Source organism: Anastrepha obliqua, chromosome 4 (genome assembly GCF_027943255.1).
Source record: "Anastrepha obliqua isolate idAnaObli1 chromosome 4, idAnaObli1_1.0, whole genome shotgun sequence".
Taxonomy (NCBI): domain Eukaryota; kingdom Metazoa; phylum Arthropoda; class Insecta; order Diptera; family Tephritidae; genus Anastrepha; species Anastrepha obliqua.
In genome coordinates, this window is record NC_072895.1 from 87,717,381 (window position 1) to 87,861,559 (window position 144,179).

Below are 144,179 nucleotides of genomic sequence, written 5' to 3' on the forward strand. Positions count from 1 at the left end.
AGCGCAGCAACGCGGACTTTGCTTAACAACGTTTTGCTTTTTTGCTGCTGCTACAGGCATTTGGGGTTGGTTTTTTAACTATGTTGTCTATCCTTTACAACCAAGCAAAAAAAGCTGACTTACATACATACGTACATACATATGAATAGGTAGAGTGTGTGCTTATAAATATATGGATATTTGTATTTTTCCAGCAATTTTTGTTGTTACTCAGTCGCATATATTCGCATTGACTGTTCGTCTGTTTGCTGGAATATTTTCCATATACGAGTATACATATTAACATATGTATGTACATATGATTGTGTTTGATCAAATTTTTCTCGTTCTTCCTTTTTGTTGTTGTTTGCTAACAGAGAATCGCATATGGCATTTTTAAGTTCTTCCTACAACTTTTAGACAGAAAATGTTGTTATTATTGCTGCTGCGCTTTTCGTCCATCCTTTCCTCGGCATGCACACGTCGTATACGTATTCTGTATGTCTGATGGCGCTTGATTAAATTGATGCTTGTGTGTGTGTATGTACGTTATCATGCGAGCGCATTTGTACTCGTCTCGCGCTCGCTTGCTCACTCACAGGACATATGTATGCATATATGTACATATGTACGAGTAAACATCACGGGGAGCGCGCACATGAAGCCGACGTCAACGTCATCGGCGTCAGCACGGCAGCGCTGCCAACGCTATTGGAATACTCTGCATTCGATAGGTGAGCGCTGTTTTTGTTTTTTGTTATTGTTATCAGCCATTTGTATATCGTATGGTCGTATGTTCTCATTAGACATGCGAGGGCACTCGCATGCGAATAGCGTACTCGCGCATACATACCTACACATACATATGCTGTAAGTGTGCTCGCTCTAGCCAAGTTAGCCAGTAAAGCAGTGAGTTCGGCAGTTAGCGCCTACCTTCGGCGTACGCTGCTGCCATGTTGTTGTCTTCGTTGACATATTCGTCGTATCGGGTTGTGTTATCATACGTGTCGCTCTGTGTGGTGTGTTAGCGGCGTTGTGGTGTGTTTTTTATTTAAGCTTTATTCTTATTATTGTGAATATCCTTTCTTACAAATGTCTCTCAACTTCTTTGTTTATGGGTTGAGCAGATAACAAAAAAAAACAAAAAAACGAAAACAAAAAATAATAATCGCGTGCAGCAACATATGCGCTGTGTGTGTATGTATGTAAACAACACATGCGCGTTCGTTCGCTCATATCCGTACAACAACACATGCTATCACACATGCACAGCAACAAAGCCAAAGCATTGAAGGAGTAACTGCGAACTCGTATGTTATGCTCGTTGTGCCTGCAGCCACCCCCTTCATGGTAGATATGTATGATATGTATGTACGCACGTGTGCTTGCGCCTGTCCCGCGCATATGAGAACGTGTGTCATGTGTGTTGTCGCAGCCGCTGCCGTTAGCTTGGGCGTTAGCGTTGGTGTTGCTTTCGCTCTGCCTGGAGTTATCCTGTGACGCTGCTAACTCCCTCACCGCCTCTTTTGCTGGCACTTCTGTTATTGCTACTGTTGGCGACGTCAGCGCTGCTGCGGGTCGTGCTGCTGGTGCTTTGCTGTTGTCGTGTGTAACATTTGTGCATATTTTTTGGTAAATCACTCGAATTAGTCGTTTCGAAACAGTTGAACGGTTAAACACACGTCCACGCAAATAACTCTTTCACTTTGCTACATTTCGCCTTTAGCAAATGCTGTACGTCGTTATATGGTAGCATCCACATACATATGTATGTATGTATGTATGCGTATTGCTACTGGACACCCACACATATACGCACGCACGCATACACCCACTCACACTCGCTTAAAAAAAGCATTCGCATATTGGGCGGCTGGGCTACGACGCGGCATTTGCCACATTCGCTTTTTGGCATTCTGTTAGTTTGGCAGTTTTTCCGACCATCAGGAAGACAACAATTGTCAGTTGACAGTTGACAATTCGAGTCCAATTTGAAGTGCGAAACATTTATTGCGGGCGGTGCAAATCGGCGCGGACAAAAGCAGAAAAATATTTTCAAACGCGGAAAATACCAGTGTAAAAAAATATTGGTTTTTAAACAACCAAAAAAAATCGGAAAACCTAAATAAGTGAAAAACAGCAATTTAAAAAATATGTGTAAGCCAATAAATTATGTTGAAAGTATTATCTGAAATAAGATGAGTTCATAAAATGTATCAAAGTGACTTAAAATCAAAATCGTAAATAAACAAATATTTTCTTAGATCTGCTGAAGAGAAAAAACTAAAACTGACGTGTTTGAGATTGTCACTCTTATACCGAAAATGCGAGTAAAAGCGTTAAAGGATATGCCGATATTAAAATTTCGTAGTGAGAATAAGAAGAGAACTCAAACATTTGAATAGTTTATTAACCGAGTTTTTGAGCAAAAAATGTTTTTAGTAAATGATGCATAAAGTTACGTGTTTTAAATATTTTTATGGGCAAAAAATAAAATTTATTGGCAAAAGAAGTGAATGCGGGGAAAAATAGTATGAAATAGCAAACTGTGCCCAAATGTAGAAAGAAATGGAAAACGTTTTGAATAAACCTACTAATAAAAAAACAAAAATTTTATTGACTCACAACAGCAAACATTTCCTTCAAATTGATAAATGCTGCTGTTGAATGAAAGCTTAACAGTTGTCAATAATAAAAAAGTAATTTGCAAGAAACAGTAGACATTAAAATATCTATGGTAAATATGGAGGGAAAATAGGCAGGAATCGATTAAAGGTAAATAAATAATCAGCAAAAATATATTAAAGTCTATAAAAGCTAAATAATCAATCAGTAAAATACAAAAAATCGATAAAAGGTTAACACTCAAAAAATCATCAAAATCGAACACTATAAAATAAATAATTTGAAAAAGTTATTGAAAATCGATTGTAGAAAAAAGCATGAGTAGCCAAAAAAGAAATAAAAATCGGTGAAAAAATAAGAAGTAGACGTAAAGAAGTAAATTCGGTAAACAAAATAACTAATCATCAAAAAATGTTTAAAATCGATTAAAAATAAAATAAATTCTCAATAAATATAAGCAAAAATGTATAAACGTAAAAAAACCAAAAATAATTGCTAAAAATCGTTTAAAGATAAATAAGTATCTAGTAAATATAAATTTTAACGTAATAAATCTTGAAAATAAAAAATTAAAAATCGATAAAAAATAAAAAATAATAATAATAAGAAAAAACAAGAAAAGAAACTAAAATAAAATATAGGAAAAATTTTAAACGAAAATAAATAACCAGAAATAATTAGTAAAATTTTTTAATTTTATTAATAATTAGTTAGTATGTATAAGACAATAAATCCGAAGTAAAGTAAAAAATAAAAAATTACAAAACGATTAAAAAAAATAAGTAAATAGCTAAAAAGTTAACACTCATATCATAATCATCCAAAACGATTACTTTGAAAAATGTATTAAAAGTCGATTGTATAAAAAAGCATAAGCAGCAAACAGATCTGCGGAAATCTGTGTGTAAAATTCTAAAAAAATCCTTAAAATAAAAAATTAGAGATCGATTAAAAATAAATAGTAAGTAAATACAAATTAAAATCGATAAAAAATAATAAAATAATAATAATAAAATAAATAAAGTAAAACAATAAATCTTAAAAATTAATCAATAATCGATCAAATTGATTAAAAATTAAATCATTAAAAATAAATAAAAAAATGTAAACGAAAATAAATAACCAGAAATCGTGGAGAGAAGTCGGTTGAAGATAAATAATAAAATAGTATAAAATAGTAAAAAGGCAAAAGAGCAAAACTATTAGGCAATAAATCCTTAAAATAAAAAAATATAAGTCGATTAAAAATAAATAATCAGCAAAGATAAATAAAAATCGATATAAAAAATAAAAATCGAAATGGAAAACAAAAAATTTTAAATAAATAAAATCAAATAGAATAAATAAATAAAATAAAGTAAAATAAAATAAAATAGAAAAAATCACTAAAAATAAGCAAAAATGTGTAAATTAAAATAAATCTCAAAAAATTGTTGTTGAAAATCGATTAAAAATGAATACGAAATAAAAATAAAAATGGATAAAACAATAAACAAAATTAAAAACAAAAAAATTAAAAAATATAAGTCGCTTAAAAATAAATAATCAGTAAAAATAAATAAAAATCGGTATAAAAAATAAAAATCGAAATAAAGATAAAAATAAAATAATATAAAAAAATAAAATAAAATAACACTAAAATAAATAACATTAACAAATAACTCATTAACAAATTTGAGGCTCGACTGTATTAAAAACTAGTCTGAACAGTGAAAATAAATGCAAAATAATTAGTACCTGGGCCATACCTCTTTTGACTTACTCGTTTGGAGTAATAAAATGGTCTCAGACAGATATCCTTCGGATTGAAACGCGGATACGCACCACTTTTAGTTCCAAAAGTTCCAAAGCCATTGCCTCAAAGCGCTGTGGAAAGAATATCGCTTCCTCGAAACGTAGGTGGGAGAGGAATCATTAATATAGCGCGTCTACACTTTTCGCAAACTTTGAAGCCCATCTATTTAAAGTTATCGCTTTGGCAGATAATTGCTTTACCCCGTTCAGTTTGATGGAGCAGGACTTCCCAGTACCTGAGGGGGTGAAATCCCCAGCAGAAATGGTCGCAGCATGGAAGGCAAAAACAATACACGGTGCCCATCCCCATGATTTCGAAATGGAATGGATAGACGCACAATCATTCAATTTATGGTTGAAAAGAGGAAAACTATTTTCTGAAACAGAAGGTTTCGCAACTGTACTGGGACAGATTTATTGCCACAGATCAAACCGCAGCTCCCAACAAGCCTGACATCATCTTGTTTGACAAGCAAATAAAATAATCGAAGTAATTTATATAGCGGTGCCCCGTAATCGCAACATCCACCAAAATATCGAAGTATGCAGCTTTGGCCATAGAACTGAAACGGATGTACAAAGCGAGGGAAGTGAATGTAATACCAATAATTATATCTTCCACTGAATTAGCGAAAAATAAAATAAAATAAAATAGAATAAAAAATTTATCTGAAAATATAATAAGAAGTCAGCTCTTCTTCTTCTTAATTGGCGCTATAGCCGCTTACCTGATTTAGGCCGGGTTTTAACCGGCGCCAGTTGGGCACACTAAGTGAAGCCAAATCCTTCTCCACTTGATCTTTCCAACGCATAGGAGGCCTTCCTCTTCCTCTGCTACCACCAGCTGGTACCGCCTCGAATACTTTCAGAGCTGGAGCGTTTGTATCCATTCGGACGACATCACCCAGCCAGCGTAGCCGCTGCATCTTTATTCGCTGTGCTATGTCTATGTCGCCGTAAAGCTCACACTTAAGAAGTCAGTTAAATCACTAAAAATAAGGAACAACTTATAAAAGAAAATACATAACCAAAAATTGTTGTTGAAAGTCGATTAAAAATGAATAAGAGTAAAAAGTAAATATTGATAAAACAATACATCCTAAATAAAATTAAAAAATAAAAGTCGATTAAAAATAAAGAAATAAATATAAATAGTAATCGATCAAAAATTAAACAAAATAAAATAAAAAATAATAATAAAAAAAGAATGAAGAATGAAATAGAATAAAATAAGCAACCTGAACATTTTTTTTTAAATCATTTAAATAGCAAATAATAATCATTGAAAATAAAGAAAAAAATTTAAACGAAAATAAATAACCAGAAATTGTTTCTAAAATGCGATTAAAGATAAATAGTAAATACACATAAGTAAAAACAAAACTTGTTTTTTTTTTCCTTGTTCACTCCTCTCGGAAGCATAGGACCTCGACAAGACTCTTCCATCGTACACGGCTCTGTTCTGTTGTTTTTGCACCGTCCCATGAGATGTCACCATCTGCTATTTCGGCCAACATCGACCTCCTACAAGTATTTTTTGGTCGACCGCGACCTCTGCTCGCTTGCGGGTTCCAATCAAGTGCCATCCTCGTGATGCTATCTGGTGGCTTTCTCAGTGTATGACCTATCCATCGCCAGTTTCTGCGCTTGATTTGCCTAAGAATGAGTTCCTCTTTGTTAATCTCCACAGCGCGTCGTTACTGATGGTGTTTGGCCAGAATATTCTGCAGATGATGCGGAGACATTTGTTGATGAAGGATTGTAGCCTCTGTGTGATGGTGTACAACAATACTGCCTTTATACATGAGCCGAATATTCGGAGTTTAGTGCGCCTGGAGATGTGGGAACTCCCCCATATCGTATGCATTCGCCCGAACGCCGCCCTTGCTTTATTTAGGCTGCAGCCTACATCTTCACCTGCTCCATCATCTGCCGTGATGATGCAGCCGAGGAAGCAGAAGCTTTCAACGAAGGAAAAAAACACTATTATTCGATTAAAAATAAATACTTAGCTCAGTTTTGTTTATTTTGGACTTCACCTTGTAATTAGCAAGAATAGGTAAAAAGCAATAACAAATAAAACAAATAAACAAAAATTATAAACATCTAATTATAATAAATATATGAATGTATAATCTGTTAAAAATAAATAAAATAAAAAATTCGTAAAAATTTATAAAAATAAATAAAAAAATTATAAAAGTAAATAAAAAAAATTATAAAAATAAATAAAATAAAAAATTCTTAAAAATTAATAAAAACAAATAAAAAAAATGTATGATAATAAAATTAATAAAAAACTAGTAAAAATAAATAAATAAAGAAATTCATTAAAATTTATAAAAATAAATAAAAACATTTTTAAAAATAAATTTAATAAAAAATTCGTCAAAATTTATAAAAATAAATAAAATTAAATAAAACATGATTAAATAGCCTATCAAAATAAACAGAAAATTTGAAAAATAAGAAAAAAACAGCAAGAAAAATAAGTAAAAATCTATTAAGTATTTATACATCATAATCGGTTCCTGTTTCTCCCACTAGAGCATACGGCCTCGGTTTCAGATGGATATGTTTCCATCTGGTGCTGTTTTGCTGTTTTTTGCAAGAAGCTTGAATTCGCTCCTTGTTTTTCCTGATGTTTCAACTTCCTTCTGCATGGTTCAGCTCTCCTCCAAGATATTTTTGAATGGCCAACCTTGCGAATACCTTATAGATTCCCATGCTGTGCTTGACGACAGATTTTATGTGCGTACCCTCCGTTTCGGCGAATATCGACCTGTTGGTAAGCCATAAGTGCGACAATTTTTGGCCGACATGTGGGCTCAGCAAGTATTTCCGATACACGCTATGAGCAGCCATTTCAGACCATCTTTGAATCTTTTCATCTGTTGAGGTTGCGTTCCTGATTTCGTAGGATTTCTTCATCCGCACCGGGGTGTAATTATCATCCGCAGGAATTGCAGCCTTGTGCATATCGAATTCGAAGCACTCATGTTGAAAGTATGCTCTCATTTTTAAGATAAGTTTGTCATGCATTGCTCCAACATCAATCTGCTCCCTGCCGCCCGTTTTTCTAGTAGTCAATTCCGAAGCTATACGATACAAACGGGACGACAAATGAATTAATAGCGTGGATTTGGTTTTTGCCATTAAGTTGGGTTTTACAGACAGCGTGAAGGCGCCTTTCAAATTCTGCTATCAGATTTTTCCTCATTTGCTGCTGCTTTGCATAACTCCAAAGTACTTGTATACCTCTCCCGGTTCCATTTCTGTTGTGTTGAGTCCGCTACTTCCCTTTAACTATTGTGATATTTCGGCATTTATCAAGTCCAATGGGCATTTTAATGTCATTGGAGAAGGTTTTGACAGTTTTCAAAATCTTATCTAGATATTTGGAATTGCTGACGTAGGGTTTCAATTCATCTACGTAAAAAAGGTGGCTCAGTCGGAATCTTCCAGAGTGTCCGTGCTCTAATACAAACCCATGTCCCGTCTCATTCAGGATATGACTTAAGGAGTTCATGCTAAGTACATACAAACCAGAGTGGACTCAACGAGTCACCTTGAAATGCTACTGTGGGGAAAAAGTAAGGGGAATTTGGTTGTAAAATGAAAAATCTTTATTTATTCTTGTAAATCAATTTCATCCCCTTCAAAACAATCCCCTCTCGATGAAATACACTTATGCCAACGATTTTTCCAATCCCCGAAACATGCCAAATAGTCCATTTCCGGTATAGCCATCAGCACCTTCTTCGATTCAGCTTTTATCTCCTCAATCGACTCGAAACGCGTTCCCCGGAGTGGTCTCTTGAGTTTTGGGAATAGCCAGAAGTCACACGGAGCCAAATCAGGTGAATACGGTGGTTGCGGAACGATATGCGTGGAATTTTTGGCGAAATGGTCACGAAAAACGAGTGCAGTGTGAGACGGTGCATTATCGTGATGCAAAAACCAAGAGTTGTTGGCCGATAATTCTGGTCTTGTTAGACGAATTGCTTCACGTAAACGACGCATAACGCTCAAATAATATTCCTTATTACGAGTAACAGTTTGGCCAGGTGGAAGGAATTCATAGTGCACCACACGACGAAAATCGAAAAAAACTGTCATGATGACCTTTATTTTTGAACGACTTTGAAGTGCTCTTTTCAGTCTGGCCTCGCCTTTCGCACGATATTCGCTTGATTGGTCGGTTGTCTCAGGGTCGTAAGCATAAATCCAAGTCTCATCTCCCGTAATGATGCATTTGAGCTTGTCCTGATAGTCTGAAAGCATTGTTTCACACACATCAATGCGACGACTTTTTTCCAAGAAATTGAGAGTTTTCGGTACCAAACGAGATTTGACTTTTCGTAGGCCCAAATGGTCTTTCAAAATGGTATTCACAGATTCCTCTGATATTCCGATCATATCAGTAAGGTCTTTAACAGTCAACCGACGATTTTTGACCACTAACTCCTTCACTTTATTGACGTGTTGGTCATCTGTTGACGTCGATGGTCGTCCGGAGCGCTCCAAGTCATCAACACGTTCTCGACTCTCGTTGAAGTCGTTGTACCACTTATAAACATTTTTCTGCATGCTAAACGTTTCCGCAGCCGAAATTTCATTCCGCAAACAAAATTTGATGGCACTTCTCTGCTCAATCAAATCAGACATTGTAAAAATCGAAAAATGCACTCTTGGTCGTTTGGTAAACACAAGCGTAAATATATTATGAATATATGACATTCACATGAAAGTTGGCCCAAATGTTATTAACAGTGCTGCCAACTCATGAAAAATATAACTAGAGCAAAATTTTAATCCCGCGAAGTTTGACAAATAAATTCACCTTACTTTTTGCCCACATCAGTATGTCATTTCGAATGTTTATTTCGGTTGTGCATTGAGAGTTTTCAGCTTTAATTCAGATCATTAAAAAATCATAAAAATAATTAAAACTCTATTAAAAAAAAATAGATAATCAACAAAAATAGGTAAACATCGATAAGAGATAAAATGAAAAACGAAAAATAAGTACCTAGAAAAAATTAGCAAAATTTAATACAAATTAATAAGTAAACAGTAAGAATAAATACATATCGAATAACTATAAATATATCAGGTGTTCTTTTAAGAGCTTGGGAGCTTAGAATGATAATATAAAGCAGAAATATTCATGAATTTTTTTTTTCTTTTTCCATTATACTTGGGCAGGTAATTTAGTGGCATTAACTTTTTGAAAATGATATCCGGCATATGTCCGCCTCAGCTACGAGTTGTATGCTCCATTCGATTAGTCCAACTTTTGACTACTTTTTCCAATAAATCTGCCCGTATGGCGTCAGTGGGGGCTCGAATATGGCAATAAATCGATTGCTAAGCGTGCTATGTGGCAACTGGCGCTGTCCTCTTGGAACCAAATGTCGTCGATGTGTTGCTATTTAATTTTTGGAAACAAAAAATTCAGTCTGCATGGCTCAATAGCGCTCACCATTCAACGTAACGGTAGCCGGAAGGATGAGGAGGGTCATGCTAAAAGAAATAACGACTAGCGTCATCAGTGAATATGGACTCCGCAAACAGTTTACTTTTTTTTCAAAGTAAATTTCCACAATTTGGAAGTGTTGTTCTGGCATTAAGTGTTGCATGATGGCTCGTCAAACCTTACAGTACAGAAATGTCAACACAGTTTGCCATTCTCAGCTGTCAAACAATAGTTAACGATACTCATAGTTCTCATACAGCTAAAAAAAAAACACCCGATATATAGATATGCAATTTCTAGCCGCCAAACAATCAAAAATTCTTCACTTATAATTTTATGCTTCCACAAAGAAATGTGGGTCCTAAAGGGTCTACAGGGTACGGCACTCGAAGTAGAACCAATTAAAAAGAAATAAGGTAAATTTAGTTTGGAAAATTACTTTTATTCGATTAAAAGTAAAAAATGTGTGAAAATAATACAAAATTAAGAATTAATTTACTTTTGTTCGATATGACTAGCTTTTGGCCTGGCTATGGCCTTGAGACGATCCAGAAACGAATCGCAAGCTGCCCGAATGTGATTTGCAGGTATTGTGGCCCACTCGCGGACAGTTACTTTCTTTTAGTTCGGACATCGCTCTCCAAAATGGCTCGAAGAGAGTAATCCATCGGATTCGCGTCTGAATTGGTGAATTTGAGAACCATTGTGTGGACTTTATGAAGTTCGGAGCGTTATTTTTTAGCCATTCTTGATTCACTCGAGCTTTGTGAGACGGTGCCTAGTCCTGTTGAAACGTCCATGGACTGCCAATGAAGTGTTGGTCTGCCCACGGCTTCAAAGCAACCTCCAGAATACTTTCCCGATGATATTTCGCATTAACTTGACACCAGACTCAATGAAAATGATTGGAGAGCGTCCATCTGCGACTACAGGGGCCCAAACCATTACCTATGGCGGGTGCTGCCTCCTGGTGGCCAATCGATGACTCAAATTCTCGTATGAACAGAAAACTCAATGTTCGGAAATTAACCGCTTTAGGCCAAGCGAAGTCTGATTTAATGCTGCTTTGGTGTGAGTTTATGCGCCTTTTGGATCTTGTAAGGCTTCACTTTGAGATTATTTTTCAGTATGCTGCGGATGCTACAGTCAGATATTTTCGGTTCTTTCGCAATTTGATTTCGCCTTACTTACTTTAAGGTGCTCGAGATTACGAATAACCGCTCGTTGTGATTTTCCAGCCAAATATGATGCAATCACACTATTACGTTTGAAATCCATTACCGAGCTTCTTTTTTTGGGTTCACTCTTGGCGAAATGCTTTCGCGTGCTTGTAAACAATATTCTGGACTATGATTTAGCCAACTAACAGACAGCTGATGCCCGTGTATCATTCTATTTATTTTGTAATATTTATAATACAGTGAAAAATAAAAGCAATTATGGTAATACTTTAGTAGATTGTGAGACATACAAATAACAAAAATGTCGTAGCCAATTTATAGGAAAGTTTTGCAAAAAAACACACGTAAAATTCAGAAACATGGATGAAATTTTTATTTAAATCGATAGAACAGTCCATATAATTTAATGTTTGAATATTATTTGATGCAAATGTTGACCGCGACTGCGCTTCAAATGGTCCATCCGCTTAGTCCAAGTTTGGCATACTCTTTCCAATGTTTCGGCCGGTATCTCACATATAAATGCTTTAATGTTGTCTTCCAATGCGTTAATTGAAGCAGGCTTGTCTGAATAGACACGATCTTGGTGGCCGATAGACAGGTCCCGAACGTGAAATAAAATGATCACCGAACTCACCTCTCAACAAGTCCATTGTTACGCGTGCTGTGTGGCATGTGGCACCGTCTGGCTGTAACCACATGTCATGCAAGTCAAGTTCTTGCATTTTGAGCAAAAAAAGTTGGATATCATTTACGGCGCTCACCATTCACAGTTACGTTACGATTCGCAACATCTTTGAAGAAGTACGGTCCAATGATACCTTCAGCCCATAAACCGCACCAAATTGTGACCTTTTCTGGATACATTGGTAGCTCTTGCAATTCTTCCGGCTGATGTTTACTCCAAAATCGACAATTCTGCTTATTTATTGAATGAATGAATGCTTATTTATACATTGATCCAAAAATGAGCTTCGTCGCTGAACACAATTTTTCGATAAAAAGTGGATCTTCGGCCAACTTTCCATGAGCCCATTCACCAAAAATTCTGCGTTGCGGTAGGTCGTTCGGCTTCAATTCTTGCACCAGCTGTATTTTGAAAGCCTTCATCTTAATCCTTTCGCAAAATTATCCACGTTGTTGAGTAACAGAGGCCCAATTGCTGCGAACGGCGGCGAATCGATAATTGATGGTCATCATTAACACTGGCCGATACAGCTACGATATTTTCTTCAGTTCGCACTCTACGTAAGCGTGTTCGTGGTTTGATGTCCAATAATGTAAATTTGGTTCTAAATTTAGTCACAATAGCTCGAAGCCGCTTCAGTAGGTCGATTAAACTGACCATAAAATGGAAGAAACGCGCGATAAACTTTCTTAACAGGACACGCATTTTTATAATAAAATTCAATGATTTGCAAGCGTTGTTCGTTTGTAGGACGATTTATGGTTAAGTTATAGACCAAACTGAAGATGTTTGACAGTGAAACAAAACATGAAACGTGCGTCAGCTGTTTAAACCAACTGTTTAAAAAGATAATACCTAAAAAATCAGCCGTTAGTTGCGTCCCCCTAAGAGGATGATCAGTTTCACTAAATCTAAAACTTTTTCACCAAAATGAAGCACACGCCAAGATTGCGTTGGTTCACAGATTTTCAGTTTCGTTGAGGTATTTATCCTTGGATTATTATTATATTTTAACCATGTAGCGTTTATGGCATGTGGCATCTGTTAGCTTCTTATGTAGATGTTTAGAAAACGTGAGGTTTTAGTTAGTGCAATTCCTAAGTACAGGGTTGCCCATATTCGACGGACCCATGTTTTTTTTTATCAAAGAAAAACACAATTTTTTTATATTTTGACGATAATAATCATATTACTTGGTTCAAGTAGATTTGTTGACATGACTTTTTGAATATGATATCTCTCAAATGGCCGCCTTGAGTCTGTACGGCGTATTGTGCCCGTTTTACAGCATTTTCCATAGTTTTAGCTAACACTTCGGCTGGAATAGCGGCTATTTCCTCACGGATGTTGTTCTTGAGCTCTTCTATGGATTTTGGCTTATTAATATAAACCTTTAATTTTAAATATCCCCGGAAGAAGAAGTCAGGTTAAATCGGACGAACGCGGTGGCCAGTCAAAATCGCCATTTTTCGACATCAAACGACGAGGAAACAATTTCTTCAAAAAATCTATTGTGGTGCGAGCTGTGTGTGGTGGAGCGCCGTCTTGTTGAAACCAGAACTGCCTTATATGCTTTCGACGAATAATTGGCATCACAATTTTCTTCTTTTCTTCTTCTTCTTCTTCTTCTTTTCACAAACGACTTCTTTTGTTGAATGTAAATTTCAACAATTTGGGAGCACTCGCGTGGCGTGTACTGTTCCATGGTAAAAATCTGCTTGGACTGACGCTTCCAACGCGGTATGTCATTAAGCGATCTGACGTCTCTACAGGGTTACCAGATGGGTCCGTCGAATATGGGCAACCCTGTATTTGTATTCATTAACTATTTCTATTGGGACATTCACATATTTCCATTCCGGTAGAAATATTGATTGACAAAATAGTATCCGTACTAATCACATTAAGCTTTGGGTTATAACAAGGTTTTAAACATTTTTATATAAACAAAAAGGCCCGAACAGCTTTTTTCCTTTTAGAAGCACCAATCTAGTGCAGTTGAAATGATAAGGTGGAATAATGTTTGCCAGTCTTCAGCGATGATATGAGTCTCAAAGGGAAAAAAACAAATCAGAAGACTTAACACAGTTAAAAAATTCATTGAACTTAAGTTTAGTACTTGGATTTGCAACATTGTATGAAAGAACATTTAAGGGGTAAGGCGTAGTCAAAGGCCGGAAAAAATATGATTTTCAATAATTTTTTTTTTTTTTGCTAGTAAATTTTTACAATTTTACAAAAATAAAAATTTAGCAATAATACATCGTATTTCGGCTTGACTTTAGCAAAATTTCACAAACAAAAATTAATAATTTTAAAAGTTATCGCTATTTGTGTGGAGCCCGTTTCTCCAGAAGTCCCTTCCGGTGATCACCACAAGTCCTTGGAGACTCATTTCAAATAAATCGGACAAGAAAAATTAGTTTTATTAATAGATAATCTTGTGCCTGATCGCTTTTTTTTTTAATTAACAATATGGCGGCCTCAGGAAATATTTTTCAGATTTTCAAGAAAAAACCGACAATTAAAAAAAAATTAAAATTAATTGAAATTAAAAAACAATCCTTCGATCAGGCACGAGTTCCTTATGTTTTAAAAGGAGTATACATTTTATTGAAATCTACCAAGTGATTTTTAAGTTACAGTGATCACCAGTTTAAAAAACATAGTTTTGAGAAAAAAATTAAAAATTTTGCTATCGAGAAGTCGTTTGATTGCAGCTGCTGCTACCTACATGGTTTCGAACGCTCCGGAGCGCCCGAGCACCTTTCTTAATTGTTGAAGAACTCGAAAAGTATTTTTCGAATTCAAAATATCAAAATTTCACACAATATTTTTAAGATACTATATTATACTTTAAGAAAATGCAAAAAAAAATCAATTTTTTTAAAATTCTAACTACCCCTAATCACTTAAAAAAGTATTACTACTACTTGATTTTGTGCGTTTTCCTTTAACACTTGACTTGACTAAAAGCTTTGCAAATTCTACTTTCCCCATTTCAAGAGAATCACCATACCATTCCATAAGCATTTTGTCAGCAGGCTCGTCTCCTCAGATTACATAGTATTTATACAATATATTATGGTTATCGAACCGCATCGACTTTCCATTTATGTTCGCCACGTCGTTATGAATGATTGCCTTTATGCTGTTGTCCAAAACCAGCAGTTCCTTTTTCAGTTGCAGGAGCACTCTTTTATGTATTCTTCCGTTACCACATTTTTCAATAAAATAAATGAATAGCCCTGCAAAAAGTTAAGATTTTTGCAACAAAAGTCATGATTTACTGAATCAAATGCCTTAGAGAAATGCAGAAATCAAGGAAGAGAAAAATCACCGTTGTCAAACTGTGTTCTTTTCAAGTACTTTTAACAAAGCCGTAGAACAGTTATCACAGGAGCTAAGCTTAGTTCAAAACCCTGACGCCAATGGGAACAATAAATTATTTTCAAATTACTTTGAAAAAGCTGGAAAAATATTTATAGGTGGATAGCAGCATTGCTCTTCTTGGCTACAGTTATAATGATTGCCTTTTTCCACTCCATTGGAAAACATAAATTCGCGAAGCAGTGATCAATAATTTTACGAAGTTTATTCACGGCAATGGTCGTTATGCTCAAGTATCGTCACGGAAAGATAAAATTCTTGGCGGCAGTGTTTTGCATTTTATGGCCAATAATCCGCAAGTATGTTGTTATGTTCACATATCAATTGCTAAAGTGGAAGGGTTGAAAATATTTATATTACAAAACCTCAACGAACTAAATCGCCAAGGTATAGCAGTCTGGTTGCTCCTAAATAAAGGGTGATCAATTTAGAGGTAACGGAATTAAACTTACAAAAAAACAACGAAAATTCAAATTGATTGGACAATCCGGACAATTTTTGTATAAAACCATTCATGGCATTTGTTTTTTAAAGATAATCCATTTCAAATATTGGCCGCAACTGCGCCGTAATTCGGCCATCCATAAGCACCAATTTCACAATTTTAAAAACTCGCTGGAGGACTTCGGTAGGTATCTCGCGAATAACTGTAGTAATGTTGGCTTCCAATGCCTCAATTGAAGCTGGTTAATCCGCAGAGCATTAAGACTTTACATACCCCCACAAATAAAAGTCTAAAAGTGTGATATCACACGATCTTGGTGGCCAATCTACTGGTCCGAGACAGGAGATGAAGTAAATCTGTTGTGTCAGAGGCTGTATGGCGAGTAGCGCAGTCTTGTTGGAATTAAATGTTGTGGAGATCACGGGCTTCAATTTCCAGCATTCATTACATTGACGCCAGCCTCGTCTTTTAAGAAATATGGACTGATGGACCTTAGACCGCATTGTTTTCCATGGATGTAATTGCTGTTCTTGAATGGCTTAGATTTGACCTTCAGCCCAAATATGGCAATTTTGCTTATTGACGTAGCCATTAAGCCAAACATGGGCCTCATCTGTAGGACGTTTATGTACATAAAAAGTTGACCTGAGGCTCACAACAACCCATTCAGCTATGGCGTTTGCTACTACAATAATGTATTTGATAAAATTAAAAGACAAAATACTTAAGTCATTACTTCATCTTCAGCCATTTTGTGAGTCTTCAATCACCTCTTAGTCATTCCAAGTAAAACTGCTTTAAAATCATTGGAAAATTTTGTTTTCGTATTCACTTTATGCTTTACGAAATCATCTTAAGTTGTCCGATAAAAAAATCAGTGGTTAAGGTCAAAGAAGAATATTTCTAACAACAAAGTATTAAAACTTCGAATGTCTCTTCTGCCTAAATTGGATAATTAAATTTTTGAAGACAGTTTCCACTGTACTATATTTGCAAGCATGAAAAATATTTAAATTTGTTTCCAAAGAGTTCAAGGTATCTTACTTCGAGCTATCAATGCACCGGGCGGCCTATTGATGCCCATACGCAAGTAAATAAATATGCATACACGCATGCACTTGTACTAATAGACATACATATACTTGTACTTGTACTTGTACTTATATGTATGTATGGGTATGTGACACGTATGTGCATGTCAAGGACTGGTGTCACACAAAATCACCTGAAAACAAGGAAAGGCCTTAAAATTGCTTTAAAATATGGCACCACAATTCTGCGAAAGATATGTTCATATGCATGTATGTATGTATGGATGTATGTGTGTTGTGAGTGCATTATCCTCGGTATGGTTAATTTAAAATATTATAAGCAGACTTCCGCGAAGCATAAACACACAACGCATACCTTAGGCATAACAATTTTTACGAGGCCGGTTTTTTCGGGATCATTTTTCTTGACACTGACATTTCGGGACTAGTCATTGGTTTTAGATATTCATTATTTTGCAACAACTTAATTCGAAAAAGTGCAGAAATACTGCTTGAGCAGCCTTCTACCGAAAAATAAATGGGTTTTAAATTTGATTTTTTTATTCCATTGGCAACAAAAAAAAACTATACTTAAATGGTTAAATACGCATTTAATAAGACCCGATAAAGTCGAAAAAAAGATCACTCAAAAGGTACTGACAGTGTAAACAAACTCTTGCACATTCTGTCACAAAAGTACCGGGAATTGTTCAATAAAACGTAAAATAATTGTTTACCCATCAAAATTTGTTTTGTCGCCTTCAAAATAGGCTTCATTCGAAGCAACAGCCAACGATTAGTCCAGTCATCAAACCACATTTTAAACGAAGAGAAGAAGAGATCTCCTTCAGCTGCTTGTATGTCTGTACCAGCCATAAAAAACAAATTCAAACATCGCCATATTTGCTGAAAAGTTGAAGTTAATGCATCTTTTGCATATGGTGAAAAGTGCGTAAGAAATTAGAAATCCCGACAATCCCGAAATTTCGGTACTTAAAAATATCGAACTCCCGACGTCACGGCTTCCCGCTATTGTTATCCCTAATATGCGTATAAGTGCATGCGTGAAGGACAGCGCTTAATTACTTTTCTACCTACAATTAAAATAGGACTAGCATTTACCGCTTCGACTTAAAGTTGGTTAGCAGCGCAAACACAAAGCCACACATGGTCATCGGTCGCAAAGATGCACTTAAAAATGTTCGAGCTATTGAAAAGAGACGTTCACATGACCTGTCACACGCTATGTGTGCATATCGACTACTGCTGCGAGAGCTAAAATTACTAGTGCCTTTTTGTACCTACAACGGAGCGACAGCGAGACAAGGAAAAAATAACAAAACCAAATGCATGAAATATTCAAACAATATAAATACTCAAAATATATGCATAGCACCGCCTACAATGCACTTGCGAACTCACATGCATACTCACGCACGCACACATTGATTATTTGACCTGTGTAATCAATGACAGGCAGGTAGCCGAAATTCCCCACTTCTGACTCATTTCCCCTTCGCACTCGCATTTTTTCCGCTCTTTGCTGCTCCTTCGGTATATCCGATCGCTCGTGTGCATCATATGTGTTTATATGTAGACACATACACATGTGATTGTTGCCATTCATCATATTTATTATGACTGCCCAAGCCTTAAGGATGCTACATGCGCTGTTCCATTGAAATAATTGTTTGTGTTTGTTTGCGGCCACCACTTGTCATAATTAGTCAGTCGCCAGTGCTACCGAGACCGCAGTACGCTTTACGATATGTTCGCTTAGTGCCAAACTAACTTCGAGTGTGTACATACACATGTGCCCCATGTGTGAAAATATTTCCGTGGATGCTTATTTATAAATATATGAGTAGATGATTTGTTTATTTCTCAGTGCCAAATGAATTGAAAGGATGTAATGGAATTTGTTTAAGAACAAACAATAAAAAATAGTAAAAAAAATGTGATATCGAAGGAATACATTTACAATAAATGGTGCAATAAAAATATTAAAATATAAATATAAAGTTTGTGAAGTGCGAATGGATTTGATGTGAACAATGAAGAAGTGCTATTAAGAGGACATCCATACTACGCAGCACAACATTTTTTGAAATCAACAGGAATTGTAACAGTGAAACTGCATTTTGGAAAATTAAATTGATTGGATGTCGAAAAGTGTGAGTGTTGTTGATAAAAATTTAAGTCGCATGTTTTATTATTAAAAAATTTATTGCAATAATTTCTACCTTGACAAATTACAATGCACCTGTTTTTAAAATATTAACAGGAGCGCGATTAATAATAAATAATAAGAAAGTATTAACTATTTTTGGCTATAATTTTTTTTTTTTTTCTACCGCAAAACCTATATAACTCAAGGCTTCACACTTTGTGCAAAATTCACAAAAATTTAACAAATAAAAACAAAAACCAATTTTAAAAATATAAATAAAATACTTTTCAATTCGGAGTATGCGATTTCATAGCCCATTCAATATTAAAATAATAAAAGCCTAAAAACTTTCGTTGATTTTGCCATCTTTTTTTTCGCTGAGGTGTTGAGCATTTCATTCTATGTAAAAGACTGCCAAGCATGCGCTTTATATTGAAGAAAAATCGAAATTCTGTTTATCGAGAGAGTTTGCACTCAAGTATTATACCGTTACTTTGAAAAATACTTGGCCATTTCATAGGCACGCATGCCAAAGTTTTCTCTTCTGCTTTCGCACGTAAGAACAAAAAGTGCGCTGCTGTATTAAACGGTTAGTTTTGCAATATAACCTCTGAAACGTATATTGAAATATGGAAAGTCGAGCCAAGAAGCACCGAGAAATACGGTAGCTCCTTAAAACTTAAAAAAAACTATTGTATTTAAAGCTCTGGAAAGTGAAAGGGTGGATAGTCAAGGAGGAAAGGAGAGAAGTAACAGAAGGAAAAATATAGGATAGAATAGAGAATATAACCTCTACCTTTGCAATTATTTACATATTTATTTTTTATTATGATTATATATTTTTTTATTATTTATATTTGTATAATCTATTTATTTTCATTTATTATTATTATATTTTATTTATTATTATTTTCTTTTATTTATTATTATTTTATTTCATTTATCATTATTTTATTTTATTTATTATTATTTTCTTTTATTTATTATTATTTTCTTTTAATTATTATTATTTTATTTTATTTTATTTATTATTATTTTATTTGATTTACTACTATTTTATTTTATTTATTATTTATTATATATATGTAATTAGTGCTTACACCCTGTGCTTGGTGTTTGCCGCGCTCCTTCTCATTTTTGTGGTGTTCGCCTTGATGTTTGCTCTTGATCGTACTCACGCACCAACCCATTCGGCTACAGCATCTGCTGTTCCTTGACAATGTGGAGGCTTAAAATAACACGCAAGTTTAGTTCCCTTTTTATTTTTATTGTTTTAAATCGCGCAGCACATAATTTAAAATGGAAATGAAAAAATTTAAACTTACGATTTATAAAGGCTTAAAAATCTACATTTCAGTCACAGTTCAAAAAAGAGAATCGCCGAAATCCGTTCTCATTGATTTGCAGACATTTTTTATAAAGAAAACATGGAATCAGTTGCAATGATTACACATAATAATTCAGAAAAATTCGTTTCCTCACTATAAAGAGGAGATAAAAAATTAAAAAAAAAACTGTATTTTCAAAAATAAATTTAAAAAATTACAGTAATTATTGGATATATGGGCTTCTACAGAATATTTTTTTTATTTTCCCCTATAAAGAGGATATAGAAAATTAAAAAAAAAAACGATATTTTCAGTAAATACCCAATCATTGTATCGCATAGTATTTATATGTTTAAATAATGTAATATAAAAATAATACAATATAAAAGTCAGTCATCACGAAACACTCGAAAAGCACCTCGATGGTACAGCCGGGCAACGCATAGATTACTCACTTGAATGCACTTTTGCAACGGTGGCGATTCTTTCAATTGTTAACTGTCACAAAATCTCTACTGTGACAAAACCTCTACTGTCACAATGTCTCAACAAAACAGACTTCGTATACTGCGGTTCGCGGGAAGGACCAAGGACAGTCTGTACAGGTGGTGGCTCTAAAGCAACAACAACAACATTTACATGTATTATGTTTTTGCACATGTCAGCACTTATTTTCAAATTTACACAAACAAAGCAACAATAAACAAGCAGGTCACTTTGACAATCAAGACACAAAATCGCAAAATCAGCTGCTCTGGTGTCATCACCTTAAATGAGTTGGCCTTGGGAGGCAAGAGACAGTAAACTCTGCTATAAGAAGAATGCATTGGTGCACGTACGACACTTAAGCCCAAAATACAACAATGCAGCGGCAAAGGCAGTGCCGGTTTTTGAAATCAGCTGTTATGCCCATTTCGGCGCTAACCGAAGCAGCGCCACCAGTTGTCAGCTGCCACTGTTGTATTGTGGGAACAACAGCTGACTTCGAAAAACTGCTACCGCCGCTGCGTTATTCTATTTTGGGTTTTATAATATCCTTTTAGTGAAAAACCAAACTACCCAGTAAACTTTCGAGTTTCTGAACTAATAACCGGTGGCAGAATTTATACCAGCACGAGATTGACCAGAATTGGGGACGTAAAACAAATATTCTTCTGTTACTATAAATAAGGGCGCTCCAAACGTTGAGGATGCTCAAAATGGGGAGTAGATGAATACAAATATTGCGAATTAAATGTTTTTATCTGTCCATTGTGAGGTAGTTTGTCAACGGGTACAACGCCGATGCAGGTGCATCAGTGGGTTAACTGGGTTATCTGTTATTATGCTGCATCAGCCTCTATAGTAATTCCTTGAATGGTATAATGCTGCTGTAGATTATGGCAATTGACATTCCTTAGGGCACCGTCTCGTTAAAAATACCAGTTGCTAGCATTGTAAAGTATGAAAGGCAAACTACTTGAGCTGCAAAATCAGACATGAGGCAGTTCATAACCAATGCATTTGACAGTGGTGACGCTACAACAAAAACAACCGTGGTAATGGTATTTGACACATTATTGTAAAAAAGCAGACACGTGGGATCGAAGTCCATGCCCTCTCTGTTTTCCAAAGACCCCTTTGCACGCACTGCCAGAAAGTTGTCAGTGCTTTGGATGTACATATTTGTTTCAACGTGTGATTTCTAGAGGAGCTTTTTATCGAGGATTACTCCAAGATTGTGACTTCTTTTAGCTTAATACATGTATATAAAAACTGCAATGTGGTGCAAAATCAATCATCCAATTTTTTTTTAATAATTTTTTATTAATAAAAAAATTATTTTAAATAATGGACAACTGTATTTTGACCTTTACGGGCTCCTTTTGTATACTGCAGATGTCTAGTTCACAAGTGTCAAATATGATTGACGTACGACGGTTAATTAATTTTGCGCCACCTTGTACATATATCAAATACGTATGTATATGCAGATAGAGCAGAAAAGCGAAATAAGCCAGTAATAGCAGAAGGAAGAAATACTACCATATTTGCATCCATTTAACTTAAAGCGCTCCCTAATTACACATTGTTGCAGCCAAGCGTAAGGATGTGGTAGAACTACTTCAATGCGGTTTTCCAAAAAAAAAAACTGAAAAAAAAAATTAAATAAAAATAATGATTGCAAAATAAATGACTGCACACACATGCAACCTCACATGCGTGTCGCGCAAGGACTCCAAAGGTGCAGAATCTGCACTACTTAAAACGCATTCTTTCTCTTAGCAGCGTTTTTTTTTTGTGTTTTTTTGAAAAGTTCCTCCTACATACCTATTAACTTGCATTTCCTTGTTTGTTTTGACTACCAATTTACCTCTTTTAACTACTTTTTTACACTTTCCTCATTTCACTGGCTTTGCGGCTGGGTCACAGCTGACTTATACGCGACTCTCGCACTGCACCGACGCCAGCAAGGAAGAATTTTGCACGTAGTTTATTTTTTAGTTTCTTTCCCACTGCCGCTTTTTCAAGTGGGCAAATAAAAATGTTTACCGCGACTTGGCAAAAACATTACTTTGTACCAAGCAAACCACTTTTTACATTTTATTTTACATTTTCTTAAACTTTTTTTCTTATTTCTTCACCATTTTTTGCCACCATATTTTCCCACCCATTCTTCGACTGCGTAAGAAGATGTGAGTAAATGAGAATTTGAATTTAAAGCAACATTCAGTTTGCTCATCAACTGTATGAAACTTTTTTAATTTCAATCATATCCCTGCATATCCTGCTGCTCGACGGTGAACGCACCGAAGGTAGCGACGCGCAACAACAACAACAACGCGTACAGGGATCCATATCACGACGGTGACGTAGCACGCAGCTACGTACTGTCTTCTTTGCTAATGGGGGAGTGTGGAGACAGACGCAACATTGGCTTGAAATAAGTCATACACGCATGCATAGACACGTTGATTCTAATTAATTCATACATACGTAATAGTTACATAAAACAAGAAGGAGAAGAGGCAAAACAAAAAAATACTCTCAGCTATGCATACAAGTAGCAGCAAATGTATTTTTTAACAGAGTAAAATCTCAAACCTAAAACTTAAGAAAAACTCCGCATCAGTCGTGTCGTGTATGGAGAAAAAAGTCAAGAAAGCCAAATAAAGCGCATACATCAGCTATTATCACACATTAAATGTGTGTACATGTGTTCACTACTACATATATGTATATGTGTGCGTGTGTGTGTTTTTTCCTACATACTTACATCCCCACTCATTTAAAAATGCGGCAAACGAAAAAACTGCGCAACTCGATGAGACACAGTGTGCTTAGCCAAATATCCTGAAGGATATGCACAGCGGCACGTAGCTGAGATTGCAACTTTTGTATACTCGTACTCGCATGATGTTATTCTTATTTTTCATTGAGCGCTACAATGGAAACAGCCGCTTATTATATTATATTAAAAATAATTTCAAAAATGCTACTCCAGTAAGAAAGAACCTGTAAATCTAAGCTGAACTATGTCGGTAGAGATAATAGCCTGATGCTAACATGGGTCCCAGGACACGTGGGTATCGCGGGTAACAAGACCTCTGACTCTTTTTAGTTAGCGTTGGCTCTGAGACCAATTTCTTTAGGCGGGAACTCGATCTTCCACTCCCTTTTGCAGCCATCAAAGCACGGGTAGCAACCGGAATACTTCAACCCACAACCGAGCTAGGCAGGCTGAGAGAGACTGCAGATGGACAAAACTGATGTTATCTGTCATGTCCGACCGACTGTCGCAGATTTTTCTATCACTAAGCAGAAGGGACTATTGTCGGCAATTGGTTGGACTGATGCCGGGCTACTTTTTATGAGCGAAGGATTTGGAAAAGGTAGGCATCTCAGACAGTGCACTCTGCCCAGCATGTGGAGAGGAGGATGAGACGGCGGACCACTTTCTGTGCGTCTGCTCGGCCTTCGCTCGAATGAGGCTTGAGGTCTTTGGCACTGATGTATTAGGTAGCGACCACTTTAGCTTCTTGGCTAGGTTTACTTAGATTTCTTCGGAGATTGGGTAGAAACTTAAAAAAGGAACCCGAGTGCAGTACAATGGACTTAATGTTGTCTAGGTGCTGTACTTGCTAGTTACCCCGACAAAAAATAAAAATAAAAATATATTCAATAAGTGAAACTTAACAAATTAGAAGTGTACTTTAACTTGCTCTTCGGGCAGGGGAATAAAAGTGAACTGTATAAGTAGATAAGTATGAATATTTTTTTATTGTTTATAGATTTTTCACTACTTACACAGACGCTTAGATGTCTCATGTTTGCTATAGCGATGATCTAGTTCATCACTCAAGTATCTGCGCAGTAGAGGTAGACGTTTAACGGTTGTTGATCTTGTCGTAGCTGTTCGCTTGACCCTGCAGTGCGGTGTAATCACCTATCGCCATCTTAACTCATCTAACTGTAGGCCCGGGAAGCATGCTGTTTCGAAAGGTTGGGTCCAGATAGAGATGCGTGTGAATGGGGTTAAGAAGGCATCAAAATGCCTTCGCCCTTACACCGTCCGTCGTATGGTGGGGCCACCAAAACAATCCCTCCTCTTCTTCTGGGAAGACACCCCTCCCGGGACTACTTTCTGCATTACTTCGGAAGGGCGCAAAACGGTATACATAAAGAACCAATTCTATTCACCCACGTCTGGGTCGACCATATTTGTAGCCAGCTTTCATGACAAGCCAAAGTCTTCTTGTGTCTCTATCTGTGCGACTTCCCTTTGTTGCACTGTGTCGAAGTCTGTCTTTTTTTACTGTAGTACGTTCTCGATGATATCTGTTTACAGCCTTCCAGCTTTCTTCGCGTTCGCGTATTTCGCTGATTAATATTGCTCGACGCGATGTCGCTAATCTGCTTTTTCACAGCATATCTTTCCGCGAACTAAAAAACGTGTGCTCAGCGTCATCACTCGGCGCTTCGCAGTATATGCACTTGGGACTGCTTACTTTGCTCATGCGGTATACGTATCTCTGGAAGTATCCCCGAAGTTCCTTTGGACCCATTTGCCTTTTGATGGAATAAGTTCCGCCGTCCATCTGCCACTCGCTTCAGTATTCCATCGGCTTTGCCACCGCAGTATGGTTTCGCATCTCCGTTCTGAGGCGCTAGTGATGACGTGTTTCTTCTTGGAGTCCCACGCATCCATTCGTTCCTTGCCCATGAGGTCGACGGGTATCTCCCCGCTGCTCGCAAAGATTGCAGCGCCAGAGGCAGTGCGATAGGCTGAGCCAAATCTGAGTGCCGCTGTTCGTTGCACAGCCTTCAGTACAGGTGGTTAGTGTCGTGCGGTGTGCCTTCACATGCCGGATATATATTGAATATGTCGGAGTCGATTCTGAATAGATATGAGTTTATCCTACTACAATATCCAGACCGTAATTGAGCCAAAGTTATGCGGGCCACACGAGACAACTGAAGCTCTTCGCCTGCAACGGGTAGTGGATGTACTACAGTAACGGCATTCGGGGGTCGAGAGTTTAACAAGATGGAGAGAGTGTCCTTCTACAAACTGTCCGTCCAGTAGTTGCATTGTGTTTGGTTCTAAATCTCGTGAGTGTAGTCGAAAAGAGACTCCCGACTCGTCTGGGAAGTGACTCAGACTCTAGGAAATGTCTGCAGCGGTGATTCCTACGGTAGCACTCAAGCAAAAATTGCTTGGTTAGGGCTAGTGTCACTTGAACCAGTGTCTGAAAAACTTCAAAAACAACTGGAAAGACTGATGGAGGTATGATAAGGTGCTCTTTATTGGGTGCAACGCCGGGCTCCTCCTCCAACTTATGTTGTGTCTTTTGATATGTTGATGGTTTTCCACAAATGTAAGGACCTACAGTTCAGTTTTAAGCGGACTCCGAACGGCAGATAGTTTTTTATATATAATAAAATACCCTTGAAAATTTGCCATTGTCTGTCGAGGAGTGTCCGCTATTAGAAACAACTTCTTCTATCATTTGATGTTTCTTGTCTAATGCATCGAATCCTGGCACTGCCGAATAATACTCACGCACCAGCCCATTCGACTACGGCGGCCCTATAATTCCTCGGATACAAAGCTGGAAATCTCCATGCATGAAACACCAAAATGATAGAAAATAGTTTTCTAATGCCAGTCGCCCCTCGGCGTCCATGGCAAACTTACGACTGAATTCCTGCCATCAAAGATGCACCTCATAAAAAACACTTGCCATTCGCAGTCTTTTTAAAACATCAAGACGCCCACCGCAAATAGGAGGAGAAGCTCGGCCAAACACCCAACGAAAGGGTTTATAAATCGCCTACCTTCAACTTGAGCAGAAATCGTACAGAATTGACAGTCGTGACCTATAGGAAAACTCTATGGCTGCTGTAAATCTTCTGGTGGCCAGTCTATCACTGGTCCATTTACATCAACTGTGGACTCTGTTCTGCAGTAGTTAGGCCAAGAAGTCGTAGGATTTTTCAAAGGGAATTTTCATAAGAGTGTTTGCCAGCAACGTAGGTGAATTTCACAGTCGATAATGCCGTACAAAATTTGCTCACCTGCCGGTTTTGGTGGTATTTTTAAAGGAAGAATGCTGCGAATTTTCGGCAGTGACAGCAAAACGAAGACATTAAAATGATATATGCTGAAACTCATTAACATATTATCACACATAGCATATGTCATGAATACTTTAAGACGTGTAGAAGGCGCTCACGCATACACACACATACTAATACGTACATATGTGTTTTTCACGCCGCGTATCCTTAGGCATTTGCCGCATTGTATTGTGGATTGTTGTGTGGAGCATGGGAAGGTGTACCCAAAAAATTCTTAAATAAAAAACAAACATACTTGCACGCTACATTTCGCGTGCTTTATTAAAAAAAAAGAAAAAAAATCCAGCTCATGTTTATCTTTTGTCTTTATCTCATTGCAGACACAGCGACTGATTCAAATTCAAATTTAGTCGACGCGGTGCTTAGTAGACAAGACAGCAGAAATAGCAATAGAAAGTCAGCTACAGAGTAAACAGAGACAGCGCAAATAAAACACAAACAACAACATCCACACCAGTACCAGTACTGGCAATCACAGCTAAGAGGCTCATTAGATTTTGTTCGAGTTGTGTGGCAGTTACGTGTGGGTGTGCCACGTGACATACCCATAACCACTACTTCGCCCCATTCACCAGTCGTCAACGTTAGCGAATTTCACGTGTCAAAAAGCATTGATTTTCTACCTGAATGCTAATGGAACCGGTGCACGTTGTTAAGAGACGCAAACTGTCGTTGTCACAGTCGCATAGCACAGCGTCGATCACAACGACAACTTCTATGGACAGCGTCACAGTTGCCACTACAACACCGCCGAATACACCGCCCACACCACCACTCAATATGATGATGACCACCGCGCGCAGTCACCATAATAACACAAGCAGCAACAGCAGTAGCATCAATGGACGTACTATGGAAAACACGACTTGTACGCTGATTGCCGCCAGCTCAGCGCCCACGCTCACGACTACCACAATGGCCAGCTCATTGTTGAGTACCGCTCAGCACACACCTTCATCGAGTAGCGCTACAACAGCAGCAGCAGCTGTTGCTGCCGCGGCCGCCGCTGCAGTGGCTGCTGTGGCAGCTGCAGGCGCCAATTCCGCAACGCCCGCCATCGCCGTCACCAATAACGTCGTACCAGATCACTATAGCCTTCGTTGGAATAATCATCAGAATCATATATTGCGCGCCTTTGACGCACTGCTACAGACCAAAACATTGGTGGACGTGACGCTGGTGTGCGCCGAAACTAGTTTACATGCACACAAAATGGTGCTATCTGCGTGTTCACCGTTCTTTCAGCGCGTGTTTGCGGAGACGCCGTGCAAGCATCCCGTTATCGTGTTGAAGGACTTTCAGGGCTGGGTGGTGCAGGCGATCGTAGATTTTATGTATCGTGGTGAGATCAGCGTGCCACAAGAACGGCTGCAGACGCTCATACAGGCGGGAGAGTCATTGCAGGTGCGCGGTTTGGTTGAGAGCTCGGTGCCAGAGCATACACCGACGCCAGCCGCATCACCTGATGACTTTGGCATGATCGATACGTCGCTAATGTCACCTGAGCTGGGGCGTTGTTCAAGTTTCGATGAGGAAACTCCATCAATGGTCACCGCTGGCTCTAAGGTGATACTGCCATCGAGGCTCTTTGGCTCGTCAGCGCGCCGCGAACGTGAACGCAAACGTAAGCGCGAGCGTACATTCGAGCATGACTTCGAACGGGAAATAGAAAGCGATCAAGATTTGCCGCTTGATACGACCTTCAATTCAGATATCTGTACTTCACCTATGCCCAGACGTAAGCAAGCGCGCCCTAGACGTCGCTCGGGCGATCTACCACTCGATATGGCGAGCAAACCAGCCACGCCTGCGCCTATAGAAGAGCCATCACAAACACAACCCCTGCCTTTGACGCTAGATGAGCAATTAGAGAAAACGCATGCGGAGCGCTTAGAAGCTTTGAAGACTGTGATCAAAAGTGAGATAGCCGAGTCGATGGACGAGGATGAGGGTACTCGTCGCGACGATAGCGGCAACGGTAATGACAACCACGATAACAATGAATCACATGAAAAAAATGGAAATGCATACCAATCGAGTGAAGAACAGCACAACAGTTCACGCTTGGATGGAACACTTTCACCAGAAGCACTCAATGCGCAACACTCAATGGACATAGAAGATGAGGAGCCAGAAGACGATATTGAAAACGAAAATGAACACGAAGATGAGAATGAGAATGAACCAATACCCGAAGCCGAAGATATTGAAGAGCTTATTAACGCCACCAATGAGTTACGTCGCAAATCGATGTCCAACCTTTCGGAGGGACCGGAGGATCTCTGCACAACGAAAAAAGATCAAAATTCTATGAGTGGCAGCCACTCGAATAACGACACTGATGGTAATTCTGCGAATAATAACAATAACAGCAACAAAGTCAATAATAACAATCGCATTGTATTATCGCTGAAAGACATACGACAACTGAATAAGCCATCCTCTTCATCCACACCCAACTCATCGAATAACATGCACCCTTTTGCGACGGCCAGCCTGCGCGATCTACGGATCGATCGTGCCGTAAGCGCAGCAGCAGAGAATCAGTGCAAAATGGATGCACTAGAGGCGCAAATGCATGCAGCCGCGGCAGCCGCAGCGGCAGCTGCAGCAAATGGCGAAAATCCGTTTCAACACATGGAACATCAGATGGATCTATCAATAGCGGCCGCCGCAGCAGCCGCCGCTGTCTCACATCAACAGTCACGCGAACGTGATCAGGCAATGCAACGAGAACAACGAGAATTTCAAGAGCAACATAACGCCTATGCGAATAGTATACTTGGGCAAATGGGTATGCCGGGTATGCCGCCCTTCGGACCGCCAGGTGGGCCCATACCGCACGAACGTCTAGAAGAAAGTATGAATCGATTGAGTAAAGAGTTTACGCCGACCTCACCGATGAGTCTACCCACCCATTTCAATCCACCTGATGGACAACCGCATCCACGATCACCGCTACCATTTCCGGGTATGTCCTCAGCACTGGCGCTCACGCCACCACACAGTGAGTGCTTACATGTAGTTTTAGAAAAATAGTATGAAATATCAAATGAGTTACATATATAAGTGCGTACATATGAAATTGAAGTCGAAGTCAAGTTCATCTTTATCTATCATAAACTTCCATGTCGCAGACCATTTTGAGCGAGCTCACTTTCAGCTTCATTTGTTTGAGGAAAACTGTGGAATGACAGTCCTTGGCTGGATACAAATTCGGATCGTACCGACTGTTGTGATAGCTCGTAAAGTTTCTTACCACATACCAAATCCCATCGCTATACGTATTTGAAAAAATTATTTAGTATTAGGAAAGTCAACAAAAAGATAATTTCGATGTTCAGAATATAAATAACAACAACAAATAACACATCCTTACCAGGAAATATTTTTTCATCGATCCTACTGTAAGCTGATAAATATTCATCTAGATCAGATCCATCAGATCAAAGCGTCCATTCATTCCCTCAGAACCCGTGAAGGTCAAACTAATCATAGAATTGACGTTCGGATTGAGGTCTTGGCGAACTAAATTAACAATATTTTGGCTAATGATTAAGTCCACCAGGTTTTACCAGGTCATAACTCACTTTTAGCGAATATCCGCAGGAATTTCAATCGCAGCAAATCATTTTGATTATCTTTATATTACTTTTTTAATAAATGAAGAAATATTAACCAAAATTTCATTATTGATGAAGAAATTCCTGTTGGTTTCTGGTCATAAGACCCTCGGTATATATAGACCAATAAGATTTTTTCGAACCTCCTCCAAATCGGATCTTCAATGATGCCAATGGTGGTCATATGTAGACCTCATGGATTGTCGACCATCAACCGAACGTCTTTGCTTCCAAGTTTTAGAAGAAAGTTCGACAGTTTTCTGTTCGGGCTTGTCACAAAACACTTTGCAGTTCTGCAACGTTCCAGAGCGGACCATCGCACTTTATGTAAATTCCATGCATAATCGCTGATCTACTTTATGATTCTTGCAGAACTGATTCCGTTTATGGGCTCTGGTCCCTGTGGAGTAACCGCTGATCCGCAGTTGGCCAATTCATTGGCAGTTTCATTGCCTTGAACATCACAATGTCCTGGGGCCCATATAAGTACAAGGTTGTTCTGTCTTGGAACGGAACTAAGCTTATTCTTACATTCTTGAACAGTCGTTGAGGTTTGCTTTGCGTTCACCAGAGAAGGCTAGTCCTTCTCCATTTGAGCTTTCCAACGCTCTTTGCGTCTTCCTCTTTCTCTGCTACCATCAGCTGATACCGCATCGAATATTTTCAGAACTGGAGCGTATGTATACCTTTGGATGGCATGACCTTACTAGCGGAGCCGCTGAATTTTTATTCGCTGTACTATGTATATGCCGTCGTAAAGCTCATACAGCTCATTGTTCCATAGTCTGCGATACTCATCGTTGCCAACGTGCAAAAGTCCAAAAATCTGGCGCAGAATCTTTCTCTGAAACACTCCAAGCGTCGCTTCATTGGATGTTGCCATCGTCCACGCTTCTGCGCCATACGTTACAATGGGCATGATGAGAGTCTTGTAGAGTGTTAGTTTTGTTCGTGGAGAGAGAACTTTACTACTCAATTGCCTTCTTAGTTCAAAGCCTGACTGTTACTATAGGCTATATCACATCTATATTTTCCATTCTGCTACACTCAGAACGGCAAAAATTTCCGTTAGGAAAATAGTTGCCATTCCTCTCATAGCATAATGATATTTATTACTATCGTTTAAGTTCCATCCGGCTTCAGAACCTATTTCATTCGGTAAGAAAATATCCGTCAAACCTCTTTAAATGCGCTCTGGATTACTCCATTTCTCACGCTATGAAAATTTGACATAAAATTTCCTTCGAAATGAAACTATGGGTCTAAGGTCGTCTTTAGGTGCCAAAAATAGTGGGTACAGGTTTCTCTGTATCCCGAAGTTCCATCTTCCTACCAGAAACCATATTTATGGAGTCTACGCATTTCTTCTATTGTTTTTTGTAGTATCCAAGGCAAGCACATCAAGCAAAGCATTTAGGGCACCACCGGAGGTTGTACTCATGTCAACCGTAATGCATAAACATAGACTTCTTTGCAGCCTGTATAGTTCCCGAAGTGTGAACTTAACCATAGTCCGTCGCCACACCACAGAGGCATAAGTGATGATTGATCTGATAAGTGCTGTGTATATCCACCAGACCACAGTTGGTTTAAGGCCCCAAGTTTTGCTAAAGGCTCGCGATTCACTTTCAGCGAAACACGTGTCTCCCAACTCAGTTTCTTATCCAAGTCTCGGAGATACTGAGTGCCACACCTTCGAGTATTGGAAGGCTATGTCCATCCAATTTCCGTTTTCTCTTCAACAAGTCTAAGATAGTTTTGTGCGCATTGGACGAAAAGGCCTTATCTCGTGCACCAGTCGTCGATTTTATCCAGAATTCTCTGCACTTTCATGCAAAGCCTTCTTAGGGATTTATCCGATGTTAGCGCATAGACATGTCACACGCCACATATGCTTGAACATGGAATCTGAATTTCTGCATCTCCATTCGTAGAGAGTCTACGACGATGCACCACAACAGCGAAGAAAAGACTCTACCTTGGGAACATCCTTGCTTGGCCCTACCGGTAATTAGTTCTACTCTCACCACAGGCTAGCAGCCTCTCATAGAGCAAGGAATGTATCCACTTTTCAATGATTTAATTAATTCCGTGTCGCTTGGCAGAAGAACAAATTGAATCCAAAGTTGCATTATCAAAAAGCCCCTCAATGTCCACGAATACGCCCACTGTGTACTCGTCAGCTTCCAGCCTGGCTTCAATCTTGCTAACACTGTACTGTATACCGCAGCTGTCTAGTCCACAAGTGTCCAGTATGATTGACATACGACGCCATTTCCAAAAACTACAAATATTCCGATAGATTGATTAATTTTGCGCCACCTTATGCAAATCTTATAAAGAAACTTTTTCTTTCTGTTTGATTAAATTATAATTTCTCCTACATTTCCAACACTTTGTGAACATTGAAGTGTTCATAATTGCCAATAATTCGATTTGAGCTCTTTCATTTTCCACACGCACACACACAAATACACGCACATGAATGCACGCCGCAAAGCTCATTATAAATATTGCACTTTCATAAACTTATTGCCACAATAGAAGGAGCTAAAAAGAAAATAAAATTAATGTCCTTTTATGCCCTAAGGCGCTATGGCAATATAATGCATGCAACATGTGGCAATCATCAAAGAAAATTATGTCAAAGAGCAAAAACATAAAACCCGCTTCAGCTGGAAAGCAGCTATTAAAAGTCACTTCAGTGTTACGACTCCAGCGACCACTCACACCCCTACATATCGTCCTGTCTTCCTGTATGCATGCATGCATTCACATCACCGCACACAGGACACATACATACATACACACATACATACATGCAACCTTACATAGCGCCAAAGTTGACAGAAAGTGTGTTAAGCACTCAAATGCAAACGTAAATGTCAAATGTACCGTCAAAGCAAATATGTTGCAGCAACCGCCTTAAACAAAAACAAAAAAACAAACAACAACGCAGTTGAAGAAGATTTGCTACAGTGCCTATTTGCGCTGTGATTGACTCCTAGCGCGAGGGGAGTAGTTAGCATGGAAGTACCGTAGGTGGCAGTCACAGAGGGTGCCGTGTTGTCCATGCAACAGGATGATGGAAATTTTTTCTTGCTCAAATGTTCGGTGCAGTAGCACAGCGAGTGGCTAAAGAAGAGGATAAGTGAGTGTTTCAATGCAGGTTATGCATAAGTTATGTATTGGAGGAGAAAATGTGGCAGGCACCGCAACCAGTTGGAATGCGCTCAACCGAAAGGAAGCAGGATGTCAACGCCAGTGGTGTGTGGATGCATCGAGCGCACATCGGCGAATTTGATTATTAAGGATTTCCGCTTGTTTTCACACAGTTGATGTGTATTTTTTTAAAACTTTTCCTTCTTATTGCACTTCTTCAAGGATCAACATTTATATGACTTGTTGCATATGAAGTTCTTTGTTTATGTCAATCGACTTTAGAGACTCTTTTTCTCACGAATGAAGTGAAGTACGAGTAGGCACTGCAGCAAAGCCTTTTTTAAAGGGTGAAAGATGCCTCACTGCTATGGATTTTTTCTCAAAAGTGATGCTAATTTTTAATGCTATTTTATAACGGATTCGTGTACAATAATTGCACTTGGTTGTTGTTTTATAGCAGAAGGGTTTTCCCTGCGAAGGGAAGTCGTAGTATATCTCTCCTCATCTATTTCATCTTAGTAGCCCCAGTATGCAGCCCGTTTCGCCCCAAGGTGGTACTGGAGGGAAAGGAGCGCTAGATGAGTGGATTTAGGTGGGCATGTTAAGATGTGGTTAGTGTCATAGTAGTATACCCTGCTATAATTTCCAGCTCATAATTGTGCCAGAATAACGTGAGCCCCCCAAGGCGGCTAAAAAAGATGGCTCCTGATTGGACTCCAAACCATGCGTAACACTGTTTGTTTACCAGGCTCGAGAAATCCAGCTGGTTCGTCGGGATCGTACCAGGGGCATGAATTAGTGTGAGGAGGCAAATGAAGAAATGCTTAGTGCCATGGGAGGTTCCTTCAATATACTTATATATTGAGTATGGCCGCGTCAATTCCGTACAGGTAGAAATTAGCCATAATTTTGTGTAATTTTGCTAACGTAACGTAGAGCATCCGATGAGGCGTCCCTTGGAGTGTTTGAGAGAAATATTCTACGGCAGATTTTTGGGCCTTTGCATGTTTGTAACGGCGAATATAGCAGGCTATGGAACGAAGAGCTGTATGAGCTTTACGACGGTATGGACATAGCGCAGCGAATAATTTACAGCGACTGCCAAGTAGCTACGTTGGCTAGGTCATGTCGTCTGAATGGATACAAAAGCTCCGGCTCTGAAAGTATTCGATGCGGTACCAGCTGGTGGTAGTAGAGGAAGAGTAAGGCCTCCTCAGCGTTGGAAAGATTAGGTGGAGAAGGATTTGAATTCACTTTGTGTTTCCAATTGGCGCCGATTAGTACGAGAAAGAAACGGCTGGCACGCTTTGCTAAACTCGGCCATAGTCGCTTAAGCGATTATTGCGCCAATCAAGAAAAAGAAGAAGAACATACTGCACACGAGGTACCTGAGGTTATTTGGCTGCGAGAGATGATAATTTCTCTTCGAATACGTCACTTAGGCCAGTATGGCCTTGTACGCCTGTAAATCTATGTTCGGCAAAAAATGGAGTCTCAAGTCACGTGTCGTACCTTGGATGTGCAACTTAGTGATTCTACCCATTTTTACATATGGTTGCCTAGTTTGGTGGGCAGCTCTTCCGAACTAGAGAGAGTGCAGGGAACTGCATGTATGGGCATCACTGGTGCTTGTAGAACATCTCCCACTGCTGCCTTCAACGACATTCTGCACTTACTTCCTGTGGATCTGCAAGTTAAATCCATTGCTACTCAGAGCGCTGTTAGGTTGACGAAGATTGGCCTCTGGACGCAACTTCCTGTAGGACATAGTAGCATCTTGAAGAATATCTCCCCTTCCTTTTCTGTACTTCGCACTGATCTTTCCATCCGCAAACTGGGTTTTGAGGGTTGTGCTAGGGCTGAAACGTCTCGAACATGCAGGACACATTTCCCTTATCTGGGTTCCTGGGCACAGGAATATAGAGAGAAATGAAATTGCCGACGAGCTTGTCAAGGAGGAGTCGACAGAACCGGTTTCAGTTGCCCCCTTCTCAGACATTGGCGTCCCCTTGAGCGTTGTTAAAGTGAAACTACACAATTTCTTTCTAAAAAACTCGCAAGACACATGGAGGTCTGTGTCATCGTGTGCTATTTCGAAAACACTATGGCCTGAATACAATATAAACAGAACTCTTTAGGTGATGGGAATCAACCGGCACTCAATTCCCAAACTCAATACGGTGTTCACTGGTCATAGGGTGATCGGTACCCATGCGGAGAAGCTGTGGGGATCCTGCAGAGAAAGAGACTGCAAATGCACTTTCTCTAAAAATGTCCGGATCTGGCGGGTAGGCGCTTGGGATTCCTTTGCGTGCCCTTTGGGGATGGCTTCTCTACTCCACTACATCAACAGCACAGGAAGGCTGTAGACGGTTTTCTCTTCCCTAAATTTTTTTTCGCAGGTAGTGGTCCACATTATGGTATCAGAACGGCACGTAAGTAAGAAAGGCTTCTGATATATCTGGAATGCGAATTGGCTTTTGGCAAGTATCTGTCTAGTGTAGTCCCTACGGTAGTCTCTCAGCAGGGCATTCACTTTCATTATCTGGTTGTTCGTGTCACTGCTTAAATTATATACTGGGGATATCAGAAGATATGCAGTTGCCGTTCGTAGTGCTGTGATCTGCCAAGTATTCAGCTTCATCAACTGCCTCTACAACAGCTCTCGATAAACAAACGGGTCCATTCCCATAGCAGCCAGTCCTAAGTATCGGATTGGCTCAGTTTTTCCCTAACGGGTTGAATCTAACCACGCAGGTACCGCATGTGTAGATGCGGACGGCGGATAACCTTGTATTTACCTCCCCAGCAATGCTTGGTTTGAAAAACCTTTTCGCAGTTCTTTAATCTTGTGCCTCATCGACCGTGGATTTAGTAGGGAAAGCGTAAAACTTCTGGCAATGAAGCAGCGAAAACGATCTGAAACAGTTACAAGAGCTACGCTTATAAGGTTTATAATGTTACAATAACAACAACAACATCGGAGAATTAATAAGTTGCTTTTCAGCTCAAGTCTTCAATGATTTTTCTGTACGCTAATATTGAACAATCGTCAGCGTATGAGACCAATGAAACTCTTGCTGAGCTGGGCTAGCTTCGAGATTGAGTAGTATAAAAATTGTGAGCAAAGTACCCCACCCTGTGTGATACCCTTTGGTCTTTTCTGTATGGCCGTATAGCTTTGAAAAACTACCAATACTGGGGGACCGCATAGATAAATAGATAATTCACAGTTCACAAAGAGTTCTCTCGGCATCTGTTATTAGCTTACTAAAGTTTCATATTTGCTATTGCACCTTAGCGGATTGAGTTTGCGCATGGTTCCGAAGCTCGCTCTGAGGATGAATTATGAAAGGGTTTTTTTCTAATAGCGGCTGGCCTTCATCAGGCAAAGGCAAACCCTTGAGTGTATTTCTGGCACGAAAAAGCTGCTCATAAAAACCATCTGACGTTCAGAGGTGGCATTAAGCTGAAGGTGCTTCCATTCGTGGAAAAACATCAAGATAAGCACCGCGAATCGGAGGAGACCCGCGGCCAAACACCCAACGAAAGGGTGTAAGCGCCAATTTTTGAACGGATACATTCAGGCCAGAAAATAAAAGAGAGTTTTTTCTAAAGAACTAGTATTGGAATTAGCGTCTATTGTAGCTTCTACTAGGCCCAAGCCTTAGCCAAAAAGGAGGTAGCTGTGTACCTTAACAAAAACTACGATGAATATCTTCTCGAATAGCCAGTCATCAAATCAATGGATTAAGTAATACTAAGATCAATGGTTACTTAGGAATGCGTGGTAGCTCTAAATGATACTAGAATCGTCTTCAAGGTATATCTTATATGGGCTCTGAGGCATTGAGATATTGAAGGAAATTGCAAGGCCGATGAGCTACCAGAAAGGGTACTAATCGTCCACTGCTTAAAAATAGAGGCCGTATTGGGACTCCTATGGCAATTTGCAAATTAAAGATAAAACAAAAATATTCTCCAGGAGGCCAATAGGGCATGCAGAGAATAAAATATGTGATTTACAACCAGGCTATCAATTGACCGCAAATAGGTAAAAAAAGGTCAGGAGAAATGCACAAACTCTGAAGAGAGAACATCTCCAGGGTCGTGGCTTGTGTCCCCGGTCATTAGCTGTTAGGTATGCACTCTTCTAGGCTAGGAGTATTTTTTCATGAACACTCCAGAAGTTGTAGAGGAGAGGAAGAACAGTAGAAAACTTCTTCTGTAATTGTCCTGCCTTAACTAGGAGTAGAGCCAGGGTGTTAGGGAATTTTCTTTTGCTGGCTCTCTTACGGAACTAACCGGTGTTGGGTTAAAACCCATCCTTCTCTTCAGAAGAGCGTCTAAATGGTTCCTTAATGAATAAACACTGAGGTTCTCGTGTCACACAGCGTACCTACATCGTCTAAGTGAATTGGCTGCTCTAAGCCTAGTGCCACAAAAATCTAACCTTAGTGCCCATTTTATGTACATTTATATATATTTCCTGTGGTGGAAACAAACTGGACCTTGAGTTTTTTACCACTTGTAGAGTTTCCTTGCTAATCTAGGTTCTACTGTAATAATCAACTCTTCTGTTCCTTGACCTACACAACGTCCTTGGCATTACGCTTATCACCACAAATAATCGAATACAGATAAAATTAATTTATTATTATAACTTCAAATAAAAATTGTTTGCAACACCTGCCACACGCACACATGCTCCGCAAAACAAAGACTGGATACCCCATTGAATATACGAGTATGAACTAGTACGTAAGCCTTCCAAGAACAAAGCTTTGGCAAACAATAAACACATCCGTAGGCAGCGCAACTACCTGTGAGCTAAGCTTTTGCCGTCACAGCACAACCAGAAAACGTTTCCTTAACCATCCGTAGCCGGAGACGACTTGTAAACAATGGAAATTATAATTCTATTAAGATTTTACGCTTGAAGTATCCTTCTACACATGCTCCAGAAACAAGTAAAGCACTGATGATGACGGAACTGAAAACGAAAAAAAAAGATGAAAATGAAGAGAAAAAGAAGAAAAAACGCCATTGAGTGTTTGGCGCAGGATGCACTGCTGAATCAATCTGTGCAACATTGTTGGCAATCGTCGCGAACTAGTGGAATCCGCGTCCGCGGCAAAGCAAGCGAATGGCAACGCGTAATATTGACATTCCAGTGAATGATTTCATAAGACTGACTTGTACAAATACACCCACATATGTAAGGTGTGTAAGTATGTGTGTGTATGTGAGAAGAAACACTTCTTCAAACCCTACGCAAGCGAGGGGTTGGGGTTGTCAAAGACTAAGTTGAAGACACGGCTACTATTCAAATGCAAAACAAAAGCTTATGAAAGTGGCGTACAAATAGGCGTGACAGTGGCGACGGAGGTGAGGTACAAAGCATTTCAGACGCTTTCAGCTGGAGTGGTGCATTGAAGCTGAAGCATATGAATAAATGTATGCGTTTGCAGATGTGTATATGCATGTATGTGTTTAAGCGTGTATGCGTTTCAAGAGATATGTAAGGATATATGAAATAATGAGAATCATTCATAAGCCAACGAATCGACGCATTGGCGCTGCTCGAAGGCAGCTGAATGGCAGCTGGAGAATGGGTACAATGTAGCAAGCGGGGCAGGGTGGATTAAAAACTGAAGACTTTTGTTACAACAATGCAAGAATTTCATAGAAAATCGCGTGATGAGCGCTTATGCGACAGGGATAAGCTCATGCAATAAAGGCAATAATTTTTTAAGGATTTTTAAGTAGACTTCTAGCAGCCGCGATAAAATGTAGTTAAAGGTAGAGGAAGTGGTAGCGGAAGCAAAGAGATGCAAAATACGTGTCATAAAGGCGAGCATATACTTTATACAGGGTGTCCTGTGTATCCACTATATTTGGCTCATGAGAGCTATGAATCATCTTCATCGTCGGTTCCTGTTTCTCCCACTGGAGCATAGAGCCTCAATAGGGCCTATGAATAACTGAGCGAAAATGCGTCAATTTCGCTTTCCTCCGACCAAAATTTTGTTTGAATCAATGCAATTTATGGGGACAATGAGAGTAAAGAAGATCGAGAGGATGGTGAGCATTTATTTATTTATGTATTTATTTGTTTATTTTTCTCTTTCTTCAGAAAATATGAGAGCATTTATGTGATTTCTTGGCCGCCGTAGCCGAGGGAGTTCGTATATGGCTACCATTGGGCTGCTTCGGATTCGAAACCCAGAGTAGACTTGAAGTAGTAAAAGTGCTAGAAAAGGTATTTTCTATACGAAGGCAATCATCCATGGTGGATGGAGTGGCAACCCTCAATAGGCAAAGGAAATGTCAGAGTGTATTCATGGCATGAAAAGACTTCTCATAGAAATAATCTGCCATTCGGAGACGGCATAAAACTGTGAGTTCCTGCATTTATTAATATCACAACGCACATCAAAAACTGGAGACGAAGCTCCACCAAAAATCTTAAGAAAGATGGACGCGCTGCTTGTACAAGGTGGCGCAAAATTAATCATCCATTTAGTTTTTGAACAGTTTTTTTCACTTGATAAAAATCAAATGACTTTTTCTTTTGATCTCTAAGCGCTCCATAGCTTGTCTGTTTGTATTCGATTTAGATTTATATCTATTAGAGGTTTGCACTTTAACTTCATGGTCTTTTGCGTCCTTTATTAATCACAGTACCTCATTACGACCCAGCTCCCTTATTAAACTAAAGATGGAGGTAGGTTGGACTGAGCGTTTGTCTTTGTTCTGGCTGCAAATGGCCGAGATGTCCAGCCTGCTCGGCGCTATAGCGCTGCCTTTAAGGAGAAAGTGCATTGTAGTCTGCTGGGATGGATCGCAGAAATGATAAGAGTCAGTTAGAATGCTCGTAAAGTATTCTTAGTTTATCATTTAGAAGAGTTATGAGTTTCTCAACCTTTTTTTTTGTACCCCCCAGTAAGGTTTTCGCCTGGTGCAGCTCGATAGTTTGGTGCTAACTAACTTCCCATAGTCTTAGCTCTTCACTTCTAAACTTTTCTTTGATGGCGTGTTGTCCCATGGCAAGAAAAAGCTCTATTAATGAAGAGGTCGCATCCTCTCTTGTTAATGCGTTCGCTACTTCGTTCCCAGTTATCGTACTGGAACCCAAAGTAGCCGAATACGATTGTGCGTTCCTAACAGATTCAGTTTCTCTATACACTCAAGAACCAGAATCGCCTGATTGTCGCTCAGAATGACAAAATTATTCGTCTATTGCGCTTTTCTGCTCCAGCCGATAATCCTTCTACTGATTTCCTCAATAAATGGTCGTAAAAATTTGGTGATCATGGATCAATGTCAGACAATATTGATGGTTGCAGCACTGCTTTCGATATCCTCGAAAAAGAATAGTCCTATGGTGTACATGGCGTGCCGAACTTACCAAACAATAACTTAAGTGGTGTCCTGCAAAAGTACTCCATGCACGATGTGTGGACATTCACAGCCCCAAAACCGACATAAAATTTCTTATTTAACGCAGCGGTCACTAAAGTGTACCCTGTTGAACGTGGCTAGGAAAAATTTTGGCAAAGGAAATGTGATATCATCTAAGAATATGGCCGACTCGCCAAAAGTGATAATACCATAATTCAGGATTGAACAGAAGAAGACAGGAATGCACCTTCTTCTGAAAAAACACTTCATGAGTGTACAAAACACTTACGAGGAAACATAAATCACTCGAAAGAAGATTGCTGGAATATTTAGTCTCAAAACAAAACTTTTGTTGTTGTGGTTTTTGTAGCAGTTTACACTTTCATCAATCGTCGTCGTGTAACAGCTAACGGTAGACCCAGGAAACGTGCTGTTCCGACGGCTTGGGTCCAGAGGGAGAAGGATATAAGGTGAGTGGGCTTGAGAGGGTATGTGAATAGGTGAACTAACCACCATCGGCTGTTGTGCCTTCACATGCCGGACATATATTGAGTATTTCTGGGTCTATTCTGGATAGGTAGGAGTAATTCGGACAAAGGTACGCTGATCTCACGAGGCAGCTGAAGCTCTTCGTCTGCCACGGGTGGTGGTTGGACTCCGATTACGGCATTCGGGGGTCGGGAGTTTAAGAAGGAAGTAAGAGTGTATCGATGACTGTCGGTGTCCATGGGTGGTTTTCCAAATACGGGCATTTCACTAGTCATTGCAGACTGTGCAGCCATCAGCGCAGGCTCGAGATAAGGTCCGATGATTTCTGCCGATAATGCGACCTCCAGAAGCACAACTACACTTACTTTTCGCATTCGATGCCAGAGCGGGAAGCAGAAGTAAGCATTTCGACCTGGCACGCCCAGAAGAAAGGCACCTACAATTAGTCAAACCCAAGGGTAGTAGACTACCGGTTTGGCTAATCTGCTTTGGTGAGAAAGAAAATCTTGAGAACAACTTCGCATACCACGTCACCGAGTACTTGGCAGCAGAATTCTCACTCACAATTGTCCAATTAGTCGTTGTTTAGATGGCAACAAAGTAATATGAGCCGAGGCTACGTAGATTTTTTCCATATAACACCAACACAATCTTAGGTTATTCTTAAATAAACCGCTATTATGACCCTGATGAAGTCAGCCAATCAGCTGATTCTTTCAAATTTGCAGAAAGCCTGTTAATGGTCTGATCTTGACCACAGCTACTGAGTTATTTTCACCATGAGTCCAGCCCGACTGCGTTCCAGGTATATTGACGGAATCGGGTCTGGTTGAGGTATTGAGAAGAGTAGAGGACGCAAAAGAGTTTAGGGTTAAAGTGCAAACCTCAATTTTGTTCATTTTTTTTTTCTAAAATTTATTGCGTCAGGGCAAGGTAGGTACTTGAACTAATTTTAAAAATAAAACTTAATTAAAATTGTGCTGAATATAAGTTCCTACAAGGCCATAGAAGAAGCAAATCGGGCAACAACTATCTACCATTCTTATAAATGGCACACCCTGTGATACACTCAAATATTTTAACGCATATTTATTTTTGCGCAGGCAAAGCGATTTGATTTTCCTATAAAGCCCTTAATGCGTCACAAACGCAATCAGCCAGGCAGAAGGATATGTGTGTGATTATGCTGAGGGTTTGCGAATATGTAGAACGGAAAAAGTGTACTGGCAAAAATATTAGTAGATCAACTGGTATAGGGAAGCTAAATTTTCTTATTTTCCTTCTGCTGCCACAGTAAACGCTTAGCGTACATCCAAAGTCCTTATCCCTTCAATTCGTATTAGTTCAATGATTTTTCAGTGCAGGATGTCTGTGAAAAAGCGAATGTATTTGTATTAACAGGCAGTAAAAAGTAGGCGCTTTACTTCCCTTAATTCCTACCGAACATACAAAAAACAAAAAAACATATAAACGCATGCAAGCAAATTTGGTTACGGTCGTGTGTTTGTGTGCTTGTCTATTTATTTCCTTGCCGCCGCACTTGAAGTCGCATCCTTCTCACCTGGTGCTGGCGCTTCACGCTTCCACATGCCTTGAGTTGTTTATGCGGTAGTTAGTGATTTTTCATACATCATAACGTATACGCTAAGACATCCTTGCACGCCTGTCCCGTCGCCACCCCCCCTCATGCTCCTCCAGCAGTTGTGCTTCCTTAAAAATCCCAAGTTTTTCATATTTCAGCGCTTATTTTCCCACATTTGCCGCTATTTATTTTGCTGTACTTACATCCTTCTGCGACGACTTGCTGCTATACGAGTGCGAAACACTTGCACACATACACATACACTCACACTATCAATCGCATGCATACCATGCATGTCAAATTGCATTGCCACATACTTATTTTTTAAGCTCCCCAAACGGATATTATTAATATGAATCGCGCAGTCGAGAACAACAAAACCAACAAATATAAATGTTTGCGAAAAGTGAGGACAATTTATAAGACCTCAAAAGTTTATTGGGGCGTATATTACATACAAAGTGCATATTTACTATTGTTGTTTTTGTTGTTGATTTCAAAATTATTTGTTTTTATTGCACTTACGCGATTTTTGTGATTATTTGTGTTTGTTTCTTTTTACCAAAAAAATGTCTATTTTGCCATCCGTTGCGAAAGTGCAATATTTGTGGAAGTCTGTGGAATTATATATACCTGCACACATCCACACATACATATATACATATATGTAGTTGTATATTCATATTTATAGGTGTGCGTATATCCATACAGGCCGCTTGTTCGCGTTTTCTGCCACTCATATGCTGTGTCACACGAGGAAAGTTTTGCGGAAGTTTTAAAAAATGCTGCCTAGTTGCGAATAACAAATTTCCTTTAAAATACAGTGAGCGCAAATAAAATGTGCACAACTATTAATGTCAATTTTTCAAAAGAGCGGTCGCTCTTCGGCAGGCAATGGCAAACCTCCGAGTGTATTTCTGCCATGGAAAAGCTCCACATAAAAAATCATTTGCCGTTCGGAGCCGGCTTAAAACTGTAAGACTCTCCATTTGTGGAACAACACCAAGACGCGCACCACAAATACGAGAAGGAGCTCGACCAAACAACTAACAGAAGTGTAGGCACCAATTATTTTATTTTTTTATTTGTACCTACTCTGGCATGAAATCTGCTTTAAACGTTTGTGGATGCTTAGACACAAAGATACAGATTGTGCCGATTCATTCAATTATTTTTAGTGATTTTTAGTTTATTAGTGATTATTAGTTTATTCAAATAATTGTGCGTTATAACTTCATTGCAAAAACTACATGACCAGTTCTAAACTGAAGTGCCTGGGACCTTGCTGCATAGTCGACGTGGCATCGATCTCCAACGGGAATGCACAAAAAAGTTTAAATCACAGCTACATCTTAGGTTAGGTTAGGGTAAATAGCTGCCCACGCCAGGGGCCCACTTGGAGAAAAAATTAAAATTCGTCCATTGTAATGTTATAAAACCCCGCTGGCTCTGAGTGACACTTCTTCAATTTATATTCCCTCGAGGGAGGAGCGGAGGGTGCAACATTTGGAGACAGAGGTAGGGCCAACATGTTTATGGATGGCCGAAGCTGGTGGTGGGGGTTGGTGCGGCATATTCTGCAATATTTAATCAAATCCATATACCTGCCAAGACCATACTACGTAAGACGCCCTTGTTCAGAGATCTAAATTTTTACCTTTAGATCAAAGCGTTATGGTCTTGAATAATGGTGTAAGGGATATGTTGTTGTTCTTGTTTTTGTTGCCCTCGTTGTTGCTAATCTTATTCTTTTTGTTGTTGTTGCTCTTGTTGTTGGTGTTAGTGTTAGTGTTATAGCAGTACATTAGGCCCTGCTAGTGCGATGTGGTCACAGTCTAATTCATCTAACGGTAAGCCCGAGAAACGTGCTGTTTCCATGGTTGGATTAAGAGGGAGTGTGAGTGGATTTGAGAGGGCATGTGAATAGGTGCTTACCAGCGTGTGGTGCGCTTTCGCATGTCGGACGTATACTTAGTATGTCGGTGTCGTATCTAGGTAAATAGGAGTTTAACCAACTACAAAATCTATATAGTAAATGGGCCAAAGATAGGCGGGTCTCACGAGTCAGCTGAAGCTCTTCGTCTGCAATGGATAGTGTTTGGACTCCGATAACGGCATTCGGGGGTCGGAGACTTGGGAAGGTGGTGAAAATCTCCCGATGATTGTAGTTTAGCATCTGTCTATTTACTGCCCGGTCCAGTAGTTACAGTTACGTACGTCCTGGATTTCGTCGCTGTAGTTCTAGATTAGTTCTAGTCTCCTGACTCGCCTGGGAGCTGGCTCTGCTTCCAGCAAATGTCTGCGAATGGTGATTCTTACGGTAGCACACATTCACACAACCGAAATTACATGCGGAGCATTATGCTGTGCTCCTTCATTGAAGCCTTGTTGTGAAATTATTACAAGGGGGACATCAGCAGGCATCCCGTGTCTGTCCTGAAAGCAGTATTTTGACAGGTCTGGAGCTTTGTCCACTGCGAATCACTAGCGCCAGACGGCCAAGTGGGCGCATAACCCAGAACGCGACGGACAATTGCTTTTTCTTTCGAAGATCTTCTTCGATATGTATAATACCACAAGTACCAGATACTTCTACGTCTCTCGTTGCCAGACAAAAAGTCGATATCGGCGCTGATGCCGTACTAATGGGACAAAAGTTTGTCAGATGGTAGAGCTTCAAAACACGCCCCCTTTTTTTTGAAGGTTTCCTCATTTTAAAAAGTAGGGTTAATCTTTAACTGATCTGAGAAATACATACATACATATATACAAGATGGCGCAAAAGTAATCATCCGATCTTATTTTTTAACAATTTTTTTTAGTAAATAAGAAAAAAATGATTGTTTGAGATGAAAATCTTTAGTTTTCCCTCTTTATGTTCCACCTACAAAATAACCACGACTTGCTTTGGCTATTATTTATTATTTCTAAAACATTTTAGAAATAATTGTAAACATGAAATATTTGGAATTTTTTTACCAGTTTCAAGGAAAAATAGAGAATGATTCGCATTTTAGATGCAGCATTTTAAGTCCCTTATGTGGCTTCAAATTCGTTGAAACTGACCCCGACGCCATCTCTGTAAGAAATTCGAAGCAAGTGCGATTACTTTTGAAATAAATAAATTTCCCGCCAGTTGGGGTTTTTTAAATCTGAATTATATGTACATTCGTAATAAGCAGCTTCGAAATCCCTAAGTTGTGAATTTTTGGGAAGTAAAGAATTTTTAAAAAATTATCGGCCCAATGAAAACGCCATTTAAAATTTATCAGCTATATCGGCAGATTTGAATTCAGCATACAAGCCTTAACATATATTATACTATATATATTTGGTTTCAGCCTTTCTAGGATTTTCGGAGTCGTTAAACGGTTAAGTCACACACTTAAGATTTCCATTGATACTTGACGTCATTGATAGATTTAAAGAGTCAAGCACATCATCCCATTCATCAGCGCTTATATTTGTCAACAGATGATAACACCGATGAACTAAAAAAATTATGTTTACTTCAAAACGCATCTTATATTACAAATTTTTTTGCATACCGTAATTATTTGACTCCGTTTCAGGACTAAAGATTTTCCAGGTTCGGACGGCAGAAAAAAATGTGTCTTTATCTCCGATTAAACCGCTTTTGCTCCTACTGTATTTACCATGCACAAACATGCATATGTATGTGTGCATACTCGTATATGCAAATTTCTACATGCACCCGTATAAAGGTCGTCTTCAATCACACACAAATCACATTACCATTTTATTCGCAGCACCACTTGTGAACTTCTTCGATTTATGCCACTCTTTAGCATACGAATGGTATGCGAGTATGTGTGTATGTGTGTGTATAAAGTTAAATTTTACCACAATTCATATTTTTCAACACTTTCCCGCTCTCTTTCCTCCAATCCATCATCAGCCTCATGCGCTGGCAAAGCACACATGCAAATTTGCCTTTTCCGCCGTAACGACTTCCAACTTCAACTCTGACTTTCCCAAACGCCACAGCAAAGACATCATAAATTGTGTTGCTGCAGACAAAACTATTCCACCTTCGCGAATTGCTAGAAAGCTGTCGTACAAACACACTCATATTCACAAGCACACGAATGTATGAAAGCCAAAAGCGGCTCACATGAAAGTTGAATGCCAAAACAGTGAATTTTTGTTGTATTTGTTTGGTGCTGTTGATGGCTCGGGTGCGGTATCGATATGTACAACATTGTTTGGCTGTGTAGCCCATAATCAGCACCCGAGGCTGACGGCCTGCATTGGAGCGCCAGCAGAGCTGTTTGCACCTTCGCCAACGCGCATATAAATAAATAAATAAATAAATGAAACCACAATTGAATTTATTTTTCCGACTATGAGTTTTTAAAAACTTAATTCAAATGCAGTATGTGGATTGAGCCCGAAAGCATGCAATGAGAATGGCTAGAATGGCTGGTGAGAGAAACAGATAGGGGCGGGAAGTGCAAGTCAGTGGTTGTGCTAAAGTAGTGCTATGAAAAACAGTTAGTTTGTCAAATTACCTGCAAATGTGCTGTCAACTGTCGTTAGTGAATGTATGACAGTCTGTCGGTAAAAACTTTTAGCCTAATGACTCTTTTTCGCAAAGCAGACGATTTGAACAGGAAACGGGAGCATAGTTAAAGGGATTCGAAAAACAAAAAAACAAAAAAAATATATGAAAACAGGTATGTTAAATGGTCTAGGTGGAGAAACGAACTGAAGGAGGAATTGTTTAAAGGAAAAAGGGACTTAAAACGCCTCAATAAGTGTATATATTTGATGATAAAAAAGCTCAAAATGAATAAGTGCCTATGCGTATTAAGTGAATGATAACAAATTGGGTCATTAAAGAATGGCATTGCTTTAGCAAAAAATAAATGTATTCTTTCCTTTAAACTTTCCAAATTTATCCTGCAATACTTAATATTGTACGTAAAGGATTTTTCAATAGATACGCTCGAAATTTGAAAGTTTTAACGGGCGAAGTTAAAAAAACAGCTTCAGAATTAACCACTGAATTAACCACAGTGCGTTGAAATTGTTGAAACTTTTTAACAAAAGCACTACTACGTTCGCCAAGCGTTCGGGGCGCTGACTTATTAAAGAGAATCATCTCACTTCTGGTTAAGTGACTTTACAGGCAAGCAAAATAACCGGATTTGGAGTCACGAAACCCCAGGATCTATTCATCAGACGCCTCTACGCTCCAAAAAAAAAAAAACAAATAGCAGGTCGATTTCGGTCCGCCAGTATATGGGCTCTAATTATTTTCGAAGGTGCGCATGTAACTGCGAACACTAAGCGAAATAGCCATATGGCACAAACCAGCTTCATAATTTTTCTCCTAAAATAGCTGGATAATATTTTCTTGAGTTACCTCTCAATGCATTTAAATGCGTGCACGAACAAGCGATTATCTTAAATTATTTTGTCAAATTAATAAATTATTTTTGCTGCAAGTTTCGTTACGTTCGTGCGTTGCTTGAAATTTGCGTTTCTTGAAGGATATAAAGTAGTGAGAAGGGACAATTGCTTTCGTTAAGATCTCATTTCTGGTTGTGGCAATTTCGTAACATTTTCATACACAGTTCACAATTCAAAAGATTCTTTGAGGCAAGTAGCGTAGTTTTCATCAGTGTTGTTAACTAATTTTTTGAGAAATTCCTACAGTGCCCACAAAAAAAATCGTATTTTTAAATTTTTCCCCCTACGCCCAGAAAAAGGTTCCCTATAACAATCCCTATACTTGCTTTTCTCACAATTCCAGTATTATGAGGTACTAACAATACTAAATTTACTAAATTGTTTTTCTCGACTTTGGCCAATATATTTTTTATTATTCTGATACATTTTTGTCTGCGGAGCTCACACTTCTGTAATAATTTAGAATCGGACGCAATTTCTTTTAAAAGTGGTATTAGAAGTGGACCATCTTCATGTAACGCCACATTGTGTTCCGCAAAAAACATACTGAGTCTTATTTTAAAATTTTTTTGAACTGTCGGTCTGATACTTCTTAAAAAAATTCTTTATCTTCGGCGTTGTTTTTACAATCTTTTTTTTTGTTTTGTCTGCTTTTGGCTCCGATTTTATGAGATCGGATTTGACGCATACTAAAATTTTATGGCAACCAGCGTATTTACATGTATATGGATCTTCTGCTACAGCCTCAAGCCAGCCCTTAAAGTGATCGTTGAACTTCCGCTTTCCGATTTTAATCGCTTGCTCTTGCTTTCCTCGGGGTAGTCAGATGGTAAACTCATTTCTGTAATATATAAAAAAAGTTAAAACAAAAGCTAAAAGCAAAATCGTTTAAAACTTACTCAAAAATTTCTGCAAGCAAAAAGAAAAAAGCGCGCACAACTTGAGAGCAAGCGAATTCTCACCACCTCGGCAATATTACCAATCCAATACAATGTATTTAAAAAGAACGCTGCCATAACAATGAAAGAAGTTTGGAACCAGATTTTTATTTTCAGGAAATTTTTCAATGTCTTTTTGTATCTCTTAAAAATTTTCTATATTTAGTAAATTAAAAAAAAAATCTGTCCTTTTTCCCCTATAAACATTTTTTAGACAAAACCCCATGCATGTACTAGGATATTCTCCCTACAGTTAGCAACAGTGGTTCCCATCAGTAAATAAATGATTTTCGTACGGGGAAAATAACTTTCTAGGGCACTATGCCAAAAGGAACGCAGCTGTCTCCCGAGGAGCGCGCAAGTATTCTAATTCATAGTGAATCGGGCGTCTCGGTTCGCAAAATATAGCTAAAAGTTAATTGAAATAAAAATAACACCCACAACTGTTAAAAAAATCCTGATGGATATGGAAAAATTAACAGGACTAGTCCAAAGCCTAAGATTGACGGCAAGTTTAAGAGAGAGGTAAGACGGTTGACTGTCATTAAAACATTAGCCCCAACTAAATTATATGAAGGTTTCGAATTTAAAATAACAAAGTAGACTAGCAAAACCGAAGCTTACACGACGCCACAAAACTGCTAAACTCGCATTCGCCAATAATAAGAAGTGCTAGAATGATTAATGGCAGTCCATCGTTTTTTGCGATGTGACACAATTTCATCTTGATCGACCTGATGGTCTTCAAAAGTATTGCAGAGGCATCCAAGATTCATGACAAATGCGCCACTCCCGAAACTTCCACCGTTGCTCTGGCTACTTTAGAAATTTTCGACTTTTTGCATAGATTTTCGTGGAATTTTTTGTCTGCTCGCTATCATTAAGGCACTTGGGAATTTTTATAATACTTATCAAAAGGAGGTGTCGCCGAATATGACTGGTCTCACGTTCTAAAATTGCGAGCTACATGGAGCTATAGCGTAGGTATTTAAGCAGCAGAAGTTCATCGTGCATTTTTTTTTTGTCAAATTCCCATTATCAATTTTCAAGAATACTACCCCACGGAGGTACTACCGAATATGACTGGTCTCATATCCTGATGTTGTGAATTACGTTCATATGTATAGGGTGGACCATGTAAAATTTGCTTTTTGAATCGGCTATAAAAAAACTAATCAATATTTTTTCAAACTTTTTTTTTATTTTGAAGATTGAACTTATGAATGAAAAATAATATCGTTCAAATGGCTGCCACGACTGGCTTTACAGTAGGCCATTCGATCAACCCAATTTTTAAGCACATTTTCGATTGTTTGGGCTCCAATTTCATGAATGGCAACTTCGATTACGTGTTTTAAAGCATCAATCGTCTCTGGATGATTCGAATAGCATTTGTCCTTAACGGCTCTCCACAAAAAGTAGTCCAACGGGCTTAAATCACAGCTCCGAGGCGGCCAATTGATATCGGAATTTCGGCTGATTATTCGGTTTTCAAAAACGGTAGCCAAAAGTTTGAGTGTAACTTTGGCAGTGTGAGAAGTTGCACCGTCCTGTTGAAATCAAATGTCGTCCATGTCATCCTCTTCAATTTTTGGAAACAACTCGTTGCGCATGTCACGGTAACGCTTGGCATTTATTGTAACCGCGGCTCCTCGCTAATTTTCGAAAAAAATGGCCCGATGATGCCGCCAGACCAAAAACCGCACCAAACAGTGACTCGTTGTGGATGCCTTTGCTTCTCTACAGCAACGTGTGGATTTTCTGATCCCCAAATCCGACAATTTTGCTTATTGACGTAGCCACCGATGTGAAAATCAGAAAAGAAGAAGAAGACTCACCACTTTGGAAATAGGTTTTCAATATTTCCCAATTTTGTTCAAGCGTATAGCACCCCATTTCGTAAATATCAAACTTTTAAGTAAATTATAAACACATTTGACATGTCACTTGTGTTACCATTCTCAAAAAAATAGGTGGTTCAAAAAGCAAACGCTATATGGCCCACCCTGTATTTAGGTCTACAGCATATTTAGCCTGCAGAAGTTCATCATCATACGTGACCTTTAACGCTGGCTGCCTTGGCTTGACTTCGCTTGGCTTCGTTGGAAAAGTCAATTTTATTCATAGATATTATTTTAGTTAAAATTAAAACCCATTTCTATTCACTCTATTCAATTAAAAAATAATTCCTTTTCATATCTTTTTGCTCTTTACAGTGTTTAGCTTGGATTCACCGCTCGGTCTCTTTCCGCCCGGCATTGACCCTGGCAAACTCTACAATCCGCTAATGGAAATGTCCGATCCGCGTGTCATGCCTGGCGACCATCCACCGCCCTTTCTGAAAGGCAAAAAAAGTAAGTGAATTTCTTTAACAACGACAACTAACAGTACCGTGCAATTTAAATTAAAACAGTCTCCAAGTAAAAGCAACTAATTAACCTCGCAATTGAACCTGAAACTCAACGCACAACACGCTTCAAGTATTTTTCAAAATCAAAAAAAGAAAAACAAAACAGTTCACTTGAACGTAAAAGAGAAGATTTTGCAAAAAAAACCCCGAAATGAGAAATCAATAAAATTGAAAAGGCAAAAAATAAAATATTTATCCACAAAAGACGTGTGGGTCAATGCGCCAACACTCGTCAACGGCACAGGGCAAAAAAAAATTCAGTAAAAAACAAATTTTCACACCTGAGTAGCGCCTACTATTGTGCACAGTTGTTGTTACAATGTAACTGTCCTCTTGCCACTGCATGTTTACACACTTTGCGCATGCGCACCCACTTGACTGCACTCGTCTGGTACTTTTGCTCACGTACGCGCTCGTTGAGCTACCGGCGATTAGTGAACGCCGGCGTAGGGACAGGCGCATTGCCATTCTCTCTTCAAGTGTTTCCACTTTAATGATTTCAATTGCTTTACTGCTGAGGTCTCTTTGGATTGCCCTGCTTTTCGCAATGCTATCTGCGATCGATTGCACTCGCTATTTGATGATCGATTTAAAAGTAGTTAGAGTAGTATTTGCGCTGTTGACTGCACTTAAATAGAGCCAGAGTAAATTAATTTTCACCGATTAAAAAAGCATTAGGGGCAATACTCGTATAAGTGAAAGCTTTTTGATAAGTAAGGCCAAGGAGGAGCTTTCACTAATCATGAAACTGAGTACAAGGTTTTCAATTTTTAATGAGTTTGGTTTAAACGATTTTTATTAAATTTTAAATCAAATCAATTACAGTTTTTCATAGTGCAAACACAAAATTATTAGACAAACTTTAAGATAAATTATTTTATTTTAAGTCGAAGTCCGCTTTTGCATTTAAAAAATTTTTTTGAACTAATTATCCAAAACGCTAAATTAATCATCCAATTTTATATTTGAATAATTTTTTTACAAGTAAAGAAAACGTGATTTTGACCGATGGAAATCTGTCTTTTGTCCTTTACACGCTTCCGCTTCGTGTCTGCTTGTATACTGCAGTTGCCTAGTCCGCAAGTGTCAAATATGATTGGCGTACGATGCCATTTGCAAAAATTATAAATATTCCGATAGGGTGATTAATTTTGGGCCACTTTGTATGTTAGTGCTAAAATCGAACTCTTCCCCCAAATGGAATGGAAAGCCTAACAATTTAATGGCGTCTTTGGCAGACTCATGGCAGGTGAATTTTATGCGAGACCTTTTCCTCCTAGAAACCTCCTTATATTTACATTACTGAAACCCTGCCTAATAAAAGCTTCCACTACGACCACACTTTATTTGAGCTTTCACTTTAACTTTTTTCAAATTTGTTGACAATGAATTTACAAATCTGTTAAAAAAGAAAAAATAGATAGTTGCTCGACTTAATAAACCAGAAAATAATGACTCAGCTGAGCATGCCCTTTCAAGCTTTCACTTCAAACAGAATTTATAATTTTAATGAAAAAAAGTGACTAACAAATATCTCTTAACATAATGACAGTCAAACAAAGAGAAGCTTTTACTCAGACTACATTTTATTGGAGCTTTCACTTCAATGTTTTCCGAACTCCTTCTAAGGCAATTCAAAAATTCTTTTCAAAAAATGAAAAGTAGTTATTTACCTTAAGAAAACGGAAAATAAGGACAACTTTGACTCAGCTTAGCATGCAATTTAAAGGTTTCTTAATCTCCTTGATAGGCGCCATAACCACTTACGCGATTTTGGCCTTTGGAGTTTAATGCAAAAAGGAACCAAAATTGAAATTAAATAAAAAAAAAATTGATAAAAAAAATTAACAAAAAAATTTTTTTTAATATATATATAAAACACCCAAACCAAGAAAAGCTTCCACGCCGACTTTATTTGAGCTTTCACTTCAATATTTTTCGAATCAGTTCAAAGCTTTCAGCTTTTCCCGTTCCTATTCCTTCCCGTCTTGCCAAGTTCTAACAAATTCATTGGCAACAACAAAATATGTACTGACACTTTTATCGGCTACCTAGGCATGATTTTGAATGCATGTCATGCACTCAATCGTTCAATGGACTTGCCATTATTAGCGTCATTGTCGTTGACGCAGTTCGATATCACATGAGGCGGTAAATTCAATTTTGTGGTTTTCCTGCATCGCTCAGCTGAGTGCGCATGTGCGCCTAGGCATGTCAGATGGTGCAGTAAAAAAGTGTGAAGCATATGCACTTGCAATTCTCGTATTCATGTATGTATGTATGTATGTGTGTGTGTATTGATTGTTTGCAGTCAAGTGAACGCATCATTTGCCATAAAAAGTGTGCAATTTTTCAATTATTGAGATTGACGTTTTGCATTCATTGCACAATCAATCACCGCATGTGCGAGTGAGATGGCAATATATCATATTGTGGGCTATGATGAGAAATACGTCTATGGGCAGCAAACGAAAAAACCTCAAATAGTTAATGAGTTTTTTCTGCATATCAACCGCATTACAATTCAATTTTTTATTGTGCTTTTTTTGTTGTTTTTGTTTCTTATTTCAGATAATATTTATATGTAAGTCTCATTGTTTGGTTATGCATCTTTAACATTTATCCATAAACAAGATCAATAACAACAAGCAGCAAAACAAAAAACAAAAACAATAAAAGACAGTACAACTAGCCGCATGAACAATAGAAAAATGGAAATTGTAGCACAATCAGGCTTACATTGCTTTACAAATGTGTGTATGTATGTATGTGTGTGTATGTATGTATATATGTGCAATACTATAAGCGTTTGCACTAGGCATGAAAACCAATTACAACAATTGATACACACAAAACGTATCAGCCAACAACAAGCGGGTAGATAAAAACAAACAATAAACAGCAACAAATATTCATTAAAATTTGAGAAAAAATTGCTTAGTCATATGATTGACAGCATTGAAATAGCCGTGAAAAACATCGCATCGTTTCTTTTTTTATGAATTAGACACTTACACGCTTCACAAGCAATTACGCTTTTTACACGGCGCTTTGCATTACTTTTTCTCATTTACATACAGACACTGTGTCTATAATAAATGCGTGGCAAACTTGTTAGGATTAGTGATGCAAATGGACCCGATGTTGATAAGTCAAATCAGCGATTTTTGACAAGCTCATTCTAGTATTGACAAATCAGCTTCACACTTAGCGGCGATAATATGACAACTGACATGACAATCACACAGGCGAGTAGCAGGATGAGCAGGCAATGAGTTTAGTAAAAATACGTCCCTATTTGGCCAAAAGATGTTTAATGCTAGTTGATCTATTTTCGGTATAGCCATCAGAGCTCTCTTCAATTTGTTTGACTACTTTGATTATAGTCCAAGACGAAGCTATTAAAGGTGATGGTGGATGTGGTGGTCGAGAAGTTTTGTTTTAGTAGTACCATCTTGATTTGACTAAGAATCTGCCTATGCCGTCAGCAATTTCTTTCAAGTTGACCATCGAGAATTCCCAGACTTGGGCACTAACACAGATAGTGGAAGGCTGTTTCCCTAGAATACTCTTTATTGCAGCTTCTACGTCTATTATCGTACGGCCGCCCCATCTTCCTAGATGAGTGCGATGTCCCGCTTGACTATCTGCAAAACTGCAGACTTCCGATAGTTGTTACGGATGGTTTTTAATTATACTGTAAGCTTTTCTTATCCCGAGAACTTCTGATTGAAAAATACTATTCCAATTCTCCAGGACTTGGAAGTTTCGAGATCTTTCGAATATACACCAGTGTCGACACCGCAATCCATCTTGGATGCAATAGTGTAAAGTGCACTTGTAATCTCTTTGACTACTGAATTCAAATCCCATTCCTTTCGCGTGGGGAACTTTACCTTAAACTCTATTCTGAAGTCTAGAGTAGTGGAATTAAAATATGAATGGGTTGCTAGTAAATCTTTGGCTGTTTAAGATAACACTATGACCAAAAACTAGCTTCTTATATTAAAGGTAATATCAGTGGAGCAGCTAATTTTTTTCCTTCGCCGTGTATATTCGGATGCCAGTATAAAATTAAATGACGAAGCGCCGTTCCGTTCGCACCATCGTCGGATGCTTCGAGCTTCAAATGCATGTCGCCTGTTCAAAGCTGTTCGTACTTTTCTATTTCTTTTCACTCTTCTTCTTCTGTCGGGATATTCTAATGTACAAAGCGTTGTTGCTGGACTAGTGCCACCACCGCCTTTAATGAAGGCGCCTTCTTATAGTCCTCCATCTGCTAAGTGTCATCTCGCCCGTGTTTTGGTTGCGTAAATATCCCACTTATGTGAAATTAGTCTATTATAGTTATGCACTCGCAAATATTGACTTGTCTTAGACAATTGAAGCAACATTTTTGTATTAAGGTCAACGCCGTTGGGGACCGATAAAACTGGCCAAAATAGAAAAACAAAATAGAAACTCAACACATTGACTATATTGAGCTCAATAAAAGAAGATAGCATTCAACAGGAATAGGCCACTGATGGCAGATAGCAAGTAAAAGCAACAACAAAAGCAAAAAAGCATAGCTGAACTAGAAATAACAACAATAAAGAGAAAAAACCATATATTCGTACTCTTACGCCAACTTTGCTAACTGCATAGCTGGTAGACTTGTAGACGTCGTGTTTTGCCAAATATGTAGGGGTATAAGTAAATTATTAAAAATATTTTTATTTTTTTTTTATTTTATGACATAAACAAAGGGCAATAAAGCAATATACTCATAGTATTGTAGTAGTAAAATGCATGGCTACATATTGTTGCCATTATTTGCAAGCCTTATTGCTCTTTTGCTTTTTGCTGGTCACTCGACCACAACGAATTGCATTTGCCCGAAATCGATTGCAGGATTTTTCTGATTTCAAAAGACAAAAAAAAAACACTGTTTACTGTGACTACATTGTAAATCGCAAATCACGTTTAAAATGTGAACAAATCAGTTAATCGCACTGGCGCACAATAATACGCATACATACACACATACATACATGCATACATGCATATGTACCCTACATAAATTCATATGCGCATTTAGAGAAATCAATTTAGGGCAAACTACTTAGTATTGAACTACAGCAAACTACCTAAATTTTGCTACTTTCTTGTTCTCCTAGGAACAACTCCTATGAGTAACTACTTCTTCCAGCATTTGCCAGTTAGTACTTGTATCATACTTGTGCATACATCATGAGCCAAATGTTGCTGATAATGACGATGACGATAGCGATGATGGTAGCGATGGCATTGGCGGCGGTTACTCGACTCGTCGAAATCGTCAGAGATTCTTATCATTTTGCAAATATCGTGGCCATATGGCGGCGCAGTGCCTTTGGCTTTACTCTTGCGAATTGTTTACTTTTATTTATTTATTTTCAGTTTTTTCGTACATTTCAATACTAATATATATTTTCTTATTTGGAGATCTTGCGCCGTGTATGTATGTATGTATTGTTGTAATACCGCCGGCATGCTTACGAAAATGAAACCATAGATCTTGCATATCCGATAAGCTTCAAAGCAATTGTTGCAAATGTGCAAAAAATAGGCAAAAAAATAGGCAAAAAAACGATTTTTTTTTAGAAAAATAAACTTGATGATCGCTTTTGTTTTGAATTCTGAGGATACTCAATTTTTACAAGCCATATTTTTTTTGCAAAAAAAAAACCAAAATCGCAACAAAAACCTCAACAATCGTTGAGTTCGGATCACGATTTTTCTTCAACAGTTATTTATTTGTGTTTCTATAAGTTATTATTGTTGCTATAGTTGTTGTAGGCGAACGAAAATGAAGAAATTAAATGTGACGCGATGACATGCGCATTTGCAAAGTCAACGAATCTCAAACTCAATGTTGGCCAGGTGGGTGGGGAGGTGTGAAATGTGCTGGAGATATTGAACAAGTGCAGAAGCGAAGAATGTAGACAAATGTTTTTTAACCACGCAGTATTTAGTCTCAGCGATCTTACGGCATTCCTTAACCCTTTCACACCCTCAACAAAAATTTAAAAAAATCTAATAATCTTTAAAACGAAATATCTCGAAAATTGTAAAATTTTGGACATCATGTGACATAACCAAATTAAACAGAAATTACCTGAAGTATCTACGACGACTTTCTCGGTAGACTCGTTAATAAAAACGTCGGCAGTTCTTCTCAAAAGCGCCGCTCAAAAACTACTGCCCCGATTTCAACATTTTTTTAGATGTGTACGAGTATAACACCCATTTTAGTTAAGTGTTGCCACCTTTTTGTATTTAAATTAAAATAAATTATTAAAAAATACATAAGTATTATAGCACCGACATCAAAGCAAATATTTTTAAGCAAAATATGTTCAATTTTTTTTGTTTACGTTGCCACTTGTTTTGCATAAATAGCATTTGCATCACACATTTTATTATTATATATTTAGATAAAGTTATTAATGAATATTTGTAAATCATGCATTAATAAAAAATATCTTTACCCGGTGTTGCCACCTAGTTGGAAATTAAGAAACGAATTACAAAATAATATTAATTGCAAAAAGTTATAAACTTATTCACATATAACAATGCAGTGTAATATTTTTAATATTATAATATTTTTAAAAGGGTTGCCATCTTATTTAAAAAAAGATAAATAACAACATTTAATTTGAGATTTCGGCATTGCTATAAAACAGAATACGTTGAAAAGAATGCAAACATTTTTAATTAAAACACTATTTGTTTTTAGCGTTGCCACTTAACTCTTAAGGCACAAATAATAAATATTAATACAAATGAAGTGATAGCACATAAATTATGATTGGAAGCATTTTTTTTTTTTGAATACTTTTTTTAGTAATTAAAAAATTGATTTTGAGTGTTGGAAGCACGCACTCCATTGTATACTGCAGTTGCCTAGTCCACAAGTTGCCTACGATCCCATTTGCAAAAATTAGAAATCTTCTGATAGGGTGATTAATTTTGCGCCACCTTGAATCAATTAAAAATATTTCGGGAATAGCGTTGTCACTTATATTTTATTTCTAAAACCTTTGAAATTGCTTTATAATCTGAAGTAATATATGTACAGGCATGAAAACAATTAAACTCTGTATAAATTGACTTCAAACATAATTCCTGTCTTTAGAAACATAAAAAAACAGTATTAAAAAAATTAAATGAGGCATTTTCTGGTGGAAAATGTTTTAGCCCCTCAACTCTCATCTGATTGAGTCTTGTCGACCCTCTTAAAAAAAGTGTCTCAAAAGGTTATTAAAAAGGCAGTTAGAGGCTTAAAATGTTATGCAAAAATTTTAAGCAGGAAATTTGGCCGGTGATAACCAAAGGTAAAAGGTTTCATTAGGAGTTTTATAGGTATACAAGTTGGAATGGCACCATTGTGTAATGAAAGTAGCAGACGATTTCTCTGACTTGAACTTGCTTAAATCAAATCCTAACGAAATTTCTGTCTTTAGAGATATAATATAACATACACAAAAAGTTAATGAAGATTTTTTTCTTAAACATGGTAACCAATTAATTCTCATCTGATTGCGTTTTTTTAAGGCTTTTACCTTTAAACACTCTTTTTTTTGTTCGAAATTGGCTCTATTCATCAACGTAATTTCCATCAAGAACAACACGCAATCATTCCTGCGCCGCTCTAACATTTCAATACCACTTTTGTAGAACGATTTATTTTTTGCCTCAAAATAAGCCTCCGTTTCATTCGGACGAAATTTCTTACCGGCGAGCTTTTTTTAAGGTCTGCGAACAGGCAGTGTTTGCTGGCAGCCATTTCTGGCGAATGGCGCAGGATGTAGGAGCAATTCGAGGTTCAATTCATGCCTTTGGGGTTCTTTGCCTTTGTTTTGATTGATTTGAAACACGGTGCGGTGTCTTGATGGAAGTGAAGGTGAAGTGAAGATGAAGTGAGGAAACGCGGCACCCAGTTTGAACAGAGCTTTCTCATAGTCAAATGCTGATGCAATATAAAGCCAACTCATTCTTTTGATATCTTTATGATGTCAGCGAACTCACGCAACTTCACTTTTCGATCATTCGAAACAATTTTGTGGATTTTTTTGATGTTTTCTGGTCTTATCGCCTCATTGGGACGTCCACTGCATTGTGCATCATCGGTGTCTCTACGACCACTTTTGAACCCAGAAAACCATCGTTTTATTGTTGTTTCTGATGGAGTGGAGTCCCCATAACACTTTTCAAGTCACCCTCGGCAGTCAATGGCAAACCTTCGAGTGTATTTCTGCCATGAAAAAGATCCTCATAAAAAATATCTGCCGTTTGGAGTCGGCTTGAAACTGTAGGTCCCTCCATTTGTGGAACAACATCAAGGCGCACACCACAAATACGAGGAGGAGCTCGGCCAAACACCCAAAAATGCTGTACGCGCCAATTATATATATATATGTACTAACTGAAAAATAGGTGAATGCAATAAAACTAGTGCCATCTATGTTTTAGGCACGACACTTTTCAACTCATATGTTACAAAGTTGTATTGATCAAAGTATTACAGGATTTTTCCGATTTTAGCTTGCGTTAATTTCAAAAAATTTATTGGTAGAAACTAGCCACAGCCTTCAATTTGTCTCATCATTTTCTGGCTTTTTTTTTTTTGACAAAATGTATAAGGTACTTTTCTTTCCAATCACATATTTATGTTCATAATGGCTCTTTATTAGGAAAAAGTGCATCTTTTTTCTACCCACTTCCCAATTTTACTAATCAGTCCAGTCTTTCCGTCAACAAAAAACTTTTCCATTATCACTAGCGCCTGATCTTCTCGCTGATGGCTGAGTGTAAGTACAAATTAGATTGGCGCCACAGCGCATTTTTCTTCAGCTTAGTATCATATTTCCATGTAATCCCTGTTTGTAGCTGTCAAGCTTTCTCCTTCAATGCCTTTAAGTGCTTATACGGGTACACCTATGCTCGTGCCCTGATGGCTTTTAACACTAATTGATATGTTCAGCTTAAAAGGTACGAAAATCTACTTACACGTGCGTGATACACTTCTCTATTGAATATACAAACGAGTGTATATATGTATGTTAATACATATAAATACTTGAGTAAATGTGTATATATGTGATAGCTGTACTTTTTTTATTTATGTATATGGTGGTAGAATCCATTCAACAACTTAGGCCAAAATCTAGATATTGCTGTGACTAAGGCGAAGAGAGTCAAATGGATCAGAAGGCATCGCGTAGCTATCTGGACTCTTTTCTCTGAACTCTTTCCAATCGGTTTATGCCGATCGATAGGGAATGAATTTCCAGAATTTCCAGAACTGTCATTTTGCACTTGCACTTCAGCCGCAGACCTTTGAAGTTTGGTGCTGTCTATGGAGACCTATTACTGCTGAGCTATAATTTTGTTTTGATATATATATTTTTTTTAACTAATTTTATATCCGTCTTGTCTACGGCGAACTGAGCGGCCGCTTGTGGTTCATCGTTTTCCTGAAAAACTCACGAGGTCTTCCGCTAGTCTTCGTCTGTTGGCTGACGAAATCTGTTTCACAGTCTTCCTTTAAAGCTTCCTTCTTCCCAACATTAAGTGCGACATTCCTTGTTTATTGTGACAGCTGACATATGTATGTGACAGGTGGCCGCTATAAGCAAGTCGATTGGTGCTTGACTATAATTCGGTGGTCCCGAATTCTATGCCCGCTGTGTACATTAAAGATCAAATGATAAAAATAAGTGTTTTCTAAGACCGGTCGCACCTTGACTTGGCTTATTGTTAAGTAAACACTATTTATATGTACTTATTCAGACATATCCATATAATCATATTACATACATACCTACACACAGACACACAGACACGTTGTGCTTATATCTTTAAACCTACAAGAGGTGCTTAAAATCAATCTGAATTTTTTCTCTCTACAAATTTTCGCCAGATCACAATGGCTCACATCTCGAAATCTCCTTTCATCCACACATACACACATACATACATGTGTAAGTGCATACCTGTGCCAGAGATTGTTGCAACTGATACGCAGGAGCCTTTGAGGCGCATGTGGCGCGCGCATAGTACATTTTACGAAAATATACTCGATGCAAATGTTGTAATTTGCATATGCAGGAAGCAAAGCTGCGCCACAGAGGAGCAGAAACAATGCGCACACCTCACAATAAGCGCAGCAGGGTGTGGATGAGTGTTGGGGATATGTGAAAGGCAATGACAATACAATGCCATTGGCGCTTGGAGTGACACACATCAACACATACACACATAAATTATTGCGCCAAGATTAAGTGCTTGTGAAAATGTGTGTATGTATGTAGGAGAGGACAAAATTAAAACATTATCAGATCGTTGGCAGGTGATAACCTCTTTGTGCGCGGCACACTGGGAGGCAGGTGGAGCTGGATGTCAGTGTTGCAAGCCTTTGAAGTATTCATAAAGAATTTTTGTATTTTGGTTTTTGTTTTTGGCAGTCAGCAATTTAGAAATATCACCATTTCACATTTCTTTAATATTCATTCATTAAAACTAATTTGTCTCTTTCTCTCTCTCTCTCTCTCTCTCTCTCTCTGTCATTCCATTTGTAGTACCACGTCCAAAGGGCCAACACTCGGCGCCACGTGGCGGTCCACCACGCTCTTGGACCAACAATGAGCTCACCGATGCACTGCAGCATGTATGGAACAAGAAGATGACCACCTCGCAGGCATCACGCGTCTTCGGCATTCCCTACAACTCATTGCTGATGTATGTGCGTGGTAAGTATGGCAAAAGCCTGAAGCTGGAACAACTACGCAAAGACTGCATCAGCGGGCCACCAGTTGAAATGCTACAAATCGGTCTCGGCGGTGGCAAAAACAAGGATGAATCTCGTAAAGACAAAGCAGCTAACAGAAATGCAGAGAACGCTGCTAAAAATAATGCCGAATTAGACTTGGGCATACCACTGCCCGGCATGGTGGCCGGCAGCAACGGGCCAAGTGGTCTACGTAGCGCCAGCTCAGAACCGGACTTAATTGGCTGTCCCAACTCGCTGTTCGGTCCCTTCTCCGGCTCTTTCTATCCCGACTTCCCAGGCGGTTTCGCCGGTCTGCCACTGAGCATGCTCAATCTGCTACCACCAACGGATCGACACCAACCGCCCGGCGCCGGTCTTACACCTTTGCACCATCTAGGCATGGATGAGGATTGCAAATCGGATCGTTCGAAACAATCGTCTTCGCTAGGAGATGACGATTTCGCAGCCGGTGCCGCTTTAGCTGCTGGCGTACAACCGCTCGCGCTCAACCGCAACGATAACGAACGCCGCTCTGTTGGTGGTGGTGGTGGTGAAATGCTAGCGAGTGCAGGTTCGATAGGTGCGCCGCCACCGCCACCACCTCCAATGAGCGCTGCCGTCGGTGGCGGTGCGCAGCCGAATGGCGGTATGCAAGATTGAAATTTCTGGCGGGATTGGGCCGCCAACCCCATGTTTTTCCCGCCAAATGACACATACGATGTGGAAGAGGCTATGAATGGCGGCATTGGTTTCGGTGGCCATCACCAGCACCAGCAGCAACACAACGATGTGACGTCTACAGAGCGCAACGCCAACTGTGGCAGTAGTGGTGGTGGTGGCGCCATGGCTAATGTCGCACGTGCGGCACATCAATTTCGTGAATTCAATCAAAATCTTTACATGACCAGACGTAAACTGAAACGGCTGCGCCAGCGACGTTTCACGTTGAATAGCCGTGCAGCGGAGAACGGCAATGGTGCGACGAGCGGTACCGGTGGCGGTGGTAGTGGCTTTATGGCGCTGCAAATGGGACCGCCGCCGTCGGCGTTGACGTTGCCCTTGCCGCCAGCGGTTATACGCACTTAGTTTAATTTTATTGTAATGTTGTAATCTAAATTATGTTCAATTACTGTAAAGTATAAGTGAAGAGATGAAGAGGCGCAAAGAGCGCAGGCGATCTAGAAAATAAATTATACATAAATTAACTAAAATAATTAGTGAAAATTTGGGGGAGGAAGTTGAGTTGAGAAATGTTGCATAATTAAATTATTACTTGTATAACTGTGAATCGATGTGAATATGTAATGAGTATGCAATATTTTGTTTTGGTTTTATTTACATATATTTCAAAAATACAGACTTTGTATGGAAATTAAGAAAATTCAATTTTTTTGTTTTTGGTTCAAGGTATAGTATTTTTGCTTTACACACCAACAAAACGAAAACAACGATATTTTCTCTATTTTGTATTTATTAATTATGTACAAAAGATGTATTCTTCCATTTTACTTAAAATTTGTTTAGCTGATTTTTATACAAAATAAAAGTGAATGTATATATTTGTACAGTGATTGCAAATAGTGCACATCTGAAGCATTATGTTTCCAAAAAAATTAACAAAAGTGTTCTAATGGCAATTCACCATTAAGCGCGAGTAATTTGGCGGCGCAGCATTGGCAAGTAACCACAGCAAGACAACAGCAAAGTGTCTAGATCGCACGAAAAAACGATAGCACCTCAATATTTGGACCTGTTTTAACTATTTTGCTTTTTTTAATTTTCATAATTTTTGTTTTATAAAAATATAGCGCATTGGCATACAAAAACAACATAAATCTATAGTATAAATAAAGGTCTATGCTAATATACATATGAAACTATATAAAACCTTATAAATTTCCAATTTTATACAAAAATTATAAAAATACACGAATTCAAGCTTTTTATTCAGCACTTCGCCAGTAGTACCGTCTCTCTGACTTTACATGGACTTTTCAAACGACCCTCGTACAGATAGTTAAGTAATGAAACGCGTAAAGGCCAAAATAAAGATTTTCAGCTTTCAAAATCATTTTTTAATATGTCATAAAAAAAGTTACTTAAAAAAAATTCAAGTAAACAATTTTATAGCCCATTAAACTTTTATTGAAGTCGCTCAAAATTTTAGCTGATTTTTGATAATTTTTTCTCCCCACAAAATGTCGTGCATTTGTTATATGGAGAAAATGCGCAACACCGTCATAGAAGAAAGTTATAAAAAAACGATGGGATTTTTAGCAACTTCAAACTTGCACTTTATCAGCCTAGTATTTAAATTTAGCTATAAAACTGCATGGCCAACTTTTTTTTTTAATTCTGAATAAAAAGCTTAAAACTAAATTTTTCAATTTCTTAAACTTTTTTTTTTGTTTTTGCGTTAAGTTTGAAATTTGGGTTTATGTGGTATTTGTTAGGCAATGAGCCATATTTTTATAAAAAAAATTAAATTATAAAGTTTTTTATTGTAAATTTTTATAATTTTTGCATAAAGTTTGCAATTTGGGTTTGTGTGGGTTTTGTTAGATAATAGGCTATAACTTGTACTTGTATGGCGCTTACACCCTTTTTGGGCGTTTGGCCGAGCTCCTCCTCCTATTTGTCGCGTGCGTCTTGATGTCGTTCCACTTATGCAGGTACCTACAGTTTCAAGCCGACTCCGAACGGCAGATATTTTTTATGAGGAGCTTTTTCATGACAGAAATACACTCGGAGGTTTGCCATTGCCTGCTGAGGGGCGACCGCTATTAGAGAAAACTTTCTTCAATTTGGTCTTTCACCGAGATTCGAACCTACGTTCTCTCTCCGAATTCCGAATGGTAGTCAACCCATAGCCAACCCATTCGGTTACGGCGCACAGCAATTATATACTTATACTTCTATTAATAAATAAGAAGCTCTCAAAAAATAAAATAAAAACAGTCAAATCTGCTCAAAATGTTGAGGGTCCACCGTTTTTCGCATACCCTAGGCATTTTGTTGCTGCGCTGCCATGGTAATTTGGCAATGCTATGTTGCCAAATTGCTTGTGCGTAATTTTCAACAGCTCGGCACGTAAAAAAAAATCAAAGACTCACATTTCATTAAAAAAAATATTTAGTACAGTTATCGCTATATAACTGGAATTTTGAAATTTAATTTTATTTGCTAAATTGTGAATGGAAATAAAATTTTATTTCCAAAAAACTCTCCAAACATTTGCCTAAATCCAAATTTACTACCAGGAAGTGCACACTTTTATTTCAACCCAATATTGATAAGTATTTCTTAACCTACTCATTTGTGTGAAGCCCACTAATTAATTGTACTGTAAACCACTTTCACTTTGTGCGCTATTTCGCTCCACTGTAACCTTATAAGTATGAACAATTTTAGTTTTTGGTGCTTTTAGTTCCTATTTTTTGTTGAGGCGATGTAAAAACATTCCCAAAAATTTGCGTATGCTAGTATTTAGTATGTTTTTATGTTTTATACACTGTAAACTATTAAATAAATTTAAACAATCAAATTTTGAAAAGCTTCTAAAGCAAAAATTCTATGTTACACAATTTTTTACAAAAAGAAGTTTTCGTTCTTTGTGAGTTATAAATATTCCTAATAAGTTAATTTTTCATTAAATCTAATAATTAGTTATTAATTATAAACTTACAATTCATTGTTTTCAATCACTTCATCACAAATAATCAAAATAATTTAATAATTTTGTATGGCAATATTTGTAAATACTAAGTAATATTTATATACCAACATTAGTATTAACACAAAAATAAATGGAAACATAATATTTAAAATTCAAACAATAAACAAAAAATGTAAAAGAATGTATAAAAAATTGCATTTGACAGTTGATTGTCAGCAAAAGTTATAAAAAATTTTGTGTAAGTGGCCGATGGAGATTATTGTAAAAGCTATAGTATTATGATTGTACCAAAATTTTTAAACAAAAACAAAAACTAAAATATATTATTGAGTAAGCTAATGAATCATTATCATAATTTGAGTAAATAAACTCTAATAAAAATTAAAAACGCACACAATTTCTTATAAGTTTTTTGTAAAGACAAAAGCAGTGGATAAAGGACTACTGAAGTTATACCAGCAAAATAGGCAAAGAGCAGGGGTGTGTTCGAGCCATGAAAATAATTACAATCTCATTTCTTACTCTAATCTGCTGCAATAATGCAGAAGTTGTTTTTAACGGATTATGCAATTTGAAATAGCCCCAAAAATGCATGGAAATTATGAACTACTTAATGACTGAATGGAAGATAGAGAAAGGCAGTGGAAAATACATTAAAAAAATATAAAAAAATGCGTGAAAAATACGCGAGAAATCAATCTAGCCATGTCCGTTAGTTCGTCTATCCGAGCACACGATAACTTGAGCAAAAGTTGAGACAAGAGGTTTAAAAAACTCATAACCCTCCTCAAGGATAAGAATGCTCACGCGCATTCTCACAGGCCACTGTAGATTGCGTAGTTTTCTGCATATGGTCGGGATTTGGTCAACGGACTCTTGTCGTTTCTGCGAGCAATCTCAGGAGACTCCATTGCACCTTCTTCTGTCGCCTTTGCGACTAATCCTGGGAGACTCCAATGCACCTTCTTCTGTTGTTTTTACGACTAGTCCCAGGATACTCCAATGCATCTTCCCCTGGAATGTAGCGCAATAGCACGGAGAAGCCTGAGACATCTTGGTCAACTGCAGTCAGAAGAAAAGCACATACATCCAGACCAACCCAGCTCTATCTTAAGTTTAATAAGAAAACTGGGTCGGGATGAGGTGCTTTGATGAGCAGAGGGCACATCTTAACTTGTCTTAAATATTGAGATATTTCAATGAAACTTGGAACACATGCAAGGTGGCGCAAAATTAATCATCCAATAGAAAGTTTATAATTCCTGCAAATGTTGTCTTAGGTCATTCATATTTGACCCTCGTGAGCTAGACACCTGCAGTATACGAGAGTCGTTTGAAAAGTTAGTGCACAAGTAAAAGTACTTAATTGTTTGAGGTCAACTTTTTTTGTTTTTCGACATAGTCTATTTTTAAGCTAATACACTTCGTTCAAGACTTTGTTGATCCCTTCCGAATAATAGGATTTATTCAAGTCTAAAAAATAGCCATCCGTTTCTGCAATCTTCTCCTTGTGTGAATAAAATATTTTTCCCGCCAGTCATTTCTTCAGATTAAGGCACAAATATTAGTCCGAAGGACTCGAGTGAGACAAGTCTGGAGAATGGGGGCGATGTGCACGAGTTGGAACCCTATTTCCATTAATTTTGCGACCACAACTGCTAAGGTGTGAGCTGGTGCATTATCGTTGTGAAAAAGGACTTTTTTGAAAATCATTCAACTTCCTCGGTTCATACCAATATCGAGCACAAAGAAATATACCGATCAGGCTGAAACTTGGTATGTGTTTTTCCAAGAGTTGCTACCAACTAAACATAACCTCGATACGCGTTGTGTTTCACAAAATTTAGCTTTGGCTTAGTGAAACACAAAACGAATGACGTCGGCATATCTGTCAAATTCGCTCAGAGCCGAGTGACGGTCTGCTGGTAGGTAGTGCACCTCTAAAAATTGTTTCATTATGCTGTGTCCGTATTCAGTTTTGTTGGCAGCCGGTCACTGTAAGTAGAGATTATCTTCACATACTCGACTACTTTTCATGGTGAAAATATTTTTAGAGGTGGTCTATGTAGCAGAGCCAAGAATGATAACTATAGTGAAAACAAAATTGTGAAGGGAACTTCGGCTGCCACGTCACGGGAGTGATTCGCCAGCCGAACTCTGCACGATCATTTCATATGTATTCATGCACTCGACCAATCAGCAGATAGCAACGAAGCAATGTGAGCGAGGGCTGTGTTGGATTTTTTCATATAGCACTAACACAGAGTAAATTTTGTTAAACATATCTCAAGTGATGCACTGCCACATCAAAGTTCTCCTCAAATTTTTATTTACCCTTGCTATCAAGCAAACCTTGAATTATTTCCTCCTTGAATACCTTTGCCGAGCCTAGTATGGAAAGAATACAGAAATTTGCCAGGATAGAAAATAGCCAGGACTAATAGTTTCCTTTTTTACATTAACCTAAGCTTAATTTTCATTTCAGTTTACAAGTCTTCACTATTTTGCCACTCTCTTCTTAGTTCTTCCACACAGCTCAACAGCTGTTACATCAGGGTCAAGTATGATAGATACCAGGTAGTACACCTCTCAAAACATCTTCTCTCCATGCATCAGGGCTAAATTATCCCAAAAATATGCTTCTGCGACAGTTGCGACCGTAATTCGCTAAGTCAAATAATTGCAACTGGAATATTGAAGAACTAAAATATGAGCATGACAAGTATAATGTAACCTCTCCTAACGGTCACCTCGATTGGCCGAACGCCTCCCTTGAGCGGACAATTTTTTCTATATCAAATCTTATCGACACCTTTGGACCCCTCTCTTAGACGGACAAAAGCCGACTGACAGTGAGTCAGTCCGCCCAAGCAAGGTTTCACTGTATTTGTGCGTATTTAACTTTTCGTTTACTCTTGCGTAGCGAAATGTTTTTGTTGAATTTGTTACGAAATGTAGACAAATTTGGTCTATTATATTTTGCTTATTTAGATAATAACTTTTACTCCCGGTGACGCACTCTCTATCTCTACTAATTTCCCTCCCTAATTTTCTCCCTCTCACTTAATTGACTTGTCGCGATTTATAAAGGAGACTAAAAATATAAATTTAATGAATCAAAAACATTATTTAATCACTTGTCTCTTCAAAGCTTTGAGAACAACACACACAATTTTCAAGAAAAATTATAAATTTGTTTTTGATTTTTAATTATTCACTGTACTTTGAGCTATCGGTTTTTGTACTACTATTTGCACCAGTTTAAATATCTATCAACTTTCTGCAATACTTTTGACGATATCTTCGATTTGCTTTTTAATCCTGACGAAAAATATGTCACAAAATCCCGAAATCCCGTTTTCTTATATTCAAAAAAATCATTAAACAGGGAAAATTAATAACTTCGGTATTGATTTCTTAGTAAATATAAATGCGCGCATGTGAAAAACCAAGGAGGGGGCAAGTTTTGGAGTTCGTTACAGATTGCGACGAAGCAGAACTTTAGCTGAAACGGCGATGGGCCTATTTCAAGCCAATTAACACTTATGTGGAAAAGTTTGTTGCATCTCAGCCTCAATTTTTTGAGTAAAAGGTGCGTTTTGTAAGCATAAAAATTGCTTAACTAGCTCTCTATGTGAGTTCATACTCCACATTTTAAATCAATCACGCAGCATGATTAAGAGCTATTAGACAACCTCCATGCGCACAAAAATTATTTTTTTCTTGATGTTTCTCCACAAATGGAGAGACCTACAATTTTATGTCGCCTTCGAGCGGCGAATGGTGGTTGATGCTATTATTTGATGTTTCATGAACGGGGTTTTGAACCTGAGCACTACCGAATAACAGTAACTCACCAATCTATTCGGCTACGCTAGTTGTCGAATTATTAAAATTATCAAATAAATTTCTCGCACTCAATTAACTTCCTAATTTATACACTTAATTATCTTTTTACACGATAGATGCGTTCCCCAAAAATTCACGTAAAAAAGCATTCGTGTAAAATGAGATTTGAGAGAGGTGTACTTGCCACCTTTTGCATAATTAAATGGCTCTTTGACTCAAAAATAAATAAATTCAACGATGGAGACAATTTTTAAATCACTTAAAAGTCTAAATAAAGTGAAAAATCTACCGAGTCTCAGATACTTTTCCTATGACTTATTTGAACGCTTAGGGCATGGAAACATGCAGACACCTTTTATGTGAGTGTGAAAGCTAAGCTATGAGGAGGCTGCGCACTCTTGAACGGCATTTTTAACTGATGTAGCGGACATAACGCATTTAAAACTAACGAAGCTTTGATCGTTTATTAAAGCCCCGTAGTGTAAGGATAAGTTCCGGTGGTATCTCGATGGACCTGCGAAAGGTCTAAGTGTGTCATTGCGACAGCCACCCTACCTATCTATTTAAACGCTTCGTACCTGTGTCGCAAAATCTCACTCTATTTGCTCTATGAGATTAAAAAAAAATTCATTAAATATTGAAAATCGTGTTAAAATGAAACTATTTTTTTTTTCTTTTTAATTTTTTTTGTTTTGTTAAATCAAATGTGTGTAGGAGTGTAAAAAGAGTATTAAGTGTGTAATGGTTTTTAATAGCAGAAGGCGCGCCAAACATCAAGGTGCAACCCACAATTGAGAGTAAAGAGAAGGTTGAACATTTTGCGCACCCCTACTTAGCTCTCAGCGAATTTGATAGAAGCAGCTGTTGAGCTAACTTAGTTTTAGATTTTTGTTCACTTTTTTAGTCACCATACAATTTATTAGTTCGGCAAGAACTTTTTCTTTTCATTTCTATTTTTTTTTTGTATCTTCTGTTTACATTTTTATCTTTTATTTATTTATTATTATCTTCTTTTAATTTCTTAGTTTACATTAGCTTAAACTATATTAACTTTTCATTTTTATTTAAAAATCTTCGCTATTTTATAAAGAATATTTTATTTTTTTACAATTTTATTTTACTATTTAGTTCTCTCTCACACCCCGTCTACATTCACGTCACGGCAGGGATATGTATTTTCCCACTGTCAATCTGCGTAATTTTGATTCTTGGGCGCCACTAAAAACTACCACAACTATTAAATAAGTTCGACATTAAGCTTTTAAAATTTTTACTTTTATTTTTTTAACTGCCGATTTTTAATGAAAATTTTTATAGACTCTTTACTCTTCCAATTATTATTATCTTATCCAATATTATTTTTCTGGCAAACATAATTTTCTTGCATATTCACAATAGCTAATATTTAGTACATATATACCTATACTTGCACTGTTTCAGTATTTGTTGCTGATTGCAAATGATTGTAGGAACTAGGAACTTAATACTCGCATAAAACGCGCATTGTTACTTTCAAATAATAAAAATATAAATTTTTTTCCTGTATGGCTGAATGCAAACATTTGAGAAGTTAACAAAATTATTTTTTTTGCAAATACATTTTTTTTATAAACTATTCATTTTTTTTGCATGAACATTTTTTATTATTTTTTAATTTTTTTTTTTTATAATTTTTAATTTTAATCAATCCACAAATTCTGTATGTTGACATTTTTTTTCACTTTTTTTTGAAGTTTTCTGGATGTTAAAAATAATAACGCAAACTTTATGTAGTTAAAAAATAAATTTGTTTGCAAGTAAATTTGTTTGGTATTATTTATTAAATTTTTTTTAAATCACAAATTTTTTTTTCAATTTTGCTGGATGTTAAAAATATTAACGCAAACACAAATTCTGTATGTTGACATTTTTTTCCTTTTTTTTGAAGTTTTCTGGATGTTAAAAATAATAACGCAAACTTTATGTAGTTAAAAAATAAATTTGTTTGCAAGTAAATTTGTTTGGTATCATTTATTGAATTTTTTTTTTTAAATCTCAAATTCTGTATGTTGACAAATTTTTTATTTTTTATTTTTTTAATTTTTCTGGATACTAAAAATATTAACACAAACTTTATGTAGTTAAAAAATTTATTTATTTGCATGTACAATTTTTTTTCAATATTATTTTCTAAATTTTTTTCACATCACAAATTCCACATATTGACAATTTTTAATTAATTTTTTTTTTTAACATTTACTGGATGCTAAAAATATACAAAAAATAAAAATAAAATCGTTTAAGTAAAATTTTTGTATACGCTCAAAATAAAATCCCAAATGTACAAAAACAGAATTAATGATTTTAAGATATTGAAAACGAACTGGGAAAAAGTCGACAACAACAAAAAATACAAAGAAGAACAGAATTTATAAGAAAAAAATTTGAAACAGGTTCATTAGAGTAGAAAAAATGTAAAAAAAATCACATAGACACCGTAAACCATTAAGAATTAGTAGCTTTGAAATGGATTCTATAGTCAGACACAAGCAGAAAAAATATTAAAAAACAGCTGAAATGCAGATGTTACAAAATAACGATTAGTAATTCAAACAGGGTAAACAACAACAAAATAATAACAAAAAAAAAAAAAATAAAAATTAAAATGAAAAAAAAAAACAAATACAATACAATGTTTATTATACAAATTTTTTACCAATAACAAGAATAAGAATAATGCATTACAAAAATAAAAGGATGAAAGTCAAAGAAATCAAGTAGTAAGCGTAGCCAAATAAAAGTTCAATATGTAAAATTTGAAATTTTTTATCAAATGAGTTTTTACTAATTTTAAATGCTCTAAAAATACTCACCCAGTGCAACTAGTTGCAGAACCCATTACTTTCCATAAAATTAAAACAGGAATTATTTTGGAAACTTATATGGAGAAACACACACAGGCAAATGTATGTACATACGTGTATAATATTTATAACTACTGTTAATTAGATGAATAAAATTACAACTACTCAAATTGTAAAATAATATAAATTAAAACAAAAATATATTAATATATATATAGAATGTATGTATGTAGTATTAGTTATTATGTAAGTGCATCTACCAGTGTGCTGACACATACAAACGCATGCATACTTATGTAGTTACAAAAGTGCATGCACGCGTATTTATAAAGAGAAACTTGTAGTGCATAAATATGTATCCATGTACATGTAGTGGGATGAAACGAACAATTGCATAAGTGATTTAAATAAATTTAATTAAATAAACAACAACAAAAAATCAATAGTTTAACTGGAATTTTGACTTAATTGTTATAGGCATACAAATGTTTCAGTTGCCTAGACACACACACAGTTATGCGAGCGTTAATAAGGACGGCAATAGCAGGCAACAAAAGATAATGCGAATACAGTTGAAATTTCCACTGTTCCATACAAAAGAAAGACCGGTTTAGAAAAGTCTATGTACAGGATTTTCCGAGTGCGAGGTTCATTTTTTGGCAAAGTGCCAGCTGTCACACTTCCATGGCACCACTTTTGGCAGATTTTAAAGAAAGAATTTTAAAGCAGAAATGCATGCAGGTGCAAAATTAATCGTTTTTGTTTTTGAATAACTTTTATTAGGTGCGCAACTAAGTTAACGCTGTTTTTTTTTATGAAAATACAACTTTATTCTGAAAAAAATGGCTACAAGTGAATCATTGAAAGTATTTCCCATCGCTGGCTACTACTTTGGGCCATTTTTCTGGTAGATCTCGTATACCGTCGCGGTAAAACTGTTGATCGTTTGAGGCTATCCACGGATCAAGATATTTTTTGATGTCCTCATATGAATAGAACTGCTGGTCAGCTAGACGATGTGCCATCGATCGGAAAGGTGAGGTGATAATCGGACGACGCAACATCTGGAGAATGTGGCGGGTGGGGTTGCATTTCCCATTTCAGTGTTTCCAGGTATGTTTTAAGGGGTTTGGCAACGTGAGGCCGAGCGTTGGCATGCTGTAGAATCACTTTTTCATGCCTCTCTGCGTATTGCGGCCGTTTCTCGCAGCGCTCGGCTCAATCAATACCGATCCCCAGTGATGGTTTCGCTTGGTTTTAACAGTTCATAATAAATAACACCTACTTGGTCCCACCAGACACATAGCACAACCTTCGCAGCGTGAATATTCGGCCGAGGCGACGACGTAGAAGCATGACCGGGTAGTCTCCATGACTTTCTTCTCTTTTTTTTGGCCTTCCTTCACGCGGACGGTCGTTAACATTAAAATCACCGTCTTTGAAGCGACGGAACCAATCTCGGCACGTTGTTTCACTTAAAGTAGCCTCTCCATAAACTTTTTGTAGCTCTCGATGCGCTTCAGCTGCCGTGTTTTTCGAATTAAAGAAGAAAATCAATACTTCCCGCAAATGACGATTATTCGATTATTAATCAGACATTTTCACAAAACCAAAAGTATATGATAATATACCAAAACAAAATCACTAGTTATCGAAGCAGTTTGTTTACTATATGTCTAAGCTTGGTTTATGACATTTAGGTTATGTGAGAATCGACTAGCACACACTCCTGGCGGCATCTATTGACAAACAGCGGGAACTTAGTTGCGCACCTAATAATATTAGGTTGGGTAATAAATTCGTAGCGTTTTTACCGAAGGTTTTTATTTAAACAAAAAAAAAACAATAATTATATCAATCAGTTAATCAATTATACATTCGCCGTTGCTGTTTACAAACTCTTTCCACCTCTCGACCAATTCATTGATGCCGTTCCTCCAAAACTCGTCTGGTTTGGTGTCGAAGAAGTTGTTGAGCCAGTTTTTAAGTACCTCTTTGTTATCGAAGGTAACGCCCCTCTTATGGTTTGAGAGATCGGAATCGGTCGGTGTAAGGTCCGGAGAATACGGCGGATGCTGAAAGTCCTCCCATTCGAGTTCTTGGAGTGCGGCTTTGACGACTTGTGCAACATGGGACCTGGCGTTGTTGTGCAGGAGTAGGGTTTGACCATGTCGATCAGGTATTTTCAATGGAATAGCTTCATTCACGCCTTGTAGATGGGCAATGTAGAGCTCCTTGTTGCCGTAGCCGAGGCATTCGTATCAAGCACTTCCCAGTGCACCACTGGGAGAATGTCCCACCAAGCACATATCCTGATCTTCATCGGATGAAGATCAGGCTGGAATCTTGGCTTTGGCGTATCTCCTGGAAACACTCACACCTTTCTTTGCTTCATATTGATATATAGGCACCATTTCTCATCTTCTGTGACGATTCGGTACAAAAGCGCTGTTTATGACCGCGGGTTGCTCGATGGCGGGCGAGATGTTGACAAGCAATTTGATGACGACCTTCTTTGTTTTCGTTGAGCTCGTGCGACACTCAGGCTCCTAATTTTTTGGTAAATCCCCTTGAATGAAGATGATTGAGAATTGTTTTATGATCGCAGCTCATTTTTTCCGCCAATTCACGACTGGTTCGGCGACTGTTCTCCTTCAAAAGTGATTTGAGACGTCTTTCATCGAATTAAAAAGACCTTCCGCTGCGGGACATGTCATCGATGTCAAAGTCGTAATTTTTGAACTTTGCAAACCATTTTCACGCTGTAGACTCGCCTATGACACCTTTTCCATACATGTCGCAAATGTCCCGGGCTGCTGCGGCAGCTTTTCGACCTCTATGGAAAGCAAAGAAAAGCAAGTTTCGAAAATGTTGATTTTTGTCTCCTGGGTATTCCATTTCTAAGGCTCGAAGCTAATAAAAAGGTATGTAAATAACTCAAAACTACAATTAACATAGTTTTGTAGAGCAGAAAGAATTCTATCGAATGAATTCTTACGCTTTGCCCAACAGCAAACAAATCGTTGTAAAATAACAGAAAATATGAAAACACTATTAACTTATTCCCCAACCTTATTGGTTAAGAAAAAAGATTTTGAGTGATGAAAATCTTCATTTTACCATTGCTTGTCTGTTTGTATATTACAGCTGTCTAGTTGGCAATTGTCAAATATGATTGGACGTACGTTCACAAATTTTCCGATAGGATAATTAATTTTGCGCTACCTTTTATATTAATTGTTGTAAAAAGTTCTCTATGTTTATACGCTGCAGCGCGCTGTATTCCGAGGATGATATACATCTAGTCAGGTTTATCCAAATTAGATGATTTTTGTTGGTTTAACTTTTCTTCAGTTCTTGCATAAAGCTCGCGTCACACATGAAATGGTTGTCGAAATCTATAGAAACTGCATTGCCATGAAATATGCCTAAAATCACATATGGCGAAGTAGTATTCAGTTCACGCCGTAAAAACACCGCGCAACATGCCAGCAACATGAGGCCAGCAACATCTTTTCATATCTGTTTAAAATGTACATAGCACTCAAAATTGAGCAAAAACTGCCAGTACGTTTGGGAGTGAAGTGCGTGAGTTCCGAAGACTTAGCATTTTTAAGAGTGTATGTAAATCTTCTTAATATTTGTTGTGTGTGTGCAAATTTACATATACATTATTAATTTGAATATTATAGAACATTTTCATGTATAGACAGTCTAGGAGCAGTCACGAAAGTTTTGATCACCCTGGCTGTAATTATGTAAGACTTATTATAACCTTCGACAACTTTATGAACGTTTTTCCTGTTCTATGTCCAGACGTCGATGCCTCGTACATCGGCAAAGCGCTCGAATAACTTTAAAGCGGCTATGCAATCTTTAGCAGAGAAAATGTTTAGTATTGTGGAGTTATGACAAGCAGAGCTGGCTTAGAATTCCCAGTTTACGCCTTTTTCACAGCACTTGGAGCTATTTCTGGAGCAGTTGCCGCAAAGCACGACGAATATGTTGGGGGCGCAATTCCCACAAATGGCCTACGAGGAGGTTGAAAAGTGCCAAAGAAGTATTAATGAAATATAGTTTTAATCTGTTGTTTTATTTTATTTTGCTTGATTTTATTTTAAAATCAAACAAATACATACGCTGAAGCCCATCGTCAACAAACTGATTGGGCCCTGGGCGCTGTAGGCTTGGCATACTCCAGTTTAAAGAGAGAGGCGAGCAATGTTGGTCTTGCTGCGAATGAGGGCAAAACAAAGTACCTGCTGTCAACACACAGGGAGTCTTCGCGGCTTGGACAATATGTCAGTGTTGACAACCAACTATTCGAAGTTGCGAAGGACTTTGTCTACCTTGGGATCAGTATTTAAAAACAGAAATGACGTCAGCCTGGAGATCAAACGGAGAATAACTCTTGCCAACAGGTGTTAGTTCGGGCTCAGTAGGCAACTGAGAAATAGAGCAAGAGAGAAGAGAACTAAATTGACGCTCTACAAAACGCTCATCATTCCCGTCCTAATATATGGCGCAGAAGCATGGACGATATCAACAGCGGGTGAAAAAGTTTTGAGAGCCTTCGAGAGAAAAATTCCATGTAAGATCTTTGGCCTCCTCCGCGTTAGTGAGGAGTACCGCGTACGGTGGAACAGTGAGTTGTATGAGCTATATAGGGGCATGAACATAGTTTAGCGTGTAAAAATACAGGGTGCGCCATCTTGTATGTCGGTATGAAAACATTGAATAACTCTGAAAAAAAACTGATTTGTACAAGTGGTGTGATTTTTATTTGATTTGGTTATTTACAATTTATTAAAAGTATTTTTTGAATACAATATCAATCAAGTGGACACCTTTATTAGCAATCATAAGCTAAAAATTATTCATCGTTTACATACCGACATAAAAGACCGCGCACCCTGTACAGCGGGTACGCTGGCTTGACCATGTCACCCGTATAAAAGAAGACGCTCCAGCAAGGCGAATTTACTATACGGTACCCCAAAAAGGAAAGCGTGGAAGAGGAAGACCACATCTCCGTTGAATAGACCAAGTGCTGCAGGACCTGTCTTCACTCGAGATTTCCAACTGGCATTCAACTGGTCGGGTGGTGTGGCTACTAAAACAAACCCTCCTCCTCTTCTGAGGGGACTCCCTTCCCGGAACCACTTTCTACATTTATTCGGGAGGGCCCAATATGAGGACCATGAAACGGACCATTTCTATTCACCCACGTCTAGGTCCACCATGGTTGTAGTCAGCGTCATGCTATGGGCTCGTCTTGGGCATGTCTCTGTCTACGAGGTTTCGCTTTGTTGTACTGCATCGAGATCTATCTTCTTTTCTCCATAATACGTCTTCAATTTATATTTTAACCGCATTGGTCGGGGCGATGTTGCTAATCTCCTCCGTCAGAGCATCTCTTTTCATGAGCCATCTGTCGCAATTAAAAGGCGTATGTTCAGCGTCATCGGTGCTTCGCGGTATATGCACCTGGGGTATCTTACCTTTCCGTGGCCCGAGAGCAACTGAGTTATTAAATAGACCGCTTTCTCGAAGTCCCTTCGAACCCGTTTACCTATTGTAAGAATCAGCTTCACCGTCCACCCTCTACTTGATTCAGTGTCCCATCGGCTTTGCCACCGCTGCATGGTTTGGCATCGCCTTTCCGCGGCGTTAGTTGTGGCGTGTTTTTTTTTTTCTTAGAATCCATCATCCACGCATCCTCTCGTTTCCGGACCATGAGGTCGAAAGGTATCTCCTCGCTGGCCACCAAAACTGCTGCACCTGAGACAGTACGGTAGGCTGAAGCGACTCTGAGTGCCGTAGTACACTCTCCAATACTTTGAGCTTGATTTTACAGTTCAACGAATCTCCCCATATTTCGCTGCCGTAGAGGAGTATTGCGTTTGTGGTGGCGATCAACCTTCTTTTACTCTGGATTGGTCCACCGATGTTTGGCATTAGTCTGCTCAGCATTCCCGTGATATTCGCTGTTTTAGCAGCCGCGTGCCGTATCTCGATCCAAAACGTAAGCCTGCAATCTAGTGAATGCCCAGGTATTTCACCGATTTTTGAGTTACTAGGGATGTGTCCTCTAGTTGCATACTGACCTCGAGTGGCATGTGGCCTCGTGTCATCAGAATAGTAAAGAGACAAATTGTTTTATTATTATGTTAAAAAACACTTTTCTTAACAAAAGTGGCCAATTGATTCTGGGATGATGCTCATAAATTTGACGTTGTGAGCAGCATTTCACGGCAAGCCAAATGCATGTCACTGGCGAAATTTCATGGCTGTGAAGTTAGTACCAGCCTTAACCGATTAAGTGCTCACATACCGCTCCGCTTTCACGATTTTCATGATGTTGTCGACATTTCCGACAATTGGCCTACTAAAGTATGTTTCAGCTTCGAAGTCTATATTTCCAGAATGGCATCATTTGAATCACCGCTTTAATATTGCTTTCGATGCTGTATTGAATCTATAAGCAACAATCATTTTTTTAGGCGGCCTGCTCCGACTTTTCAATTAACATTCAATTACAGCTGGTGCAAGAACTGAAGACGAACGACCTACCGCAACGCAGAATTTTTGGTGAATGGGCTTTTGGAAAGTTGGCCCAAGATCCACTTTTTTATCGAAAAATTGTGTTCAGCGACGAAGCTCACTTTTGGATCAATGGGTACGTAAATGAGCAGAATTGTCGATTTTGGAGTGAAGATCAGCCAGAAAAATTGCAAGAGCTACCAATCTAGAAATATCTATAAAAGGTCAAAGTTTGGTGCGGTTTATGGGCTGGAGGTATCATTGGGCCGTACTTCTTCAAAGATGCTGCGAATTGTAACGTAACTGTGAATGGTGAGCGCTACCGTGAAATGATATCCAACTTTTTTTTGCCCAAAATGCAAGAGCTTGACTTGCATGACATGTGGTTTCAGCAAGACGGTGCCACATGCCACACAGCACGCGTAACAATGGACTTGTTGAGAGGCGAGTTCGGTGAACGTGAAGACCTGTCAATTGGCCCCCCAGATCGTGCGATATAACGCCTTTAGATTATTTTTTGTGGGGCTATGTTAAAGCTCATGTCTATTCAGACAAGTCTGCTTAAATTACGCATTGGAAGACAACATTAAAGCATTTATATGTGAGATACCGGCCGAAACATTGGAAAGAGTATGCCAAAATTGGACTAAGCGGATGAACCATTTGAAGCGCAGTCGCGGTCAACATTTCCATGAAATAATCCTCAAGCATTAAATTATATGGACTGTTCTATCGATTTAAACAAAAATTTCATGCATTTTTCTGAATTTTACGTGTGTTTTTTTTTTAACTTTCCTATAGCTCTTAAAAAATCACCCTTTATTAGTCATAGTAGTACTGATGTATGGAATTTTACCATTTTTATCTGTACATTGGAACGCTGTAACGCACAACTCGCTTCACCAGACATGAAACAATCAGATAGCATTCTTTGAAAGTTGCATAGTGTCACCATTGAATCACCGTATAGAATATAATGGGTTATTCAATAGGTGTGCTTCAACTTTTTTCCGATAGGGAGGGCGAACGACGCAATATTTTTTATTTTTCGCTTGTCATTTGTAAACTTCATTAGTATACATTTCATCATGGAACGCTACACACTTGAGCAACGATTGCAAATTGTGCAAATTTTTTATGAAAATAATCGTTCTGTGGCTGCTACTTTAAGAGCATTACGGCCATTTTACGGTCCATTTAACAAGCCGTCCCGTTTTGGGGTTATGTGAAGTCATTGGTCTACAGTAACAAGCCGGCGACGATTTGTGAGCTCAGAGCCAATATTGAACGCGAAATTGCTGGAATTTCGGCCGATTTATGCAAAAGAGTGGTCGAAAATTGGGTTCAACGATTGGACTTCGTAAACCGTGCACGCGGTGGTCATGCAAAAGAAATCGAATTTCATACTTAAATGTATATGTTCAAACTCGATAATAAAAAAAAAATTAGTTAAAAAAGTCAAACCGTTTGTGTTTTATTCAAAAAAGTTCAAAAGTTGAAGCGCTCTTACTGAAAAACCCTATATTCACATTGCTGAAGGCATCTGGAGGAAAACATTCTTAACTTTTTATGTGCTTCACCAAAGCGGGCACGTACTTCCTTTATTAATTGTTTTGCGCAGCTTCTCCTCCAATCTACGAAATGCGTCTTAATGTTGTTCTGCAAATAGAGAGACCTAAAGTTTTATGCCCATTCCGAACGCAAATGGTGTCATTTTAGAAACTTCAAAATTTATTAAAATAAGTTTTATTTTCGCTGGCTTCTTCTTCTTTTGAGTCACCCTGCTCGGGTGTGTAGCTGTGCTAAAGAAAGTATGCAAAGATACATTAAAATTTAGTAAACGTTCAGCGCCCTCTATCGAAGAAATTTCGTATTAAAAATATCCGAGTCATTTGGTGTTCATTTGAAATGAGATAATTCTTACACTAGTGGCGATTTTAAAATAAAGGCCAAAGTGTGATCGGTCAATCATAAGAGTGCAGTTTTCAAAAAAAGTGGCGCTGAATTAATCAATCTATTGGAAGATACGTAATTTTTTTTATATTTTTTCTTGTAATTTTTTTCATTTATTTATTGAAAAGAGTAATAATTATAAATAATTATTCCACTTAAAAGGTAAGAAAAAAAAGAAACAAGCACTGGCTGCTAAGGCCTTCGGCTATTGTTTTAAATGGTTAATAATATAGATAAAGAAGAAAAAAAAGGAAATAATTATATTATACTAAGTTTACTAGATGCTAGCTGCAAGATTATAATATATTATACCTATACTGGAGAAAAGATGAAAATACATAGAACAATCGAGGGAATGTGAAAGTGACCACTACTATATACATATACCAGATAACGAGAAGCCTATGAAGTTAAATTTTTAATTTACAGCAAGAAACGAATTGGTTTATGATACTAATATTATAGTGCTTTGTGTCCTTCAGAAGTTCAGAGGGTTTGATATTTTTAAACACCGATGATCTAATATTTTGGATTCCTGAACATATATCCATGAAGTGAGATACGGTGAACTCGCTGAATCCACAAAACGGACACGGGGGTTTTGGCAAACCATTTAGCAAATACGAGTGGGTTGAAATTGTATGGCCAATTCTCAGTCGAACAACGGTCTTAATATTTCGGCATGATGATTTGGCAGGTATTGGTTTTTCGATCTCGAGAGATTGAAGGATTTGTAGTGATGTAGGTACTGGTTCCATTTGTTTAGGGCACTTTCATAATTGGTACGCCTTACCAGTTTTTTTATATCTGCTGGAAGACTGTATTCGAACATGTACAATGGCTCTTTGGTTGCCTCCTTAGCTCTACTATCGCCCTGTTCGTTACCTTTGATGCCACTGTGACCCGGGACCCACATAAGTTTGATTGCTCCTTTTTTTTGTGCAAGCATGTTGCGCATTTTTGTGATTACTGGAGAGTTATTAGATGGGTTCAGAATAGCCTCGATTATTGATTTGCTGTCACGGCATATTATATATTGATGGTTTTTTTGGGACGCAAAGTGTACCGCCTCAAGTAACGCAGCAGCTTCGGCTGTGAAAATTGAGCAGTAACTTGGTAAAACTCCAACGGTTATAGTGGTACCTATTTCGTTTGTTACGGCAAATGAAGTACAGGTATCGGTTTTAGATCCGTCAGTAAATAACAGGTCCCAGTCTGATTTCAAAGGAGAAACAGTTTTAAGATATAATTGCTTGAATTCATCGGGGCCAGTAGTATGTTTTTGATGATGCAGTAAATTATTTATGGCTAAATAGCTTGGTACTACGACCCATTCTGGATGAGACGGTTTTTCTGCGAGAATAGGTGATATACATAAGTATGTTCAGTTCTTTGGCTTGATTTAAAATTTCTGAAATCGTAGATTTTCGGCCATTTTTACTTGTTTTGTGTTGACATGAAGAAACGCAGTCAAACAAAAGCTTGTTTCTGCAATATAAAACACTAGGGATACACATCAGCGTGTTATTTGATACCCTTTCCACAAGGGTATGTAGACCAGCTTCCGCTAAGATGGCATAAATGGGAGAAGTAGGAAAGGCTCTAATGCTCCTTCTAGCTGCTGCGTGATAAGGCGCTTCTAGGCGTTTCAGATGGCTGTATGGCATACACTGTTTGCGCAATGTCCGTAAATGGCTAATCCGAAGTCTATCTTAGATAACATCAAAGCTCTAGTTATATTTACCAGCGTGTGTATATGAACTAGACAGTGTTTTGAAGACAAGTACTTAATTATATTTAGTCTTGATAATAAGCTTATTCTAATATGTTCACAATGATGCTTAAAAGTTAATTTTTTATTGTATAATATAATTCCGAGTACTTTTAGGGTGTTAGTGTGACGTTAGAAGAGGATATTGAGGGGAAAGTACACTTACTATAAGTTTACGGCAAATGTGAAAAGTGGAGCTTTTGTTAATAGACATACTTGCTCCTGATGATTTCGACCAAAGTTCGAGTTTAGAGAGGAGGTCAGTGAATGAATTTTTGACAGTTATTAAATCGGTAGTTTTAGAGAAAATCAGCACGTCGTCTGCATAAGCAAAGTGTTCAATATTTGCGTTAAGGATATGATAGAGCTAACTTCTTTGAACGCTATTATGTACAAGATTACAGAAGGAGGAGATCCTTGGGGTATTCCGTTGAAAAGTGGGAGAATGTTAGACTCTTGTAATTTTATTTTTTTTTTAATTTCTTGTCGCAAATCAAGCATATTTTACACTTGTGACCTGGACGACTCCAATATCCAAACAGACAAGCAATGGAGCACCAAAATGGAGGTCGAAATAAAGATTTTGATTACATAAAATTATAAAACAACAAAACAAATAAAGAAACCAGAAGAAGTGAAATGACTTGTTTGAAAATATTCAGTAAATGGCTTGTTCATATTGCGATTTGAAGATTTAAATTAACCCAGCTAATGAAAATGAAGTGCCGCGCGTTAAATTGTGAAAGCATGTTTTGCATTTTATGCGTATGGCGCCGTGGCAAGAAAGTGTTTATTATTTCTTGAGTTTGGTTGTTGTTGCTGTTATCACCAAAACATTCCCCATACATATACGGAAAATGCCGCTAAAGTGGCTCTCCTTGGCCAGATATACGAGGTGTGTTCAAAAAGTATCGCGAATTTTGTGTTTTTTCAAAAATTATTTATTTCTTCATTAATATCTATTTTGTCCCCTTCAAAGTAGTCCCCATGAGATATTATGCACTTGTGCCAACGTTTTTTCCAATCTTCGAAGCACTTCAAAAAATCATTTTTTTTATTTTGTTCAGCTCCTCCTTCGATGCCGTCTTTATCTCGTCAACCGTAGCGTAGCGGCGTCCTTTTATGGGCCTCTTCAGTTTCGGGAACAAGAAAAAGTCACAGGGGGCCAGATCTGGGGAGCACGGTGACTGTGGCATCATTACTGTGTTGTTTTTGGTCAAAAAGTCGCGCACAAGCAACGATGTGTGAGCAGGGCGTTATTTTGAGGCAAGAGCCAATTTTTGTTCTTCCACAAATCCGGGCGTTTCTGGCGGATTGCTTTGCGCAAATTACGCATAACTTGCAGGTAATATTCCTTATTGACCCTTTTACCCTGTGGTAAGAACTTCATGATGCACAATGTCTCTGCAATCGAAGAAAACGGTAAGAAAAACGTTTATATTCGACCGAACTTGGCGCGCTTTTTTCGGTATTGGTTCGTACGACAGCTTCCATTGATGATTGAGCTTTGGTTTCCACGTCATAACCATAAACCCACGATTCGTCACCAGTTATGACCCTCTGGAGCAAATTAGGGTCGTCGCGGACAAAGTCCCACATCTCATTAGCAATGTTCATGCGAGTCTGCTTTTGGTCGAAATTGAGCAGTTTTGGTATGAATTTTGCGGCGACCCGTCTCATGCCCAAATCATTGAAAAAAATCGAATGGCACGAGCCAATCGATATGTCTAGGTCCTTAGCAACTTCTCTAACGGTGATTCGACGATTGGCCAATACCATTTTCTTCACTTCATCAATTTTGTCGTCTGTTGTTGAAGTGCTCGGGCGTCCGGCACGCCGGCACACTTTTCGTCGTTTACATCTTCTCGGTCTTCTTAGAACATTTTGTACCACCGATAAACGTTGCTTTGGTCCAAAGTAGCTTCTCCGTATGACACAGTCAACATTCGGAATGCATCCACGCACTTAATTTCGTTTTTCACACAAAATTTGATACAGGTTCTTTGATCCATCTTTTTGAATAGGTAAAAATCGAAGACGAGCCGAAACACGTGCAAGCAAAGCAGCTCTCAACAACTAACTGAACATTCAAAATGGACGAATCCGTCGGCATGAGTGAGAGACATGAGAACCAACATATCGCCACGAAAAATCGAAATTCGAATATACGTCACCTGCGAAAATTCAAGATTCGCGATACTTTTTGAGCACACCTATGAGCATATCATGGGTCGTCTTCGTCTAGCTCATCTAGGGGTAGACCCAGGAAACATGCTGTTTCGACAGGTTGGGTCCAGAGGGAGAGGGGGGTTAGATGAGTCGGTTTGAGGGGGCATGTGAGGTGGTTAGTGTCGTGCGGGGTACCTTCACATGCCGGACATGTGTTTGGTATGTCGGGGTCGATTCTGGATATGTAGGAGTTTAACCTGCTACAGTATCCAGAACGTAATTGTGCCAGTGTTACACGAGTCTCACGGGGAAGCTGGAGCTCTTCATCTGCAATAGATGGTGGTTGGACTCAGATTACGGCATTCACAGGACGGGAGTTCATGAAGGGGGTAACGGTCTCCCGATGAATGTCGTTTATTGACTGTCTAGATTTCGTCAGCGTAGTCTAAGAGGTGTCTCCTGACGTGCCTGGGAGGCGGCTCAGGCTCAAGCAGGTGTCTGCAGGGGTGAAACCTGTGGTAACATCCCAGCAGGAACTGCTTGCTGAGCAGTTTGTTGTGCTCCGCTACTGGGAGCATTTCTGCCTAGGGGATCGCATATTGTGGTTTTAGTAGTTTATATTGCTTTCGTCAGCTCTTCCTCTTCACATAACAAGGAATTCCCCTTCCTTTTGTTTGTAATTTCTCAGAGCCTGTCGTCACAGCGAACTCAGAAGGCGCAATCTGGTATTCAATTTAGATCTTTAACATTCTGCCTACTCTCTCACTGATCATGTAAAGGTACACTCAAAGATTGCATCATAAGAAATCTACTCTCGCACTAGTGACTTTTTATCAAACAACTGATAAGCAATCGAAAGTGTAGATGTGAGTAAATACCAAATTAGTATTTCTACAAATACATACCTACATTTTTGTATATTAATCGAATTAAGATTATAAACAGCCAGCAATTGAGCGCCACAAGTTTGCCACAAAAATATCATCAATTTAGTAGCTTGAAATCCGAAGAGCAGTAAACAGTTTAAAACGCTTGAAAAACACCCAACCAGAGTAGAAATGCGTGTTGCTGTTATTGGTGGTGGCGTTAGTGGCATTTCTAGTGCTATACAGATCCTGGAGCATTTGAAGTCTGCCGGTTCACCAGTGGAAGTTACAGTGATCTCTGAAGCCTTCTCCCCAAACACCACTGGCGATGGCTCAGCTGGTCTGTGGGGTCCTTATCTGTTGGGTGGCACTCCCACCGCAAGAGTGCAGTGAGTGCTGAATTATTTATAACTATTTATACAACACATATAAATACACACACAAGTACATATGCATATGAAATTGATAAGATACTAAGGGGGCACGTGTAATTTGGGTTCTTTTCCAATTTCTTACAAGCTCTTGCGTTGTGAAATAACAGCAGCTGGTATACGCTGTGTAGACTTGATAGGGCTTTACAGGTGTAGCCTTATTATAAAGCATTTTGAATTTTATATTTTTTTGTTTTATATATTCCTAATTTCAGTGGCTGGTCAAAGCAGATGCATGACTTTCTCCAGCAAATCTGGTTGACTGAGGATGCTTGTGAGGCAGGCGTTTGCCTTTTACCCTGCTTAAGATTGACAACGACCACAATGGACAATGATGTATTCTGGAAGGATATTGTTTATGGTTGTCGGCAGCTAACACAGAAGCAATTGGATGAGTTGAACGTAGGAAGAACAAAGAAGTATACGTAAGTAAAAGAAAGATCAAATTTGAAGATACGTGCGAGTTAGCCAAATCTTTTAACTAAATAGAGAAAATTCTTAGTCACTGAATAAGGTCGGTAATGCAGTGAATGGGAACAATTCAGATTATAGTTGTATAACAAAATAAGCCATCACCAACAAAGAGTGATAGAATACCAGGTCGCGCCTTCCGAATTCGCTATGTCGTCAGAGTCCATGAATAAACCAACAAAAGGGAGGGAAAATACTTGCGAATTTTTGAATATTTGTCCAAGTGGGCGCCAAGCAAGGGCAGCCATTTAACCTATTTGTTTGTGAAGAGGAAGAGAAATTATATACATACACATACACATTTTCTTGCTACGGCATCTTCCGCATAAAAATGCAAAACCACTGCATTCGGGAGCATTACTTCGTTTAAATTAGCTTGATTAGTTAAATCTAACGTCAAACTGGTCAAAATCGCTAAAAATAAAGTAACTGTTTTAGGAAGACGCCACCTCCATTACGCAATTATAAGTTGCCGTCCTTACGTAGCCAAAGTTACGAATTATTTAAAGAATTAAATAATACAGGATATTAGCTATGAATGAAGCTACATCTTCATTCCATCTTTCAAGCAGCATACGGATTCCTCTGATGAAAAATTCGAGTTATTTTGACTTGATCCATTCATTGAGTCAGTTTGCCATCCTCTCGTAAGATTTGAACCGCTCTCCAATAAGGGCTGACTGCATTGATCGGAAGAGATGATAATCCGAAGGTGCAATATCTGGCGAATACGGTGAGTGTGGGGCAAGATTTCCCACTTCAGTTCCTCTAAATACTTCTGGACTGATTTAGCAACGTGTGGCCTGGCGTTGTCATGCAGAAAAATCAGTTTGTCATGTCTACCGTCCTATTCCGGCCGAGTTTCTTTGAGAGCTCGATTCAAACTCATTAGCTGCAGTCGGTAACGATCGCCAGTGACGGTTTCAGATGGTTTAAGGAGTTCATAATAGATGACACCCTTCTGATCCCACCAGATGCACAAGATAACCTTTGAAGCATGAACATTTATTTTTCGCTGTCGATGGACCTGGTTCTCCTGGCAGGCTCCAACATTTTCGACGCTTATATATATATATATATCTAATTGGCGCGTACACCCTCTTTGGGTGTTTGGCCGAGCTCCTCCTCCTATTTTTGGTGTGCGTCTTGATGTTGTTCCACAAATGGAGGGAGTTACAGTTTTAAGCCGACTCCGAACGGCAGACATTTTCATTTTTCGACGCTTAGGGTTATCATAATGCCATAAATCAATTTTTCATCACCAGTGACGATGCGATGCAGAAAACCTTTTCTTTTCCGCCGTTGAAGAAACATTCTACACGTCACCACATGTCTCTCGATATTCCTCTCCTTCAATAGATGTGGCACCCAATTGCAGTTAGCTGCTTTCTGGACCATTCCCATCGCGTGCTAACGTTTACCGACAGTTGATCTGTCAACGTCCTACTCTTTAGATATATCATCAAAGGTTCGACATGCGTCTTCATCCAATAATTGTTGTAGTATCTTCAAATTGTTCGGTGCCCCTTCGCAAACTTTATCACTCACGTCAAAATTGCCACTTTTGAAGCGCCGAAACCATGTATTTAGTGGAGCGTGATTACCGCAAATATTGCCCAATATACGACAGCTCCACTTTTCTTTAAAAGATAATAATGAAGCAGGACTTCCCTCAAATGCTGTTTTTCGGGACGAACGTAGACATTTTTGACATCAGATAAAAAAAGATCTTTACGCTGCAAACGAATGGCAACTACTGCGATCGAGGCCTCACATATACACCCTCAAATCACCAGAATATTACTAGAGCCTACACAAAAATAGTATCAGCAGCGACACCTCCTTTACGAGGGTGGATACTTATTCCCATACCAAAAATTACAATAAATAAAAATTGTCAATTTATATAATTTTTCATAGTTTCTACATCCTCTTACAAAAATATAAATCAAATTAGAAAATATTACACCCTGATTTCATCCAATTATGATTATTCCAGAATCGTCATACGGTTAAATAATTTTTCTCAAAGAGTTACTAACTTTCTCAGGTACTGAACACTTTGATGTTCATAAAGGTACTGAAGAACGTAGAATGTTGGACCAGGTCGCAAAAATGAGTTACAAAACAAGCTCTGCAATGATTTTAAATACGTGTGTTCTTTGAGGACCACTACCAGTAGCGATAACAAAACTGATAAACTGTAATTCAAATTTTGTATTTAATTTTTTGTTTTTCAAGCTTTACATTTTTTTCTCATTGCCAATCCTGTTTCTCCATTTCTCTTCCAGCGCTGGCATGCACTTCATCACTTACACCTCCGAGCCGGTCAAGTTGCTGCCGTATCTGATGAAGCGATTCCAAGCGAATGGTGGCAAAATTGTGCAACAAAAAATCGCTAATCTGGAGGAGTTCATAGCGAGTTCCAACTACGACGTAATTATCAATTGCACTGGCTTGGGTTCACGTGAATGTGTGAAAGATGGTGGTATGTTTCCAGTGCGCGGACAGGTGTCACGTGTCAAGGCAAATTGGTTATACTATGCGCTTTTGGATGAGAGTGATGATGGCAATTATATTATACCAAAGTAAGTAGAAATCGAATGCCACTCGAGGTATAGAGTGCTGTTTTGACATATATAAATATCTGTTAGAACTTAAGATTCAAGTTAGGAGAGCGCAGCATAAGAGAAAGATGAAATCGGGTTTAGGAAGCTCTAGTAACACTTAAGTTCCATTAAAATAAAAAAATTGAATCTCAGCTTAGTTTAAGGTGACCAACTTTGATTTCTAACTTCGCTCTTTATTTAACTTCCTGTGAGGTTGAGCTACTGAGTACGTTTAATGGAGCGGCAAACCTTCTTCAGCACTTCTAATTACAAAGAAATGAGTATGGCCTGGCAGGGAGGTATTGTTCAACACTTTCCACTTGCGTCTTTAACGCGGCAGCTACAGCATAAACCGTGTGAAGGCAGCCTTTCATCTTACTCATTCTTCAATTTATAAGCAGACGCTTCCATTGACCATAAGCAGATGCTTACGAAACCCTACGATGTGATCTCACCGTACGCCCAGGAAATAAGCAATTTCGACAGGTCGATACCAGAGAGAGCGAAATGTTAGATGAGTGGGTTTAAGTGGATATTTAAAGATATAATTTGTGTCATTCGAGATTCTTTCACATTCCAATGGCAGTCGGTCTACATATGGGAATGACTGGTTTTTTCTCCGTCCAAGAGCTGTCACCTCAGTGATCTCACCTTGTTTAATTTGGTGAACCCAATGAGATTGCATACCTTCGAGTGCGCTGAGATCGAATCACTTCTTCGTCGGCGCTCTGTAGACGGGAGGACATGTGAATACATTTTTTCGGGCAAGCAGAAGTCGAGAGTGACAAAATTGGATCTGCCTTTTGGCATTCGAGCTTTCCTTGTAGTTGATGTTGCAGCAGCATAAATATTCTCCAAGCAGTTACGTGGAATATTGCTGGAGTGACAGTTCTTGGCCGGATATAGATCCGTTCCGATAACGCAGAGCTGACTGTCGTGGACACGTGAGAGCTTTCCTTGGCTTGTTAGTTGAATTTTCCTTGTTGCACAGGTGTGGACGAATGTTGCATTTATTTTTTTCGATTCAAATACAACATCAAAATTTGATGAGCATTTTAATCCCAAAATTTAGTGCAACGGCCTATTTTGTTTCAAATTCCAGCGAAATTCCATTAGTCCGTTAACGTGGATTTCATTGCGGAGGCCAGTCATCATCATAAATGGGATTTTTATCTGAGGCATTGTCGAAGAATGCGTTGGACAAGACTTGAAACAGAAGACCTCCTGTAGGTGCACCTACTACTTGGCAGACGCTGTAAATCACGTCGTTGGAGCCTCATCTGAGCTAATTAGCTCGCTCCTTATGGTTATTTGATTACTAGCTAGAGGAAAACTAATGCCAACTATTGTCAGCTGAAAGAATTGGTTCTGGTCATTCCCAGAGGTTTAAGTGATATGGCGGCACTTGGAATAAATAAAGATAAAAAAGAATTCAAACGGCGACCACTCATATAATCTTAAAATTTTCACCAAGCCACCTGTGAGGATTCTCCTAATAATTTGACTGGAAATTGAATCAAAAAAATGCTTAGCTATTATGGAGAAACGCCGCAAAGATCTTTTTTTGAATATAGTATACGATGGTCATTTGAAAAGTCCGTGCAAAAAAAAACTACTTATTTGTTTGGGGTAAACCCTTTTTTATTTTTCGACATAGTCTTCTTTTGTGTAAGTCATACACTTCATACAGGTACATCGCTGTTCTAATTTGTTGATCGCTGTCGAATACTAGGATTTGTTCAAGTCTGAAAAATAGCCATTCGTTTCTGCAATCGCCTCCTTGGTTGACTGAAATCTTTTCCCGCCAGCCAATTCTTCAAATTGGGGAACAAATAATAGCCCGAGGGAGCCAAGTCTGGAGAACAGCGCGGATGTGAAACGAGTTGGAACCCTATTTCCATTAGTTTTGCGACCACAACTGCTGAGGCATGCGCTGGTGCGTTGTCGTAATGGAAAAGAACCATTTTTTTTAATCACTCGACTTCTTTCGATTCAAACGAATGCCAAATACAATGAAAAAATCCGATCTGGCTGAAACTTGGTGTGTGTTCTTCGAAGAGATGCTACTAACCAAACGCAACCTCCGCCTCCGAACGCAGATGGTTTTTATGAAGAGATTTTTCATTGCAGAAATACACTCAAGAGTTTCACATTGACTGTCGAGTTGCGACCGCTATTAGAAAACAATTTTTTCCATCAATTGGTGTTTCGTGACCGGGGTTTTGAACCCGGTGCTCTACCGAATGATAATCAGGAACCAACCCATTCGGCTGCAGCGGCCGCTCCCTCTCAAAGAGCTCAACAAACTACTCAGCAAACAGTTTATACTCGTGTATTACCGTAGGTTTCATTCCTGTAGACACCTGTTTGAACCAAAGCCGCCTGCCAGGCACAGCAGACAAAATTTACCGACAACTACGGGAACGATGAGTGTTTAGACATACACTTAACGACATTAATCGGAAGATATTTACCCCCTTCCTAAACTCCCAGCCCCCGTATGCCGCAATCGGAGTCCAACCACCACTCACGGCAGATGAAGAGCTCCAGCTACCCCGAGAGACCTGCATAGCCTGGGCACAATTATGTTCTGGATATTGTAGCAGGATAAACTCCTACCTTTCCAGAATTGACCCCGACATACCAAACATATGTCCAGCATTTGAATGCACATGCCTCATCAAACCTACTCACCTAACTCCCCTTTCGCTCTGGACCCAGCCTATCGAGACGGCACGTTTCTTGGGCCTACCGTTAGATGAGCTAGACGAAGACGACCAGTAACTACATTAGTAAACTGCTACAACAACAACAGCTACGGCGGCCACTCTTTGGTGTAGCTCGATTAATATTGGAGATACAACTACAAGGTGAAGTCCAAAATAAACAAGACTGAGTTAAAATAAACAAGACTGAGTCAAAATAGTCCCTTCTGGCCTCGATACACTGTTTTGCACGTTCTAAGAGTGTTTCAGGTCATTGACCGGAATGTCCTACAGGATGTCGGTACAAGCCTTTTGGATGGCCTCTACGGACGCAAAATATTTTCTTTTCATGGCCAAACGTAATTTTCCGAGTAGGTAGAAGTCACAGGGAGCCATATTAGGTGAATGCGGTTGGTGATTGATGGATAAAATGCGATTTCTACCCAAAAAGGTTAGTCTCAAGAGTGGATGGATGAGATGGTGCATTATCATGCAATAAGCGCCAGCTTCCTCCTTCGCGGTACTCAGGGCGAATTCGACGCATGCGATGCAACAAACGCTTCAAAGCGCCAAGTTAGAAAATTGCTTTGACGGTTTGGCTCATTGGCACGAGTTCCTTGTGGACAATTAATTCCCTTGGAAACCTTGGAAAACAAATGAGCATCGACTTAATTTTTGACTTCTCCAAACGCGATTTTTTGGGTGGTGGCTCGTCTGGGGCCTTCCAATCGGTATTTTGACGCTTAGCTTCTGGTTCGTGTTGGAAACACCACGTTTCATCACCAGCTACAATGTTCTTTAGTGAGGTCTTTCGAATGTTGAGTTCTCAGCACTTTTTGGTCCTCAGTTGACTTGTGCGGAATGAAACATGCACAGACCTTTCGTAAGCTCAAATGATCAGTTAAAATGCGATAAATCGATGTTTTCGAGATATTCAACTCAGATTTCAACGATGCTTTCGGTTCATTTTTGATAAATTTACGAACAATTTCGATGAAGTTTTCGGTGATTCCTGAGTTTAGGCGTTCCGTAAGTTCATTGTCATTTATGTCTTTACAACCATCTCTGAAACGTATAAACTACCCATGAACTCTGGCACGAGATAGACAATCATCGCCATCAACTTTTTTCATCAATTCAAATGTTTCGGTAACCGTTTTACCTATTTTAAAACAAAATTTGATATTAGCTGTTTGTTCGAAACTCATTTCTGTACCGAAGACACAAACATACTGACACTTTAGACGCAATAACTCCGCTTTCACTCAACCGAAAGTCGCCAAGCTTCCACTGGAAGTCAGCTAGGGATGTATCAGGTCAGTCCATAAGTTCGTGCATATTTTACCCATAATTTCACTTTTGTACGATTTTTGCATACAAAAATTATTCGCGGAATATAACGGAACTAATATATTTATATTTTCTTTGATATATTGTGCATTCAACAAGTGATTTTAATCGCGGATAAAAGCACGTGTTGTTAAAAAATAAAATGGAATCTTCGAACGGGTATAAGAGGCATATTTTGTATTTTTTTTATAAAAGTGGTAAAAATGCAACAACTACTGCTGAAGAAATAAACACTATTCACGGAGAGGATACCGTGAGTGTAAGGACTGCGCAAAAATGGTTTTCAAAATTCCGAAGTGGTAACAACGGCGTGAAGGATGCCCGCGCGCTGGTCATCCTGAAGTCTTTAACTCCAACGCCTTGCTCGAACTCGTGGACACTGAGCCAAATTTGACAGTCGATATGATAGCTCAGAGGTTAAATTCATCGCATGGAACAGTTCACAGGAACCTGGTTCAGTTGGGAAAGGTTTCAAAGCTGGGAAAATGGGTTCCGCATAAACTTTCCGTCGCCAACCTTCAGCAGAGAGTGAATGTGTGTTCTCAGCTGCTGCAACGGCTTGAAAATGAAAGTTTTTTGAACCGTATCGTTACTGGTGATGAAAAATGGGTCTGGTTAGATAAAGATGAAACACCAGAACCGACCCCTAGAGATGGCCTTCACCCCAAGAAGATGCTCCTGTCTATTTGGTGGGATATGACCGGTATTGTTTATTATGAACTTCTGGAACCAAACCAGACGATAACTGCTGATAATCATTCCCATCACCTATCAAACCTGAATGAGGCACTTAAAAAAAATCGACCGCCTTCAGTGAATAGACGCAAAGTTTTGTTTCACCACGATAACGCAAGACCTCATACCGCAAGGCAAACATTAAGCAAGCTGAACGAGCTCGGATAGGAGCTATTGCCGCGTCCACCATACTCTCCGGATATTGCACTTTGTGATTATCGCCTTTTCCGTGGACTTCAATCCCATATGAGTAACAAGAACTAATCCTCAAAAGAAGCTATAAAAAGGGATATCGAAGCGTTTTTTGGCTCCAAGGACAAACAATTTTTTGAGCAGGGAATTAAAAATGTGCCTAAACGTTGGGAAGATATTGTAAATAATGAAGGAAAATATATTTTTGATTAATAAATACTTTAAACATCTTTTTTTTATTAATTTTAAAACCACCTTTAAAAAACGCACGAACTTATGGACCGACCTGATAACTTCCAACGCACTAACTCATTACAAAGATGGCGCCATCAAAAACATTTTTATGTCGCCAGTCTTGTTTATTTTGGACTTCACCTTAAAGAGCCCCATACTCCATCCAGTTGACGTTTTCAGGATTATACCCAGTTAACAAATATTTTACCTGAAAAGCGGTATAGCCCGGTCTTATAAGATGTTATTGTGAAAAAAATTGTAAAAACCAAATTTTTATCAAATTAATTTTTATAAAATGTAAGCACTCAAACCCCTGGTCTCTTGGTTTTCAATTCCATTCCTTTTTCTTTTCAGCTGTGAATCTGTCGTTTTGGGTGGCACTCATCAAGAGAACGACGAGAACCTAGAAGTGTGTTCCAATGATAAAAAATTTATCGTTGATGGCTGTCGAAAGATTGTGCCCGGCTTGGAGCATGCACAGCATCTATGCGATTGGGTGGGGCTGCGACCGGGACGTGGCACGCTGCGTTTGGAGGCAGAAAAAGGAGGTAAATGTTTACAAGAACGACGCTTTGCACAAGAAAATATTCTAAATGTAATTCTATTTGATAAAAAGGCAAAAAAATTGTCATCCACAATTATGGCCACGGTGGAAGCGGTGTCACGCTAGCTTGGGGTTGCGCCAATGATGTGCTGGAGCTGTTGAAAAACGAGTTGCAAGTGCGTAAGCTTACAAAATCTAAATTGTAAAAAGAAAAACAAATACTAATCAATTCAAAAATGTTAGTTTTCCCTGTAAATATGTATCAACATGCATAGCTTTTTATTCAATAAATTTGCATATTAGGTAAAGTGTAATATAAAGTAATTATTTGAATGTGTCCAAGCGTGCTTTTAAGCAAAAAAATACTATAAATTGTATATATATTTATAGAACTGCGCATAAAACGCAACTTTATCTTAAATACTACGTGAGTGGTGTTAGTGCGGGTGATTGATTCTTGAGTTAATTTTATATGGCGTTATTGACGAAGCTTATTACCGATTGGTAAATAATCTCAATGTCACTTAAATTCTTAATTCTTTTACACACACTTATATAGTAAACCTAATAAGAGAGATCTGAGCACCCAATCTTCTTATAACTAAAACATTTTTACATATTTTGAAGCAACTTCACTTAATGCTTTTTTCCTAACATTACCAATTATCAATTAATATCAAAACAGAAATACTACAAAACAATTTAGGGAAAATGCTGCTGATGGGACCATCCTTGGCCGCATATAAGCCCGGCTCATCTCAGTTACATGCGACGTGCCGTATATACATTTAGAGCCCTCGCACACTGATCGTATCGTCATCGTAGTTACGCGCTTGTACGCACACAATGCGACTATCTATCGTCAAAGTACGAGTTGCCAATGTGGCGAGCGTTGAAGAGTAATTTAATTTATTGTGTTATCTTCTCCATCGGAGGAGAAATAAAAGAAAAAGGAGACACTGGGTGCATCCGTAGGTCAGGAATAGCTCAATATACAGTCTGTGTCAGAAGAAAAGAACCGTTTTTTTTTTCATGTAACTTTAAGGTATATTTCGTTCTGCTTTTTGCTGCGTAATAAATAGTCCCACTCAAGGGCTACGACGCTAGTGCTAACTCAGGTTAATGTCATTCGAAACTTTCCTGTAAACGCAACCAAACAAAAATGAGCGAGAAGTACGCGAACCGTTTCGAGGCGGTATTTTTATGCACGCATTCGAAAGGGTCAAAATTATCTTACGTCGCGGCTTGCAAAAGTAATTCAAAAATCAAAAAAGTTTGTTGTGATGTGGAATCAGCGGTATACGGTACAAAAATGTTGATGACTTTTCCGAGCGCGGTTTGAAGAGAGTGATGACAAAAAAGCAGCATAAGATGATCGTCCAACTTCTTAAGCGGGACTCTTCTTTGTGACTACGCCAAGCACGCACAATTCTTGCTAGAAAGGGAATATATATGAGTATCAACACCATTGAATGTCGACCGAAGGAGGCGATCATATCCTACCGTCCCACATCATCAAAACTACTGCTCTCAGAAAAGCACATTGAGAAACAACAAAACAAGAAAATGGCGTCACAGTATTGGACTGGCCTTCCCAGTTCACAGACGCCAACCCCATTGAAAATGGCCAATCCATGATTCAAAGCAACTCGTGCGTCGAGTTCGCAAAATCTAGTCCTGTTGTCGAACGACGGGCTACGCAGGAAAGCTGGTTCAAAGCATGCCGAAAAGATGCCAGGCTATACTTGACTACACGGTTTATTGAGTAATTGCGACTCGTAGTTTTGTGCATATTTTTATGTAAAAAAAATTTTAAATTTATATCTTTTATACTTCATGAATAATCGCGGTTCCTTTTTTCTGACACAGACTGTATACATATAATTGGCCCTTTTTAAGTGTGCTCCTCCTCCTTTTTGTGGTGTGCGTCTTGATGTTGTTCCACAAATGGAGGGACCTACAGTTTCAAGCCGACTCCGAATGGCAGATATTTTTTATGTGGAGCTTTTTTCATGGCAGAAATACACCTAGAGGTTCGCCATTGCCTGCCGAATGGCGACCGCTATTTGAAAAAACGTTTTCTTAATTTTGGTGTTTCACCGAGATTTGAACCTACGTTCTCTCTGAGTTCCGAATGGTCGTCACGCACCAACCCATTCCGCTAACTCAAACAGTAGATAATTCATTGCCACAAGGGAGTTACAACAGGATGATTACAAATTTCAGGCATTTTTCAGAAGGTCTAAAAATGATTTTAAATGTTGAAATACTAACGTGCGTGAATGCATTAACCTGGAGGAAAGTATTAAAAATATGCTGAAGCAGGTATTCTTTTCTACATTATTTTTGAGATTTTGGTGTGGAGCATGGAGAAAATGTGGATTTCTCAAGAAAAGCAGAGTCTAAACTTTAACAAAAGTTATCCCTCCTTTTTGAAGAAAGTTCATAGAAAGTTTTTAATTGCAGACAAAAACCTTTTAGACCTTTAAAATAAGATTATTCTATCATTCCAAAAAAAAAAAAACATTTCTTTTGAATGCCAACTACATGAAGATCAATAACAATCTACAAGCATACAAGATATTTGACGACAATGCTTAATGGCAAGCGCCCTGTTGTATACTTGCTTTGACGATAGCAGGTGGCTGACGAACCCCAGTGCGGTTCACCGTTTTAACACGTGTGAGCAATAACGAAGCGTATGCCTCGCATGCACTTAGTCGCATACGCTACGCTGACGATACGACCCGTGGGCGAAGGCCTTACTCTACAATCGTTTAAACGTCATTTACTGTTCTTCTTCCACATCGTCAATGATAATAGTAGTAGACGAATTCAAACTGTGCATATTTTCAATATCATTCAATTCTTCTAAATCCAACTCCTCTCGCTTACGCCTGCGTTCGCATTTCGGACATGGTTGTTGATCGTTGAGGCACTGAGCATGAAAAACGGCGCCACAAATTTCGCACTAAGAAAGAAATTACTAGTGTTAAAATAATTGCTCATCTTAAGGACACAATTTAATATATGCTATGCCAAAGAGCGAGTTTTATCTAGAATTTTCGCATACATGCGCAGGTTTTATTGCTCGAAAATATGCTATTGACTCACCCTATATGTGGTTTCAATATGAAATGGATACAAGACACGTGAACTCTTGCATATCTCGCATATAAAACCTTTGACACTGCACAACGGGCACTTCAGCACATGCGATTCGCCTATTTTGTATGCCTTTTGCAGCTGTTGGCAAAGTGTTCCACGCAATATCAACAACAAATCACTTATTGAATACAAATGTATGTGCTCGTACAGGTATTCACGCCCATAGAACTGTTGTTGCAATAACTGTATACTTTTCGGCTCGCAAGTGTAGAGATAGGCGCGCAAGAAATTCAAGCGTATGCGCAAAGATTGCAAATCAGCCATGGCATCCGAAGCGTTGTAAATTTCTGGGTTTAAGAGCTACAAAACAGAAAAAATTACTTCAAAAATCATAAATGGGTTAATCAACCAACTCCTCTTACTTCTAAATCAATAACAGGCTGATTGCGAAACTCGGTCAAGAAAGCTGCCGCACGCTTTGACACTGTGTACTTGCGAAAATCCCAATTGTAAATGATTTTTGCTGGTATCATCATTTGTTCCATGTCCATGCAATTGTCGCAAAAATAATTGCCACTGAATCCGCAAACTCTATAAAAGGAAGGCAATTGAAGTAGAATTGCATTTTACAAATAAAGAAACTTTATAGTTGCACCCACTGGAAGTTCGTGTAGCCAATGCCCAAAGGATGTTGGCATGATTTACAGAGAAAACCTTGCGCATCCAAACCAGGCTGACGTGCCAATTTATACGTCTGTTCCAACATCTCTTGTATTTCACTTACATTCATTTTGGCCAAATTCGAATTGGGCACTACTTCAAAGTCCAGTGTCAACTTCAATTGTAAAATAATCTCACATCAATATAAATGTGCAAATGTGCAAGTTTTCGCCCTACCTGACTCTCAATTGAATCACTGCCGCCATTGTTATCACTTTTCTGTGGCGCAGCATCATCCGCACCTGCATGAGTCACACTAGTCCGCTCCACGGTTAGTGCATTATTTTTTATTTGTATCTGCAACTTTTCGCGTTCATGTTTACCTAACAGCGTATTGTAGCTAAGTGTGCTTGCATTGCTCGAGGCACGCCTATATAAAGGACGCTCTAAAGTGGGTGTATTCAACTCAGATGCAGAAGCCTCATCTGCAGACCATGATGTGTGCATTAAATTCACCAGCGAGTTACCAGGTGTTGTAGGCGATGTTGGCTCTGTTCTATAGCCCGCTTCGCCGGCTATGTAGTCTCGTATGCGTGCCTCAGCCAGCTCGCGTGATTTTTTGCGTTTCTTTTTTGTTTTGTTGGCTGTTTGTGCATATTCACTGTCTTCCTGCACAATTTCGGCGCCAGTTGCGTTATTGCTTATGACTGTTTCAGTATTTTCTTCACTTATCATTTGCATCTCATCAACCGCTTTCAATAGCAGATCGACATTTTCGCGTTGCGCAGCGATATCTGCAGCAGTTGGTGATTGTATGCTGGGTAAATTTTCAATTTTTTGTGTGAATGCTTCATTGGTGCGTATCGGTTGGGGTGTTGGCAGCGCTGCCATTGCCTCAATAGGCTCTTCATCTTCGATAGCCAGTGTGTCGGCGATATCGACACCACTACTTATCTGCATGAATAAAACATTAAAAATAAATATTGTTTTATTTTTAAATAATTCTGATTCAACTTACCGGGCACGACTTGAGCGGTGGCGTCCATAAGCCTGACAATTGCAGCGCGTAATCTGGCCAATAGTTAAGCAAACTAGAATTCACGGGCAAATTGAATTGCACGAATGCTTCAATGCCTTCCATGGCTTTTGCAGCCATTTCCAGACCGTCACCGTCCTTGAGCAGAGCAAACTTTTTGTAGTAAGGGCTAAGCGCTGAACTGCTTTTGCGTACGTTATTCAAATACGCAGAGAAAAGAGATTCATTGAGTGACAGACGTATCCAAGCGCGACACTGGCCGATTTCACTAGTAATTTGGGAGAGCGACTGGACCTGCAAATATACAGATGTGCGGTAAGTGCCACTGAAACAAAAATTGTTTATGTAAAGGGTGGTTAAATTTCAAGGGCCGAGGTTGAATGTGAACAACACCTAAACGTCATGTTTTTTTCTGCATTTCATTTGACATTTTGTAATTTTAGACTAACTCAATTTGAACCATAGAAGGATACATAATCGACCAACGCGTTAAAGTTATTCAGGCTTATTATGAAAACGGGTGTTCAAATCAAAATGCATATCGCGCACTTCGTGAAGAAAATCATCTTTAGTGATAAGGCAAATTTTCACCTCAGTGGATTCACCAATAAGCAGAATTGCCGCATTTGGGCGAATGATAATCCAAGAGTGATTGCCGAAAAACCAATGCACCCACAAATAGGGACTGTTTGGTGCGATTTATGGGCTGGAGGCATCATTGGACCGTATTTTTTGCAAAGTGAGGCCGGTCAGGCAGTTACTGTGAATAGTGTTCGCTATCGTGAGATAATAACGAACTTTTTATGGCCCGAATTGGAAGATATGGATGTGGACGATATGTGGTTTCAACAGGAGGGTGCCACTTGTCACACAGCTAACGAAACAATGGCTCTTTTGCGCGAAGAATTTGATTGCCGAATAATTTCACGTCGCTGCGATGTCAATTGGCCGCCAAGATCATGTGATTTGACACTGTGGGACTTCTTTCTTTGGGTTTATTTGAAAGAAAAGGTGTACGTCGATAAGCCAGCAACAATTCAAGAGCTAAAGGATGAGATAATTCGGCACATTAACGGCATAGAACCTCAATTATGCCTCAGTGTCATCGGGACCACCGGATGGAGATGTGCCGCCCATATTTCGTTCCGTACGTAATTGAGCCATACCAATCTTATCATAATAAAGAGAAATGATAGTAATTTCCTGACAAAAATTGTATTTTATTCAAAATCAACACCGGCCCTTGAAACTTAACCACCCTTTACTTTACTTTACTTTAAGCTTCATACCTGTTCAATCACTTGCTTGTGCAAAAATATAAGCAATGGTGCCCAAAAACTCGGCTCTGGTCGCCGTTCCTCATCGCCGGCTATAACATTAATTGTGCTCCAGAGCAGTGAATCTTTCAGGCCATGCAGGAAAATTGCCTCCAACGTCGTACACAGCGTGCTAGTAGATTCACATAACTCCAAACGATCTATCATAAATAAATAAAATTAAGCAAATACAATCAAAAATGGATTGTGCACTTGTTCTGCTTCACAGCCGCACACGAGCGTACACCTACCACACCCTCTTTGCTTCACTTCATACTGTATTTCACGTGAGTTCTCAATAAGCGTATTGATAAGCGCCTCTTTAATAGCATTCTCGCGTTTGCTCGAAAAATTCCTAAAGCTGTTGAAAAAGGAACTCATTGTTTATGCGAGTGAGCAGTGTTTGACCTCCTGCGAAAATGCACTTTGAATCGCAAAACAAGTGCGTACTTCGACAACTCCACTCTGCTAATGGTCACTGTCGCATATTCATCGAAAGTGCATTTATTTTAAAACGTAAGTGATAAACTCACTATTTTTAAATTTTATTGCCGTGATTCCCGCTTTAACACAAATTATTTATTTTTTCTGCGTTGTTTATATCAATGAATTGTCGTACCACTGCACTTACCGTCGAATGCAATTGTTTTGTATATCGATAAGCTAATACATCGAATTGTGCAGAACAGCTGTTTACCGACAAATCCATACACAGAGTTGCATAGTGGTTAAGAAAATGTATTGTAATGTGGAGTCTACACTAGCCAGCTCGCATTATGGACTTTTACATTAAATTAGCAAGAGCGAAATTTATTATGTAGCACTCTTTTGGGAAATATTTAGTGTAATGCAAAACGCTTTGAACGTAAGAATGTAAAGAGAAGATAGAGGGGTGCATCCCTTCTGTGTATCCCTGATAAATTTGTGTAATTTACCGAAAAGTTTGTGTTGCCAAACACCTCCATTAAGAATGAAGTTTATATGCAGAGACGTTCACTGAAAGTATGTTTCAAATCTGCAGTATTTATTGCTTTAGCTTAGAATTGAGAATCATTTGTGAAAACTTACACAATGTTTACTATGGAAAAAAGCGTCGCAGGAGAAAATTAGGAATAAAAAGAGGTTGTCTGTAAAGTCGGTTTACTGACGATAGTTTAACGTGACAACGTCATAAGAAAATATTGATGGAATGGTTGCAATTTTCAAAACAAAATTTTAATTTTATTTGTTTGATAGATATTTTGTATGGATATAGAGGAGGAGGTAAATGGAATTGCAATGGAATAGGTCAAGTTACATTTACACAAACGTGAAAAATGACGAAACATTTATCAAAATAATGAGAGATATCTTCAATTTCGATTGTGCATCAGACGTTAATAAGTCAACAACACTAAGAGGCACCATCATCGATTTGCCTTTTTCAAGACACTTTACACTCGAAACACTCCCTTTCATTTCCTACTTTTTCTATCATCGTCCTATTCTCAACAGAGAAATGGTTCATTACCATGCACACAGCAAGAAGGCATATGCAAATACAAGTATGTGAATTTATATACAAATGCGCATATACATACATATACATACATATACATATATGCTCACTCAAGTAGGACAGAGCCAGATGTCGAACGTTGCCGAACGCGGGGGCCGATTGTGCTCTTTGTCGTTCGTTCCGCGCTCTCGCTTGCAGTTCAAGCACATTAGCTTACATTTGCTTGCATACGGAATAGATTCGTATATTTGATATAGATTTGTTCTTTTTGAAAATTGCGCGAAATGCATGTTTATATACATATATTAGTATACAACATATCTTATAAGGTATATGGTAAATATTACCATACATTTTTTCCTTCATATATGTATAATAAAAAAATTAATAATAATAACATTAAAACAACAGGTATTATTAACAAACTTGGTTTTATTTTAAATTCTTCAAGTAAATCAAATTAATAATAATCAATAAGAAGGGATATGCAAATACAAATATATGAATTTACATATATATGTACATATGCCCATATACATACATATATACGCTCACTTAAGTAGGAGATAGCAAGATGTCGAACGTTGCCGTTCGTTTGCTTTGGTTGCTTTGTCGTTCGTTCCGCGCTTTCGATTGCAGTTCATTCAAGGTAACGATAATGAGCAAGGTAAGGGCAAATGAGCAAGGTAACGACAAATGAGCTAGGTAACGGCAAATGAACAAGGTAACGACAAATGAGCAAGGTTACGACACATTTTTTCGTGCGTGCAGCCGGCTAAATCGAATTATAAGACGTTATCACGTCAAAAACCACGCGATTGTCTAGACTATGTTATACACGTATGAGTATATAACTCATCTACAGGGTCCGGCACTCGCAGTGTAACCAATTTCAGACCGCTCGCGCAGCTGATACACCGGCCATTTACATTTCGACCTTAAAACCTTTTATGCTCTCTACTCATCACAATTCCTCATGCAAATTTGATTCCTTCAATTTCGTTGCGATCGTCGTACTGTTAACACGTGAAACAAAAAATGACGCGATTGCTCTACTTACATGCGCATTAAGCAAAAAAAAAAACAAAAAACATGGAAAACGTTTTTTGAATAAATCACCTTTTATTTGTCATATTGACGGTTCATTTTTGAAACACTCTATACATTTTTCTAAAATTTTTTATTAATTCTTTTGTTTTTCCGCTTACTCTTATCTCGACGACCGTCAGTAAAAAATGAGAAAATCCACAAACTGTGCCAAGAACTATGGGCAAATTCCAGGTAAATGACCCCAATTACTTTGGATTTGTACCCGCACTTCGCCATACACCATGGATTTTCTTCCAACTGCAACAAATCGCAGGGAATTGTGCCTTGTTTGGCGCCAGCATTCGTAAGATTTCCAATAGCATTTCTTCTCTGATGAGTGATCTAATAACGACTAGTACTTTTAAGCCATTGTTTACTTGGAAAAGCGTAGTAGAAGACGAATATATCAATTAACAAAAAATATTTGTTAAAAAATATACCCTCATTTGTTTCTAAATGTTGTGTTCCTTTATGGCACAATTCCATTTGCGGATAGCTAATCGCAAGCGGTCGATTTCTTGTCATGCGGAAGAATTATCGCAGATATATTTTTCTTGTGGGCATTTTATCGCATACTAAGTACAGTGTATCGCCTTGTGTCCTTCAACGTGTTAGTGAGATTTAGGACCTTGGCGTAGTCTTTGATAAAAATTTTCTTTCAATAACAATATGAATTTTGTTATTTGAAAATCTTTCTCCATGTTAGACTTCGTTAAACGGAATGTCACTACATTCTGTGATCTATATACCTTCAATATACCCTATACATCATTTGTTAAGTCTCATTTCCTTTGGAGGCCAAGTAGTCAGCAAGCTATTAATAGAATCGAAGGTGTGCAAACATTTTTTCTCACCTATGCCCTTCGGTATCTGAACTTTATTCATCCTATGCCATCATATTCTGCTCGTCTCATGCTTATAAATCTCAAGTCCTTGCAAATTCGTAGGTCTATACTGTTTCTGTCCTTTACTCATACTGTGCTGGATTCATTGATTGTCCGTACTTGCTGGAAAGAATTCGATTTAATGTTCCCCAGCCATTTCTTAGGAGCCTCTATCGTTTTTATGGAGAAAACATTTTATGTTAACTAAGTTTACTGGCATTACTGGCACAATGTTCACATTACTCGCGTTATACGTGAATTAAATTTCATTAATAATGATGTTGATCTTGATTTTTCGCTTTCAAGAGTTTCTTTTTTAAGTCTTTTGAATTTTATGTTATTGTTGCTTTTAAAGATATGTAATATATAATATATATATATAAAAATATTTAAATCTGAGTTACTCTTGAATCAGAGTCTGTAAGGATTGTAATTCATAGGCTTAAATAAATCAATAAATAATTCTTCATAAACAAAAAAATCCGAACGAAGCACTCCTTGAATTTTAGAGCAGGAAAAAAAATGTATTTAAATTAAACAAAAATAAAATAAAATCCGCCAATTCAAGTTAATCGTTGTCTTTATGTGCAAAACATGTTAAAGTGGCTCCTTTTTTAAATGTCTGCTTGATTTTTTAATGTCACCACTACAAAGATCTCGCCACTACAAAGATATGCTCGTACCCATCAAAACGCCGAAAAGAGAGTTTATTGCATGCGATAAATCGGGTGTTATAAGCGATGTGATGTATTGCATAAGGTCTCGATTCGCGTATGATATCGCATGAGATGATTTGCATGCCATTACGTCCGCATGTTGAGACCAGTAGTGCGATTCCCTAACTTTTAACGATTTTGCTATTCCCAAACTTATTTTAACCAACAATAAACATCTGTAATTTTCTATTTATTCAAAGTGATAGAGAGTCACATCATTGTCAATTTAAATATCAAAATGAGCGAATAGTTGCGTGCTTGAGTATTTCTTCAATTATATTTCCACAAAGTAAGTAAAGTAAAATAATTCTTTATTTGAAATTATCATTTACTTAATACTTTTTGTACATATGAATATTGCTTTAGGATATCAAAGAAGCCGCGCCACAGCCGAGCAACTTAGTCAAAAATTTCTTTTGGGGCTTGCCGCTCCACTTGGGTCATAAGAAGCATCACCCTTGCGCAAACACAGAACGGTTGATTGTATCGGCTACCGGTGATAACGTCAAGTTCATTGAATTGCAAAGCAATTCGCAGTGCAGCTGGAGCCTTGTTATACAAAAGCCGAATTTTGAATTAAATTCGCTTGAATATTGCAAGATTTACCTGATTTTCAGTCGTAATCGGTGTTATTCTGGAACCTCTAAGATGACTGTCAACCTGCGAAATTAGGTCTTCAGCCAAGTCTGGAGTTAACCGGAATAGTTATTGGAACTGCAACCGCGTGGAAAGTATTGTCCACATCCCGGAGTAAACGTCAATCCACTGCTTGAGGGTTCACTACCTCCTCTCCACGTGATTAATCATAGGTCAAATACTCGAAATGCATATTCGCGTTGTTTTAAGGGATTAGGGGTAGTCAGAGGCCCGAAAAAATGAATTTAATTTAATTTTTAATAATTTTTTTGTGCTAGTCAATTGCTTTATTTTATAAAATTAAAAACATGGCATTAATACATCATGTTTCGACTTGACTTTAGCAAAATTAAAAAAAAATAATAATAATTGTAAAAGTTATCGCTGTTTGTGTGGAGCGCGTTTCGCCAGAAGACCTTTGCGGTGGTCATCACAAGTCCTTGGAGATGCATCTAAACTCATTCGAAAAAGAGAAATTAGTTTTATAAATAGATAACTCTGTGCCTGATCGAAGCTTTTATTCAAAATTAACACTATGGCGACCTCAGGAAATATTTTTCAGGTTTTCGAGAAAAAACCGACAATTAATTGTTTAAAAAAATCGAAATTTTGGGGTCACGATTGATCAGGCACGAGTTTTTTATGTTTTTCTAAAGCAGTATAAATTTTATTAAAATCTACCAGCGGTTTTTAAGTTACAGTGATCACCAGTTCAAAAAAACATTGTTTTGAGAAAAACGCATTTAAAGTTTTGCTATCGATTTATGTAGATCCTGAGCGCCCTTTGTTAATTGTTGAATAACTCCAAAAGTATTTGTCCGATTCACTTCAAATTTTCACACAATATTTTTAAGATATTCTTTAAGAAAATTGTAAAAAAAATCAATTTTTTTGAAAATTCTGACTACCCCTAACCTCTTAACAAGTTTTTATTAATAAAGGGTCTTGTTGAAAATAAACGTTGTCCAGATCAATACCATCCAATTCCGGCCATAAAAAATCGTTAAGCATCTGGCGATAGCGCAATCCATTCTGTAACTGTTGCTCCAGCTTCATTTCCGCACCATAAACCGCACCAAACAGTCACACATTGAGGATAGAGAGGCTTTTCAACAATAACTCTTGGATTTTCTGAACCCCAGATCCGACAATTTTGCTTGTTGACGAAGCCACCGAGGTGGAAATGGGCCTTATCACTAGAGAAGATTTTTCGATGGAATTCCGGATCATTTTCATGCAAAGACACGACGTTGTTGATGATCGGCCAGCTTGAGTTCTTGTGTTAACTGGACTTTATAAGCCTTAAGACCTAAATCTTTATGCAAAATACGGTGTAATGCCGTTTGCGGAATGCCCTATTCCAAAGAACGACGAGGAATGGACAAACCTGGGTTTTCTTCAACACTTTTGGCTACAACAGCAATATTTTCGGCTGTTCTTGAGCGACGTGCACGGGTTTTATTCTTCACATCACTAATTTGGCCCAACAGCTCGAATTTTTTCACCAATTTCTGACAAGGTGACCCAAAAATGTTCGAGTTTTACGAACCGTCTCTGCCAAATTTTCACCATTTTTATAGTAAATTTTAATACTTTCAGTGCGTTGTTTAAGCGTGTATCGTTCCATTTTTATGGCGTAGTTTCTACTTGTCAAATATCAAAAAATGGCAGCCTCAAACGTGACACTACCGAAATATCGGGCTATTCAAAATAACACCTGTTATTGGAAAACCCTTTATAATTTAAATTAATTTAAACTACTAATTCTTGTTTTGTAGTTTAATTTAACCACTCCAAAATTGTTGTCGTTCAGTTTGCGATAATCGACAGGTTAACCAAACAGCTGATTTTGTTTTAACGATTATCGTTATGAAATGGGTTATCGAATAGCAAAGTCGTTAAAATTGAGGTTAAGGAAGGAGAATCAATCGTATATCGTTAAAATGTGTTAGTGAATCGCACTTGAGGGATTAATAAAGAAAAAACGCTTTTTTAATTTGTTTGAACATATTTTAAATATATATATTTTTATTTCATATTTCACCTTTAATATATCTCATATATTGTATGTATATGGTTTTGTCTTAATAATCTTTATTCAGTTTCTCACATTGCATTTCTCCATTAGTTTTTTTGTTTTATATACAACTTACATTTACATAAATCTAAACGTAATTTTTCTTTTTTGTTTTTTTTTTCAAATATTTATAATAATAATTATCATAAAGAGCGATCTTTAAAAATCATCTTCACCGACATCGTTACATTAATAATCAGAATATATGTATGTATATATATACTTTATATATATTTATTAATTTACTGTGTGTGTATATATACGCATGTATGTATATTATCGGCTTATACGAGAGTCTGAATATGTGTATATTCATATATGTATGTATGTATGCATAGATCATGAATCAAGTAAGAGACTTTATTGTAATATTTTTGGTATTTTTACTGTTGTCATATATTCTGCTTTACTTAATTTTGTTGTATTTTGTTTTTTTTAGTTTTTTTGGTTTTCGCTATAGATTTTTTATATTTCTTAAATTTTCATTGATTTTTTTCTTGCGTGATTTCAATTTGAATTGGTTTTTCATTAAGATTAATCAATCTTTTATTTGACTATGCAATAACTTAAGCTAATCGTATTAATAGATGTGTGTGTATGAATGTATGTTTAATCATTGAAATTTACTTTAATTGCAATATACAGCATTTGCAGATTTTCTGGTGTTTTATGCATTGAAGTATAAAAATCTTTAAGACCTTCTTCACATACTATCATTAAATTTACAAAAAACTTAATTACTAAGGAAAATGGGATTTGAATTGTTATAATTATTTGTGTTTTTTTTTTTGTTTTTGTTTTATACATATTTTTTTTTTTAATATGAATGTTTTATAATGAACGCTATCAATGGCTGGTTGTTAGAAGAATATGCTTTTTTCAAAATTCTTGTCTTGTTTTAATTCTATTTTCAAGTTTTTCTCTCACTTATCCAATCGCTTATGCTTTATGCTTTAACAGTCAATAATAAAATTCCCCATACATCTACCAATGCGTTTCTGTATTCTAACTATTTGTCGCCTATGTAAGGTCCCATCCAGTACATTTCAGTTTTTTAATACGTATTCTTTCATATATAAGTATGTACTCGTATGTATGTATCTGTGCACCTTTCGATTACATTTAACAATATTTATTTACTCTTTACACCTTTTTCCTTTATGTACTTGTTTGTATGTTTTACTAATACTTTTTCACTTTTGCACTTCTTTCAAAATGCGCTTTTCCTTATTCCTTCACTTTTGTGTTGCCTTTTATTCTCTTCATTCCCTTTGTACATTTCGTTTTGTACGAGAAGCTCGACTTGGCTACGTACAGTACCTGCCATTTGTAAACGTGCACGCAAGTCATTTTTATTTCATTTTTATTTTTCGTCTCTGATTTCAAATCGCAGTACATTTTCCACTCAAAATACCAAAATGTAGACATTCTATTGCCATCATAACAGTGAAATTTAAAATAATATATGCAAAATGAAATCAAGATTTTTGTTTGTATGCAAACAGTTCCTTTAGATTGAATTCCTTTATTTTTGAGTAAGTGTAAATATGTTTCCTATTTGCTGACTGAAAGTATACGTACATATGGATGTGTGTATTTAATGCATGGCTTTACTGAAAGCAGTAAACGTCGAATTGTGTAACTGTCGGTTTTTACTTTACTAATTTTTTAATTTTTTTTCTATATAAAAGGGCAATCCATAATTAAGTGCAAATAACGTCAATTGGTTTTCTATGAGCAGCTTTTGCCGTTGCCTGCCGAGAAGCGACCGTCATTAGAAAAAAAATTCTTCTATCAACTGGTGTTTGAAGGCCGAGGTTTGGCACCAACTCATTTGGCTACGGCGGCCGCTGACATACCACTTCCAAATTGACCATGGCAATGCACCAACAATAAAATGTATATGTGGATGTGCCATAATAATTTGCTAATGTCATGATTCCACGTTATTTTCACTTAAATGCGAACTACCCTAATGCATTTAAAAAATTTCTAACAGCTGGATTTAAAATTCAATTTTATTGTGGTTTATTTGTATGAATTCGTTTGGTATACATATTTATAATTTTATCTTTATATATTAAATATGGTACATGGCACTCAATATTTCTAAAACTAGCGCAGTTTTGCTTTTAAATGATTTTGAATTTGGTTTTACTCATTTTATTTTCCACAAAATTCTACCATTTTACAAGTTAAGTTCTTTTTTTAGTCAGATGTCATTAAATTGGTCAGTTAGTACGTAAAATTTGATGTATATATGTATATATGTATGTGTGTATGTGGGGACATAAAAATAAACGAATCATCCATGCAGAGAAATTTTGTGCATTCGGACCCAAGTTTATTTTGAGTTCCTAGTTGAAGAAAGTCTGAGTATCAGATTTGAACTGGGTGTGAATTTGACAGGGGCTGTAGTATTGTGAGACGCATAGCTAAATTATGTATTCGTTTAATTTACGCTGATAGAAGAAAATAATCAGAAGGGTTGGCCAAGGACAGACCGTCAACCGGCTCTCAGCGAATTGGAAAAAATCAACTGAATCAACTGATTGACTCACGTCACCGGGGTCACGACAACGGTTTGTTTACGAAAAAACTGAGGTTACGTTGTTGATATACGAAAAAAATTAAAACAGTCCACACTATCTGAACAAGGACTGATTGGACAAATGTGTGAATATGTGTGAAATGAGCGGGCAGAATTCGATAGCCGAGTACCCGGTGGCGGGGCAGTCGAAGTTGCTCGCATAATTTTGTTTTTCACCATAGCAGACTGGCCAAACCTGGTAATCTATCATACTTGACTAATGCCCGTTTTATGTGGCGCAAGTATCATGTGATATCACACCTTTGGACTTTTATTTTTGGGGGTATGTAAAGTCTAAATGCTTAGTGGTAAAACCAGTTTCGATTAAGGCATCGAAAGCCAACATTACTAAAGTTATTCACGAGTTACCGACAGAAGTCTTCCAGCGACGCATTAAAAATTGGTGTTTGCGGATGGCCGAATTACAGTATTATTTCATTTTTTGTTTAATTTAACGCCATTTTGGTGCACCTTCAGCTGGTGGTTTCAAACTAGTCCATATTTGTGGAAATAGTACTAATTTTGAATAATAAATCTGATTCACTAGTTTTCCCTGCCCGGATGTGTTTTGTTAGCCAATCTGTAAGGCGAATTCATATAATGAACAGCTGATTTGTTTTTATTCTTTCGTTTTGTTGGTTTGTATGTAAAAGTGATCTGTTTTGTTCATATTCTGATTGAAATTTGTGAAATTCGTGGAAGGTAATAATGATTTTGACTTTTAAATCGTGAAATTGAAAAGCCAAAATACATGCAAAATATGCAGCTTGCCACTCTATGTGCACAATTGATTTTAAACTAAGTTTTTTCGCGAATAAAATTCTTTCAAGTTATGAATGTGAGTGCTCTGTCGCATTTATGGTATTATTATAACGCATTTTTTTGTTTTGTTTTTTTTTTGATTGCGTTTACCTTAAAATATCGAAATGCGGAATTATCAAAATGGAAGATATCGATGTGATACTTTGAATTTTTTAATGAAATATGATTAATGTAGACACCTGAAGAATGTACAAAGACAAGAAGATGCAGCCCCGGCCCGTTTTGTTATCCAAACTATAATACCTTGTTAGCATTTCACACATTACTATTTGGTTCTAATGAATTGTTAATAAAGTTCCTATTCGCACTAAATGACTTCTTGCGTTGCAGATTAACTTGTAAAAGAATGAAATTAAAAGTAATTGGTTTTGTTATTGTGAATTTAGGCAGCGAAACAGATCGCATCTATAATTTTCAGACTTTATATCTATTTTCTTTTGTTTCACCTTCCAGCTATCGTTTGGCTAAAACTCACTTTCGCCCGAGGACGAAAATAGACAACGGGCTGCAATGTCGACCTGTTTCTGTAATAAAATTCATATAGGAAATTTCATGAAGTAATGAAATTGTTGACCAATTAATTTTAAATGGATTATCGCAAAATATATTTTAATAAATGAGGCTTATTCTCTTTGTCTTGACTTAAAACGCTGATAAATAGTAACTAAGTGTTGGTTATATCAAAATGGAAGGTCATATATTTACATTTTTTGCCTTGCCGTAGTTATTTAACACTCAGAAAAATACATTTTTAGAGATGCTCCTTCAACAATGAAGAAATATGTACAAATCACTGCAAATTACTCTACGTGAATAATCGACACCCGCTTAAAAAGTGCAAAAATCAGTTTCTTTCGCGTTATTTTACTTGAAAAATAATAAAATCTTGATAAATCATCTATCAATACTTATGCCGGGCGGACACATACGATTTGCTTGACCGGTTATCGGAATGGTTTGTTGATGCCGACAATCTGAAACTTAAAATATAATGGAAAATAATGAACAATTGGCAAACATCCGAAATCGTTCATTATATTTTGAGGAACCGAGAAAGCATTTCGATAATCAATTATGCCAAAAAAGGAACGAGTAAGAAAGTACTTGTCGATTACTTACTCGATTATTTATTATAGTTGTAAGCAAAAGTTTCGAGAAGTCACAAATGTGAGTCAAATTCAATCTATTTGCTAATCATTTTGCATATGGTGAAATGTCCTAAGTCAGTTTTAGTATCTAGGCATCTCGACACTAAATTTGCGATTGCTTTTACTGGTCAATTTCAATGGAATTGCGAATCGAGACAGAAAATTGAATGAATTTGGCAATCCTTGCGTTGATTGTATTTTAAGTCATATCTACAATATATCGGCAACATCTGTGAAGCAATGTGCTCTTATTTAGTATGTTTTACAGTCAATTAGTATTTTTCTATGACGCTCACATTGGTAGTATCTTTGATAATTTTAATATTCCAGACTAGCATTTCCCTATTTTGCAAAAAGGATTCACCCAGAATTGGGGCGTCAGTCTTTGCTATAAATATATAAATCAAACAATTCTTACAAACAATTAAGAGCGGTAACACAACGTACTAGCTTAAGCTACAATTACTGGTACCATTGGCATAGCCATATCCATAACCATAGCCCCAATATTACAGCATCTGTGGATTAGTCATACCATTAACAGCTGCTATTGAAGTATTACTAATGACAACATTTGCCTTTTCCACGGATAAATTTCCCCTAAGCCAATTAATTTCGTCGTTCAGAGACAGCAAGACAGATATTTTTAAGCCCAAAGTAGAGGTGCCATAACTATATATAACGCCATAAATTAGCTGATCGAAGCAACATATGGACAACATTTAGAGGTGGCATGCCGTAATTCCGTAGTCATAATCATAACCGTGACAAATTGAATTTTGGTTTTTCAAAGTGCCCATTTACACACGGAAACATTTGGAAGGGAAACATTTTGTTCGGAGGTGAAGGACGGCCGCGGAAGAGAAAAGGGAATTTGTCTCCTGTACTGGCGAACGTCATATCCGTTTTACTATACGGATGTGAAACATGGAATGCTGCGCCACGGCTAATACAACGCATGCAATCTTTTACAAATCGTTGCCTTAGGCGTATACTAAAGATAACGACAGACTGTGGGAGCTGACGAACCATACGCTCATCAAAACAAATATTCTGAAAAGAAAGTGGAACTGGATCGGCCATACGCTCAGAAAACCCGCACAAGATATCACGAGGCAAGCCATTGAATGGAACCCACAGGGTTCACGCAGAAGGGGACGCCCAGCGCATACTTGGAGAAGACAGCTAGAGAAGGAGATAACATTAAGTGAAATGAACTGGAATGAAATTAAAAGAATGTCATTGGACAGGGACAGATTTACGAGTTTTGTTGTAGCCCTATGCTTCACTATGGAGTAAAAGGAATAAATATATACTGGTGACACGCTTTGCTCTTCTTATTCGTATTTCCAATCTTAAAGCAATTTTGGCAGTTCCTTCATTTGTTTTCTTCTTTTGTGGGAGACAGTTCTGAGTTATGTGTTGGTTTTCAGTCAAACGGAAGATAACAACGATGACAAACATCCGAACGCTGCTTGGGAAATGCACGATTATTTTTGATAGTAAAGTTGGTAGATATAATTTAAAATAGTTATGTGGCATGTTTATATTGAATTCTAATTTTCCCCGCATTTCTAGATACTCAAGTTAATTTTAAGTTAATTATTTACATATGAAGTATTTTTAATTTAATTTTTTTTATTCAAGTACAAGAATTTAGAAATATATTTCAATAAAAAAAAACAAATTACACTGTGGTACAAAAAAAAAGTTGCGAAAAAACTTTGGATCGGACATGGTGAGGGTTGTAGCTTATGAAAAACTGAAAATAATGGTATAGTTGAAATTTCCAATACACCCCCAAAATCTCATTTTATGGCCATAAAACCGTTTTTCAGTAGGTTGATATGAACAATCACTCCTAACTTCGCCAATTTCCATCCGATTTCGAATTTGCTTTTTTAGTTCGAAAGAACAAAAACAAGCCTTTTTGACAGTGTGTTAACATTTTTTCTGAAATGACAACTGACGAGACTGTAGACGGAAGTATTTGGAATTTTTTTATTTTTTCTCTATTTTTTCGACTTTGACATAATTTTTACGATATTATCCGATATTGAGGATTTTTTTTAGTACACTACTGTTATAGTAAATTTAATTTTGCGTCGAATGAGCTATATTTGACTGTAATTGAATTAAAATTAATAGAGTTGTGTGGGTTTTAAGATTTTTTCTTTTTTTACTACGAGATTTGGTATGCGTTTCAAAGCATGAAAATAATAACAAGTGTCATTATAAACGCATAATATTTATTGGAGTATTGTGCAGTGCAGCACTGTACGGTATGGTACGGTGCAGTACACAACGGCACTGGTTCCGAACTTAAAAATGCATTGGAAACGGCCCTTTGGAGTTTAGTATGGTACGGTACACTTGTCATTCTCTTCATCAGTTTTGAATACTTCTCTGTAAGAAATTCGATCATCATCATTCATCTTAAGTCGTCATCAACTAAATTCCATTGTTTAAATCGAGAAGCGAGCGTTTCAGATTGTCTTCCCGATAGAAGTAAATCACGAGAAAGATCCTGAAAATCTGAATTTGAAACAATGTGTCGTTCTGAAGACTTAGAACCAGACGGAAAGTACTCTTCATCATCAGGTTTATTGTTATCAGTTTGATCATCATCAGCAATGAGTTGAACTTCCTTCAGTTCCTGCAGTTGAGTCAATCATATCGTCCAAGACTACGGGGTTCTTAACAGTTGCAACATCAGCATACTTTATGTGCTTTCGAGTTTTATAATGATGACCGTTTACGTCCGTTTTACAAAAATAACAATCATCTGGTTTATGATAAGGCTGATGATGCCATATCATCGGAGAATATTGAGAAATTTGACTTTTCTGGCAACGTTTTGATTTATATCTTTTGAATTTCAATGAAACAAACAATAAAACTTTGACGTTTTAATAAGGTTAAATTATAATAACAAACTTCTTTTGTTAATCAATGTACAGTGTGAACTTTGGCACACTTGGGAGCTTTTCCATATTTCTATTGAAAAAAATGTGCTATAATATGTCAGATATTTTCGTAAGTTCTAACCAGTTCTGTTGTATGCAGTACAGTGTACTCTTATGTATTCATATATACTCCAATAAATATTACGTATCTATAATAACGCATCAAAACACGTCCTTATTCCCATTTAGCGTAAGCTATACCAACATTCCAAATTAGTAAAAAAAAAAAACAAAAAGTCTTAAAACTCGCACAACTCTACTAATTTTAATTCAATTACAGTCAAATATAGCTCATTTGACGCAAAATTAAATTTACTATAACAGTAGTGTACTAAAAAAAATCCTCAATATCGGATAATATCGTAAAAATTATGTCAAAGTCGAAAAAATAGAGAAAAAATAAAAAAATTCCAAATACTTCCGTCTACAGTCTCGTCAGTTGTCATTTCAGAAAAAATGTTAACACACTGTCAAAAAGGCTTGTTTCTGTTCTTTCGAACTAAAAAAGCAAATTCGAAATCGGATGGGAATTGGCGAAGTTAGGAGTGATTGTTCTTATCAACCTACTGAAAAACGGTTTTATGGCCATAAAATGAGATTTTCGGGGTGTATTGGAAATTTCTCCTATACCATTCTTTTCAGTTTTTCATAAGCTACAACCCTCATCATGTCCGATCCAAAGTTTTTTTGCAACTTTTTTTTTTGTACCACAGTGTTATTTATTATTTAACCAGTTTGCATTTTTCATTCATATATTTAAGAAATTGTTGACGAACGTTTTCCGCTTTACATGTTAGCGGGTTGTAGAATATATTCGAACCAGAAGATGCTAAAGTAGTAAACGTAAAAATGTTGCCGAAAACAATTTTGCCCGTGTGGCCGCGAATGAGACATGAAAAGAGAATTTCCAGTGTCTCCCTTCCAGATTTCTCCGTGTGTAAATCCGGTGAAAGCTGAATCCGACAGTACGATAAGGGGTCGCCTGTATGTCGCCATATCTGAATTTGGCATTCCCGCAAAACTCGTCCGGCTTTGCCCCAAAGGGCTCCAAATAAACACCACCAGCGCAGTGAGAATTGGCAAAGATCTTTTTGAGCCATTTGAATCGAAGCGGGGGTTTCAGACAAGGCGATCCCTTATCATACGATTTTCTCAATATGATGATGGAGAAAACCATTCGCATCGCCAACATCGACATCTTCGTTACTATTTTTTATAAAAGTTTCATGCTGTTAGCTTACGCTGATGATATTGACATTGTTGGCGTTAGTCAGTGAGCAGTCAGTGCAACTTTCTCCAGACTTGAAAAAGAATCCTGTCGAATGGGTCTTGCTGAAACGAGGGCAGGACAAAGTACCTTATTTCAACATCTAAAAAGTCTACGGGTATTGAACAGCAGGTTGTGATAGACAATTACGGGTTTGGCGTAGGCAAGGACTTTGTCTACTTAGAATCCAGCATTAACACCAACAACAACGCCAGCCAAGAGATCCAGCGAAGATTAACTCTTGCCAATAGGTGCTACTTTGGGCTGGGTAAGCAAATGAAAAGTAAGGCCCTCTCTCAATGCACAAAAGTTCTATCTATCACTCATTAACACAGGGTGAACGATATGAAGTGTTATCAACTTCACACTGCTTGTATCTGTAAAACAGCTCATGGCATCAACGTGAAAATTGTTCTAATGACAGTTCAATTTTATAAGCCATCAAAAGCATTTGCTTATCAGTTTTGTTGAATTTTCTTTTTTCTGTGATGGAATTCAAACGTAGTAGTGTGATTGCGTTATATTTGGCTGGAAAATCACAACCGGCCATTGTTCGTGAGCTCAGTTACCTTAAAATGAATAAAATGTTTGTGTATCGCACTATAAAACGTTACAATGATACTGATAGCATTGCAAAACGCTATGGAGGTGGACCAAAAAAAACCGCAACAACGCCAGAAATGGTTCGGAAAGTGAAGGCTCGACGAAATACACGTCGAAGTGGAAGAAAAATGGCCAAAGAACTGAAAATATCGCAAGACAGCATTCGACGCATATTGAAAAATGAGCTCAAGGTCCAGGCTTACAAGTTCCCAAAAGCACACGATCTTTTACCCCAGCAAAAAAAAGTTCGGTGCGAAAGAGCAAAGGAGTTGTTACGAGAATTTGAGCCTACGTATGGCCACTCGAAGCAATGTCCCATCGCAAGTAATGGTTTGGGCCGCAGTAACCGCTGATGGACGCTCTCCGATCGTTTCTATCGAGCCTGGTGTAAAAGTGAATGCGACTTATTATCGGGAAAATGTTTTAGAAGCTGTTTTAGAGCCGTGGACACGCAAACATTTCGGTCGTAGACCATGGACGTTCCAACAGGACTCGGCACCGTCTCATAAAGCTCGTGTGAACCAAGAATGGTTAAAAAATCATGTTACACACTTCATTTCGTCCACACAATGGCTGTCGAATTCGCCAGACGCAAAAGGTGAGGACTAAAAAATATGCCAGTATGGATGCGCTGAAAAAAGCGATTATACGACAATGGGCCAAAATACCTCAAGATCACATTCGTGCAGCATGCAACTCATTTTTTAACCGTTTGAAGGCTATAGTCAAGGCAAAAGGTGGTCATATCGAGCTAAAGTGAATATACTATTTATATGTTAAAATTGTAATCATTTTTCAACAATTTTTTCTTTGAAATCAATAAAAACTAATTTCACACAAAAAAGTTATGGTGTTTTGAATAGGTAACACTTCTTATCGATCGGCCTGTAGAAAAATTCTTTACAAGATCTATGGTCCGATTTGCGTAAATGATGCATTTCGAATAAGATGGAACTACAAGCTGTACGCCGATATCGACGTATTGAAGCGCATTAAAATTCAGCGGCTGCGCTGGCTAGGTACTGTTGAGGGAATAGACAATAATGCTCTAGCAAAGAAGGTGCCCTTTTCTAAATGCACTGGTGGAACTCACAAAAAAGGACGTTCTCATCTACGTTGGAAAGATCAAGTAGATGGCGACTTGACCGCCCTTGGTGTTTCTAACTGGCGTCAAGACGCGTAATGTAAAGGCGATTGGCGCAACATTTTGGTAGCGGCCAAAACCGACCATTGGTTGTAGGTTCCACCTATTAATAAATAGGTATGTAAATATCAGCTGCTTATGGCAATGGCACCAATCATTGATGACATAAATATAGTTATGGTTCATACTATGATGAAGGTTATGGCGTTATGGTATGGTATCGCTACTTTTAGTTTTAACAACGACATTCGCGGGCCCCACCTGACATTTCTGTTTGAACATAATCTGTGGAAGTTATAGATGTGGGTTAGAGAAGCGAGCCGAAATGGCAGCTTCTTGTCTTTATATGTACATTCTCTGGCTTACACTGAAAAATGTGTGCCTCATGAGTATTGACGTGCTGGTGAATTTTATTGTGAATCAAATAATAACGCGCTTTGTTTTTGTGAAAATGGCTACAACCGTATTTGCGTAATATCAATAACGATTTTCAAATTTTGTTTCATTAAAACCACTGTTTGTGTGCGCCGCTAAAGCGCCTTTGTAAACCGCCACTTTTTTACGATTAATATAATATAAAATCCAAAAAACTTTTTACTACATATAAAACTCAAAATACATAAACTGGTTAGTGGCAGTGTAGCATTTGTTTTTCGTATATTTTCTTGTTGTTGCTTCGAAATTATGTACTAATTATTTTCTCAATGTTAAATTGTAAAACGCATTTATTTATTCAACTTTTTTTGTTTTGGTTTTGTTGCTGTTTATTTTACTTTTTTATGGTAGTTGTTCATTGTCAATTGATTTATTTGGTTTTGCGCAAGTAAGTACTTTACTGTAATTTTTCATGGTTTGCTAAATATTATTTTGAAACGTACTTACATATGGTTTTTTGTTGTTTTATAAATTTGAAAATTTTAAAATTACGTATTCATTGCATTATACGAGTACGATAATTATTAGACGTAACTGTTTGTTGTAGCTATTTTCGGTTTTGGTTGAATTTTTTGTTTTCTTTTCTTTTTTCTTGTTTGTTTTGTTTTAAATTGAAATGCATATTTCAGTTTTATACTGTTTTCACAAATGTGCGTAAATTTAAGGTTTCACTGTATATACTGCGCCGTCTGTTGCTTGAAGTGGTTATCTTTGTTGTTTTTGTTTGGTTTATAGCGTATAGCATTTTCAAATTTATTGTTGTTTTCCGTTTTTTTTTTGTATCGTATTGTATTTCAGAATAAATGTATAATCATGCAAGCATTGCTTGCATTTGCACTAAGTATTTAATATATGTATGTATGTATATTTATGTGTGTAAGTGAACTGGAGAAATTTTGCCAAATTTCAGACAATATACATATTTTATGCATAAGTTCTCAAGCTGTTTTGCTTGCTTGCAAATCATCTACAAAATATAAAATATAGCAGTTATATAGTTAGATATTGAGTATTTTTCATTTAATTGTTTTCTATAGAAGCTGAGTGTAAGAGTGAATTCTGTTTGCTATTTATTGTAATGCAATTTTATTAATATTCCGTCATTTCATTTACTTTTTTCAAACTTTTGGCAGTGAAAATATGCGCAAAAAAAGTTTTCTATCATTTTGAGGTTCGTGTGCCGAAAGCGAGTGAGTATGGGCTCGTATGCACGAGTATGCGCTCGTATGAACGAGTGTGTGTGTGTTGTATGCTTGCAAATTAGTATGGTAATGTGTGATGGTGAGAGAAGGTTGATTTGCCATGCGAGTGGATGCAGAGGTAAACGCGATTTTTGTTGATATTTGCACAAAGTTTTTCATTATACTTATTTTATGAAAAAACCCATTGTTTTCTTCTTTAGTTGCTTGCTGGTTATACACGTTTTTAGGTACGACTGTGCCGACGTGCCGAGAGGCGTCTGCGGTTGTTTGCATGTTGCTATAGCCAACTAACTGTTCTTCAATAAATTTGTTAACAACTTTTTTATTTATCTTTCATGTATGATTTTTTTATTTTTTTTTTTTGTTTTTTATTTCTATATTTTTTGTTAGTTTCCTATTTACTTATCTGTTTATATGTTTAATTTTAATATTGCTGCAAAACAGGTACCTTTAAGGCGTGAAGGAATTAAGGATAGGATTTTTCAAACATTATTTACTAAATTAATACAAAAATATAAAAAATTATCTTAAGTAAAACTACAATATAAAAAAAAAATTAAAAAATACAACCGTTCGTCGCTTCATTTAAATCAATAAAAAATAACGCTCACAAATCAAGTCCACCAGGTGGCTATACTAAGATCAAAGGTTGCACAGGAATGCCGGCAGCCCTAAATGATTAGTGTCGTATTCAAGGTCAGCCTTATTTGAGTTCCAGGGCAGAGAGATATTGAGGGAAAGTGCAAAGCCGATGAGCTAGCCTATGAGTACGACCCTCCTACCCTCAAGGGAACCACAGATGGCTCAAAGCTCGAGGGCAGGGTGGGCAGAGGTGTATACTCCAAGCATCTGGGGATCTCCTTCAGTTTTCGGCTTCCCAACCACTGTAGTGTCTTTCAGGCTGAACTGGTGGCAATAATGAAAGCCGCGACACTGATACAGTGTGATGCGATATCTAGAAATGACATTTACATTTTCACTGACAGCCAGGTGGCGATAAAATCCCTCACAAAACAGTCGACAACCTCCGAGGTAGCCATGAAATGCCGCACATCTCTTAACGAGATGGCTGAGTAATTTTAGGGTAATATGGGTTCCTGGCCATCGCGACATTAAGTGTAACTGCAGAGTCGATGAACTAACGAGACTCGGCACCAAATTGACCGATGAGTACATAGACATTGACATAGGCATACCCTTACAAACATGTAAGCTATTCATCTTTGAAGAAATCGTAAGGAAAGCAAACGGAAGATGGTGAAATGAGGCCACCTGCAAAATCGCCCGCCAACTGTGGCCGACTTGCAATGCTTAACGCACAGAATCTCTGCTAAGCCAAAATAAACACAGTCTTAGCACACTGATTTCAGTCATAACGGGGCACTGCCTAATAGGTATACACGCTCAAAGGATGGGTAAAGCTCCCCACGCGTCATCACAATAGGCTATGAGCCTGAGTGCGTCCCATAGGACAACCGCTTCAACCTAACCAACCTAACCTAGCCAGGAAAGGTACTATTACTCTTCAACTGTGCGATGATAGAAGTACCGTTGGGTTTCCTATGGCCGCGAGCAAATTAGTAATTAAGAATAACATTATCCAAGAGACCAATAGGACACGGAGAGATGAAGCCAAATGCGTAACAGCTAGATTACTATAGCCGCAAATAAACAAGAAAAAATCAAAGGAACTGCTTAGGCTCTCAAGAGACGATATCTCGAAGGTCGTGGCTTGTCATTGGCTATATGGCGGACCTTATTTGAGCCTAGGAGTTTTCTTCCATGGATATTGTAAAAGTTGTAGAGATGAGAAAGAGAAAGAAATAGTTGAACACTTCCTTTGCAAAAAGGATTTTGCCTTAGCTAAAATCAGAGCAGGTTGTCTAGGTAAACACTTTTTCAATTATCTTACAGAACTGTCTGGCATGAGGATGGGCCCAATCCTGCGCTTCATAAGAGCCACAAAATGGTTCCACGAAGAAAAATAAATGAGGTTCCTGTGTCGCACAGTGGTATCACAATGTCTAAGTAAGGTCTAAGGCAGTTGATCGTACAGACCGACTACCACCATAACCCAATGTAACCTATAAAGTCTCCTTTTAGAAATGTGTATGTGTTTGGAGATTCGATATTTTTCAAAAAATGAAAAAGTGGCATTGCTACATGGAAAGGAGGTTTAAAAACTGTCAAATGGATTGTTCTAATGAGATGTATTCTGTACCTTTGCCTATGACTAAAGCAGTGGTAAAAGGCCGTAAAGGCTTGACGGAGCAAAATAAAGAGGTCCTGCCTTAGATGTCTGTCCCATTTTCAGCTCTAATTTGGAGACTGCATCTTCATGCTGTCTAACTATGAAGACACCAACAAGCATAAAAGCCTACTTCTTGTGAGAGGCATTTTTATGATACTTGAAGATTCTGCCATTTTCTGTCGAGGTGCCTTTTTGTGAAACCCTTCCCTGGTTAAATATTCGTATCGTGTGTAATATACCTCGCAATGGAAAAAAGTAGTGTAAAGCGGTCAAATCGCTGCTTCTAAGCGGCCACTTAACATCACCATTTTGGTTGATTACTCGAAATATTCCTCCATTGCCATTTCCATCTTTGGTGGAAATGTATCTACTCATTTCTATGCTGACGATGCCAAAAATATACGTTTCTGTGTCACCAGACCTTGCTGAGGACTTAATTGGTAGAGCAAACGCATCTGGAATGACTTGGAGGCAATTTGCCTTTGGTCAATTCATAATAGACTTAATCAAATGTATCCAAAATTCAAACTACAATTCGTCTGAATTTCAGAAACTTTGGAATTTTTAACACGTTGAATGCCAAGCGGATTTGATGAATATTTTCAACAAAGCTCAGGCAGAAAGAAGTGTAAAAGTATAAGTAGTGTACGGAATATTGATTTTTTAGCGATTTCCAATATGCTTTGTCGCTTTTTTTGGATTTGTAACCGGGTTTATATGCCGCATATATTTGTACGACACAGTCGCGTATGAGGGAATTAGAAGTGCTATAAAAATTAGACCAACACTTTTTGCAAAAATAAGCCTACTATATAAACATAAAAAAATGCACGTAGTTTCATACGAAAGCACACGATTAGGTCCAATGGAAAACAACCCATGTTGTACGCTTTCTTGCGACATAGCACTCAATGTGTTAATATTTGCCAAATAAAATTTTTTTTTGGAACTGTCAGTTCATTAATTCGAAATTTTCTACATTGAAATCTAATTTACATTTTTTTGGAAATTGTAGTTTTTTTTAATTTTTAATATTTTTCAACATAAAATTTTGTTTCGAAATTTGACTTCTTATAATTTGAAATTATGGAGATTTTGTGCACTTTTAAAACTTTCAATATTTTTCAAATTTACTTTCGAGTTCTTTTCATTTGAAATTTTTTAATAACACTGGTTTACAGCCAAAATGCACCAGAGACGCCGTTATGAAATTCCTATGTAAAATCACCGTCTGATTCCGAAAATCAAGGTTATTTTTTATTCTATGGTAACGTTTTTGAGATATTTACGAATTACCGTTATTTCAAAAAAACAAAAAATTGGGCCCACTTAATCATATATATCTCGAAAACGAATTGAGCGATTCCAAAACCGTTAAAGCTTTTAAAAGGTAATAAAATTTGCTATAAACTGTGTGTAAAACACTTTCTGCTAGGTCCTGCAGATTCAAAGATAACGAACTATCATAACGGATTTTTTAAATTTTTTTTGTAATAATATAAAAAAATTTGTACTTTGAGAGAAAGGATCTCGAAAACTGTTTACTTTTTCGTGTATTTTTTGTTTTCACTCTAAGCTCTGTTTTATTACAAAAAAAATAAACTTTGATTAAACAAAATCGATGAACTAATACAAAAGTTACAAGCATTCAAGTAAATATATCCATATAGTAAAACTTAAGTACCCTACAAATAATAGCATATGTACATATGACTCTGTCTTAACTCTATGATCTTATTTTATAATTGAAAAAGTTATGTGTCTTGTTTTGACGCTTATTTATATAAGGATCGGTTTCTCTTATGAGAAACCAACAGTAGTCACCCATCATAGCGACATCCCAGAATCCTTGTTACCGACTTTCAATCATTTTCATTTGCTGGTGAAACCTTTCGCCATGCTCGTCGCTTTCGTCGCTAAGATTTTTCGGGAAAAAATTTAAATGGGAGTGCAGAAAATGAATTTTGAAAGACATATTTACTCCTGAAAGAAAATTAAAAAGGGAATTAGATATATACATAAGTGACACATTAGCATATAATTTTCTTAAGCTGGGTTAATCTTCCAATTCAGAACAAATTTTGGTCGTTCTTGTTTGTTCGGAGCAGGGCAATAAATTCAGATTAAGGGCTATATATTCTCATGTAAATTTAAAAATTTGCTTTGAAGTTTTTTGTTTGGTTTTAAAGTTAACTGGGAAAACGGTCTTATATGTGTTTTTTATTTACCCATTTCCGCATAGTTTTTGATTAAATCGTTCAGTATCAGCTCGAAGTTAGGACTTTTGTGTTTGCCTAAAAAAGAAGTAACAACCTTTTCAAAAGAGTCCCACGCTGCTGCCTCCACTGGTGACAATAGTTCTTTGAAATGGGTATTGGCCATTATTTTCCTTATTCGCGGCCCCACAAAAATCCCTTCCTATATTTTTGCTTCTGAAATCTGTGGAAAGATTGTTTTCAAATAATGAAAAGCTTCGCCTTCTTTGTCCAAAGCCTTGACAAAGTTTTTGATAAGGCTGAGCTTGATGTGGAGTGGAGGTAGAATTATTTTTTCCTTTTTTATAAGTGGTGAGTATTTTATGTTATCCACCCCAACTTGAAACTCGATTCGTTCTGGCCAATCCTTTATGATGTAGTGGTCTTGACGTGCTCGGCTATCCCATTTGCATAGAAAGCAACAGTATTTTGTGTATCCAGATTGTAGACCACATAGCTTTCCAATCATGTTCTTCGTATTTAATTAATTTAAGCAATTTTTGCATTGTCTCATATGTTTCCTTCGTATTTACTGCATGCGCGATCGGGATAGATGGCTTTTGGTTGCCAATATGCAATAATACAGCCTTAATTGCCGTCTATGAACAATCGCCACTCTTTTGAATCATATGGTTTACCAAACTGTTTAAATAGACCAGCAATGTTTTTGCAATAACAAACACTGTCCTTCTTCGTATAGTGCTGGGAGAATTGTTCGTGACGAGTCCTATAATATGTTACCTTAACATCGGATGAAACAAATTTAAATTGTTGCATACGAGGGGCATGTAGTTCGGCCTTTTCTTTTGACAATTCCAAATCCCTTATCCAATCAGTGAGTTGTGCTTGTGACAAAGGGTTTCTTTCGTTTTCCGTTTGCAATTCAGTACAACATGATGCCGCGTAATCAGATACTGCTGTTGACAATGAAACTGGAGCCGAAACTAAAGTTAAATTTGATTCTGGCAATGTAGCTTCCGTTGAATTTAGTTCTGGTAATGACACTGTAGATATGCTCGCATAGGTTACTTTTCTAGACTTTCCTACCCCAAATACTTTTGTAGTACAAATATAGCAGTCCGTTGAATGGCAAGTTGGTTCCCTCCACTTCATTGGTGTAATAAATTTCATATGTCGCCTAAATAGATAGTTTAAGAATCATATGTACACATGCTATTATTTGTAGGGTACTTAAGTTTTACTATATGGATATATTTACTTGAATGCTTGTAACTTTTGTATTAGTTCATCGATTTTGTTTAATCAAAGTTTATTTTTTTTGTAATAAAACAGAGCTTAGAGTGAAAACAAAAAATACACGAAAAAGTAAACAGTTTTCGAGATCCTTTCTCTCAAAGTACAAATTTTTTTATATTATTACAAAAAAAATTTAAAAAATCCGTTATGATAGTTCGTTATCTTTGAATCTGCAGGACCTAGCAGAAAGTGTTTTACACACAGTTTATAGCAAATTTTATTACCTTTTAAAAGCTTTAAACGGTTTTGGAATCGCTCAATTCGTTTTCGAGATATATATGATTAAGTGGGCCCAATTTTTTGTTTTTTTGAAATAACGGTAATTCATAAATATCTCAAAAACGTTACCATAGAATAAAAAATAACCTTGATTTTCGGAATCAGACGGTGATTTTACATAGGAATTTCATAACGGCGTCTCTGGTGCAGAAAAAAAGTTGAAATTTGTGATCCAGTGTAATTTTCAAATTGAAATTTTTTTAGAAATTTCAGTTTTTTTAATTGAAAATTTTCAAAATTTGTTCATTTTTCAAAGTTCTAATAGTTTTCAAATACAATTTTTTTTGTAAACCTCAGTTCTTCATTTGAAATTTTCGAAATTTTTCAATATTTTTCATATTGATTTTTTGTTTGGAAATTTCACTTCTTATAATTCAATATTCTGAAAATTTTTCAAATTTGAAATTTCCAAAATTTTGTGCATTTTTCAAATTTTCGATAATTTTCTACTTTGCAGTATTTCATTTATTACGAAAAGCAAAGTGCTTTCCAATTTGTTAAAATTCTTCGTAGTTCTTGAGTTTTAATTTCATTTTAGAATGTGAAAAATGTTTTGAACTTGCAAAAATTCTGACTTTCGATTTTTCAATATTTTTTAAGTTTTAAATTTTATCGAACTTTTGTTTATAAAAATTCGTTGTTTTAAAAATTTTTTTGCAGATTTTATGAAGAGCTGTTATTTTTTTAAATGTTTTTAATTAGTTTTTTATTAGTTCGGTTTTAAATTAGATTTTTAAATTTACAAAATTTATCAATATTTTTCATAGTTTCAAAAACAGTCAAACTTAAACTTTTCTTGATTTGAAAACGGCAAATGAGATCTGTGTTGGACGAAACAAATAAAAGGTCAAAAGAAAGTAATGACTAACGTGAAAATTAACTAGGAAGGAAGTGAATTGATGTGATTAAACTAAAAACTGTATGGGTATCGTAAATATCAGTGGTTAGGGAAGGGACTTCTATGCTTACTCCATGCAATGAAACGCTTTTGTTGCTATACAAACATATTTTTTTTTTAATATATGCACGAGCATTTTTTAGTAGATATTTATACTCGTTTGTGTATGTAAGTGTGTCATGTTTATTTTCAACTGTTTATGAGTACATATAAATGTTATAATTCATCGATTATATTTCTTTTTTTTAATTTTTGTTTTTGTCAAGGTAGCGTTGTAAAGATGAATTGGGACTCTCCTCTTTCTGCTATATTACATTTATTTAAGCAAACAATTAATATTTCAATTATGATTTCAGATGAAAATATGTAAGTATTCATACAACTTTGTTAATTTCTCGCATACATAAATAATTTTTCGCGAATTTACGCACTTCAAACCTTCCTTCGTTTTTATGGTGCACTTTGCTTACATTTTTCCTCAGCACTTCTTTCTATGCGTGTATGTATGTAAGCATACACATATTTATGTACTTGTTTGTATGTTTGTATATTTTTGCATTTGCTTTGTTCGTCGAGATGAGGTAGCATATTTTTTTTTTCAATGTGTGTATATGACTTCGGTTTTTTTGGTTTCTTTTGGAACTTGGAAATTGGGAACACAAATGACAAGGTATTTACAGTGTAATTTTGAGGAAAAAGTTTCATAGGAATGACCTCAAAAAGGGGTTTCAACAAAATGTATACAGTTCAACAGAATTAGAGATCTCAACAAATTAAACTGGTACAACAAATTGTTTAATATTTGTTTTTGTTGTTTTTGTTTTTGGTTTTTAGTTTTTGTATCTTCATGTTGGGCTACTGGTTGAAAAATAACAAAAACATTTTTTGCGCATTTGAAATAACATTTGTTTTTGTTTTGGTTTTTGTTTTTGCTTTGTTTTTAACTTTATTTAAATATTTAATAATTTTGGTTTAAAATTTCTGCTTTAGCGCTGCTTCATTCACTATTAGATTCAACCTTCTTTGTGTTTTGTGGTTTTTGTTTTTTTTTTTGTTTTTTGTTTTTGGTTTTTAACAAGAGTTTCAGTTTTCAGGTGCTTATGGTTTAAAAGGTTGCTTAAGGTAGATTTTTTCACTTTTGCTTTTGTCGACTTTGCTTCGCATTTTATTACTCTTTATTTTTGCTCTAATTTTATGCTTCTTAAATATTGAGATTTAAAAGGTTTTAATTTGCTTCTTTTTTGGTTTTTTTGTTTTGTAGGTTAGGTATTTATATAAAAAACGTTAAAACCTAAGCGTTTACAAGCCTCGGATAAGGTCAAATAATGTTTAAGCCTACTAGGTGTACTTACAAAGTGTTTGCTAGCTTTCTTATGATTAGTTTTAGGATAGGTTAGGATGCAAGATTTTTTTATTTATTTATTTATAAACTTTACACTTTAGCGCGCTTTTCGTTTCGTATCAAACCTAGCCGCTGCGCTCATATACAAGTTAATTGCCTCAACAAGCCTAGGTTATTATACTTGTAACTTTTTTCATTTCTAATTTCTTGTTTTGTTTTTTTTTTTTTTGTTTTGTATACTTTAACTGTACATTTTGCATTTAGTTCGTCTCGTTTGCACTCGGCTTTTTACATATTCGCTGTTGGAAAATAGCGCGAGAGAAGGCTTAACTTTTGAATTATGAGGAAAAAACAAGACTGCCACTCTTTTTAGGCTCAGCGCAAATTTGCAAGCATTGCCGTTATTTTCTCAATTTTTAAGTATACACAAACATATTTTAGTCTTTGTCAATTTTTGAATTTTGCTTCAAGCCTTTCGCTCTTTGCTGCTACTCTTTCGTTATCGTTATTTTTGTTTTTTTTTTGCTACAATTTACAAATTTGTAAGTTTACAATTTTTGAATTTACTTTTGTTTTCTAGAAGCCCACAATTAATAGAGTTTTCCCCCCATTCGGTTGATGCCTTACTTGTGTAATCTATGCAGTATTCCATTCAGTGCTCTACTGCCCGCCCACAAATTTGACGCGGTGTCCTCACCCACCACGCTCGTTTCGTAGTTCAAACGATATTCTACATTCCATTGCTTTGCGTGCCGGGAAATCTGAACTATGCATAATTATTTCTTTAAATCTCACACTCCTGCTTGCAATCTTTCATTACGGCCCCCTAGCTCTATTTCTGCTCTCTCTTTTCTTCTCTCTTACTCTATCTCTCTCACTCCTACTATCTCTTCCTCTAAATCTCTCTTCTCTCCCTCTCTTTCTCTCACACTCTTTCTCTATCTCTCTTTCACACAAACACGCCCTCTCTCTCACACATTCTCTCCTACTCTTTCTCTCACACCCTCTCTCTTTCCTCCTCTCCTTCTGTTCGATTTCAGACGCGCATAACAAAGCAATTCACAGCCTTATTACATTTATGCCCCCCACATAACATCCCTAGTGCATATTTCATTACTTATACCAAGTGTTCTTAACCAATTTACAACTACATACATACATGCATATATTAGGCTGCTTATAAAAATATATGCAACTTAACAAATGTACAAATTTCATTGTGATCTGTTGTTCAAACGCCTAAATGTATACTTTAATTTGCATACCCGCTAATGCAACAAAATTGTTGTTGTGTATCGTTTTTTTGGTTTTTTGGTTTTTTTTTCAAAGAAGTCTCTCTTTCTATTCTCTCTCTCTCAGTGTATGTTCCTTAACTTTCTATATGCTGCACCGTTAATTAGTTTTTATAATTATTATTATGAAAACGTATAATTTTTTAAGTTGTGTCTACACTACATTTACTTATTTTTTGTCATTGGAAAGTTTTGAAAAATTGTGCTTATGCGTAGAATTTCTAAAGTCTAAAAATTTACGGAAATAATTAACTTGAAATCACCAATTCGATTTGTTAGCTTCACTTTTATTTTATAGAGTCTAAGAAAAAACAGTCAATTCAAATTTTTTATTTGTAAAAGTTTTTTGTGTATGCATTTTTTGAATTATTTGTAATTTACATATAGGTATTATATTATATATATATTTTTTTTAGTTTTTATTTTTGTTTTTTGGTGTATTTTTAATTATTATAATATTTTTTATTTCACTATCAGTTTCTTAGTTTATTTAAACTCCTCAATGCAGTTTATTGTTTTATTTTTATAAGTGTTACTTTTAAAGTTGTTTCGATTTTTTAGAAAAAAATTTTAGCCTCTAATGTATGTACGACTTGCAAAAAAATTATTTTTCATCAATTTTTTGTAAATACCTAAATAAATATACGAAATTGCACTTTTCACTCGAATATTAGCACGCTTCAATTCAATTTGGTCTCTAATTTTATTTAAAAAATAGATTTGATGCTAATTTGGTTAGAAAAGTAAAAGTGATTACTAATTTTTTGCGACCTAAATTTTGATTTTTTTTTTCGATTTAATACTAAATAAAAATGACGGCAGTTTTTGAAGCATTCAAATTTTGTAAAGCAGTAATTAAGGCTTGGAAAGGTCAAAATTAAAAAAAAAAATATAACAAAAATGAAACATTTACTTATAAGACGAATATAATTTATACTTATAAAATTAATATAATTTATGCTTATATATGAGAAATAATTTTGTTGGGTGCCTAAAAAATATTAATTTATAATAATGATGCTAGTTTAGTTAAATAATTAAAAATGTTTGCTAATTTTTTTGGAGAACTAATTCTTTTAAATTTAATACTAATTAAAAATTACGGCAGTTGTGTTTTTCTAAGCACTCAAATTTTGTAAAGCAGTAGTTAAAGCTCGAAAATGTCAAAATTAACAAAAAGGCAAAAGAAAAAAACACATATCGACAGCCCCAGCTGCTAGTTGCCTTACTCCTGTTACGTAATTATTTGTAATTAAATTTCGTATAAATAAAAAAAAAACATTTACTAACAAAATTAATATTAATTTGGGGGAGAAATCCATTAGTTTTGCGTAGATTTTTTGCGTTTAAAATTGATTTATGGTCGATCTTTAGCTCCTGGGTGATTATTCGATTATTGCTGTAGGTTTAGCGTAATTTTCGACATTTTCTTGAACATCAAAAATACCTCAACGGAATCGACGAAACCAAAATTACACGTCATTCGCTGTTACTTGTTTTTTTTAATAAATTAAATCACTTTTATAATCTTAAATCGTCAATGACCCTTACTGATATTTGGTCTTAAATGACATAAATGGAATGCATAGTAGGGCAGGTCGATTTAAAAATCGCTCATTGCTCTGTGAAAATCGTATTCTATGGATCAAAATAAGAAACTTTGCCGAAGGAACCATACCTCTAAAACGAATTCTGATGTCCCCCAATTTCAAAATATCACCATTTTTGGCCTTTACATGAAAAAATCAGCTAAATGGCTATGTTTTTTCTTTATTTTTATTTATTTATAATAATATCTATTTTTTCTCTTAAGAAATTTATTTAGTCAGAACATATGTACAATAAATGAAAAAATTAATTTAAGTGAGTTATAGAAAAGAAACTAAAAAGTTCGACCCAAATTGGGGGACATCATAATTCATTTTAGAGGTATGGTTCCTTCGGCAAAGTTTCTTATTTTGATGCCTAGAATATGATTTTCACAGAGCAATGGGCGATTTTTTTGCCTCCCCACAAATCGACCCGGCCTAATGCACAGTTAGCTCCTTCTTACGCAGTTCGTTCTTTCAAAGCCATTAATTGTTTGAAATTCTTTAAAGACCAGCCAATCGTGTGTTCTACCAAAGTCGTCTTGCAAAAGTCGGTAGAAGAAAACATCCTAGATGAAACTGTTTGTGTGGTCCAAAAAAAGTATCATAAATTTACTTTATGTATCTACCCGCATTTTCGTTGTTAAATTTCCCATTTTATAGATTCTGACTATCAACTGAAAATTTCAAGGCGGCGCAAGGGCAGAAGTGCACAAAATATCAAATTCCACAAAAACTAAATGTGTTTGCTTACAAAAAAAGTTCAGTCATATGCAGATAATACAGATCAAGGCGCATCTATTAAAAGTGACATCAGTAGACCGGCTGATCAGTAGAATGGTTTTATTCATAATATTTTTGACAAACTACTCGTATTTTCAACCAAAATTTGAAAAGTTTTACACTACATATACAAAATCTGAGCTTGAGCACTAGCACTGTCTGCGAGAAAGTTTATTTAATGAAAGGTTCAGTTTTTCGTAATTATTAGCGTTCGTTTGTGTTGAGCAACCACTGCTGGATATTGTGGTTTTAGCGATTTCATATCAAATTTGGAAAAAAACGACTTTTTCATATGAAAGAACCTGGACTTTGCCGGCCATTCAAAACTCATCAATTGATATAAAAAAATCTCTTTTCTTTTGCAATATAAAATAATTCTGTGGATGGTCATACAATGTTCTTCGGCTTTGTTTCTGGAGCACTTTAATATTCCTGTTTTTTATTTTTTGTGCTTTTACCCTGTACATTAAAATGTCAGCACAATATGAAATGACGAAAAGCCGTTCCATGCGCCCCATCGCCTGTTGCTTCTAGCTGCAACTGCAATCGGCTGTTCAACGTGCCCGGTAGTTCGTCCTTTTCTTTCTCTTTTTCTTTTCTACTTTCTTTTGTAGTGACATTCTAATGCACAAATCGTTGTTGTTTTTCTAGTGCCACCACCTTTAATGAATGTGTCTTGTCATATGTTTTCGTGTTGGATAAAATATCCTACAGCATAAAATGATCTTCTCCCCCACATTCAACTGTCATTTGGCGCTTTCAATTTTTATGTGATGGATCATTTTTTGGTCTACTTGCAAACAAATATAAGTAATAATAAGCGCTTTTACTTAGTTACAGTCGCGTCTACAATAGCGAACACCTAAGGTTTATATGCAGCTCCATTAAGCGCTTTCTTCAAGCGTGTATGGGGTATAGTATTTTGTGCTGTTGAAACAAAAACTAAAATACTGAAATGCAAAAAAAATCATAAAAAATAAACCGAGTTCTGGAACCAACTCAATGACAAAAGAGGTAAAATAAAACAAAATATGAATTTTATTATATTTTTTCAATAATTTTTCAACATTTTATTTTCTTCACTGTTTTCCACTGAAGTTCATTATCAACTTTTTCTGTATATATGTTTCTCTTCGCGCTTAACATTTAATATTAGTGTAGCAGCGTTGGTGCTGCATCGCATTTGCCACGTGCAACATTGCAAATATGTAAATTGCATTACAAAAAAAAATGTAATAATATTTTAATAAACATAATCATAATAATAATTATTAAACAAAAGTACAGTGGGTGTTTTACCATTACAGTTAAGAGCTCGTTATTGTTTGTTTTTATATAGTATATGTATTAAAAGCTTAAAACTGCGAAGGCAAATGACTGTCGCATTGGGCATTATTTTTGTTTTTGTATGCTATGTGTGTATAACTTGTAACGCTTGATTTAACTAATATTATTTAATAATTATATGCATTTTCTTTCTATTTAAATTTTTTTATTAAATGAATGAGGAATATTTAATTACAATTCACTGTATTGTTGTTGTTCTGTGTGTGTGTTTTTCTTAGATTCTTCACTTATGTTTCATAATTAACCTTTGCATTTATATGTCGTATAATTAGGGTTAAAACTTAATTGGTAAATACTTAAATTAGGCATAAAGATAATGTTTAATTTATTATTAAAATTGTCAATTAAAAATACTAAAAAGTTTATATGCAAATATATGTTTGTCGCTAATTGTAATGTTGTAAAGATAAATGTAAACATTTCCGATTGCAACGCAACTTGCATTTGCTGTTTAAAAGCATTTCTTTTCCTATTTTCTTTGTCACTGGCAAAGTTGGATTGACTTTGCTTTTTTTTGTTTAAATAATACATACATACATGTAAGAATATTTTACATGCGTATAAAGCGAAAGACTTCATTTACAATTCCAAAATAATGCATGGAAAAAATAACGCATTTACAGTTAGGGGGAAAAATTGTTTGGAGGATAAAAATTTGAAAAGAAAATTCTGAATTAAAAAATGTTTATAGAAACCAGTTTCGAGAAAAAAAATGTTGGAGAAATAAGTTTGAAGAAAAAAATTTTAGAAAAACAATTTTGTACAAAAAAATTTCTTTTATAAATTAGAGGTAAAAATTGTTTGGAGAAAAAAAAATTTACAAAAAAAAAAATGTTTGTAGAAACATGTTTGAAAAAAAAAATTTTTTGGAGAAAAAAACTTTGTAGGAAAAAAAATTTTTGCATTAGGGTGAAAAATTGTTTGGAGAAAAAAAAATTTTTTGAAAAAAAAAGTTCTGAAGAGAAAATAATTTTTATATTAGCGGCAAAAACTGTTTGGAAAAAAAAATTTGAAAAAAAATTTGCAGAAAAAAATGGAGGAAAAAATTTGTTTCAAAATTTGAAAAATTTTAAAATTTATTTTCTCAAATTTTTCAAAATTTTGTTTTCTCCGACTTTTCTGGAATTTTTTTTCAAACACTTTTTACCTCTAATATAAAAATCATTTTTTCTACAATTTTGAAAAATTTGAAATTTTTTTTTATTTTTTTAAATTTTTTTAAATTTTTTTTCAAATTTTTTTTTCGACTTTTTCCAAACTTTGTTTTTCTGCAAAACTGTTTTACTTCAAACTTTTTTCTTCCAACAAGTGTTTTCTACAAAACTTTTTATCTCAAATCTTTTTTTCTGCAAACTTGTTTCTACAAAAAACTGTTTTCTTCCAACAATTTTTTTGTAAACAAAAACAAAAGTTTGGACAAAAACAATTTTGGAGAAACAACATTTTTTTTTAAACAAACTTTGGATAAAAGGATTTTTGGAAAAAAAATTGTTGGAAGACAAAAATTTGTTGGAGAGAAAAATATTTCGAGAAAAAACGTTTTTTGGACAAAAAAAAATTTTTGTTGTTGGAAGAAGTTTGACGGGAAAAAAATGTTGGAGAAAACAAATTTTTGTGGGAAACAAACTTTGGATAAAAGTATTTGTGGAGAAAAAAAATTGTTGGAAGAAAAAAATTTGTGGAGAAAAAGATATTTCGAGAAAAAGTTTTTTGAACAAAAAGCAAACTTTGGATAAAAGTATTTGTGGAGAAAAAAAATTTTGGAGAAAAAGATATTTAAAGAAAAAAAGGTTTAGTGGAAAAAAATTTCATATAAAAAAATTTTGTAGAAAAAAATTTGGAGAAAAAAACTTTTGTAGAAAAAAAACTGGAGAAAAAAAATTTTTGTAGAAAACAAAATAAGAGAAAAAAAATTTTAGAAGAAAAATAATTTGGAGAAAGAAATTTTCTATTCAGTTCAGCTACAGATTGCAGATTTTTCACAACAGCAAATTCATTTCGAATTGAGCGGAGAGATGCAGAGACATATCCATTTAGAATGTTGTTACCCTCAAAACGGAGCCAAAAAAGTAGTTTCAAAGAGATTAATCAAAATAATGATGAATGCGAGCCTCGAGATATTTAATTCCAAAGAGAAGTTTCTTTAAAGATGAAACGGGGAAACAAATCATTAGACATTAACTGTACAACTCAAGGATTCTCTAAGTCAGAGTAAAAATTATTTTTATCCAAACCAGCTTCCAAAAGACATTCTTAACATTATTTTGCGTGAATTTTCTTTACAAAAACGACTATCTAAAGTATCAGACAAATAGATTTAAAAACTCCAAAATTTTTGTGATATGATATGAGAAAAGAAAAGCCAAAAAAAAAAATCAAAATAATAAAAAATGTTCGGAGGCAAAAGAAAAAACTCAAAATATTATTTGAAAATAAAAATTTTTGGATAAAAAAAATTCAAAATATTATTTGAAATTAATATTTTTTTTTGTATAAAATACATATATTACTATTTTGACACACACTGACTTCTAATGTAAAAATGTTGATGGACTAAATAAAATTACACATATTTTTTCGCTTGCATTTTTCACCTCCGCTTTTACATAGTTTTATATTGTAGTTTCCAATAAGAACTAATTTTTTTTAAATTTATTTATACAAAATTGCACAATTTTCATTAATTCATTACATAACTCATAAACCAAGCTAATTTTTTACTACCGACTCCCTGGTTAAAAAAACTGATACTTCAACAGTTTTCTCTTTAATTATATTAAACTAAAATATTATTAAAACTTATCAATAAAAACCTAGCTTTCAACTAAAGTATATAAAATTCCAAACAACATTCAAGTGTGAAGTGAAAAAAATTTATTTAAAAAATTTTAATTTAGTTTGCGTTTTCACGCTGTTTAAGCTATCAAAAAATAAGGCCATTTTTCTTTGAACTAAAAATTTGTTTAAGTAAAATAAAAAAAAAAACATTGCAATATTGCCAAAATTTTTAAAAAAAAGTCATAATTTTTTGGTTAATTTAAAGTAAGATGTGGGTTTAAGAAAAAAATGAGAGTTCATTAAAAAAACATGCGTGCATATGTGGAGAGACTAAGTAATTTAATGTAATGAAATTTTGATTATTTGCTTGCCATTCCAAGTTCGAAAAAATTTAGTCAGCCCAAAGCAAAACAGAGCATGTAAAAAAATATATATATAAGTAGGTATTTATATATAAAATAATTGTTTGCAGTGTCAAGTTGTTAGCATAAAGAGTCAATTTGAAGTGTGCACAAAAAAAGTTTGCACACAATTTAATAGATTTTTTTTGATATTTTTCATTGCCTAAACGCTATATTTGTATTAGCGCACAATGCACCAAAAATATTAATAAGTTAAAGTCTTTTGAGCGAAAAAAGTGATTGCAGTAATGGGCTATTTCGTGTGCTGATTTGTGTGAGTGAATGGATGAAAATTTATTTAAAACTGTTTAACGCTGCGAAAAAACTTTAAAAGGTTTTTGTGGATTTGCAAATGTTATGTACGAGTCTAAGAGGGTGAAACAAAATGTTGGCGAGACTTACAAACAAAAAAACAAAAAAAAAACAAGAAAACAGCGCGCAATCGGTTATAAATTGTTCTTTTATTTACAGTAAGAAAAGTATAAAACAAAATTATTTTGACATAATTTAAGTTAAAACTAAAAATTTATCAGTTGAATGAAGAGATTTCATTAGAAAAATTGCAAAAATGTAGAAATTCAAAAACATTTATTTAAAAAATCTCACATATCGTCCCCTTAGTATAACAATAGCCTATGTGCTCATAGGCTATTATTTTTTTATTGAATTTTTGGATTCTCCATCGTCGATTTTATATGTGGTCAAAATTTTGTCAAATTCTAGTTCCACAAAGTGGTTCAAAACGTCAGTCAAAAAATAATAAATATTTACAGACTTAACGAGATTTGAGTGAAAGCTACTTTCGACAAAAAGTTTGAAATTCATTTTCTCAAAACATCAAAAAATTGATAGGCTATTTTAATACTAAGGGGACGATATGAAGAAATTAAAAAAGTGTATTTTGAGAAAAACGCGTAAAACAAAATAATTTAAATATTTTTTAAATTAAAACCAAAAATTTATTTGAAGTTTTTTGAATGAAAATATTTTATAAGAAAAATTACAAAAAGGTAGAAATTCAAAAAAAATTATTAAAAAAAAGAAGTATGTAACAAAATTATTTTGACATTTTTTAAATTAAAACCAAAAATGTATACGAAGTTTTTTAAATGAAAATATTTGGTCAGAAAGATTACAAAAATGTAGAAATTCAAAAAATATTTTGAAAAAAAAGTATAAAACAAAATTATTTTGACATTTTTTAAACTAAAAATAAAAATTCGTTTGGAGTTTTTTTAATGAAAATTCATGCAGAAAGAATTTATTTGAGATTTTTTGAACAAAAAAAAAATTGCATTTGAAAAGTTTCAAAAATATAGAAATTCAAAAAATTTGTCCAAATTTGCGCAATATTTCTTTTCTTATTCGAAACCATTTTTAAAAATGTTAACTAACGACAGAGGTATTAAAAAAAGTGTATATTATAAAAATTGAGTTGCGAAGGATAAATTTTTAAACATTTTATAAAAATTTTACCTACAAAAAGCATTTGTTTTGTTAAACTTTTTGTTTGCTTTAAAAATTGAAATGCAATTTTTAAAAAGAAAAAAATATTTCTTCACACCCGTAATTTTAAGCCCGAATTTTTAACGAAAAACACAGCAACTTTAAAGTTTTATAAAAGTTAAATTCGAAAAGTGCGAATGACTGGAAAAAATTTTACTGCATAAAATGAATAATATAACAAATATTATTGACAAAAACAAATAAAAAAGGTGGATAAACCAATTTTTATGAAAAACCAAAATATAATATTAAATTACAAAAAAACCAAATATTGAATAAAACGGAAAGTTATTAAATTACAGAAAAACCTAATCAAAATGTATGATGTTCAGTTTGAAATTCGGAGATCTGAAAAAGGTACGAAAATAAAGCTTCCGAAGAAAAATTAGGTGAAACATTGTATAATTATTTCACAAAAAATTTTATTATAAAAAATAAAATATTATAAAAAATAAAATATAAAAAATAAAATATTACAAAAAATAAATATCTGAATTTCAAAATAAAAAAATGAATTTCTACACACAAAAAACAAAATTTATTAAGAGAAAAAAAATTCTACATTTCAAAATAAAAAAAATTTAAATTTCAAAAAAAAAAAAAATTTAGTTAAAAAACAACTGAAAAGCAAAACAAAAATTCTAAATTTCAAAATAAATAAAAAATTTGATTTGAATTTCAAAACAAAAAAATTTGATTAAAAAAAACAAACTGAATAGCAAAAAACAAAAATTATAAATCAAAAAAATTTGAATTTCAAAAAAAAAAAAATTTTAATTAAAAAAAAAAACTGAGTAAGAAAAAAATAATTTTTTTAGAAAAAAAAAATCCGTTAAGTAAAATTTTAATTTGCGTAATCAAACGCTGCCAACAGCCTCTCAACCAACACAATCGCAACACCCAAATGTCTTAAAAAAAATGTATGTGTATGTAAGTGTAAATTTTTTACCAACTATTAATACATTAATATTTTTTTAAATTGAAAGTTTTTCAAATAAAATTCAGAATTATATGTATGCGTGTATGTTATGTTGTTTATTTTAAAAAGACAAATTCAGAATTATATCGTCCCCTTAGTATAACAATAGCCTATGTGCTCATAGGCTATTATTTTTTTATTGCATTTTTGAATCCTCCATCGTCGATTTTATATGTGGTCAAAATTTTGTCAAATTCTAGTTCCACAAAGTGGGTCAAAACGTCAGTCAAAAAATAATAAATATTTACAGACATAACGAGATTTGAGTGAGAGCTACTTTCGACAAAAAGTTTGAAATTCATTTTCTCAAAACATCAAAAAATTTATAGGCTATTTTAATACTAAGGGGACGATATAGCTAACTGTGCAAACTCCAATCACTTTTTCTTAAAAAATTTTTCTTTTCAGGTAAAAACGTGTCAAGCACCTGGAAAATTACGCTAATATTTCTTTAAAAAAATGTTGACATGCTTTCAATTTTTCTTTTTTAAATGCCTAAATTTTTTTTTCTAAAATTTCCACAAGTAAAATTTTAAAGAAATAAAATTAAAAGCTTTACTGCGTATACATATAAATTTTTCCAAAAAGAAAAAAAATAGTCATTAGATATGGATGGAAAATTAGTAAAAAAGAAATCGGATTGCCGCCAAAAATTAATTAATTTTTTTAAGCCAATGCTAAAATGCCTTTTTCTATAAATGTATGTGTGCTTTTACATGTTGACGAAGCAATGCTCGAAAATTTTGTTTCTTACTGAAAATGTAAAAAGAGGAGGGAATAATGATGTATTGGTATTCTACTTTTACTATTTCGTAGATATATTTTTTGTTAATTTTTATTAAATTATTAATAATTTTTTTGTATTTTGTTGCTTTTTTTTCGTTTCCTTTTGGTTTATTATTTCTATGTAGATTTAGTACTTGCTGCGCTAATATTAGTCTGATATTCACTTTTGTTATTTTTGTTTTTGTTTGGTTTTATTAGTTAGTAAATATTTATTTTTGTTTTTGTTTTTTTCTACTTCACACATACTCCTTTAAAGAAAAGAGTATCTATTTTAAATGTTTAATTTTTAATATAAAAATCAGTCCAACTTGTCGTTTTATGTGTATGTGTATGTGTGTGCTTCATTGCGTTTTTACTTTTACGAATAGTTTAATAAAAAGTTAAAAAAAAGAAAAAAAAACAGCATGAATTACTAATTTTTTAAAACCTCTTAGAAATTCGTGAAAAAATCTATGCCACATAAAATGACTTTGCTATTTTTTATATTAACACTGAATTTTGCGCCTGTGTGTCACAAAATTTTTTAATGCATATTGAACTATTTATCGTGCAACTTAGTTCGAAATGCAACCACATTATTGAATCTTGTCTTCAAATCAATTTAAGCATTTTCTTTGTGAAAACAAACAAAAAAAATTTAATTTGAAATTGAAATTAATATGAAATTTATAAATCACTTGTCGCTTTGTTAAGGCAAATTCTGTGTTGTCGATCATCAGATATCGAACTTCGAACATAAAAAATTCATATTAAATAAATGTGAAATTGCAGGAGCACTCAATACCAAGTATTCGAAGAAATCGAATTACGAGTGATGAATTCGTTGGGCTTCGTGCAAAATTCCTTTTATCTCCGAAAAGATTTTGTTCTAGGTATTCGGCTCAATACTGCATTGTTGGTAATTTACAATAGCAGAAGCTGCATATTGCAAATTTAGCCATTCAAAAGTTATTATTAAGATTTCGGCGGCAAAAGTTTTAGGGGAACACTACGAAAATTTATAACCGAATTTTCTAATGTAATATTTTGAATATTTTGCAATTATGAGAAAATATTTCGATGCAGAATCAATTGAGAGTAACATTTCTTAACAAATTTATTTTTATTGTAAAAAATCTCTAAAAAAAGAAAGAAAAAAAAACATTACACAATTTCAAAACACTGCACGCAAAAACGACTGAAGAAAAACTGTCCAAAAAAGTGTATAACAGTATGTAATCCAATTTAAAAAAAGTCGCCGAAAAGCGTTTCAATATATTGAAATCTACAATACATACAAAAATTTCGAACTTAATTTCATTGGCCGCTCAAAGGAATGACCAGAGAAGACGCCATTTGAAAATATAAAATATTTTCAGAAAAATGAAATTGAATATTTTTAGAAAATTGAAATTTAATATTTTCAGAGGATTGGTATTGAATATTTTCAGAAATTTTAAAATTAATATTTTTTTGAAAACTCAAAATCCAAATGAATACTATTAAAGCTAACTAAAATAAAAAAACACTCCGCTGAAGTTCGAAAGTGACATAATTCAAAATTGGTTTTATATAAAAAATTATTTTTTTTTTCTTCAAAAAATCTTAAATTTTTTTTTTTAAAAACCCTTCAATTTTTTTTTCTTCAAAAACCCTTAAATTCTTTTTCCTTCAAAAACTCTTAACTTTTTTTCTTCAAAAAATCTTAAATTTTTTTTATTCAGAAAATTTTAAAATGTTTAGTTTTTGGTTTTTCAATAAATCTCAAAAATTTTGAAAGTATTTTGAAGGCAGTTAGCTGAAGCGCCATATTTCAAATAACAACAATACAATCGAAGACGTTTTATTTAAACACAATTTTCAGTAGAGCATATTCGAAAACGATATTGATGATCGGCAGAAATTATATCTTAAAGGAAAAGCCATTGAATGTCCTATCCACATTATTCTTGTTTGTATAAAAAATAATTACTTTGCAACTTTTTTGAAAATCTATCAGTATAAGATTGAAAAAAACAGCATTTCTTAACACTTTACTTCGTTCAGGTTGGTGCTGATGCATTTGTTATTACAACACCAACCTACTACCTGCTTAAGTTACTAACCATTTAGAGAGCATTGCTGCTATTACAACAATAACAACTACAAGCCCCGCGCGTTAGTGGCAGAGTGCACATTTAGGTGATTCACATGACGCCGTAAGTTTCATGAAGTTTTAACGGTTCAATAAATGTTTAAAGAACTTGAAAGCACAATCAAATATTTTCTAACTGTGGGAAAATTGCTAATATGATTTAAACGATACCTTATGCACCACCTCAATATATTTTTAGCCGTTTAAAATTTGCGCCACTAACGAGACCCTTGTGAGCACCCCAATTTTATTTTTTTTATTTTGCCCGACTATTAATGCATATAATCAGCCTGCGGCCTTGGTCGCTATAAATTGTGCATAAAATTTTTTTTTAATACAATTAAATTTCAGATGAGTTTCATTTTTATGTGGCTATGCAAGTAATTTTTATAAGATCTGATATTGCAGTGTCTGCTTTCGATGACAGAAAATTTGATGTTTCAGTGCCTGCTTTCGATGACAGGAAATCTGATATTTCAGTGCCTGCTTTCGATGACAAAAAATTTGATATTTCAATGCCAGTCTATCGCTTCAGCGTTGCTGAAATGTTTGCAGCTAATTCTTCAACTTTTCACTTTTAACAAAACAACCTACAATAATTTAATTATTTTTGAAATTTGCCACTTTGCATTGAATTGCTGATTTTTAAGGTAAAATTTCAGCTTTTAATCCTTAGCAGCTGTAGCTTAGAAATTAATTTTTCCATGAAAGTTTAGCATTTATTGACTCAAAAGTAAAAATTTGCTCGCAATCAAAAATCTTGTTTTTTTTTCGTTCGAAAATCCTCAGACATGATTTTTAAAATTTTAAAATGTGTTTGTTTTGTCTTAACCAAAGCACTTTACACTGACAGGTTTTTTAGCATTCGTGGTGTCCAGCCAAGGCACTATGAACAGGTGGTTGCAGTAGTGCAAAAACAGCAAGAACAATATAATATTTTGTTTTTGCTTTTGGTTACTATAATGCCAAAATCTATAAAGAAATACTGATAGCTTGAAGTAATTAAAAAAATTACAATTTAGAGACCAAATAAATTGAAAAAAGAAATTAAAATTTGGAGACCAAATAAATTTAAAAAAAATTAATTCAGCTGCTCTACTGCTACTACCTGTTTAATGTGCCTCGTACCCAACTCTTATTTTTTTATTTAAATATTTTTGATTTTTTTCAGACGCCTGATTTTCGAACTTCCAACTGCTTTCGCATCGCGCTTTGAATATTAATTTCATTATATTTTCAAAAAAGTGACAGTAGTAAACAAAAAGTGACAGTTTAGAGTAATTAAAAAAAAAAACAATTACAATTTTAAATGGCAAAAAATCAAATCAGCATTAATTTTGTTATATTTTCAAAAAAGTTGTCCAGCTTGAATAAGTGACTTGAGGCGCGCTTGAGAAAAATGTGCAGCTTGCAATCAACGCTTAAAAGCATACAACTTTTTTTGAACTTCAAAGTGTAGTATGTTCAAAGTATAATTTTTGAACTTCACAGCAACTTTGACTCAACAAAGCGGATGCACATAGAAGCCAAGTTTTTCAAATATTAATTTCTTCATATTAAATTGCATAAAATGCTGACGTGTATGGAATTATTGTGTCGCTAAATAGCAAAG

General features: G+C 36.4%; 3 protein-coding genes across 4 annotated transcripts; 2 read left to right on the top strand and 1 right to left on the bottom strand.

The window, feature by feature from the left end:
* Positions 1–18,352: 18,352 nt before the first annotated feature.
* On the top strand, positions 18,353–63,233 carry LOC129244850 (protein jim lovell). 2 transcript variants are annotated; one of them, XM_054882736.1, is made up of 4 exons: positions 18,353–18,786; positions 27,052–29,738; positions 51,582–51,719; positions 62,383–63,233. In XM_054882736.1, the coding sequence occupies exons 2-4, from the start codon at positions 27,359–27,361 to the stop codon at positions 63,231–63,233; spliced, it is 3,369 nt and encodes a 1,122-aa protein (XP_054738711.1). In that variant the 5' UTR covers positions 18,353–18,786; positions 27,052–27,358. The 2 variants fall into 2 exon arrangements, with proteins under 2 accessions (XP_054738711.1, XP_054738712.1); XM_054882737.1 differs by having other exon boundaries at positions 27,052–29,702.
* A 23,123-nt stretch (positions 63,234–86,356) lies between these two features.
* LOC129244569 (D-aspartate oxidase) lies at positions 86,357–95,834 on the top strand. Its single transcript, XM_054882270.1, has 5 exons — positions 86,357–86,632; positions 86,890–87,099; positions 89,437–89,733; positions 95,325–95,518; positions 95,587–95,834. Exons 1-5 carry the CDS (start codon positions 86,436–86,438, stop codon positions 95,718–95,720), a joined length of 1,032 nt encoding a protein of 343 aa, XP_054738245.1. The 5' UTR covers positions 86,357–86,435; the 3' UTR covers positions 95,721–95,834.
* Positions 95,835–98,110: 2,276 nt separating this feature from the next.
* On the bottom strand, positions 98,111–102,265 carry LOC129244568 (pleckstrin homology domain-containing family M member 1). The gene is made up of 8 exons (XM_054882269.1): positions 101,886–102,265; positions 101,608–101,795; positions 100,301–100,612; positions 99,520–100,236; positions 99,282–99,457; positions 99,045–99,213; positions 98,629–98,982; positions 98,111–98,485 (listed from the first exon to the last, which is right to left on the bottom strand). Exons 1-8 carry the CDS (start codon positions 102,013–102,015, stop codon positions 98,303–98,305), a joined length of 2,229 nt encoding a protein of 742 aa, XP_054738244.1. The 5' UTR covers positions 102,016–102,265; the 3' UTR covers positions 98,111–98,302.
* Positions 102,266–144,179: the final 41,914 nt, after the last annotated feature.

Excerpts from the sequence above, each read along its gene's own strand:
- LOC129244569 (XM_054882270.1), top strand. The coding sequence starts at position 86,436 with ATGCGTGTTGCTGTTATTGGTGGTGGCGTTAGTGGCATTTCTAGTGCT. Across the intron at positions 87,100-89,436 it reads GGAAGAACAAAGAAGTATAC|CGCTGGCATGCACTTCATCA; the intron begins GTAAGTAAAAGA and ends TTTCTCTTCCAG. Across the intron at positions 89,734-95,324 it reads GGCAATTATATTATACCAAA|CTGTGAATCTGTCGTTTTGG; the intron begins GTAAGTAGAAAT and ends TTTTCTTTTCAG.
- LOC129244850 (XM_054882736.1), top strand. The coding sequence starts at position 27,359 with ATGCTAATGGAACCGGTGCACGTTGTTAAGAGACGCAAACTGTCGTTG. Across the intron at positions 29,739-51,581 it reads GGCGCTCACGCCACCACACA|TGTTTAGCTTGGATTCACCG; the intron begins GTGAGTGCTTAC and ends TGCTCTTTACAG. Across the intron at positions 51,720-62,382 it reads CTTTCTGAAAGGCAAAAAAA|TACCACGTCCAAAGGGCCAA; the intron begins GTAAGTGAATTT and ends TTCCATTTGTAG.
- LOC129244568 (XM_054882269.1), bottom strand. The coding sequence starts at position 102,015 with ATGAGTTCCTTTTTCAACAGCTTTAGGAATTTTTCGAGCAAACGCGAG. Across the intron at positions 99,458-99,519 it reads GTGATTCAATTGAGAGTCAG|TTGACACTGGACTTTGAAGT; the intron begins GTAGGGCGAAAA and ends TTACAATTGAAG. Across the intron at positions 98,486-98,628 it reads ATATTGAAACCACATATAGG|TGCGAAATTTGTGGCGCCGT; the intron begins GTGAGTCAATAG and ends TTTCTTTCTTAG.